The sequence below is a fragment of the Dufourea novaeangliae genome, unplaced genomic scaffold, assembly GCF_001272555.1.
Source record: "Dufourea novaeangliae isolate 0120121106 unplaced genomic scaffold, ASM127255v1 scaffold248, whole genome shotgun sequence".
Classification (NCBI taxonomy): Eukaryota; Metazoa; Arthropoda; class Insecta; order Hymenoptera; family Halictidae; genus Dufourea; species Dufourea novaeangliae.
The window spans coordinates 3,285,163-3,396,779 of NW_015374156.1; the positions used below are offsets into that span (position 1 = coordinate 3,285,163).

The following is a 111,617-nucleotide window of genomic DNA, read 5'->3' on the forward strand; positions in this document are numbered from 1 at the left end:
AACCCCCCCCCCCACCCCCTGTTCGGAGGGTTGAAACCACTAGCAGCGGAAAAAGAGCTTTCAGACGCGTCCCTCTGACCAAGAGCCTGTCTTTCGAGATATTTCCATCATCAGGGATTAGTACAATCGTTCCTGACACCCTAACTTAGCTGCATTGATAATATATAGCCATGAATATGGCCGTTTTAAGCTCACCACGCCGGCGGGAAAGTATCCTCTTCGATTGGAACGCTTGGCAAGCCGCCAAGACGCTAGTTTCGTACCCTTCGATCCACGAAGGGGTTGCTGCAGCGGAGATGCAGTTTTATTTCAAGTGAGATCGCTGAGGTTAGGAGCGTTCGTTGCTTAGGTCTTCGAAAGGGTTAAGTTTGTTAGAGAGGTGAAGATGAGCCGAGAAGCGCGGGAAGAAAGGATTCCGTTTGCGGTGTGCCGATCGAGAGAAACTGAAGAACCTACCTTTGCGAGTCACGCTGAAAATGATGAAACGTCGAAGCGGAATAATAATCGTTGATCGGTGCGCGTCTTAGCGGAGTGGAATATAATATTCGTTACAATTGACGATCGCACGGTTACGTGTCCATTTAATCGAAAATCTTAACAGGCTACTCTCCTCCTTCCTTACTGTAACAACAGACGTTGTTCCGTTGCAACGTGAAGAACGTTATATATTTACAGGTTCTGTCGCTAGGTGAAAATTACAAGCGCACGATTCTAGCTCGATATGTCACAAATATCTAAATCTCACCTTCCTGGGGGCAGGAAAGGAATTCCTTCGAAAAGAAAAAAAGGTTCCACGTAGATCCATCTAGATCGCGACGTCGCTTATACATTAAAACAACGGGTGGAGAAGACTCTTTCGATTTCGTGTTCGGCCTAAATGGAATATCGTTCACGAGCGGAATTCGTCTAGTATACCTCTATTCCTTCGATTAGCCAGCGAGTTAACCGACTTGATAGCTTCGTCGAGGCGAACCCGGTTCTCCTCGATCCTCACGTTTAATCGTTTCGCGTCGGGAATTGTTGCCTAATTGCGCGGATTCCATTTCGTTTCTATCGGAAAACGGCGCAGCACATGTGGATCAGTAATGAATCTATCGGGTGTGCATTATTCACACCGTTCGTCGAAACGAAGAAAGGATCTCGAAGTGAAACGGTATCTCCTCACGCCGTACAACAGGTGGTTCCTCATACCTACCTGTCCGCGAACCGACACACCTCGGGGTATATACCCAGTGTGTGGCCTAGTGCCTGAGCGTAAAATCGTGTTAAAAAACGGAGCAGACATTCGTTGGTACCGTATCCATGTAAGAACGATAATATGTATACGTACGTGTAATATAAATATTATCACAGTATTGTACAGTAAACTATTTACAGATGTGATACATATACTACTTGGGCCACGCCAGCCGTACATTCGTGATTACCGTTCAGGATTATAATTGTAATATCACGACTCGGATGCCACCCTTACTTTTCTGGCGCGGTTTACGTCTCCTCTTTTTTGTTCTATCATTTTTTTTTCGTTTTGTTTCATCGTAACATCTATCTATTTATTTAACTACCTACGTATATATACCTGTTCGATTTCGTTGCAGTATTATGCTATATATATAAAAAAAAACAAACAAACAAACAACACACAACACATATACACACACACACGTGAGCATGCATAATGTGAAGGGGGCCGAGTTCTTTCTACGAGGGAACGGGAAGGATGAAGGGAAACGACGGGGGAAGATGAAGAGGTCCTAGGAATTAAATTAAAAAAAAAAAGGTATTTTAAATACTAGCTACTTAATCTACGAAAAAGAAAAAAAAACAAACAAATACTACACATGCCACTTTCAGTACAAACACATTACGGAACAATTGTACGGATGCACAACGATCTATGTATATATGTATTCGATATATTAAGTGTACAAATAGATAATCCACAACATTTTGTCAGATTCAATACTTATTTTCGAGGCAATCGAAAACCTATGACTATTCCTATAATATTTGTTTTCATCCTTGAATGGTTCACCACAGTTTTCAAAGGAAAGATGGTGGAAGGATGTTTTCTAAATTCAAACTGTGTTATTATTTTATTGTAACGAAATAATAGATTACTTATTGGTACACCTAATATATACATATACATTCAATGCGCAACAATGCCAAGCGTGCACCGCCGGGTCTCTATTACTGGCTCGGACTCGCACCCACGTACGCTACGATTTCTCGTTTTCTTCGTCGGGTTTTTTTGTCCTCCGAGGGAAAGGCGGAACGCGCCTCGACCTGAACGACATGAGTATTAAAAAAAAAAAAAAAGGATGCCTTGTGAGCGTGTGTGGATCATTGGACGGAGGAAAAAAGGGGAGATACGCTTCGATTTTTCCCGTCGTGTTCCGGGCCCGGTGAATCCCACGAGCCAGACGACGTTTCGTCGTAAAAATACAATCGAGTGGGCCCCGGTGAGCTGAGGCGAACACGAGATCGTCTTCGATCGTTTAACGGCATTAGTTTGGAAAGATTGTATTTCGAATATCCTCAATAATTCAGACGATTTAGAAGTTTTATGATAATGATTAATAGACTTCTTTAATTGGGGTGAAATACTGCTTGGATTGTAAATTGTGGTCTTGAGGGTACAAAATCAATTAGAGGATCATGTTTCCACGCAATTTTCATTTATATTGATAGCTTTAACCTTCTGCAATCTTGTCTCAAGCAGATCTCTCTGTTCGCCTATTTTTAGTTTGTTAGAAATTATTTTTTAATATTGATAAGACGGACAGCAATTTGGATTGCAAAGGATTAAAGATATTCTATTGAAATAGGGAAACTGTTTTAATGAATTAGCTGTTCAGAGACCAAAGTAACTAACTCCAATTTTTGAATTTTTTTCAGATTTCGAGGCATTTAATTGGTTTAAGGTTTTATATTCTTATACTTTTGTGGGGTTTATCACTTTAGCAAATGAACGCCTCAAATGATGCTGTAATTATTTTGACCGACGTGTCAGTCTGCATACGTGAGCAGAGTGATCTTACACTAAAATCTATGAATCATCCTTTAATATTGCACTGCTTTCACTGAATGTGTACTTTGTGTAGCAAACAACAATATCGAATAACGAATAAACATTTACTCGCTGATTCATCGTAACTTTGATTGAATTTTCATTCAACAAACGTTATTTTATTTATTGAACAGTAATTGTGTATATCATCCTCACGAATTATTCGTTATTCGATTAATATTGCAGACACATTTTGAATTTCAAAGAATGTTCGTATCAATCATGCTTAAATTTCATCTCTTCGGTGCATGAATGTTTTTTAAATGTCGTTTGCAATTGGAAAAAAGTCTACTATATAATTTTGCCTTCGAAATACTGATTAATATTTTGCAAAATAAAGAATCTCTGATTCAGTTCGCCTCGGCTCCCTTTAAGTATCGTTGCTCGGTGTCGATCGATCAACTTAGACGGTACTATTTACAAGGTCTTTAAATAAATAAGAGAGAATCTATCGTCGTAAAGTATTATAAATACGTGTCGAGTAAAACAAGAAAAAAAACCGACAGGACACACGGACGAACATAAAATTCACGGGTTCCTCGAGTAATTCATCACATGATTTACAACCCTAACCTATAATTATGAACCGTCCCATCTCTGTCCACGTTCAACCAACCGAATTCTCATTGATACGTGTCACCATATTTCGTGAAGAACCGCGACTCGAACGGGCACACGTCACCCCCCCTACAATATCTCGTAGAAAAAGTCTTTGGACTTCGATGAACGTATAGATCCAGCCGTTATCCCTCGAACTTCACCGTTCATTTCCCACGGAATTGATCGATCGATCGTTCTCAACGATTTCCATCGTGTTCGTTAAATTGTGAAACGAACGTGCTTATAGTTGAAACTTTATAAAAATTGTTTCAACTTCATAAAAATTGTTTAAACTTTTATAAAAATATAACTTCTAATAAATCTTTCATTACTCTATTTGAAACGAATGAGTAGGTCAAAAGAGTTTCATAAATTTCTTATTAAATTCCGTGACACCTGAAGATTAGAGTTTCCAGGTGGTGATTCAAGAAACGATCAAGAAAATTCTATTAAGCATTTAAGTACTCGAAGTTTTGCTTTTAATGCATACTTCGGATCGTCAAAGATCCAAGCAGCACCGGGACGCGTTAAAAGCAGTAATCTCGTTTAAAATAATCCATCGATCGTCTTCGTCGAACCTCCCCGTTGATCAGTACCTTCGATGTAAATATCGTACACATTAGAATACGCGTCGACTGGACTAGATTTATACGTTGTAAACGGAGCATTATACGTTCAGCCGCGCTCCGATCAGCTTTCATTGAAAACACTGTTCAACGAAAATTTGTGAAAATTCGAAAACGATGAAGTGAAAACTAATTCCATTTACTTTATTTTGTATTGCTGAATACAATAGTGATCTCATTTTTGACCCTGTACGTAAGGATTTTTTTTAATTTAATTGTAAATGTGGAACTTTTAAAAACATGTATTATACAGGATGTTCACAAAATCGTGGTAAAACCCGGCCAGATCGTGATTCTACGTGCTAACAAGAAAAATAACATTTTTTCGTTCCAGGCTTCGTTTTTGAACTAATTGAATTTGAAAATCTGCTGGATAAATCTGACGGATGCGTATGTTTATTGCATTCCATTTCTACTTCTTATCATGACGAATACGATAGAATAAAAAGTTAGATTTCGTGACGTGTAGAGGAAACATTAAAACCAAGATTGTGGTCAACAACTTTTAATTAACCCAAAAACTAGGTTAATTTTCATCATTTTGGGACATGTTGAACAGTGTTATCGATCATCGTGATATCGTCGGAGTCCAGGTCTATCCGAAAAATACACTTTACGAGACACGAATAACTTTTCTCGTGCATTATATACCGAGGCCTGCTACGTCAAGTACTCTCGATTTCGATCCTAAGGATGACAGGTGTCTGAAGACCCTTCACGCGTCGAAAGAAACGATAATTGCTCCGGACTCGTTCCAACGAGCCAGCAGTGCCGAACCATCGTTTTAATAGCATATCTCGGCGTAAACAAACACGAAGTCACTTAATGAATTAATTTAAGGCGAACCGATCTAGGGAATCCGTCCCGAGAACAAAGAACCGTGGATCGCGACGTTCCGTCAAAAAAATGAGTAACGATCCCTTTCCTCGGAGGCTGAAGAACGTTAATCTCTGCGAATAAGTTACTGAATTTTAATAAATATCAACGTTTGAACACTGGGATTTGTGATTGATGTCTGAAATTGATTAATATCTGATTTAGTCCGGGATTAATTTCGTGCTTCTTCAATTTTAACACTAGAACCACCAAAACAGATGATTAAGACGTTACAACAATACACTTTTAACAGATCTTTTACAACTTTTATTGCAATATCAAAATGAAGAAATTAGTTACTTTATAAATTTGTATAGGGCGAATTGTATGTAGAAACGAGTAAATTCAGTTATTAAAATGAGCAAATGATTAAATATTGAGTTTTTTCAATTACTTGTTTCATATTCAATTTTCGCGGCACTGGTTAATGTTCATTCACTGGTGAAATATGTATTTTTTCTTTTTAATTTAATTAACCCATTAACAGTCGAATAAAATTACGACTTGTGGTAAACAAAATGTATATTTAATGTATAATCCTAATAATTTAATATATATTTTTTTACTACAGAAAACTGAACTACTTGTATCCATGATAAAAGATGTAAAAAAAATCTTTTACACGTATCTTTTTAATAATTATGTGGTATCTGTTTCAATTTTCTCGGATCAAAATCTATACGTTATAACAAGATATACATATCAAAAAATCTAACTTTAATATGCCAAATATTTGTTAATACTATTACCATTTAAAATTCGACTGTAATAATTCCAAACTCTCTTCTCTTCAATCATTGATGCGTTTACCCCATTTTCAAAAGTTTGTCACGTTTATCAATGTAACAGACGTACAAGATACACGTTTATTGTCGGTAGTTCCAGTGTTAAAAACAACTCTGATATATTCTCGATAGCGATTCTACCCGAACGAATTTTAATAAATATTAAATATTTCGAGACTCACAAAGGAAGTTTATGCTTAATTCAGTTCCACGATCGCTTCGAATTAAACGTTAATGCGGGGTGACCGACAGGCATATTAATTACGAGTCCTGGCGGAACGTTGCCACTGTAAATCGTCAAACAAAATAACCGTATTTTCATCAATGACCGGATGCACGGCGCCTCATCGAGAATTTCGATACACTCGTCGTCCGGAAAAGAAAGTCGGATGTCGCCCGGAACTTCCTCCGCGCTGATTCGTTATTCAGTCAGCGCGAAGACACGGTTTTACGCCCGCAAGAACGACACGTTCCCGATATCGAGACATCTCGAAATTCTGATCCCCGACTGTGATTCGTCGACAAAGTAACAACACCAACTATAGCACCGTTCACAAAATTAACGCGTTCGAAGACCCTCCCTCCGCGTTTTGGACGGAATTACACGGACGCTGAAACACGTCCGTCGGACATCCCCTAAAAATCGAACCGATACGACCAGAGAAAAAAGACCACGAATCAAAACCCTCTCAGCGCTAAGATGTCCTGTATTAGAAGTAGACTGCGGATTTTTATGCAAAATTATATTTTCTAAAACAATTCATACAGAAAAGAGCAAATGTAAGAATTTCTTTCTTTTCTCAAGTTATTCGGTTTTGAATAAACCAAAAAACTTATTGGATTCTATGAAAGTTTTGTCCTTTATTGTATTTTACAAACCCCTGTAGGGTATAAATGCATAAAGGGGCATGTGAAAAGTAATAGAAGACAAAACTTCTATCAGGTTTAATATATTTTTCATTTTATTCTTAATGCAATAAACCCCCTAGGAGGATTAACTCTTGTCTAGACAACTGGGTATCCAGTTCTAAATTTCTTTTCACAGTTTCTTATTTTCTTGTCTAAAACAGCACTCGGTATATTATAGGAAGGGAAAACTAAGAGTTTCGGCAAAGTATGAAAGTAAAATTATCTATATTCATGTAATCTGTCGGAATAGTGGTCTTCCGATTGCTAAATAACCGAGAATATTTTGGTTGTCCACACAAGGGTTAAAAAGTCTTTGTTTTTAATTCTGCCTGTGTAAATTATGGTGTAAAACATTATTTTGTATAAATATCCGCATTCTAGAACTTACTTATTGCGATAAAACGTGCACTTGGCTAAATAAGTTTTCACTTTTGGTTGCATGGAATGATTGCACGTGACACGTAAGTGGATTCACAGCACGTGGCGAACAATGTTTCGAAACTCATATATGGGTCCATGGCGCTGAGAGGTTAATGATTCTTCACTTTTCTTTTTGATAACATCGCTGAACCAATCGATCCCTTCGATATCATTGGTTCAATCAAACGAATTCACCGAGGGCAATCTACCCGTTTCTAAAGTCCCCGTTCAAAACCCGTCGCGACACCGTTAGAGGTTCGACACGGGTTGCCAGGCGTTCTCCAGAGACACCTCTTTGACCCCTCAGAGACGACGCAAGTCTCTCGTTTATTCCAAACAGTACGCGGCGTCACATACGTTATTATAATCTATTAATGGTTCAAATTTTTAGATATTTTTTATAGTTACAGTACCACTCAAAAGTATTCGAACGACTGGATCGGTTTAATAAAACACAGAAAACTTTCTGTACATTACACTACCGATGGTTTCTTTCTTCTTGATAATATTCCACACACTACTCTTCGGTATTTTCAACTTATTTTCAATATACACCGAATAGCTTTCACCACGAAGAACACACACTGCAGAATATTTTTCAATTGAAATCTCTATAACTCTTAGCATTTTCAGTACGTTAGAGCGATACTTGTCTCGCCAAGGGACGAACAAGAACTGATTAAGAAAAAGGTGAATTTCGTGTTTATAAGACTCACGGTGGAGACATAAAAATAGAAAATATTTTCTCTGATATATTATGGTTAGCGAGTACGAAATTACCGAAAAAACACAAACTGTTCGTACTAGTCAAAGGACGGTCTATTAGTGGCACATGAATATTCCTGTTTTATTATGGATTTACGACAAGCAATTGACAAAAACCGTAGGCCCTGTTGCCTAAATAATACGTACCCTCGGCTAAGGGTCATAAAGGTATATAGGTATACCTGAGTCTAAACATTATCATAAACCTCAAAAGTCATATTGTTCGAATTATTCTGAGCGGTACTGCATATTAAATTTAATCCATTTGCATCATTAGCGTATACGCGCAATTTTCCTGGTCACTATCACGGAAGCATATATGTACGCGCATCACACTATACTAAAGAATTAGTTTAGCCAGCTCAAATCGATGAAATATAAAGTTTTTTATATTCTCTGAGATATTTGTAATTAAATTTATTTAAAACAAAATTTCGTGTTAAGGGCCTATTTTTGATTTGTTTGAAATGATGCAAATGGGTTAATAGTCCATTCAACTAACCGCACAGGTGTACAATGCACGGACTTTGGCTGCTAGGAATCTATAAGGTGCACAGACGCCGTCCCTGATGGCTCAACAATTCTACTCCCAGAGTCATCGACGAGCGATAGCAAACATAATATTCCCCAAGCAACCCGTGTCGGTGACAGTGTCAAGAGCAGGACCACCTGCAGTAATCAGGTATCTCCAATACGTAGATATCTAGAGACGTATTTCAATACATTATTCCCCCTGATCGATCATCGAGAAGATGGATGAAGCGTTTCGATTTGGATCGTAGGACAAGCATAGCGTCCGTTCAGCTATATAGGGGTAGTATCACTGACAAGGTACAGTGAATCCTCCATGAGTGTTCGAAAGCTCCTCGACACTGACAAGGAGAGGCCTCCAGGTGTAACACTGACTTTTTAATGAAGTTTAGCACAGTGATAGGGCTTGAAATTCTGAAGTTAATGATATTTATTCCAGCCGCATGTCTCCATCAATTTATAAAATATTTAATGTTCAGTGCCGAGGAGTCTTCCAAGACTCATCGAGGATATACTGTAGAGGAGTAGACCTAACATCTAATGTATTTTCACGGCCCATTTTTTTAGTGTCACTACCTACCGTTTTCATAACGTACATTCACCGTTCTCGAAACGTAGTGGTCACTAAGATCACAGATTTTTTAAGGTGTCAGTACTATCGATTAGATGGGCCGCCAAGTCTACTCCTATACCTTGTCGGTGATAGCACTACCGTTGAGAACGTACATCAGTGAACCGTTTGGATTCGGATCCATAGGACAAGCATTAGCACCCGTTAAGCTATATAGGGGGTAGTACTACCGTTGGGAATGGCTAGATATTGGTGAACCATTCGGATGTGGATCGTAGGACAATTATAGTGACCGTTCAGCTATAGGGGTAGTACTACCGCTGGGTTTAGATATCGGTAAACCATTTTGATTTGGATCGTAGGACAAGCATAGGGCCAGTTCAACAAAATAGGTGTAGTACTACCGCTTGGGTCCGGATATCGGTGAACCATTTGGATTTGGATTGTAGGACAAGCATAGAGCCAGTTCAACAAAATAAGGGTAGTACTACCGTTTGGATCCGGATATCGGTGAACCATTTGGATTTGGATCCTAGGACAAGCATAGCGCCCTTTCATCTATAGAGGGTAGTACTACCGTTGGGTCTGGATATCGGTGAACCATTTGGATTTGGATCCTAGAACAATCATAGCGCCCTTTCAGCTATAGGGGGCAGTACTACCGTTGGGAATGGATATTGGTGAACCGTTCATCTATATTGGGGGGATAGTACTACCGTTGGGGATGCGAGTGCGACATGTGTGGATGATAGGCGGTGTGATGGGGCGGTAGCGGCGAGGGACAGGACTGCTGATAGGGTCCGCCGGCCAGCATCGGGCCGGGACTCGAGCACGGTACAAGGTGCGAGCTCGGCGAGGCCGCGTGTGCATGCGCAATCAGGTGCGCGTGCTGCGCGTGCGAGGGTGGCGCGTGCTGCGAACCCGGCGGCGGCGGTGGCGGATGGCCTGGCGGGCCTCCGGTCGGTCCGCCACCTGGATAACCGCCGTGCAGCGAGCCACCGTGCGGCGAGCCATACACCAGTTGCCTTACTTTCTGCTCGTCGTCGGCTATGTTGTAGGTCAGTTCGGTCTCCTCGAACCCGGTCGCGGACATCCTCTGATCGCCGGACGAACCGGACGCCGGCGGGTCCGGGCTGTTCAGACAGGTCTGGATCAACGCTTTGCCGGCCTCGCTGGTGATCATCGGTTGGAGCTTGCGCGTCGCGAACGTGTACACGTGACCGGTCTCGCTGGCCACCAGCAACATCACCTGCGTCCCCGTCAACGTGGACAGCTCGTACGCCTGGAAGCAAGGGGTCGCGATTATTAATCGTGGAACGGTCCTGCCACTAGGATAATGATTATATTTAATGTTTTATTTTGTATTTTATTATTAATTACAGTTATAAGTTCGGTCTTTTTTTCTAACTTTATTGGAACGAAAAATTTTAGGTTATTTACAACCTTTTAGAGATGTTATTTAAATTAGAAAGTAAAGAAATATTTTTTAGTTGATGAGTTAAGATTTTATTATTGTCATTATATGGCAATAATAATTTTGGTTTTATCATTGATAATATGAGTTTTAATTCGTTTTTATATTAATTTATATTTTATGGAGTTAGGAATCTTGTTTTTATTAAGATTATTAGGGTTAGGTGTATATCCTGTAATTTTAGGGGGGTGATCTTCAAATTCAAATTATTCGATATTAGGATTTATTCGGATGAAAAGAATGTAGAATAAGCGAATGAGATAATATTGTAAACCAAGCTCATTTCTTGGCCTTCTGGCTGAAATTAATAAATATTGCTACTACTGCAATCAAAGTCCCCTCTGTAGTGACAAAATGTACGGGAAATTTGAGAGATAACTTAAAGAGAATAAAAGGAAATAGAACTCGTAACATGTTTGTTAAGGTACAATTTCTTTGAGAAATTCAATGGTAATAAATGAAAAAGTGATAAATAATTGTTACATAGCTGCTAAGTTTATCTTTTTCAATCCAAAATCTAAATCTACGTAATTCGTCCATATGATTTTAATCATTATTTTTGCCGTTATTATTATTTTCACGTCTTTGCTACACTTATATTCTATGTTCTAAGTAAGCAAGCCATAAATCATAAACATACTTTATTAATAAAAATTGTGCTAGGACGTAAAGATAGTTCAGTAAACTTAACTCTATAAACTACTTCAGTACGTTCAATCTCTTGATTCGTATAAGTACATTTACTGTCGAGTAATTGACACTTTGAGAAAGCAATATAAGTTATTATAACATCTCTAGGCGCATCTATTTTGTTATAGAGTAAATCTCGATAGAGATTTACCCTAAGTTATTGTAGTGTTTCCAAACAATTATTATCGACAGCTCTTTGTATTTACTGAAAAAGAACCGACCTCAGACATTGATTTTATCCTTTTCACTTAAAAAAATATCGAATAAAAGGTTTACGTTTCCTAAAACCTCCGTGTTTCTTTTCACAAGTTGAATTTACACCCGTAAGTCAAGAGTTTTCTACATCCGAACATTTCGAGAGATGTAACGCAGATACTTCCACGCACTTCGCCATCATTCAAATAGTTTAAAAAAATGGCGAACAGAGAAGTAACTGCGAATTTCTACTGAAAAAGTAACGACAATTAACTTGCTACTACAATGTAACGATAATAATGTCGATTTTGAAAAATTAAAAAAAAATTACCAGACAATATACTATAAAAACAAAAAAAAAAAGAGAAAAACCGAACAGCACATTCGAAGGAGCTAAAAAATTGTAAAAATATATCTAGGATCGACAAGGGAACTAAAATAATAGAAGAGCATATAAAGGGAACTCTTGTTGAAAGTGCAAACAGAAGCCTTGAAATTTGATACTGTGATGAGAGGGTGTAGACAAATATAGACAAACTCTAATGATATAAGGAGATTCATGCGAAGTGGATCACATAAATACACAGAGGTCTGGGCGGCAAGCTCCTTGTAAACAAGCTCTTAGGACTGCAGTCTAATCTCCAGTTAGTCCTTCTCAATTTACACAAAACCTAAAAATTTTGGGCATTTAACATAAATAATTATATCAAAAACTAGTATACCTTCAAGAATGAAATCTTTTGAAATTTACCTACTGTGATAAATCAGACAGGTGAAATTTCTAAACATTTAATCTTGGAGCTTGACAATGTACCTTAAATTTACGAAGCATATTAAGAAAATTACGAAATTTCTTTGACATTTTCAAGTTCTACAACTGACTCGATCTAACATGTTCCATATTCTCTAAAAATTCAGAGCTTCGATTGCACGTCTCGAAAAACAAATGAAACAGAATTAAATTACAGCACCGAATTTGTACAAAGGTATCGGTACGATTACTAAATTCTTCGTGACTTTTGTGTTACTTTTTATTTTACCGTTTAAAGGATGAGAACCAAAAAAATAATGGAAATATACTTAAGTGCGTTATGAAATGCAACGAAACAATATGAACCGATGTTGAATTTTACGGTCGTACAACGAAAATATTACAGAAACATTTCGAATCATTTCTGAAAATTATTTCCTTGGGGACAAAAAAAAAAAAAGAAGTCCTTATTACTGAAACGTAAGCGGAAAGTTAGATCCTTGAAGAACGAAAGTGCACTGCTTGACAAACCGTTTAACGTGTATTAGGAACACCTGATTTATTCCGGTCTTTATAGAGCGGATTTATGCAAATCCGTTACCGCCTGCGCAGCCATCGACGCCGCCATTTTGATATTATAATTAATTCGGAATCGCTCTAGCGCGGGGTAGAGAAGAGGAAAACAACTGCGTTTGCATTTTTCGTTCTCGAGATCGTACACTTTAATGACAGAAGAGACAATTATCAAGGTCTGTTCAAACAGTCTACATGAGTACGCCCTATATGGATGGAATTCGTAGTTTTTGCAGTCATTTATATGAAAATACATTGTATATTCAATTAGAGCCTATGTTGTTCAACTCGTTAACAAGAAACCAGCTGCACCGCACGGTGGGTAACAACGCATCCGTGACACGAAAGATGAATAAACATTATGAAACGTCATAAAAATCGTTATCTCGATCCTTGAATCGCGGCAACACGCCTAGGGGAATTTCGTGCGCGAAACTTCCTAGGAAAATGGATCTTTCGAGATTTCAAGATCGATACTTTAACGTTTAAGGTTCGTTTGCATATTCGATACCACATTGTAAATATTGTTTTCTAAGGTGATAAAATATTTTTCAAAATTTACCGACGGAAAAAGCGAGACAACGAGAGTCAAATGCTAGAGGAAAGTTGAATTGCACACTTGGATATGTAATTTCAATTCTTGTGTGTTTTCTTCGACAGAGTTTAAATTTTTATGATTTCGTTGTATACATTTTTACTATTAATATCCATTATTGGACATAATTATTTGAACGCGAATGCCCGATACGAATATTTGCGTATAGTGTATATTTGTTTTATACGATGTTTATTTCGTTTTTAATGATAATATTCGGTTTTTTTCCCCACTGGCGTTGTTCGGCAATTATGTCAGTTTCGTGTCAAAACACGGCTAATTATAGAGGATCCGTCTTTAGAAAAGGGGAACAATCTATCTTTGGTTTTCTAAATTCGTATGAAAGATGCAATTTGCTTTAGGTTCTTCTACGGATTTAGCCGCGTTACACGTACCGGATCAAATAAACATCTGCAACACGATGAAAACCGCAGTTTAAAAATGAAAGATCTATTTTCAAAACGAAAAAGGTCACATTTTCGAACGTCTAATCCTGCATTACGAATATGCAGCTTTTGTTGATTGAATTAAAACAATAAGCAGTACTTTTCTGGTTAGTGTGAACGTAAAAAAAACACAATGGACATTAAACTTAATAAATAAAATTGAAATTATTTTAAACTGTACATGATTCTTCATTATTTTTTTAAAAAGATTCTCTTGCGAATAATCGGACGGAATCACTTTTCGTGTTATCTGCAACAACAATCGGTAACATACGATTTACAAAAGTGTTGATTTTTGAAATCTTACATAGAATAATTGAAAAGAGTTTCAGATGAATATTTGTAACTATGATTTGGTAGTTTTCAATTTCAGATGAAATCAGTCTTCACAAGCAGAAATACTTTTCATAGCACTACTGAATACATAAGAGCAATTTTCGAACGACTTGTGTACCCTTCAGAAGCTTCTACTTTCAAGAGTATTTATGAAGTCATTTATAAACTTCTCGATCCTATGTAACTGCTTGGCGACTGTAATAGAGAACCTACTCGCCTCAGGTGAACAGTTGGTAATTATAAACCACGATAGACCCCAACCCTCGCTAAATACTTGATTACTAAGTCCGACAAGTGTTACTCAGCAGATACATGTTTAGAAATTACAGTCAGCAACACTGTGTGCATTTTAAGACTGCATTCACTGATCATCATTCACTCCGTGTTAATTTCTTTTCACTATAATAGACGATACTACTTGGATAGATCTTTCATTAAAATTCTTTCGATACATTCTCGACTACTTTAGTCAACGATATTATTCGACCCTAAATGAAATCGTGCCTGTAGTCGACGACCAATACGATACCAATCGATCCTTAATGGATTCTTAGAGACTATAATAAATGATAAACAGCTTTAGGTAATAGTGTACAATTCGATCGGCATCTCCGATTTTCTTCAAACTTCAATATGTTGAAAGGGGCTTTTTAGAAAGGCAAAATATCATTTTTAAAAATGTCGCAAACAATTATAAATACCTTTAATTTCAAGTTAAATTTGCAACCGAAACCTAATCTAACCGTCACTATAATTGCAGATTACCGTGAAAGAACGTAAGCTTTAAACAGTAAAAAAAGAGGTTTAATTGTTTATTTTCAAAGCATTAGTAGTAATCAGAGTTGGTTAGAGCTAGTTTAATAAAAAAAACAGACTGTAATGATTATATATACTTGGTAATTAAAGGTACTTATAATTGTTTGTGACATTTTTTAAAATGATATTTTGCCTTTTAAAAGAGCCCCTTTCAACATATTAAAGTTTAAAGGAAATCAGAAACGCCGACCGAAGTGTACACTATTACCCAGCTTCAGATTTTTTCCCGGTTCTAGGAGTATTGAAGACTATTGTCCACAATTACAAATCAGACTTAGGTATCCAAAATATCAAGCTTAAATGAAGTCTTGAAAAAATCGATTTTATATTCGTAGCTTTTTTTCAAAGGAACTTTGAGGACTCCCAACCTGGATTTAGTCGAAAAACTACCGAAGTTATAGGCCTTGAGGCAGAGCGAGCGGGCAACTAGTGTGATGTGCGTATCATCGTGCTGAAGCTGAAGGAAAACAAGCATTGAAACAGTTTTAACACGACCCACCACTTCTTCCGCTAGCTTAAGAAATAATAAAACCTATTTCTGACGATTTAACATTTGAAAATTGATTTGAGATACATTTACAAAATAGCAACCAAAACTATAACTATAGGCTTTCTGTGGAACTTTGCTCCGAAACATATACAATATCCCAGAGGAAGAAGGTGTCCTTTATGGTCCTGGAATAGTGATTAATTGTCAAGTATAACTAACGTTTCTTTATACACCCTAAAACAGTACCTAAAACATTAAACGCGTTTTTCCCGAAACTGCATTTTTAAAGCTGGCGACCACGATTCCTAAAACAACTCATGGACCAATCTCCTTGTGGTCAGTAGGATATATTTGTAGGATGCCGTACTTTCGTTTGACTTACGGCCAAGTTAATATTTGCAAAAATAAAAGTTTGGCACTGAAAAAACTACAATTTTTCGCAGAAATCAGGATTTTTTCTTTAAACTGTCGCCATTTTGTTATTTACCGATATTTCTTGGTCTCCGTAGGTCAAACGATGGCTACACAAATATAGATTAAAAATCTTCTTGAATTTTTCAATTCAGCCAACAGCAACAGCTGCAATCGTGGTGGCCATGGATACGCTATTTTTTAAGCGCTCTGGTTATTGGCCGATATGTCCGGACCTGCAGTTAGATTTTGAATTAAACAAATTTTTTAAATATTCTCTAAATATTAAATTAGATGTACAAATAAGGATGTATGGATTCTAATTAAGAATAAATACGATTTAGTTTTCTTCTTAAAAGATTCTTAAAAATCGCCTTCCTATCAGGCCATCACACTAGGAAAACCTCCTAATTCTAGATGGATTCTTGATGACTATAATCAACAATATTAAGCTTTCTAATTTATCTTTCGACGATTATAACGAAGAATATCACTCAATACTAATTGGAGCCTTGACGACTATGATCAATGATATATTTGACTTTAATTGGATCAATTATAGTCGACTGTAGCTGACGATGCTACTTATCTCTAAAATGTTGGCAGAATTTATAGGAAACATAACCGTGTCGTAATCATCAATATTTGTACCACATATTCGTCATGATTTCCAGCGTACCACTTGGTTTTCCTCGGTGTATTTTCATCGAAAATACACGAAGAAGTTAGTGGCCTGCGAAGTCACAGTTGCCACTCATAAATTGCGCGCTCGCAGAAGTCATTGGCACGCGTTCACCGCGCGCAATCTTCGTACACGCGACTCTTCCCTTCCGTTTAGGTTGTTGTGCATCACACTTTTTAATTTCTGTCATATAATTCAATTCGTTATCCAATAATGACATACAGAAGTTATACTTTTCGTTTTTCAACTTTTGAAATTTCAATTCTCCCAACGTTCGTATAAAACGACTGTTGGTATTTCTTAAGCGTGTAACAATAATTAAGAGAGACTTTCAGTTTGGTATTTGAATTGGACTATATTAAGTTTATAATCGAAATACTGAAGATTTTATTTATTATCGATTTCAATAATACTGTATTAGAGAAAAGTAATCGTTTATCCGCCTACGCTCCACGCAAACCGACAATAAAAGGACATATTTATACACAATTTGAAATTTATCGTTAACAATTGCTTAAAAAATTTAATACCCGTTTGATAGGGATTTATGCTAGTGGCCCTCTGGTGGTACTTCTTAGGAAACCTGAGTGTTCTCTGGAATTTATTGTTATTTATTAATATAGTTCAAGTACAAATTGATAAACTTTAGATGGTGTTTACTTAAACAATAACAAGGTATCGTTATAGTTCTTAACAATATTCTGCTGTAAAAGTTGGTTATCAATATTCAGATCTACTAGAAAGAACTTCGTGAAAAACTATTATGTACATAGATGAGTTGCGATTTAATCGACCAACTGTCATCGTGTGATAACCATTAAATACGATCTTAATTGATTATTGATAACTATGTTCTGCTTAGATAATAATTAAGTGTTATTATTTCTTATTTATCCGTCTATCGTGAAAATCTACATTCGAAATATTAAGCGAGTGTAGATAGCTGATTCTTCGCTTACGATGTAAATGTACCTTATCAACAATTGGAAACAGTCAGGACGATGATTGGATAAAGAAGAACGGACAGAACGCGAAGGATAATGGTTACCGTTTGGTGGTCATACACAGGATTTCTACGCGTGGCAACTTGTTTAAATTTACGTTCGAACGGAACGACAATAATACTCGTGGTAGTATATTACAAAAGATTTGAAGATAAGCACTTGTAAACCGATCTTAATAAGATCGTAGCACAAGACTTAGTATCGAAGTATTACTACATCCCTCCTAGTCCCAAAGCTTCACTTTAAACACTTTTTCATGATGAACAAGTCTAAATAGTATTTGAAAAATTTTAGGTCCCGAGAACTTTTTATTTTTATCCAATTGAAACGACGAAAGAGCAACATGTCACACCGACACCTACATCAATTAAATACACGACTTTTAAAAATATGACATGCCATGAAAGTTTCATCTGGGAAAAACCGTGACGTTTCGAGCGCACCAACCTACTATATATATATATATATATATATATATATAATCACATTTGGAAACCGGCTTTTCGATTCTATCGTATGTAAATTCGAACACACTGCAACACGATTCGGCTGCGTGAAGACACTTTACGATCACACGGAATCGATCACAACGATTGATCGTCGGTGCCGCCGTCGTTCAACACTCTCTGCATTCTTTATATGAATATAGGTCAACAGGTTTGCCCAATACAAACCTTCTTCATGATTCCGGTTTTCCTTTTGGAGAAGGTGGTATACCTCCGGAGCTTATTGTCGATGTACTCCATTTTAATCTTGACCCGTCCCTTGGTCTTCTTGCCATTCGATGGGGGTGACTTTTTCGGTTGACCCAAACTGGTAAAGGATTCCTCCAAATTGTCGGGCACACACTCCCCGGACATCCCCATCCCCTGCTGTTGGGAAAGCGCCTGCCGTGCATTACTGTCATCGTAACAGACGTCCGAAGTGGTCCTCTTGATACCCCTCTGTACAGGTCCCACGCCGGCGTTCGGTCCGCCTGCAGCAGCCGCCACGGCCATCATGGTGGCGCCACCGCGGCTTATTTGAGAAGTTGTAAGCTGGGAGGTGGACGGTCGGCCGTACATTTCGGAGCCAGCGTCGCTGCCTATCATCCCCATGCTGTACCCAAGACTTGCGTACCGACTATCTCTTCCGCCGCTAGGGTTGTCCATTACGGACTCGCACACATTTATTCCCTTTCCCTCGGCCCTTCTCCGCCACGGAATCGCGAAAAGTCGGCGCAATGTCTCCCACGTGATCAACCATCTAGAGGAACACGGGACAACAACGCGCACTGCACGAGCGCTCCCCGCGAACTGAATGCGCGCTGAGTATCGTAACTTGACCTACGTGCTAGCGCGGTGCCTGCGTGCGTTCCTGCGCAGCTTCTACCCCCACCAACGTCCAACAACGCGGTTAAAAACTAGTCCTCCCATTCGAGACAGGCCTTCGTCGATGAAGATTTCGAAAAATTCTTTTATGGAAAAATCAAGTGAATCACGAAGGTCCTCGATCCGCTGACGAATACCTCGGGCGGGTCTCCGATTATATAAAATTCGACACGGAAAGTTCGCGCGGAGTTGTACAAGAATCGACGAGAGGGCGTCCCCGGCTGCCATATTTAGAAGTAGACGTTACCATATTAGGGAAAGTTTGCCAAATATGGTGAACAGAGGTGGTCCTTCCTTTTCAAATGATCACTCGGCGCGCCGCGACAAAACACCAATCCAACTGACAGTAGCGCTTCCTGCACGCCTCTCCTCCCCCTCCTCTCTTTTACCGGTATGTCCTTCCTATTTCTACGTGCTTACTAAACATAAAGCTGATAAGCGGCTCTCTGTGTAGGGCCGCTGTTTCTTGTCGGATCTCCCAGCTTTCGTGGTTTTATCAATCTTTATTTACGTTTAGTTCGACCGATTGTGCCGCGTTTCTTTCAGGCTGCGAAATACTGTCAGAATAATAATAAGAGTCAACGTGTACTAGCAACACGTGAAGAACTAATCATCCCTCCGCAACAGCATATCGTTTACGTTTAAATCGAAACATTAAGATGATACTATATATTACGGTGAATGCTCCGATGAAATTTACAGCGTAGACCGCATAGTCTTGACACGAATCACGTTTAATATTTGTAACCGAGTGTATACAGAAATTACTGTAGTTTGGGTGAAATAAAACTGAGAGTTTTACGGATTCAAACATAGTGATTTCTACCAAGGGATTCAAATTTCTTTCTGTACATGTATATTAAGTATTCCCACATTGCTTCCTCTTTTTGCATACAAACCTGATAATCATAAACAACGATGATTTATGTAAATCGAATATAATTATTCTTATATAGTAACATATTGTCACAGTAACCTATATAAAAATAAGGGACTAAGAATTATATTCAATATATGTGAAATATAAAATTGCATGATTAATGTTTTCTAGAAACAAAACTGTGAGAGTGTATGGACAGGATTAGTAAAAACCGAATTATTAACAGTTTGGACATCAATTTTGATATATAGAGGTTTGGTAACAATTTGATTAAAAAAAGCATCCAGAGAAGACAGTGTTTAACATGTATTTTATGAAAATAATATAATTATATATTTCTAAACTATATGCCAAGTAAAAATTACATTCAGTAGAACTTATATTTTGTAAGTTAAAAAATTATGTATTACTTCTATTAAAGTTAATGTCTTACAATTAATTTTATTTATACTGAAAAATAAATTATTCACCAGATGCTATTGTATGTGCTGCAGATATTAAAGTATCATGTACTTCACGAGCATATGCAACTTGTGCCCTCACTGTCATTAAGAACTGAGGATATGTTAAGGCTGGTCCCTCTTGTGCTCCAACAGTATCAGTGCGTGTTGGTATAACAGATACTGGTAGATATCGCGCGGAACTAGAATTCTGTGACAAACATTCTATAGAAGTCTTTAAATGTAATTCTATTTGATCACAGATAGAATAAAATTCTTCCATATTCTTATTGAAACGGTGGTCAGGTTGATCGATACCCTTAAGGGATCCAACATCCACCAAACTATTTTGATGCAATGTATGAGCTGCAGTTTTAAGAGCTATAGCTAGTGAATCTCGCAGAGGCCCAATTAATGATTTCACTTTAGAAATGTTGTCAAGTTTCTCTTGTGTTTGTTGTTGCTGTTGCTGTTGTTGTTGCTGTTGAACCTGTTGCGGTTGTGCTTGCTGCGGATTTTGGGGAATTTGAGGATTTACAGGCTGAGTCATTTGTCCTACCCCAATAGCTCCTGGTTGTTGAATAGGAGGAATATTCATTATGAACCTAAAAATATAACTGCATACAACAATAAAAGAAATTTTATTGCATTACTTGTACAGATAAATTTTATTACAAATACATTGTGCGTTTAAGAATTATACAAATAATTTTACTACTTCGGATTTTATCTAACAAACAGTTATTCTTATAAAACGTGTTGTGACAGTTCAAATATAACTTTAAAATTCAATTAATTAAATACGTCACTTCCTTTTATTATTGAATGTATTTTTGTAAATTCCAAAATATCTTTTGCTTTCATCTGAAAGAATGATTAATGCAAGTAGAACTTCACCTATTTTCTTATAAATTAACTGCAGAATACGTAAAACATTTCACTGCATTCGATATGTTTTGATTTCGACTGAAAGCTGAGAGTAAATAATGCCAATGATGGTCACATAGTCATTGAAATTATAGTGACGTTTTCAGGAATAGGCCAACAGAGGGCTTCACATGACAACTGAATCTTACAAATTTTCGTATCAAGATTTTTCAAAAAATCCCTCGTATAAGGCAAAATCTCTTATAATTTTAAATGTAATTTTTTTGCAAATTCATTCTTCTTTACCTCTTAATCCTCTTATTCTGTCACACATGCATCAATATAGGAACTATGTCCTAATGATCTTCCTAGAGCACTATATGATCACTTTCAGAAACCTATATAGTGGCATTTTAGTATAATATATTTAAATTTACATCATTTTGCCATATAGATATAACTAAACGTTATCTTTAATTTTCTGAGCAATGAGTGAAAATGTTAAAAAGACGTAAAAAAAATTGTCGAGAATGAGAAAAAAAATGCGTTCTCGTCGCTTAATACTTGTTCGCCATCTGTGTTCTTCGAAATAAATGTACATACCTATTGTACCGGTCACTGCTACAATTTGAATTTACAGTTTTGCTTACAGTTTTGTTTACTGTGTCGGAACTAGACTAAGTCAAGATTTTCTGTCGTATTGTCGTATATATATGATTTAGTATTTCTTTAAAATGCATATAAAATGCATGGTGTTAGAAGGGTTCAAATCATATGGAAAAAGAATCGAAATAAATGGTTTTGACACGCAGTTTAATGCGATCACAGGATTTAATGGTACTGGGAAATCAAACATTTTGGATGCAATATGCTTTGTTTTGGGTATTTCAAATCTTGGCCAGGTATACTACAGTGTTTTATGTTTTTTTCAAGTGCACTATATATAGAATTAATTATCTTATAAAATTATTTTACATACAAATTTTATCATATATAAGATTACTTGTAAGATTCTGTCCTTTATAAATCAATTTTAATTATCTAATAAATAAATAGCAATATGGTTTTATATCCTTTATATTCTATTTATAGGTGCGAGCAGCATCATTACAAGATTTAGTTTACAAATCTGGTCAAGCAGGCATTAAGAAAGCTAGTGTTACAATAACATTCGACAATCGTGATAGAAATTCTTCTCCAATGGGATATGAACATCATGAAGAAATAACAGTCACAAGACAAGTTGTGATTGGTGGTAAAAACAAATATTTGATCAATGGATCTAATGTACCAAACAAACGTGTGCAGGACATGTTTTGTTCTGTTCAATTGAATGTAAATAATCCACACTTTTTGATTATGCAAGGAAGAATTACTAAAGTTCTTAACATGAAACCTTTAGAAATTTTGTCTATGATAGAAGAAGCTGCAGGCACACGAATGTATGAAAATAAGAAGGAGGCTGCTTTGAAAACTATAGAGAAGAAAGACAGTAAATTGAAAGAAATAAATGATGTATGATTTAGTGCATAAATCTGTTTAGTTTATGTTTAATGAATTTAAGAAGAGTGTACTTTTATTTTAGATTTTAAAAGAAGAGATAGGTCCAAGACTAGCAAAACTCAAAGAAGAAAAAATGCAGTATGTGGAATTTCAACGTATAGAAAGAGAACTGGAACACTGTAAAAGAATTTGCCTTGCTTGGAAGTATGTCAAAGCTATAAATGAAAATCAAAAAGCAGAAGAAAATGTACAAGCTGTTAAAGATAAAATAAATGAAAAAACAGAAACCATTACTAACGGTGAAAAAGAACTTGAAAATATAGACATAGAATATGACGAAATTGTCAAACAAAGAGATGCAGTGTGTATTTTGATTACAAAAGTACAATATGTTTTTATTCTGTTTTTAACACTTGTTTCTTTTAGGAAGCAGGAGGTCAATTACAATCTTTACAGACAGATTTAAAAAATGTAGAAAAGAAGCAGTACAAGTTATCAGCTGAAGTTAATAGTAGTAAAGAAAACATTAAAGCTGCTATAAAAGGTATTGAACAGTTAAAGACTAACATAAAAGACGATGAAAATGTTTGCACATCAAAACAATTAGAATATGCTAAAGTCGAAGGACTTTTTAAGCAATTAAAAGAGATGGATGAACAAGATTCTAATGCTGTACTGGTTGCACAAGAGAAGTATCAAAAAATAATGTCTGGTTTATTGGAGAGCCAAGATGGTGAAAATGCAACATTGGAACAACAATTGATAACAGCTAAACAGACAGCAACGGAGGCACAAACGCAACGTAAACAGTGTGAAATGACATTGAACCACAATAAAGAACAACTAAAAATAAAAAAGAAAGACCTGAAAAACACTGGAGATGAGTATAAAAAATATACTAAAGATCTTGAGAATAAAGAGAAAGATGTAAAAAATTTTGAAAATGAGCTGAAGAAACTGAATTATGAAGATGGAACTATAGAACAATTAAAGCAGCAACGGCATGTGCTAAAAAATGAAATAAGAGCATTAGACGAAAAAGTGGATCATTTTGAATCCAGATATCCTCAAATTAGGTTCGAGTATCAAAAGCCTGAAGCAAATTTCAACACAAACTCCGTGAAAGGAGTTGTATGCAAATTAGTAACAGTTAAGGATAACAGAGCAGCATATGCCTTAGACATTGCTGCAGGAGGCAAAGTATTTAGTATTCTTGCTTAATCGAACTTAATATATCAAACCTAAATTTTAATTAAATTATTGCATTTCAGCTGTATAATGTAATAGTAGATACGGAAAAAACAAGTAAACAGTTACTTCAACGAGGACAGCTACAACAACGCGTTACTATTATTCCTTTGAATAAAGTAAATGGTAGAGCAATGGATAATCAAATGATTCATTTGGCACAAAAGATAGGTGGTGTGGAGAATGTACATCTGGCGTTGTCACTGATAGATTTTCCAGAAGAAACTCGATCAGCTATGACATGGATTTTCGGACAAATCTTTGTTTGTAAAGATATTGAAACTGCTAAAAAGATTGCGTTTCATGACAACATCAGGAAAAAGTGTGTTACCTTAGAAGGGGATGTTGTCGATCCAGCTGGTACTTTGTCTGGTGGTGCACCATCAAAGTCTGGATCTGTTTTGTTAAAGTTAGAAGAATTGAAAGCTATTCAGAATGAATTAAACATTAAACAACAAACGCTCCAAAAGATTGAGGCCACTTTGGCGAGTCTGGCGAAGGTTGCGGAAAGGTATATGTCGTTGAAACAAAAGTTGGATTTGCAAAATTATGAAATCGGTTTGATGAAACAAAAGTTAGAACAAACAGTCTATTATAAAATGAAAGAAGAGGTATGTTCAACACGTTTGGCGTGATAAAATAAAATACTTATCTATAGGTATCGTTTTATTTTGCAGATTGATGAATTAGAGAAAAGCATTGAAGAACTTTTACAGAAGATGGCAACGGCAGAGGAAAATGAGAAAGTGAATACTAAACGTGCCGAAGAATTGGAGCATCTGTTAAAGGACTCAACGAATATTCGTGAGAAACAATTGAAAGACGCAAAACAGGAACTGGAAAATCTAAAGAAGAAGGCTGAAACTAGTCGCAAAGAATGGCAAAAACGGGAACAAAAGGCAAAAACACTTGAACTAGAAATTAAAGAATTACAAAAAAGTATTGACACTGGAAAAGAACAGTTATTGACGTCAGAAAAAAAATTGAATTCACAACAAGAAGAAACAAATAAATTAGAAGAAGAATTAAGTGAAACACAGGCTAACGTGAAGCAGTTGCAATGCGAAGTAAAAAAACAGAACGACATTATTAACAAGCAAGACGTTCATATGCGAAAACTTTTAGCAAGAAAAGAAGATATTATAAAACAAAACAAAGACGCAGAGTTAGATATTAAAAAACTGAACCATGAAATTAATTCAATTAAAAAGTGTGCCACAGATTGTAAACAGAAGGTTTCCGAACTTCTACGCAAATATGATTGGATTGAACAAGATAAGATTTACTTTGGAAAAGCAGGTGACCGACTTGTAGTTTATATTCAACTAATATATTATTTTTTTATATTTCAATATCTGATTTTAAGCAAAGAACTTATTAAGTTTGTTTGTTTTTATAGGTGGTATTTATGATTTTGAAGTTAATAAGCCTGATGAAATGGAAGCTAAAGTGCATAGACTACAAACATTACGTGAAAAATTAAGTCGGAGCATTAATACACGTGCCATCAGTCTGTTTGATAAAGAAGAAGAACAATATCATGAAATGATGAAAAAAAAGAAAATAGTTGAAAATGATAAAAGAAAAATATTAGAAACAATTAAACATTTGGACGAAAAGAAGAAAGAAACATTACTTAAAGCTTGGGAACAAGTACGATTAACTTAACTTCATTGAATTAAGATTATATACTAATATTTAAATTATATTGTATAATTGATGAATATTAATTTCAGGTAAATAAAGATTTTGGGTCGATATTCAGTAGTTTGTTACCAGGAGCTGATGCAAAATTACAACCCCCTGAAAATCAAACAGTCACCGAGGGTTTAGAAGTGAAGATTGCATTTTCCGGCATTTGGAAAGAATCACTAGGCGAATTGTCTGGAGGACAGAGGTCTTTAGTAGCTTTATCTTTAATTTTAGCTATGCTTTTGTTTAAACCGGCGCCACTTTATATTTTGGACGAAGTTGATGCCGCTTTGGATCTTTCGCATACAGAGAATATTGGTATCATGTTAAAACGGCATTTTAAACATTCACAATTTATTGTTGTATCACTGAAAGATGGAATGTTCAACAATGCTAATGTAATATATACAACTAGATTTGTCGATGGAATGTCAACAATATCTAGAAGTGAAAGAGTAAGAAATAGGTAAATACAGGTTTAAGATGGCATAAATTTACTTTTATAAATAAATACATACGTAATAAATATTTTTAAAGTAACAGTCTCTATACACGTTAAATATTCTTACAATGTGTTGTGATTATCAAAGATAATCTGTACATAGAATTCCTTACGGAATTTTGAGAAAAAATTAAACATTAAACATAAAATGTTTATACACGCGTGTCATCTATTTCACATGAAATGTTCATTATTTAAGTTTTTAAGTACGTGTTTGTAGTACGGAACGTATTTAAATATATGTATTTTTTAAAGAAAATATTTTCTGAATTGTTTTCTGTGATTTTCACGAATGTCAACGAAAATTCGTTACCAAGCATTCTTTTAAGTAGTACTGTATGCTATACTAGCTTCACAGTGTATTTGCCAAACTTGACCAATTAATCTCTTTAAAGAAAGGATGTTGTTTTATCTCAAGTATTGTCAACCTTTCATGGGGTTGGTATTTTACGATCTGCAAATTTGTAAAACTTATTTTATATACTGTTTTGCTATTAAACACACTTGCAATTAAAGAACTATTTAGAAAACTTACATTAAGTAGTAAGGACTTTGCATTCTCTGATAACTTACTAGGAATGTTAAGAATGGAATGTGATTGAAATACGCTCGGATGCTTGTCCTGAAACTTCTGAAATATAAATGTAACATATATAGTATGTTTATTGCATATAGTTATCTTAGTAAAAATTGCTATTTTATTTTAACATACATTGCCTACTATTAATTCATACAAGATAACACCAAAGCTCCAGATATCTGAAGCTGAAGTAAGGGGTATCATAGGCGAAAACATACATAATTCGGGAGAAGCATAAGGGTACTTATACTTCAATAAATCTATGTCGCGAGTAGGTACAACGTATGTTAATCGAACGTGCCCACTGTCATCGAGTAGTATGTTATCTGGTTTTAAATCGAAAACTATAACTTCTTGTTGGTGTAGTGCTTCTAATGCTAAAAGTATTTCAGCAGCCCAAAGACGAACTACATTTTCGGGTATCGTCCATAAGTCCTGTTCCAAATCTGTGGTGTCGTTTTTTATGGATTCCATCAACTGTGTGGTAGTGATATACTGTAATTGTTGATCCACTGATGTATGATTATCACTTCTTTTCGTTTTATCATAAGATTTTGTGAATATTTTTGTTTCAAAACTATTTATGAGATTATCAGCTTTAATACTACCGGCACGATCAATTGTAAGGTATGTGTCAGCACCTTTCAAATTATCCGATGAAGAACTTGACTCTTTTTCATCAAAACTAAGGTCTCTAAAACTATCGCTTAGGGATGAATTGTCAGTACTACATTGACTCTTCACTTTTTTATTATTATTTACTGTTAAATAATTCGAGACTATCACATTCTTTTCAGGTAGTTTTTCAATTGTAGTATTTTCGCTTATGCCCCCGATTTCTAAAGATATTTCATTAATATCCACTGATACTTCAGTCCAATTTTTAGACTGGTTTATATTATTTTTTATATTTAATAATTTAGTATCACTTTCATGGTTTATAAAATGATCGGATTCACGTAATCGATTGGCAACTGTATTACTTTCTTTTAATGTTGCATTAACCGATTGTAGCAGTATTTGCGCTTTTTCTAATAATCGCGTAGTAGATACATCTCTACATATTTCATACTTTTTTTTTACTGCCATTGGATCTATCTCCATTTGTACTTTAGAATTTGTACTAGTAAAGTTTAAATTATCTACTGATGCACTTCCCCCATTTTGGATACTTTCCTTCTTTAAAATAATATTAATATTATTGACTGATTTTTCAATACTATTTTCCACAATTGTTCGGTCACATGATATATTATTGTTGGAATTATAATGTGACATTATAAAGTTCCACAATTTTCCACGACTGCAAGTACAAAATTATATTTCGAATAATATGCATAAATGACAATAGTATATAATAGTAGTTATCTAGCGCTTACCCGAGATGCTGTAAAATTAAGAATGTTGTTGTTTCTGTCTCAATACATGCATTTAATTGTACCATATATGGTACCTGCCCACGTAGTATGTAATTACTTATATTTTCTTTATTTGTCGGTGACTTTTTTACAGTCTGAAATAAAAAAAAATAGTATTTTAATTTTTTAAAGATGTTTTGCAATACATAATTAAGACTCAATGAAAAAGTCTAAATTGTAAGCAAAATAAATTATTAATTGTTCATACTTTTACAATGTTGAGGCAGTTTCTGCGGATATCTTTCACAAGCATCACTGATTCCATGATCTTTAATACTTTGTAATATTGAAGTTCCGAAATGGGTTTATTCAACAAAGAAATATTACAATTTAGATATCTATTGTAAAGCTTTTCAGCACGTTCCAAATATTTTGATATTTTATCCTTTATTATTTCTGCTCTTATTTTATTTGAATCCATTTCAACACCAGATCGTAAGCTAGAGATTCCCATTTTGTACTGGGTAAATGCTTCTTCATATTCTGTAAGATCTTCATGTTTAAAGGCTGCATTCATATGTGCAGCCGCAACTAAAATATATTGCGAAGAGTCAGACCATGTTTGAGGTAGGTCAGAACCATCATGTGTTATTACTGATGAATTCACATTTGCAGCAATTGCATTAGTGTTCACATTACCACTTGATGTTTGTACAAACATGCAATCTTTGTCATTTTGAATATTATGATTTGAATCTTCATAATAATTATTATTTTTATTGCAAATTAATGGATTATCTTCTAAGCTGGATATAATTTTATCTAAATTGTTATCTTGAACAAGCAAATTATCAGCTGCACTTTTTGTCATGGATGCCTTTTTATTTTCAGTTTTAGAATTTGAGTTATTCAACTGTGCAAACTGTAGTTCCTTAGATTTACAAGCTTCTTGAGATTGATTTGTTTCATTTTCAGAGGTGGAAATAGGCGATATAGAATTGTGAACTACCTTAGGTTCAAAAATACTATGAGAAACAACATCAGCAGTGGGTGGAGAATTTATGTACATATGACGATCATCTTCTGCTGATGTGTCAGAACTAAGAGATTGTGAACAATCGTTTAAGGAAAAATCTACATGACTAGTCTCAAAAAACTTTATGAAAATATCACTAGAATATAAATACGAATGTCTTCCTATGAATTCTAAAAACTTCAATGCACATTCCCGTCGTTCTTCTATAACTTCTGCCTCAAACCTGCCAAAAAATTTTGGCTTTGGGAATGACGGATAGCTCTCTTTAATTTGAGATCTTGAAAACAAAATATTTAATTCTGAGTGGAGCTTCTTAAAATCATTGTAGCGTTTCCAGACAGACACCTTAGATATTTCTTCATGAGAAGATTTTAAAAATACCTAAAAGATAGACTATGGTTAGGTACTATTAAAAACTTGTCTTGTTACATGACAAAAGCTACAACTACTTGTGATAAAACTATGAACTAAGCATCACTTGATTTTGTTTAGTTAAATTCGAAAGAATTCAAACCAAATATTAAAAGAAAATATTGACTGTATTAATTTTTCAATTATTTTCATTTATTATAAATGTTCTTGCGACTACACGGTTTATTAAGAAAAATTATATTCAAAAAGACAGTCTCCACTGTATATCTTACCACAGATGTGATTTTGTAGATAGTAAAACCTTTTTTATGCCGTGTCGTTTCAGGAATAATAAAACGCCTCACCCATTTGTCTCTCGTGGGTGCCATCGTTTACACAAGTAAACTACAAAACATAAGCTCGATAAACGTATCACTTTATCGCTTTAATTTACGCGTTTCTACCATCATATTTTACGTATCTGACTTTTTCCTTCGTTTGCGAGGCATGTATGATACAACTGTTTAATTGTCGATTGCTGTCATTTGCATGCACTTGCATTTATCGGTGCATTTGTCTGTGACAGAAGCACCTATCATTTAGAATAATTTTGTACGAACTCATACGTCCTCGCAAATTTCATAAGTCTCGGGCTATTGTCTATATAATTTAAGTCATGACAAATTACTGTTGATAGAATATCACTTTTTTCCTTTTTAGTTGTCTGAAAAATTTAGTCGCGCAAGTGTCACGATTAACTGCAATTGACTAGGACTAGGTTACAATACCACTACTATGATTTCATGTCAGTGCTATCTTGTTTCACTGTTTTTATCATTTATAGTACATCTGGTACAACTAAACAACTAACAAGAGTAAGTATTATATTGGTCAATGATTCAATCCTCTCTCTGTTCTCCTTTGGTTCTCCCCGTTCTTCCTCATCACCTGAGCGGGACTTACTACGCGTGCGGCAATCTATCATAAATTTAAGACTGCAGAATTAAAATAAACGAATCAGAATTGATTAAATTTAAAAAAATATTTCTCCTTTGACCATATTTCTACTGCTATTTGAAAGTATAACAAAAATATTAAAATGATTTTAAGCTATTTAAGTTATAACAACAGCTGTATTTTGCAATAAAGTAGCATAATATGTATATAGTACGGTTTCTTAACAATATATGTATATAATCGTAAAATTTATATCATTTTATACATATAACAATACGTAACAAGTCAATTATACTGTTAATCTGTTAAGTGGACGATTTTTTTACCACTATAATATCTATATGAACAAAATTAAAGATGAATATAATAGCGATTGGAAGTGATTTAGAATACGCAGTAAACATATTATACATATATGTATGTAAGTACGACGTAATCATGCTACTATAAACATAATGCAATCGAATGTAAACCTCTTTGGATAAATAAATAAGGAAACTAATCATTTTCGAAAGATATAGTCAGATATAGTTGAATATATATGACGAATATGACTGGAACATGACGAATTAACTCGTCTTCTCTGGTTAACAGGTTCAATCAAGTGTCATTTTGGAAAATATGAGATCGTCGGTACTGCAATGGTGGGGGTGAACAACTATTATGCCCGACTATACTACTATAAATCAATCATAACATCTGTAACTCTTGCAGGACACGCCATTAAACAAACGCTAAAACACTAATAGACGACCGTTTTACTTAAAAGCGCGAATAATTTCAAACAAATGGCAGAACAAGTAATCAGCGAATTGGAAAAAGCTGCACAAGTGATTTTAGTAAGTCTACATTCTTTTTCAAGTAATTTCATACCTTTGTGCAGGTTATAATAAACTTGTTTTACTATTGAATTGCATTAAATAATATCTATACATCGATATTAAGTAAATATTACATAGTATATATTGTATTTAATGAAGTTTTATCTTTTTTGTTTGTTTTTTAATGTTATAGAAAAAAAAAACTTTGAGACATAAATAGTTCTTTTGTGTAATTAAATATTTACTTTTCCAAAGTAAGTATGACTATAATATGATTTTTCTTTATTATTGTAAAATTCTATAATGCTTTATTTGTATGATATATGCAATGTCATTTTGAATCAAGTAATTGTTATTTGTAACAAGTGAAATAATGTCTTTGAAAACTTCTCAAATTTTCAACTTTTTTGTTTATATTTTCAGGCACCACCAAATTTAATTTCAGTAGAACAAAGACAAGCTGCAGAAGAAGTTTTTCTAAATTTTCGTAAAACCAAATTTCCTTACCAGCTCTGTCAGCAAATTTTAGAAACCAACACAAATGATTATATCCTTTTTGAAGCAGCCGGTTTATTAAAGTTAGCATTGGTACGAGAATGGTCAAGTTTACCAAAACAAGATATTTTATCTTTAAAACAATACCTTCTCCAGTATATAATAAACAAATCATATTTGGCAACATATATTCAAGGAAATATATTGCAAGTGATTGCAATCATAATAAAGGCAGACAGTGTCAATAATTCTATACAAGAACAACAACAGTTCTTAGGAGAAATTGAAAACTTAATAATGACCGGTGACTTACAAAAGGTAACTAAGACATATAGTATATTATAGTCATAATAGTACATTTATGTTACTGTTGTATACACAGAAAATATCTCCTCATAATACATTCTTTAATGTTTCTAGAAAATTATAGGATGTAATCTCATATTAGCTATCATGCAAGAATATAGATTTGATGCGAACACTACCATCAAGAATATATCAGTAGAACAGGAATTTATTAAATTGTTTGAAGGTGTTATTTTAAAAAGAATTTTGAAGTTTTGTCTCAGAATACTCGACGAATTATTGAAGAAAGACATTCAAGAGGATACACTGGCACTTCTCAAACATTTGCTTCCGATTGTAGAATGCATACTTACTTGGCCTTTTACTGCAGCAAAACGTGAAAGTATCCTTTTTATAATTGTCCTTCCTGTATATATTTGCAATTTAGTTTTTTATACTTTTGAAAACTGAGTTAATTCCTTAACTTTGCTGTACAAGATTACTTGTACGCATATGTATCTAACTTTTGTATGATTGATTTAACATTAAAGGTGGATGAAAGCTGGCAAGATGTATTATTGCCTCCAGGTGTACTGGATTTATTTTTCACACTCTATTGGAAAATACGGGGCAATCCACAGTTAGCTCATTTAGCAAGGACTTGTTTGGTGAAGCTGGTAACCTTAAATGGTTCGGTACTGTCATCTGAAGAAATTAAAACACAATACTTCTCTAATTACACACGGAGATTTCTGGAGTTTGTCACAAATATTGATATCATTGACCATGAAGCCATTGGAATTGCTCAGATTACAATAAAATTGATTACATTACTTCATACAAATTCAGTAATTCTACCTAAAGATATGTTGAATACATTGTTGGAACAGATGTGTCGATTAACTTGTCTATTCATAGAAAATGCAGCTAAAGAAGAATTCGTAAGTAATGTCACTTAATATTTGAAGATTATCAAGATGGCAGTAAAGAGAGCTGTTTTGTAACTATAAAATTGTTATGAAATTCTTGTATACATTGCAGTTATGTGTCGATGAATCCCCGTATTCAGAAGGTTTAGGTATTTTGTTTCGGACGTGGTTGTATATTCTACCAAGGGAAGGACCTAGTGAAAGATGTACTATAAACATGGAAACAAAAACTTGTCAGAGAAAGAATGTGTTTCCTGATGAATTTCGTAAAAGAAGTACTGTACAAATATTTGATGTGTATCTTCAGTGTCACTTAACTTCACCAGAAGGTGTAAGAAGTCTGGAAGAGAAGGACCTTAACAGAGAAGAAGCAGACACCGAAGAAGACGATAAAGTTAGATTTGAGTCACAGTTACAAACAATTGGTATGTCCTCTATTGAAGTTACTGTATTTTTCTTTGTTTCCTGTGCTTCACTTTCCAATTCTTTTCCAACTGGGGGATACGTCGTTTTGTGTAAAAACAAATTGAAAATGAGAAATAAAATCTGTTACTTTTCTCACTGTGAAGATGACTAATATTTGGACTTATTTTCCCCAAAAATGAAACTTTGCGTGTGAAAAATGTATTCTTCATTTGTGCACCATTCGTTACTGGACACTGTGGTACATACATGCTATCACTGTAAAAAGTCTCTTATTACAGGCTCTTTTGGAAGACAAGATTTATGTCATTCTTTTTCAATATTGTCACAATTAATAAAGGACCGTACATCTAAACTGCGAGAAATTCTCAATAGATTAGTGGGACGGACTGAATCTTTAAGTACAATAAAGGATATTTCTATGGTCAGATTATACGAGGACATACACTGGCTATTACTTATAACGGGCCATGTGCTTTGCTTGGAGTCTCATGGTGAGACTGCTTTAATACCTACAGAAATAATGAAATACAGTATGGAACAGGTCCGTGAACAAACTGTATTAAAAACACATACGTATGATTTAAACAAGTAGTAGATGTAAACCGAAATGCATGACTGACAAGGACATTGTAAACTTGAGAGTATTGTCATTACAAATACAACACGGTCACCCTTAGCCGTTGTCTACTAGTTTATGTCTACTACATCTGATTATTAAATAAATAATAAATGTAAATCAAAAGATACGTATTTTACATATCATAAATGAATGTATGTTTTAGGTACGCCAGGGAAAGGTCGATGTGCACCTTACTACACAACTTCTAGCATTTTCAGAGAATGTTTCGTCAGACATTAATGTTGCTATAGAATCAGTGGATCACGTCATTCATTTTGTCACAGATATTTTTCGGCTGTGTGCTATAGAAAAGACTGCAATATCTGTCCATCTGGACAGCATACTAAGCCCCGTATTAAGCTGTACTATAATGTGGTTTTTACACAGATGGGCGCTCAGTTACCTCTTACCCATAGAAAAGTATTACTCCGAGATAAGCACTACATTTTTACAAGTTTTTGGCGAAGATGCGCCCGGTACGTCGTGGGCTATAAACATGCTTTTAGAGAGAATAGAATACAGTATTAATACTTTTAAAAGTGAGCCGGCGTTAATGCAGGAAACTATAAAGTTATTAACATCTCTTCTTAATTCACCGAAGAAGTAAGTGTAAAGTCTATAAGAATACTTTGACTGAAAGTAACAACACTTTCCTGTATAGTCCCCGGATGGAATCCACGGATTTTGGATTTCTTTAAGGTTTTCCTGGATAACTATAGCTCATGGGACACGTTTTTCGTGGCACGTGATTGGTAAATTTAATGATATCTCTATTATTTTTAGATGAGTTCATTTCATTTTTTTTAATCACTAAAATTTTAAGTCGAAAAGTTAGAATAAAGTCTTATATAATGTACTTTTTCTTAACATAAGAAATGCGCAAAGTTTTTATTATAAGTTCGTGAAGATTGAGTAGTTTCTTTACAACCATAATGTGTTCTTAAGTTAATTTTTGATGTTACATGCCACCAGGAAAGTACGTGTCTCATACGTTTTGCCTAGTGTTTACTCTATAGGATCTGTAATTTTTCTTTTTAACTTTCAAATTCGCATATTTCATTGTTGTGTATAACATTCAGTAAGGAAAAAGAATATTATGTCTCATATTGATATAATATTATATGTAGTACGGTTAAACTTAACTTAAGCTACAGTTAAGCTTGATCAAGAGATTGTAAAAAACGTTATCCCATTTTTCAGACTAACTTCTGTATTAAAATCGGAACGATATGTTCGTATTTGGAATCTAGCACTAAATGGACAACATGACTTCCCACAGAAGGTTAAAAGAGGACTAATGCAAGCGGTGATTCAAGGTGGAATCGCAACTCCAAATGCTACCGCAGAAGGAGGTTATTGGTCGCAGGCACTACAACCACTCCAAGATAGATACAAGCGAATTACCACGGATGAAAAGTTCTTGAAGTCCTATCACCAAGAAGAAATTAAAATTCAAATTATAGATATTTTAGAATGTGCTATTGGTAAGTTATTCGAATAGACTGCAATTTTAGATAGTAGAAATATATTATAATTGAAATGTTTAAATATGTAACAGGGGCTGCTCAGGGTATCCAGCATATATTAGGCTCAAGGTCCAGAACGTTATTTCGATACATGTATCCCATATTAGAGAAACTTCCACATTTGCTATCTTTGTATCATAATTATCAGGAAATAATACAATTAATTTTGGAGTTGCTTTCTGAATGCACAGGACCAGCGATTCTTAGTTCATTGTCTGATGTAAAACCATTTTTAGCTACTACATTTTATTATACATTGTTTACTTTACAAAAAAGAATAACATTATTTCAGCTGCATTTTATAATCTTAGATTGAAGCTGAACAGATGTACCAAATATGTTTGAATGCAATGCAAAATTATGCGCGCTGCAATAGTAATCGACTATCAATAAATTCAGCCGCGGAAGGAAGTTTTCAAGATATTCTATCATTAATGAAATTGTTGAATAATTTAATGGACAATCATCGCTTTTCCAACAAAAACATAAAAGCGGATGTCTTTGTATGCGGTTTCAATATACTTATGCCTATAGTGACTATAGATTTGTTAAAGTTTCCATTCTTGTGTTCGCAGTAAGTGAAAATATGTTTGTTACTATCTTAATCAGACTAACATAATGGTTTTTATTAATTTTACCTATTACGATTAAATTAAAGTATTATTTCTTTATTACAGGTATTACGACATTCTGTTAAACTTTTGTGTTGATCATCCTGAGAGAGCGTGCACCTTGTCACCTGAATTGTTGCGGCCACTATTAGCATCTGTAGAATGGGGTCTGTTTTCTATTGGTCATGAAACGTCTCGGTCATGTTGTACAATACTTTCAGCTTTAGCCGAACACATCTGTGGCAACTATACATTATATGAGCATCCACAAAAACAGATATTGGCGCCATTTTTAAATGTAACTGTTACTATATTTCTTTCATTGTGACTCGATATCAATCTAAGCATTAATAAAATTGTATTTTTTCAGTTGCTACTGAGTACAATTTTATCACAACAAGTTGATAGAGATTTTATCTCGGAAGTTGAGACACCCCTCTATTATTTGATACTCTGCTATTACGAACAATATGAACAACTTGTACAGAATATCCTGTCCTCTCAATTGGATCAACAACTTGCACAGAGATTAGCGGACGCCTTTGCGAAACTAACCAGGAGTCTAAAACTATGTCGCAAGAGTTCTTTCAATAAACATACATACGAAACAAGTTTCAAAGAATTTGTAGACAGTGTGAAAGGAACCATTTCAATGGTTAAATAAAATAAATTGATTTCTAATTTAGTTTCCATATTCTCGTTTTAGACCTAAACTGTGTCTTCCTAAAGAAAGAAGTTACTGAACTGAATAAGGCGGGTACGCCGTGAAAAGAATTCGTTAAGCATATAAGCTTTTTATTGACCGATTTATTACACGTTACCACTTACAGTGAGCCTAGCGAAAATCGAATAATAATCATAAATACAAGTTACAGCATTGATGCATGTTCCTCATAGCAAACAACCAGAAATGAAAACGTTTTTGCAATAGATTTTTTTAGTCACCTTACAAACAAGCATATGAACTTACATACTTGGTACAGATCAGATCCCCGTCAATTTTTCTTTCATACGTCTCCGGATGATCGTTGACATTTGCCAAAATGCTTACGTTAATATTAAATTTATTTATATATTTATATAATATACTTTATCTGTATAAGGTATATATGTATGTATAAGCAAACATATTCTTTCGCACTCTCTCTCTCTCTCTCTCTCTCTCTCTCTCCCTCACGTACTTCTTCATTCTCTCTTTTTTACGTCCTACCTCTTTCTCGCGCTCCTTCTTTCTCCCATTTCATTCTCTTTAATTCCGTATTTTGACTCCTAATAACAACAATGATTATTAACCTGAATAACGGCGTTTTGTATTTTAACTTGCAACGCTCGTTTCATCTTTCTTTTATCTTTACCCATTTTGTTATCTTCCTTCTTTTTTTGTCTTCCACAAGCACTTTCCCATTTCTTTAGTTTTTTGCAACGTTATAAATAAAGACTCTAACCCCCTGAAGCAATAGTGAGTATACAGTGCATAACTTATTCCTCTTACTTACACGCATAGTTTGTTACATACATTATAATAAGTCATACGTAAATAATAACATTAAAATTTAATTATTATACATCGTAAGTAATATCTATAAATATTGTATGTGTCCATAAGCATTACAGCCTTGTATACTTTATGGCGCGTTCTTCTAGATTAAAAAAGGAAAAGAATTGGCTATACACACGTTACGTTTGGCTTATTGTGTAAAAACGCATCTTATAATTCTCGACTTTAACCTTATAACTGTAAAGTATATTTATTCTGTAGATGTACAATGAGTTGTTTTTGAAAATAGGAATACACATAGTCAACGGCTTACATCCTTCAGTTCAGATTTGAATGCGTTTTATTTGGAGATGTTATGAATATTCGTGAAAAATGCTTAATTTTTCTTATGTCTTCTATTTCTAGTTCCTTACAGTATTTATCTTACATGTTTCTTCCCATTCTTACTACATACCAATAGCATACAGAATCTCTTTGGTACAACATTAAATATGAGCAACAATGTATTAATACAAAGCATAAAGTTTTTTCTTCAATGAAACTTAAACAGAGTTTAATAGTTTATAGCTTTTCTTTGAAAGATGGAAGATTAGCCAGTAATATATTTTTTTTTCAATTTTGGTATAAGAAAAACATTATCCAATTTTTCGACTAAATTTTATTTCGTTTCTTAATGAAATAAAGTCGATAAAAGTTTGGTATAATTATATTTCCCGAGTTATTTTGTAACAAACTTTAATAAACTGATAATTAATCTTTTCACAGTAGTACCATCCAACGTTTGTTTATATAATCTGCAATTATTTTTTCAACCCAGAGAGCTGTTGCGAACAAATAATTACGAATAAAATACAATTAAAATAAATTAAACTAGTAAATTTGAATCTCTTTGGTTTTCAAAGAATTTACTTAAATAAATTAAAGTTGACTCAACATTACTCTATTCAGAAAAAGTAATGCCAAATAATACATTTAAATATCACACACGCACAGTTTGTGATCGTAGCTATACCTTGTAACATAAAACGAGTTCACGATGTAGATAGATTCAATCTACAAGGTATAGATAATCAACTGTTCTGTAACAGTGTCCCCAATAACGAGGACCAAAATTACACGCGTAAATGCGATTACACTATTACAAAAGATGTAACGTAATCGCGAATACATATAATAGACTCTAATTCGATCAATGATATAGGGATATTAAAAATGAGAATCTACACGCTGAAAGGCAACAGAAATGACTAATGATCCTATCAATTTACTTCGCCTAGAATCTTGCTTCAAAGGGTTAAGCGTCAAGTGCATACAACTTATTGGATTTACGGTCTTTCATTCTTCATCGATACGTACATATGTCATCGTTAACAAAATAAAACTATCAGACTCTACAACAGTTAGCAAGCAAAAACGGTAACAGAAGCGAGCCGAACTTTCGTGTACGCCGTCGCTTATACAAATAATCTGCCTCAGAATTTTCATCATTAAAACTCTACGAAATGCAAAATGATTCAACTAATACTGGGAACTGTTCACCATTGGAAGTGAACATTAAAAATTCAAAATATTATTTAAATCGAATGTTTGTCTATGGTAAGAACTAAAGGGAAATTTTTTGTTAATTGTTCGTTATCTGAGGCGTAAATATTACGTGGTTACAACGCGAAACAAGGTAAGATGGAGGAATGAGGGGGTCATTTCGATGACGGTCACAATCGCGAACTTAATACGTTAAACAGATACATTATCAATTATTCAACGCCCACAGTGTCAACCCGTACGAAATAATCCGCACCGTTTGCCAGGTGTATATTCTCCAACCATGAACACGCAGAAATTCGTAATCTCACTACATCGTCCCCTTAGCTTTCTTCCTTTCTCTCCCTCTCTTTCTTGCTATCTCTCGCGCACATCTCTCACGAGTATACCTACATGTGTGTGTATATCTCTTGCTTCGTTTCTACGACCGTCTTAGGAATGCTTTATTTAGGCATAAATACGTTCCTCTTCGTCCTATGCGAGTTCCGGTGCTTAAAGAGAATCGCTTCGTATGACCGACTAATATCGAGAATTTCAAATACGACATGAGAGAGGGTATCGGTTGGGCGCGCGTGGTTCGCGGTATCTCTTCAACGTTAACAGCGTTTCGATCCTTGTTTCCCGAAACGAACGGAGAGACGCCCCATGCAGCAACCAGCGATTCCAAACAATATGTTTTTTTTTGTTTGTTGCTTCTTTAAATACAATTCGAACGTGTGTAACATTTCCTTCGAAAGACGAATACCTTCCGTTTATAGTTAGTGATTCTTTTATTCTCATCTTTTCTATCCGTTCGTCAGCCGTGAACAAACTGACGATCGTTTAAATCAGACGGCCGGGATATTAATCGGTGGCTGTCGAAGCTGGTAGCCGATCGATACGCTTTCTCCGAGTCGCTTAATAATCGAAGACTACCGAAAATCGAAAGCTACAGAGATCGTGGGACTCGAAGGCCGAGTGCGACCAATACAGCATCTTCTCGGAGGCTTTCGTAATGACGCTTGTTACCTCGGCCAATGTTTCGACCACTCACTTGTTTTGGTTCGACTGCTGATCTATCAACGGGGTCAGACCGACGGGCGAAGCGTTATTTAAATTTGCGACCGTCGGCCCTTTGCGTGCTAATTTTGACCTGAAAACGGTAGAGCAAGTAAGATAGACAATACCTTGTACTATACATAAACGATGGACTTGAACATTCAAAAGATATTTTTATCCCAGCGTTCGAAGATGCTTGAACTCTTTAACTTACATCAGAATAAAATGAAACTTCTAGTTTATTAGTAACAGTTTAGAATTAATGTATATACCTGATCTGACCAGCGAGAAGAGGATTAATAGCATATAACCAGTCGTAGACTTCTTTGTCCCCTAAGGTTTGCAGTAAGTAACCTCGATGTTTCGTAACAACGCTGAAAGAAATTAATAATGGATACGTCATGCCAAAACCTTCTTAATATGTAATAAATATTATCATTTTTCACAGAAAATTGTAATTCACAAATGGCACACTAATAAGCATATCTCTAGTAAATGACGTTTTACCTAAAAGTATTTGGTACTTTCACCATAGCTAATTGATCTTCAGAGTATTCGACTTGAGCAGTAGCTAAATTGATGAGAGCCCTCTCCACAGGATCTTTTTCTTCCCGGAATATTAAAACATACGGTCGTCGTACAGCCTGCACATAATTTCAGCAAAATTAAATCCATGTTACCTAGATAATCTAGAAATTAGATTTCAATATCGACATTTCTCATCTATCTATTAAATACGCAGACATTGTCGAAATGTACAGTTCAGTCAAGACGCACGTACCACCCAGCGTTTCTTCCAACCATGAGTCTTGTGCTCGAGTACATTTAGGTAACCTTTCCGCGCAATAACCGGACTAATACGTATTTCTTCAACTTCCGGCACGTACAGCACCAAATTCTCCTTCGACGGGGAGGACGACCCTAAAGGCGCCGGGGCGACAGAACATATTTGGTTGGTGGACTCGCTTGCCAATATACTCTCTTGCAGTTCTTGTAGTCTAGCCCTCTCCGGTGAACTCAACCTAAGGATGCACGACTTAGACCTGCCCCATACTATTATACCAGCAGCCTGCAAGTAACACTCCAGCATCACCCTGATCGTGTGTCCAATCGTGCTGGGGCGGTTGTCATTGACTCGATCACCTCGAGTCATCGTCAAGTAGACAGTAAGCAGTTCATAGAAGCAAACTGCGTTAAAAGCGCGACTTTCACTCAGCGAAGCTACCGGAACAATATCGCATGATTAAATTTGACCAATTCGTAAAGCAAAAGTGACCTGGAATTTTTTTCTTATTTGTATCGATAAAAATCAAAGTTGTTGCAGCTTGCATGGAAAAAAAGTGAGCTGATTCTGATCGATTGACTGACAAAAATTTCGACGTTCAAATATAATCGAATTCTCGCTGTCTTCACTCTTTGATTTGTAATATATATCAAATGTCGATAGAAACGAAATGTTTCGAGTAGATAACTTGTTTTAAATTCAAAGCCGATTGGCTTAATTTCATGTTTTAAACGATTCCACGCGATACGAATGAAGAAAGAGAGTATCGGTTTCATTGAATCTCGAAAATAACATCTATTTTTTGCGACCAAGGTAATACGATGTGACGAAGCGTGGACAACCGCTACTAGCAGGAGCACTCAGGCATGCAGGGAGGGTTACCTGCTCTAAGAAATCACTAGTTCTCGCGTATACTGACTCTTGGGACGAGGACGATATCACCGAAGACATCATGGATGCCGACATATCAGCCATAGTGTCTTCGCCAGGTGAAACGTCTGAAAGTAGGATAGGTTCTTTGCTTGGGATTCGACCTTGAATTAGCTTTATGTATTTCATGGTTAATTCTTTTTCTCTTTCGGTCATCTCGCAATGCTCGTAAACGTCTTTACTCGTTGAACGTTTAAGTTTAACTGGACTAGCGTGTGGCTCGTTCGTTGCTTTCGCCATCATGTTGCAAACCTCCTGAACGAGCGAAGAATTATATTACGGGCACAGTATTAAAGAAAACTACACATATTGTGTCCATTGTACCAACAACGATTTTACCTTCTCGCTCTTCGTGAAATCGTGCGATATTTTGTTGCAGAACGGAACTTTGTCGATGCCAAGTTTTTCTCGTAATAATAACGTGTGTCTTACTCTCTCCACTTCCTCTAATCTGGTCAGTTTCTCGAGTTCCCATTGATGATCAAATATTAGACTGTCTCCTCGCGGTCTCCATCCATGAAGATTCTCTTCTCCTCTAACATACGTGGAGCTTGTGTCCAACACTCGTCGTTGTCGCCTTTGAACGCCTGGAAAATCATTGCGAAAAAGAAGTAGGCAAGAAACGAAAGAAAAATCAAACATCACACACCTAGTATGAAGTACCTATGAATGAAGTATCTATTACATTTTTGTGTAACTTTAAAGGGGGCAACTTAAAGTATGATTAAGGAAATAGCCGATCCTTGATGTCGTGACATAATAAAGTACCTTGTGATTTACACAATCCACAAAGTATACACGCGACTATTATGTTAATAAGAAGGAGAAGGATTGAGGGGGGTGGGCGACTATGCTAAGGGTAGACAAGACAAACCTGGGCTACCTGCTTCCGAAGAACGACGTAGCACCAATTCGTAGACACCACTCAGTCGATTAGCCTCCTGATTGCGATAGCTTCCACTGAACAAATGCTTCAGAGAACGTGGTCCTACTCTGGCATCTCTGCCGTAAATGATCATGCTCAAATCCTTAGTAATAATAGCCGGTCGTCCACAGTTCTCCAGCTGGAAAGAGTCGAAAATCAATACGAACGATTAAGATATTCCATTCCATCGAGAAGACGAACCACATGAAACATACTTCAAGGTATGCAGAGATGGTCATGAAGATTTGTTCCCCGTAAGCTGTGACTCTATTGAGCAAGGCCGAATTGTGGAGAGAGCTATCCCAAGCTGCCTCGAATCGGAACATGTATCGGTCGTCCCCGGGTACTTCCAAGTACTCGCCAGGGAAAAGACCCAACGAAAGCACAGACGAATCGTTGTCCTCTTCCTCCGGTTCCGGTGTGTTTCTGATACGGCCGACCACCAATTCCCTGACGTCCTTCCAACGCAATTCAAAGGCCGTTTCGTGAACAATGGTGATTCGAATGCGACGCTGAATTCCTTGATGAAGCAGGAAAAGCCCGCGACATGGTAAATCATCGCTGTGATCGACCACCGACGGCACGTATTCGCCGTTCGGCGCTAGTTCACAGATCTCGAACCAAACCAACACGTCGTATTTCGCGTGCACGTGCGACGTGCTGGGCGACGGCAACACACTCCCGAACTTCGGCGAGCGTACCGGTTGACTGATCGGTATAGATGGCGGTAACATCCTCTTCGGTGGCTGTCTTACGCTGTTAGGATGAATGCTAGAGTAAAGGTGTGCGCCACAATGCAGGCGATAAAAAAGAGAAAGGAAAGGAAAGAAAAGGAAACAGGGTTCATTTAATATTCGTAACAATTTTTAGCGTATAGAAAAAAAAATATATATATGAATAAAAACAGTTACCGAAAGTATTTAATGCTTACTATTCCAATTTGGCATCTTTGTGCAGAGGATGCTGTTGATAATGTCCGAATACCTCGAACACGATCGGCTGTGTCTTGAGGTACTCCAAGAATGATTTTGTTACCGTAACGGTAATCTAAACGATCAACGATTATGATTAGGCAAATGTGATTGAATGGTACTGTGCATAGCAGCATGTACGGATATTCTCTTCGGTTACGGTCTTCGGTACACGTTATTCAACTTACATTCTGTACATGATAAAATCCAGGTGGATTTCCTTTTCCCGTGTTCTTGACCGGTTCCGTTGAAAACGCTTCGTCGTGTCGGTGCAGAAAACTGCAAGTGGACAATTTTAGATACGTTAATTGCTATCGTACCCGATGCGTTCCCATACACCCGTTCTGTATATTAATACGTACTTGAATTGGCAGAAAATATCAGCGTATTCGGTAGAAATACCCATTGCCTGCAGCACGGTTACCCTGAAGGTAAACTCAGAGCCTGACTGCAAATGATCCGGTAGATCTTCTTCTTTCATGTCGCTGGAAACAGAACTGTCACCTCTGCCACTGTCGGCATCGCCGATATCTTCCTCATCTTTCACGTCCTTTTGCTCGTTGTGGCCCTCCACAACGCGTTCCTCGTGCAGGAGAATTTGTCGGTTCTTTTCGAGGGTTTGGGTCAGTAGAGTGTTACGTTTATTCTGTTTGTGTCCGCCGAACAGGTCGTCCTCGAAGGAAATTCTAGCTGACTGTCTAACGCCACTTGAGTACTCGCTGTTTTCCTCTTCTGGAACAAGGGTTCGTTAAGGAAATCCTACGCCGGAATATTTTCAAAGTGATACGAGAGCACCGTAACGACCAAAGAATAATTCCATTATAATGGTACTTTTATTTTTCGTATCATTCTGTCACGTAATGCTCTCTAAATATATTTCTTCGGTTCTTATTTTGAGAGTTAATGCGAAATTGTATAATCAGTTATATAATCGGTATTTCAACTGATTGTATCGATCGAAGAGTGAATGTAGACATAGAGGAGAATATATAGACACCGATTACGTACCAACAACAGCTTGCACAGCTACGCGTAAATAGCCTTTCACGTCGCCCTTTTCGTTGACTATTGCTACTTTATGTATCAGTGGCACGGGATACATGAGATTGCTCAAGTATACAAAGGACCTGTAATCATACAGAAGATTGTCAAAAAAGGTTAAAGAAGATCGGTAAATTTATGATTAAAATATTATTTTCAACTGTGTATAAATACTAGGCGAAGAATTTGAAATTGTGACTAAGGTTTCATTTTTCTAAGGAACTCGGTGAAACATTTTTCGCTTCGTAAATTAGAATTATTCTTGTAATAATTTTCAATTTCTTTCAATTTAATTATTCTTGAATTTACCTTCCAACCATTCGGAACCATGGAAAACGATCATAGAACGGATCGCCTCCGGTGATGGAGTCAATATTAAAATCTGGAGATGTAGGCGACAGTTCAGCTTCATTGTGGTACATTTCCCGCATCAGTTCGAGTCTTTGCCTGCGCAAACATCGAGAATGGCCATTATGTATTTTAAATCGTATAATATGTAAACTGTTGATCAAGACATAGTTATACATTGTCGAAAAGCACAGTGAGGAATACTCTGTACAAAACATTCACTTTTCCAAACCAAAACAAAAACATTGTGTGCGTGATACGTGTTTAGATATATACGTAAAATCCAATGGACATATTTAAAGAACATGTACACACAAATAAAGGGACAATATTTAGTCGTCAGTAAAACCTCGCTTACAAAGTTTATTTATATCGTACCTCTAACAGTATAAAACTTTGCTAGTGTTAGTTAATTGTCAAAGCATTTTCTCTGTCCCTGTATTTTCATAGAAAGATGGATACAAAACACTGTCGAAGAATATGTTATATAGTAGTGTACATAATAAAGCTGCTGGAGAACATAGTCTACGTGATCATTGTACTTGTTATTTTATCATAATCTGTGTGATTCTTTGGCAGGATGTAAGTAGCATGTGCACGATGAAGTCACGAAGCAAGAATGTGACAGAATTTCAGCCGCTAGGAGCGCACGTGTTCAGCGAGAGAAAGTTGTAACATATACAGGAATGAAACCCTTCAAGGACTGCCTAATTTCAATTTCTGCTTCGAATAATTCTATAAAGACTAAGGAAGAAATTCATATAAATTTATTGAGATATTATGAAAAATGATTCTCTATATTTTTATTTCTAACGTTCAACTGAGAAGGGTTAATTCCGTCCTGACATTGTTAAAGCCAAAGGCTGAAAACATTGTCTTGGTCATGCAAGAAGTCCTCCATCGATATCTCATTGAAATTCAGCAAAGCAATGTGTTTCTATGGAGGGAAGTTATTCTGAATCGATACAGTGTATACATACGCTGGGCCGGCAAAATTAAAGGAACGCTCATTTTCCGCCGAAAAAGTGCTGATATTTCAATTGTTATAACTTCGTAATAAGAAAATATATAACAATCATTGATGTGACAAGAATTGTCTAATAATATAATCTTAAATTGCAACCTCCAAGTGGTGTACCTTGAGTTATTCTAATACCAGCGGCACACTTTTCATTCAAAATTCAATAACACGGCGACAAAAAATCGTACATCAACTTTATAGAGGTCGTTGTAAAGGGGAACCTCCAATCTTCAAATTGGTGGTGAATTTAGTAGGTTCAAAAATTTTATAATACCTGTAGAATCGGTTGAATTTGAAAAATTTTCGCAACAAAAAAGCACCTCTGCTTTTCAGTCTGCCACATGATGCAGGGATCTCTATAGGAAAAACTAACTAAGGGTTACGAAAGTAGAAGCTTTGCGCTTTAAAATGAGCCCAGAATTATTGTTGTACGTTTTTTTGTTACGAAATTATAACATTTAGTTAAATACCAACAATTTTTCGGCGAAAGTTGATCGTTCCTTTAATTTTGTTGGTCAGTGTGTATATAGATATATTTAGACTGTGGAAAAACTGTGAGAAAATTGTATAAATTCCAGATTTGCGTTGATTGTAGTTCGAGGGATGGGCATGAAGTGTGTGGTGATAGAAAGGACAGAGCCTCGCGCGTCCGAGCACCAACCTCGAAGGCAAAAGATTTGCGAGCGAGAACTTCGGATAAGAGTAGACCGTAAGGCATTGGAAAATATCCTCTTTGGCCTCCGGGGTGCTGGGGCTCGAGTCCTCGTTGTACACGTGTCGCATCAGCTCCAAGCGCTGTCTATAAGTTAACACGTATTACTTGCGTGAGCATCTCTGTGCACTTTGTTCTTTTTTTTTTATCTAAGCACGATCTGTTCAAAAGCGCCAATTCTAGGGTCCTACTTTCTGCATTTTTATCGCGATCGATTCAATTACATGATAGGCTTTCAGGCACTTCAAGACGCCAGCTCTTTGACACATTAAACCAAAAGTTAAGTAATACAGTTACCAAACAAATGTTTTCGGACAAAATCCGTTTCCTGTATTATTTGAATTAAGGATACTACTGATGTTACATTAACTAATCAACACCTGTCCTGTGTAATTGTTTATTTTGTTGAATATACCGTTGATTTGGGGATGTCCACGCATCGAGAAACTATGGATGACGACGGTCCATTTGAGCCCTGTCTATGATTTTCTATTTTAAAACATTTGCTGAATTTCTACCTCGTACCATCCGAGAATGGATAAAATAAAGGTATAATATAATGTTTTCGTGAAATTCTTGGCTCAGATTACAATTTATGGTTGTGAATGAAACGCCCGAATACATTTGTCTAGCTGAATGCAAATAAAACTTATTTTATATTTTATGACACGTAGGTAGCTCCGTGTAACTTGTATGAAAGCTTGCGTCGGAATAATAGTAAACACTTCGGAGGGCAGAACTTCAATGTCACCATAACAACAAATACAACGAGAAATGTCTTTGTCTGAATTCATTTGTCCGGTACTGTATGTACGATCGAGGTTGTGACTTAAATATATTTTCTCCGTATGCAACTATTTTACGTGTACCGAGAAGATACAATACTAACGAATATCGATAAAATACTTTCCAATACAACATGTATCATGCTCCTGCGTAAATATGAGGATGAGAATATACTCTTGGTTAAACGAAAGAGATGAACATCTGAAGAAGTTTTAGCTGTTATAACGTGCCCCTTGAAAAAACCATCAGAGTACCAAGAAACAGTTCTGTCATATTTCGTTGCCTTTTAAATAAATTGATTTGCGATTGATTATATAACTCACCCTATGTATGTGAACATTAAATGAAGCACCATTACAGCATGGAGCATAGTATTTGACAACAAACCTGAGTTTATCGAGTGTCCAATAATGAGTGGCTCCATTCTTTGTATCCTGCACTTCCACAGCAACTATCGTACGAGGGAATGGTCTGTCTTCCTCTTCCTCTTCGTCCAGAACTGGCAGGAGATCCGACGGAAGCGGCGAGTAAAGCGTATCCGTGAGCAAAGTGAACTGGAATTGCACCTACAAAGACGTTTCATGTGCAGAAAAGGAGATATTACAAGAAATTTTTATATTCTAATTGAAACAAGTTTAAAATGAATGAAAAATTTAGAAATAAGTTATAAAATAACAAAAGATGGATTTATTCAATGGAATGATAAATAATGATGAAAGCTTTAATGGACTATGAAGCAATTAAATAAACTGATTTAACAAAATATTTACAATGTATTGAATGCAATAAGAAGTATGGAGAATGGAAGGATGAATCTGCCTGTGGTAATATATGATCTATTAATTCATTGAACATCAAAAAGGGGGTACCTATTAAGTCAGTTCACGAGATTGATTTTACAGAAAGTTGAAAAGTAATTTAATTAAAACATGTATCTCATAAGGTATAACGTTTTCCTGAACCATGAAAAATGTAAAAGAAGAACTATTTCATCGCGTAAAATTTCATGAAAGTTTCAAGATTTTGCTGAATTACCAATTGAAGAAATATTTGATCCGATTAAGTGCTCGTAAAGAAAGAAATGTTGCAATGTGTGATGGACGATGCAAATGTTAATGACTCGCAAATGAAGAAGAGTCATGGTCAGAATTTGACTGCCAGGGAATGAACCACGGATGTACCTTCTTTTTGAGTTCGACAGAAATAGCGTTAGCCTCTTTAAGGAATATCGCGTTGCCCCAGAGATCATCCCGAAGACTCGTGAATTGATGATACTTCCACTTGCGGAAGGCCCAAGCGGCCAGTTGGAACTCTCTCTCGGTCCAGTTGCTCTCTGCGTCAAACAAGGGGTTGACTGAAATGCAAGCCATTACCAGGCAAAACAGTCAGAAAAGCCAAGCATTTGGTGGATATTCGTTCCTTCGTTAAAAGGAGCCACTGCTTTCTGTTCACAATCAGATGATGCGCGGTACGTGTCGATAAATGAAACTTTAGGGACTTGTAGAAGAACATACGAAACGATTCGAAAGAATATTTTCAAATATCATAACCACATAATCGCATGCGTGCATCGGAGAAAGATAGAAAATTTACATACCACCATCTGATCGTGTGTCACACAGATCCATACAGTTGTCGAATTTGTAGTGGAGTAACGATACTACTTACATTCGTTTCAGCTAATCTATATAAATCCATTTTAAATCCTGTCTAAATTTACTCGATTATAGTATATAGGAAATTCAAAAGTATCCATTACAAATTCTGATACTTTTAACGAAGAGGTCGTACGATCTATAAAGACCGTAGCTTACTCACATGCAGAGCTGTGTAAAAAGATTATTGTTAAAACAATAGCAGCAGCTCTGCCCATGTGTATTTCACTAATTATAAAGGATTAAAGATGCAATTCATTGTACATAGCTATGTCGAATATTGTGAACACCAGGGAACATACGTAATGTCTACTCACCAAAGATATCCTCCTCAATGTTGTTGAAGTCTTCGGGAGTGTAACTGCTGTACATAGACATTGTCATACTTTGTTCCTCCACTTGTCTTTGCAGTGCGTCTATCCGAGCCTCGTAACTCTACGCATAATAGTATTCATATGTAAGTTTCTATGACCTCATATTAGTAATTCAGTAAAAAAGCATATCTCATTTCTATGTACCTTTCTTTGTTCCTCGAACAGCTGATCAGCTTCTTCCTTCTCTTTGCGGAATTGCTCTTCGAGTACTAACAGTCTCTTTTCCATTTCAACCTTGAGGTCAATCCCTTGCTTCTCCAACAGCTCAATCTGTGCGAAGTTCCAGTCAACGGTTTCTCCATTTCCAGGTGTTTCTGCAGGGGAGCTTTTCTCCCTTCGTTCACGAACTGCACATTAAGCAAAAAAAAAAAAAAGAAATACATATATCTCACGAATCGCAATCATAACATTATAATCGGACAACTAAACGATATCCTATACAGTGTGAGACACTTAAAACAAGCCATCTGAATATGTTGGTTGTTACTGGTGAATCTGGTGATAGACAAAAATATGTCAGACCAAACTTGCACGATATCGAGGAGCACATAATTTGATGTAAATGGTTTTTTATTTTATATTTCTATTTGCTCGAAACTTTTCTCTCGTCTTTCCATTTTAACAAACGAATTCACATCAAATTACGTGCTTCTGGATACCATGTAAGTTTTGTCTGTCACATTTGTTTCTATCACTAGTAACAGCTGAGGATATTCAGGTGGCCTGCTTTAGGTGCCTTGCCCTGTACATGGTGAAAAATCTACCTTGATCCGGATGGTTAAATCTGAACACGTGGTTCCTTCCTAAGATAACGCGGGATCCAGTCTTCAGAACAATCGGTTCAGCGATCTCCCGTCCATTCACGTAAATCAATGCCCCTTTCTTCGGAATCAGCGTGATGATGCTCTCGTGGTTCTCGAAGACGCAGTGCTCGCTCAATATGTGCGGGCCGCAGAGTTGAATGTCCTGCGGTATGTTAGCCTCCGCGCTGCCAATACGCGTGAATCCATCCTTGATGTAGTAAATCAGACACTCGGACATCAGAGGGTCCTCGTTCAGGTTCACCAAGTGGGGAGTTTTCTTCGGCGAGAAGACGCCGACCGTGACGCCATCTTCCTTCACCGCGACACCCATTTCGGCGAACACCGCCTCCCGTTGGAGACGAATCAATTCGGTGCGCTTCAATTTCTCTTCCCACGTCTCATTCAATTCTGGAATCACACGAACAAAAACGTGACTGTGTGTGGTTTCGGTACTTCTGGTAGCTTACTGGCCAACTATCGATTCTTTTTTCGGTGTCCTCGGTAGCCTGAAGTTAACTTATAGCACTTTCCACATCTTTTAATATTATTCCAATACTGCAATTAAGTAAGGTTTAATTTCTAATTTTTAACTACAAAAAAAATCAATGTAATCTGTTGGATTGGAAGTAGTTAGGAGTTTCCTTAGTTTCAATTACACGACCAACGCTTCCCAGACTACTCCCAGATAACACATGATACTTGAAGACGCCCATTTTACAGCTATTTTAGGTCTAAGGTGTCTTTAAGCCGTTCTCAAGGCGTCATTGAGCGTCAGGTGCTATCTAGGCTGGAAGTGACCTAATGTTACCAACTCATATAATCTCACCGGCGATTAGTTTTTCTGAGGCCTGTAACTGATCAACCGCTTCCTCAGCGATGGTCGACGTGGTGTGAGACGGGATCCTCGATCGGCTCTCCTTGACATCGTCCTCGCGTTTATTCGCTCTGACGATTTCGTCCCCTGTGGGCCAAACAAGGCAAAATGAAGCACAACCGACCGGAAGGGATCCAAGAGAGAAAACCCAAAAAAAAAAGTTCAGATCGACGAGTCAGCCAGGGATGTAACACGCGTTTCGAAAAAAAACATCGAAAGCCATAACTAAAGCAGTGGCGTAAGTGAAAAAGAAAGTTTCTTTTTTCCAAGGTATCATCTCGTGGTCTGTGTTCCAACGTAAAACCAAATGACGAAAAAACGAAACTACACACACGAACGGTTGTTCCGACATATTGCCACGTCTCGTTCAAAAATCGATAAATCTTCGTCCCTTTTCTTGTGTACCGTGACCGTTTCGCAAGTATTTAATATTGCGAGTTTAATGATAATTTAATCCCTTGCCTTATAACATCGAGTCAGAATCGTTTCGACGATTTTAAAATCGATACAGCAAATATGAACATTATTAGTTTTCATTGATTCTAAGTGAAATACCATGTATATATGATATTACAGTAACGTCTTGATGAGTGCAACGTACTCGGGTCCACTTCAGAGCATTCGTGGCAAGGCGAAAAGGTTTTCAGCCCCTCATAATTCTTTTTTGTCCGAAGCTGAGCCTCTGCTTAGCTTCTGTTTACCCTGTTTCGATTGATTCCACAGGGGGACTCCCCCAGTGATGGGAATAACGCCGTTGCTCGTGTTGCATTCATCGAGGAATCACTGTAATATTTAACTTATACAGTAAATGTACAGTTACGATAAGTAGAGTTCCTTTCGTTTTTGGGAAACTATTGACAACAAAATAATACAGAAAATAATATAAGAAAATCGTAAGGCAAGGGGTTAATACTATGAGTGATCAATAGACTGTAGATTTTATGCATTTATAGGCTCTGGAGTTCTCTGAAATACAATAAAAGACAAAACTTTCATCGAATGCAACGACTTTTTTATTTTATTCTGAACTCGATATCATACTTAAGAGAAGATAGAAATTCCTACTTTTGTTCTTGTCTTTAAGAATTACTTTATAAAATTTGATGTTGCATAAAAATCTACAGTCTAGTGATCAATGTATATGAGTTGTCTGTAAGCCAGCGATATCTTGCGAAAACAATCAACCTCAGGCGATTACAAAAATCATAAACCAGGATATCTTTATTGGTCGTACAAACGAAGCGTAGTAACGGCTCGATCGGAAATATCAGTTCACGGACCGAATTCTCGATCAAGACTCGGTTCGATGTCAGTTTCTAATTGAAACGGGTGCTGCGCGCGCTCATATCATAGCGTCCGAGTATTCTTCACTGTCGAGTGCCATGCAATACCTTTCAGCCTGGATTTGGCGACAGAATGGTGGGTCTAAGTGGATATCAAGCGAGGCAAACAACACGTGTTTACTGGACAGGAGAGTTCCGACACAACAGTGACCACTTTGGACGCTTCCACCCCGGAAAGTTCGTGCGGTTTTTCCAAGCCCACGGAAATAAGAACGTTCGTGATGACGATTTCTGAGATGTAATTGATAGAGAACCGAGCACAACGATTAAACTACTCGATATTCAGAGATATTAAGGCTTTTACGAAAAGTAATGTACACCATAGTATGTATACACTAAACGCCAAATAAAACACTAACTGCGAAATGACGAATTTCAGTCTTGTTTGCGCATATTGCTCTCGGTTACCTTAGTTACCAATGTCTTAAACAATTGAGCAAACGTGCCAATTCATAAGTATTCATGTCTTGAGAAATACTTCATTATGTCACCCGGTGTATGACAAATTCTATCGCCCATGTTACAGAGAGACCTTTGGTGCTCATTCCAGCTACGCGAAACAGTTATCGTCTTATTTGGCGTTTAGGTACTATGATTCAGAGTTGGGCATAATTTTATTCGAATAATAGATAGTCAAAAGCAGCAGTATCTAAGATTATTCTGGGCTTTAAACAGTCAATTAGATTAAATAATTGTTTGCCAAATGTCGATTCGTTTTGTATTATTTTGTTATAAGAAATGGAATTTCCACGTTTAAACGATTAAAAATAAAGTACTTTTTTTTTATCTTTTATTCGTTATTCGAAATTCTTTATCTAGATAATGAAGTTGCCCATCTGTGGTATGATTGTATACAGGATCCGACCGAATAATATGTAAAAGTGGGCACTACGTGATTCTTTATGAAAAAATAAGAAAAAAAAATATGGAATAAAAATATGTCAATCTGTTGGTTTAGTTCACGAGAAAATCGAATTTCAAAATTAATCTGAAACGAGTGTATTCGTCATGGTGGTAAGTAGAAGAGGAATGCAACGACGAGACGCGCTTTACAGTTTTTTGCAGTTACATTTACAGTTACAAATGAAGGAAATATAAAGGCATTCTAAGTACGCGATTGTTGCTATTTCGACACGTGACTGTTTCTACTGCTAGTTTCTTTTGCAATGGGGAGAATCGCGGCGCATGTTAAAAGCCTGCTAATTATGCCACCTACGATAGGAAGGGAAAAAATGGTTACATTCCACCCCGGTTACGTATATATTGTGAATTTGCCCCGCATTGGTGTGTTACACAATCATCCTTTCTACTTGTTTTTCAGCAACTCTGATCAAACTTCATCCAGAGTGAACGTAGTTTAGAAGAAACGGAATACGAAATGGAAGCAAGCGTAGGATAGAATATACTATTGGTATATAGATATTGGTATCAAGGAGAATTTTGTTCGCTCTATTAAAGTCCAAATAAAATAAAAGCCTTTTAGAACTTCATTAACCCTCATCCGTCCCTCATTTTCCCAATTTAATTCGTTCCTCGATGTCTCATTGACAGAGTGGTAAAAAATTAATATAACGAGAGATAAACAGTGAAATTTGTATATTGTTAAAAATAAAAGTCAACGGAACCTCAGCTAAATTGACCTAGACACAATAATACAACATTTTCGTCAGGAGAAACATTTGTCAAATTGACGTAAGAAAAGGGGATGAGGGTTAAATCTTTAACCGTATTAATTTGTAGAAAACCGTATACGTTATAAATGTACAAAATCCACAGTCTAGTTATGGGACAGTTTCTCAGAATACAAGACACTGGACGAAAACACTGATGTACACCATTGCTTATAAATATGAGAACACCTGATCTGTACGAAGAAAATGTGATGATACAGTAAATCATCGATAAGTGTTTGAAGTCTCCTCGCCACTGAGTGTTCAGACGTCATCTCCACCACTGGGCGACTGGTTCTACAACCCAGATAGCACATGACGCCCAAGGACGCCTTGAGGACGTCTTAAAGGCGCCTCAGACCTAAAATAGCCGTAAAGTGGACGTCTTCAAAGGGTCATGTGTTATCTGGGAAAGGACCCCCAGTGGTGGGAATAATGTTTGAACATTTGGTGCCGAGGAGCCTTCGAACACGCATCGATGATTTACTGTATTATGTTTCAGGCCACGTTTATTACTTCATAGTCCATCAAGTTTCAATATTCCCTAAATAATTTTTATTTCACACATTCGACAATTTCGTTAATGATTTGTAACATTTACTGCACATTCGACAAGTGTCCTAATATTTATGAGCTGGAATGTACACGAACACGTTTAACCGGGGAAGAATGCGTCGTGAATGTGTGTGTGTGTGTACAATGGTGTAAACAAAATGCGATTACGCGCGGCGAAGCAGAATGTTAATAAAGAATCGTCGGGAATCGACAGAAAACACAGACGACACGCAAATACGCGCGGCTTGGCATGTGTGTGTAAAGATAGAAAAGCGGACGTTTAATATAGGAACACAGGCGCAAAAAGAGTGATCGGAAAATATGCCCGGCTTGTCGGATAATACAGTTTTGTTTTTGTTCTTGCCGCTGCTGTTATTGGATTGTCGTGATTTTACTTACTAGATTCTTTCTTTTCATATGTGACTTTGCCATCTGGCCCTACGTCAAGCACAAGGGAAACAAAGAAAAAAATATACTATGTAAATGGTGGGGGGCTTGCCTACAGCGCGCTCGCAACACATTCGTTTACATTTTGCTTTTGCTCTCTCTCTCTCTCTCTCTCTCTCTCTCTCTCTCTCTCTCTCTCTCTCTCTCTTTTTTTTTTATTATCCTTTTTCTGTATATCTATTATCTCGTTTACATTGCACTTCATCCGTTCTTTCACGCGCACAAGCATACCACACGCGACGTTGCACGGTAACTTTTTCATCATTACTTTGCTACCTATGTTATGAAAACGTTGGTTTTTCATTTCGTTTGAGTATTACAACAGCGAATAAAACCGAGCAATCGTAATCGATGTAACGAGGAGAAAATTTAATGTACCCTGGGCTTTAATATTCTTTTCATATTATACATAATATTTTGTGCTGAATGGTATATTGCATGTCTGTTAAAGAATGAAAATAGAGCTGAACTTGCTAGTTAGAGAGATATGATTCGTAATTAAATATTTTCATTTCCTTAAAGACATGTTCCTTTTCTATGTATAAAATTGTTATCAGTGCACATGTTTCTTAATTTTAAAAAAATCCTTAGATGTCCAGGAAACTTTTTTTGAAACCTTATAACAACAAATACAACGAAAAATGTCGTTATCGGAATTCATTTGTCCGGTACTGTACATAATGTTTTTAGCGACGGTTAGTAATCAAATGTACTGCCCTTGGCTCAAGTTATTCGTACATGCCTCCAGTTATCGAACCGGGCGTACCCGCACGCGCACAGAAAGGGAGTCCCTCTGGCATCGAACCCCTTGCACAAGGAGAGAATCAACTCACCTTCTTGCACGTCAATACCCTCTTGCTTGAGAAGTTCCCGCAACTTTTGGATCTCTTCCTTGAGCTCCCTAATAAGCTTCGCATTCGCGTCCTCGTTAACGACAGCTTTGCACACTATTTGTTTCGCCCTGTCCGCGTATCTGTGGCAAAAAGAAGGAACAACAACGGAACTTAGTGTAACATTCATGATTATTCGAAGAACTCATTATTATATATGTGTACAAGTCGCGGATAACAGTGGTTGCATTATTGATTGCGGTTTGTCTTGAAAATATAGGAAAGGAAGTGAGATTTATTCTTCCCCATTCTATTAATGAGAGGAAGTATTTATAGTAATAAAAACTGATGTAAAGATTTAACTAAAGCAATGACTGAATGGATCATTGTTCAGGTTGCAGTGGTATGAGTCAGTTATTAATCGGACAACACAAAATATCAGAAGGTGAATTTGTATTTCAAAGTCAATTATGGGATTTAAATGACAGAGAACGACTTGATACTAAATAGAAATAATAAAACAAACTTTCAGGAGATTAGAGAAGCTGAATAAAAATATATTGAATAGATATATAATTCAAATATACTTTGCAGACATAAACACTTCGAATGGCGTCTCAAATTGAAGATGCGAAAACAGACTAATGGCGTCTATTGATTAGACGTTCTCGTCTTTTCTTTATCATTTTCTCTATAGAAACCTACGTTTATTTTTAGTCTTTAATTACAAGGTTTGCTTCCAAGAAAATAAAGAACTTGTGACAACAAATAGAACGTAAATGTCTATTCCATTATAGAAGGGATGTTCAGAGAAGATTCATTCATAATTCATGAAAGTTTTAACGCCGCTGGTTCTCGGCGCTTTGAATTATAAACGGCACCTTCATCTGACTTATCCAGGTCACCGTATAAGTTTCTAGGAAACATTGACGCCTCTGCGACGCCAACCGGTAAATGCGGATATAAAATCTAACCTTTTGTAATATTTCCTAAAAATTGCAATTCCATTGTAAATAGTAATGTAACTATAATCTTAAAGTGTAAATTATAAAGACAAATTATACCTCAAAGTGGAAAGGGTTTCGTCGTAATTGATGTCCGCGGGGCTTACTGCCGCGATCATCGCAGTTTTTGAGTTGCCTCCCAGGTTTTCACGCAGCAACCACGTTAGAACAGAGTCTCTGTAGGGGATGAAGTCAGCCTTCTTCTTTTTCTTAGTTGCCTGGATAAATGAAAAACAAGCTTACGTTATCAGTGCTATTTTTCTCAAAAGCAAGTTATCTTGTGGTGAAAGTGAAAAATATATATCAACATTAATGAATAAAAATGAAAGATTTAATTTCTCTTAAAGTCTGTATCAAAATACATTACTCTCTTATTGTATTAGTATTTCATTCAGTATTGAGTGTACTTCAGGACTTGTTTCAAACTAAAAATAAAATTAGAGGTAATGCGTGGTTATAGATCTATGAACTTACCGCCTAATGGTCCATAGTAAAACAGCAGCGAAATAGACAGAAGACACGTGTCACGTTAACATAAAGTTTAGTTGATATCCATGTGAATTCGAAAGGTTAAGGGTGCATCATCATTTCGTACAGAGTTATTTGAGTATTGTCCAACGTAAATGTTTACAAAACACGCACAAGTTTCCAAAGGTATTTTCCGTTAACTTTCAGAGGTTCCTGTTATTGTTGAATTATATTTGCATTTTCCGGGGGATTCGTTCAATGTAAAAAAAAAATCAACTTACAATTTCAGCCAGGGCACTGATGACTTTTCCAAGGGTGGTCAAACTTTTGTTGATATTCGCTCCTTCCTTTAACCGTGTGCCCTTTGCACCAGTAGAGTCGGCTCGTTCAGAACCGGCTAAATCGACCAGCGAGATTTTGCTGACTTTCTCGGTCACCAATCCAGTTGCAGAATCTTGTTTCTGTTGCGTGAAGAAAATCGTGAATACAGCGTGAGATCTGCTCGACGTCTCGTTCATGTTAGTGGCCGCCACGGTTCTGAAATCAAATGAAAAATATTGTGTATTAATGCTTGATGGTGTCTCTGAACAATTTCCTTTCTCCTAAATTAAAGTGTCTTCAAAATTTGTGATACGAAAAGGTAAAGGAATGAATTTTCTATGTACCGTGCTTTATTTCCCTCGTCTATGAGGTCGTGAATATCTTGAAAGGACATCACGGCCAATTTAGACAGGTCCTCGACGTACGGGCCCAGAAGTGGATGCTCACGTACACGAAGGTTCCCTTTGTTCTTTGGGTTCAAAAGATCCCGCACCCTCTCGCAATAGATCTCCATGTAACTGACTTCCACGGAATACTTCAGGCACTCGTTTGAATTGCGACTGATTTTCCTGAAGAGGTCTTTGCAAATTTGGGGGATTATACCCTCTTGGCCTTCTTCTTGTTTGCCCATCATGGTGTACGATTTACCGGCACCGGTCTGTCCGTACGCGAATATGCAGACATTGTAGCCTATGGACAATATAAAATACAAAGGTTTTCACGTCGAAATTTTATTATACCACTTAATTAAAATCCATGAAATTTATTTCCCATTTAATGTAACGTGTTGCGTAGAAATGTTCACCATTTAGGGGATAGTTTCTTACATATGAAATCTTTACTACTTAAGAATGGAAAGAGAAACTTTAGCCTCAAAGGGAACTGACAAGAATCAAGGAGGTCAGAGTTTTTCGTTTCTACCACTTTAGCAATGAACTTTTATCGTCTCTTTTTAAAGTACTCAGTGTATACAGAGCGTAACACGATCCTATTGATTAATATCAACGATAAGCGAAACTTCCTTATCGTTGCTAAGGGTAAAGAGCAAATGTTTGTACACGTGACCACGTCTTCCACGTAACAGGGGTGAATATGTGTCAAGAATGCCACAGAGTTTGAACCCCAATTCCTGCTCTGACGGTATGCGAACACGTATGTCAATTCCTGGATGGAAATTCCGCGGTATGCTACAATTCGAATGTAAATTGTTCAAAGGGTTAGATGACGCGTTTCTCTACGAACATTCTAAACCTTTCAGTTTGTTCTTTATACTTTAGAGCATGTTTACCTTCGAAAGCGTGTTCCAGCATTTCCTCGCCAATGTCTTTGTAGACCATGACTTGGGAGGAGTAGTTTGTGTCATGTGGCTGCAACAGAGACAATAAACAATTTGTTAGTGTCTCAAATAAAATTGAAAAGCTACTTCAAATGAAATTCATTTAAACAAACTAAATTTCCGTTTTACATCAAAATAAAGTGAAATTCTGCGATAGCGTCATTTCAATCTAGTAAACGTATAGCAATAAATTTCCAGATAATTAGTGAGAAAGTGGACTGAATTGATTCCATTAGCGACAGATACTTACATCCATGGAAAAATAGGAGTAATCGTAGTTGAAACTTTTGACTGCATCTTTGGTGCCCGGCGGTGCTTTGGGGTTCAATATCGCTGAAACACGGAAACAAGAACAATAGGATTAAGTAATCTAAATCATTCACTATAATGTTACATTTCGTAAACTTTAAACTCAGTTTTCTCAGTTTAGAAACTAGTCGAGATAAATAAACAGTAATCCATATACTCCCTTGAATTGTTATTTTCATAAACAAATGTGATTGGTAAATGTTTTAACAAGACCTAAACAGCTGAAACATCTTCTAATGTTAAATATTACAATTACCACCAAATCTATTGCTCGTTCACAAATTCAGTGTTAAGTTCCTAGGACATTAAGAATCTCCGCTACCTTAATAACACTTAATGTTGGCTGTCTAACGCCCTGCACCATTTTTGCCCAAGTAACGGATCAATCAAATATTCGGTCTACCGAAATATGTTTTGTTCAATTTCAAATACGTATACGAATCCTAGACGATGAATACGGGTCGAAATCGTTTGTTGTGCAAGAACCCAATTTCTTTCCAACCGCTTTCAAAGTTAAGAATGCCTCTTTTTTTCTATTGTAGTATTCTCCGTAGCATGAACACTTGACGAGGTCCCGTTGCCAAGGTCTTCTCGAGTAAGGTTCATCTTTCATATTCGAACCTCTAAATTTCTGGAACCATCTCATCGACGTATACTTCCTGATATATCATCGAAAAAACGACAGAAATTTTGATTGTCTAGAACCACGTTTCACCCCTCTTATTGGAACCCTTTGTATTTAACCCTTGTATAAGCAACCGGGTACCCTAGATACCCATTTCTAAATTTCCTTTCACAATTTTATATGTTCTTCTTTAAAATAGCATTAAGAATTTCGGAAAAGTATGAATGTAAAATTATCTATATTTATCTAATCTATCAGAATAGGGGTATTTCGATTGCTCGGTAACCGTGAATATTTTGGTTGCCCACGGAAGGGTAAATGTCTGCTTTTAATAGCTCCAGGTTTCGAAATTCCTGTATCTTACATTATGAATAGAACTTTCCGGTAGACCTGATAGTAATAATTTATGGCTACATTGTTGCTTCGATGAAAGAATAACGAAAGATACTCGCTCATACACCTGGTATTTTTAATTGCACCGTAATGCAAGGTGCATTGGTAATGCAAGGGAACGGAAGACTGGATACCTTCAGGTGCACATCCTTGTGAAGATATGAAACCAGGTGGAACTGAAAGGGAGAAAGGTTTAGGGGGGATTAATTGTACTTACAAGTAGTGTTGCCGGTCATGTCGATGATGCATTGTGCCTCCCGCGAGATCTCCCGATTGTTGAAGGGCCGTACCCTCACCGCCACCTTTACCGACGACATTTTTCCCTTGTTTTTAATTCAGCGTCGGGTCACGACGGCGGCGGTGCTGGCGATAAACTTTTTCCTCGTCTCTCTGCGGGAATAAAAAGGAGAGACGTCGTTAACGGCGGGCGGGAACGCGGAAACGGAACGAAACACGTTGTATGTGTGTGTTCCATTTCAACCCTGTGGCCTTCATTCGCGGATTACTTAAAACAATGCCTCGTTTCGTTAATAATTTTATTCCGTCGACGAGGAATATTTTAATATGTACTTCGTAATATTATTGTAGATATATGAAAAGATTTTTTAGCAATTTTAGAGATTCTCTTCGATGACACAACTGTTATGGAGCCAACACCTGATCACTTAAGAGTAACTAGAGTAAATATTTCATGAACTAATTTCAGCTACTAAATTTAGCTTTTAGACCCCTTTACATTGGCGTCATACGTGCACCGGTTGTGAATCGCCGCTGACGCCATATTGGACGTCACTCTGATGCCGTAGGCGGGAATGTGTATCTACTGTTTACATCAGGGACGCAAAAACAGGGAAACTACCGTTATATTTTGCAACCCTTAACCGTACACGTGAGAAGCTCGTGCGTAAATGGTCATGTGGCGTCTGAGAAGGTACTTCTCTTTTAACCCCCATCCATCCCTTACGTCAATTCGACACATTCTTCTTCTAAGAAATGATGTTATTCTGCCATGTAGACGTAAATTTATCTAAGGCTCCATGACTTTTAATTTAAAGAATTTACAAATTTAACTATTTATAACCTTATTATATTAATTTTTTACCAATGTGTCAATATAACACCGACAGATAGATTAAATTGAAAAAATGAGGGACAGATGAGTGTTAAGGAATCACGAGACGATACGAATTTTTACAAAATTAATTTGATATCTAGTATCCACTTACAAGTAAGCTTATTACTACGCAAAAGTAAGGAAACTGTTGGCGGTTCCATGCCAGAAATATCTGAATGGTTTTTATATTGAGTAGTCCTCTTAGACACCACGTGTCCGGTTAAGGGTTAAGTTCATATACGAGTTGTAGTAACTTTTGATTATTATAATATACTGGTGAAAGTTACTCGGCCAACTATCCGACCTATATAGTGTTCATTTTTGAGCCTCGTGTATGGAATATAATAAGAAGAGAATAAAAAGCTATTTACTCTCGCTCAGCCGATTCCAAGTCACTTTAGATCCATGTTCACGCCTTACGGACAGAGTTGAGCAAAATATAATCTAATTACAAAATCCAAAACACAATTACAATGTAATTGCAAGACAACTACAATTACAAATACATTGTAATTAACTACTAAATTTACAATAAAAAAATTGTCCGGCAATTACATTGTAATTGCAAGTGAGATTTTGCAATTAGATTACATTTTTCGAACTATTGAACATTAATACGTAATTAACACACCTTCGTTAATATGAGAATAGAATCTCTGTACAATATTTCTATTTGTTATCTTTTTATTATTTAATTCTATTTGCTATCTATGTTTCTATTTATCATCATCTTTATTTGTTTCTTTATTATTATTAGTCTCTAAAATTTTACCGAAGTCTCCCGACTAATTTGTTCTAGTTCGTCCTATTTTGAGAATAATTTAAACGACGGTACCACCGAAGTTTCCATATCCGGAGAAGAACGTGCACGATGGGACCGTGGTGTTCTATCGAGTTTCATGGCATATTTCATTAGATTCTGATCGAATCACGGCAAGTTTCATGGCGTCGTCAATTATCCCGGCAATGGGAGAGTAACTGGTGCATGGACAACAGCGTCGAGAATCAATATCACCGACAAAAGGTTCGCCGATCGAGGGGGATAATTATCCGTCTACTCTCGGGGACAGTCGGCAAACGGGCCAATAAACATCCGACGAATCAACGCGTGAAACAAAAGGTGCATGGGGGGATTATCGGCGAGTCCGCGATTAATTTTCGCGGTCGTTGGAAACGGGACATTTCAATGATGACGGTTTACAGAGAGAAAACGAAATTTATAGTGTGCAATATGGTGTGCAATAAATTATTTGTGCAATATGGAATGCAATAAATTATTTGTGCAATATGATATGCGATAAATTATTTGTGAAATATGGTGTGTAATACATTATTTATGTAATTTGGGGTAGGTGACTATCGCGCCAAATGTTCGCCATTTTTTAATGTTCCATCAAATTATGGTTAACGATGTTTTTTTTTTGACATTGGTCATAATTATTCGAAAACTACAGAAAATTTAACATTAACCCAATGTGACACGTCTTTCAAATTATAGTGAACTTGGAAACATGGGAGAATTTGATCTGAATATGAAATAAATACAAGAATATTATTTAAATGTTGGAACAACATAAAACAGAGGGAAATTAAAACTATAACAAAGATATATCCAATTTAAATATATTTCTATTTTTGCATAAGTATGTACTAGTCTATTAATTATTAATAAGTGATTAATCCTTATTTTTATCCGACTTTTACACTTCTCTCGCTGTGCGTAGGACCTTCTCACTTCAGCCAGAAGCTGCATTCTTCCGATAAATAAAAATAGGTTCTTGTTTAAAAATAAATGCATCGAAGCTTGAACCTTCTTTAAGAATACACAAAACTGAAACAAACGTGTGCGAGATGCTCTATCAAGAACCTTCGAACTTCTACATTTCATCCTTTCAAAGTTTCACGTCCCTGAACACCGCACGGTATATTCGCGTAAAAACACTTCCGTGTTCCTGGAAACTTACTTTTTGGAAGTTCCGAGGTGCAGCTCCGTATCGCCCTGTTGAAGGATCGATAAGTTGCATTCGGAACAAGGGAGATTCTAGAAAGCCAATCCTGACACATGCTTCTCTGGTAGGTAATGCGATGTATTTCGGAGAGGCAATAGGTGCAAGTTTAGTACGTGATGCATTAAGTCTATACAAACAGAACAAGCTGTCGACCATTGATCTTACAAAGTTCAAAGCTGAGAAGTCCCCTAGGAAAGCTCGGAGAACAAAAATAACCTTCGAAAACGCAAGAAACCTCAGAAATCGAAGGAACCGTCCGAAAAACAAGAATTCTGAAATGCAAGATCCTAAAACTTCTGAAATCGTAGGAAACCTTTAAAAATACAGGGAACCTTCAAAACCGCAAAAGATCTTGAAAAACGCAAGTAAGTTCTTAAGTACTCACAAAGACTACAACTGATGAAGACAACGAACTTACGATTACCTCTGAACACTAAAGTTCCCTCGATTAATGGTCCCTACTTGACGATCGAGGAGAACGAAACGAGCCGATGAAAGAGGACAAGATAACCGTATTTATACGGAATAACTTGATCCATTTTTAGAATACTTTCCCTTTATAATTGATTCAAATTAACCGAGGGTTTGGCCTTTTGAAATCCGCATAAGCAGAGACAGTCTTTCGCGATCTGGCTCTCCAAACTCTTGATCTACTTCTGTTCACCATTGTACACAGTAGAACACTCTTCATAATGTCGTTCGGAGTCTTTATTGCCTTTCCTTTTTTTCTCTGTTTTTAGAGTACCGTGTTTCTGTGGGTCGTATTTGCATATTCTAATTGAATGTGGTGGAAAATAAAAGAATTATACAGAACATTTTATAAACAATTATAGTATCTTGAGGAAGGTGATTGTATACACGAAAATAAGTGAAAAGTATAGAATAAAAGGTTTTCTGTATATGATATCATTTTCAAGTAAATTAAATTTGAAAATGTGCTACTAACCTGGCTAACCTGTCTGGTTATCACTTACTGTTTCTACTTGTACTGAACGTTGCTGATTGCACAGTGTAATCACATAATGAGGTTTTGTATCTCTCTTCGAGGTTTATTTAAATAAAAAATGTCACGACGATGCGTTTCTTTAAACCAGTCAAGACAGTCTAGGAACTGTCTCCTCGGTGGAAGTCGTCCAGATATTATCTCACGCGAAAGGTAAACGAAACTGACATTTCAATCGAAGAAAAAAACCTGGCAACATGACGCAACACTGTTCAAGGTATTAATCTACGTCAACGACGTTCCGCAGAAAAACAATTTCTCCGGTGAGTAGATATACTCGAAAATTTTCTAGTAAAACGTTCACTGAATCGATAGTTCAGAGTAAAAGTTTAATAATTTCATCGTCTTTTTAAAAATGTGAAAAATAATCTAGAAAAGTCGTAGTACTTAGATTTATTTTCTCACAAGTTGTTCCCAAGGAGAACCCAGCAGTTCAAACAATAGTGATTAATCATGATACTGTAATCTAGTAGAAAAAAACACGTAATAGTCGACATACATATCCTTGGTACGAGAATAACGATTTCATTTCCATCCTGAAATCGATAATCTCAACTAAAAGAGTTGCGAAAACTGTAAGGCGGCTGACGTCCGGCCATGTACCGACACGTATCACTTCGAGAGTTTCCCCTAGCACGGAGCTAATCTACTTAATTATACGCGCTGTATTTGAAATCAGTGTAATACTCCAGGAAGACGCATCGATTTCGTGTACATTTACTAAATCGTTAATTTATTATTAAAAAGAATCTTATTAGGTAATACAAAATTATTTTTATATTAAATCTATTTAACTACAAGCAATATATTGATTCTTATCCCTTAATATTTATTGAGATACTCTTACTTTTGTTGCAAATTGTTACTCTGTTTAGGATAACATTAGTTTCATTGTATATTAAAGACTTTCAAATGAAATCGAAGTAACTAGTTTTCGATTAAAAATGGTTCTACTACCATTTACACCTTCAGACTAATGTTTCATTTCCACTGCGTAGCTTTTAAAACATTAGACATCGTTTCGATCGGTAAGGCCTTTGATTGAACGATCCTCGAATTATTTTAAGTATTACTCAAATACAGAAGGTTCGTTGTATGTTCAATATTCGTCACGTTGCAGTTTCAGTACTGACTCGCGGATATCGAATCGTATTATACGAGTTTCTTTTTAAAATATCAATAGACTCTGAAGAATATAGAGCGAACCCACCGAGAACGTCAGATGGAAAGGCTATACATATATCATTCTAAATATGTAATCTCGGCGGAAACGTATTGTAACGCTCTATATACCTCGAAGAATTACTAGGAAGTAGCTAACGGAAGATTATGGATCTGTTTGTATGGGAAAATGTGACGGCCGAGTTGATATTTAAAGCCACTTCTCATTACCTTATACCCTACTAATCGTTGCACTTCGTGATAAACTAAATCCTACTTTGTGTTAAATATAATCATTATGAAACAAAAAAAAACTTTATTTTTGTAATATTTATTTACCTACGGTAAGAAACAGATACTTTGTGTATCTAACAATAATTATTATCGTTGTGGTTAATAATTTCTCTTTTAACATTTAAATGATTGTACATTTTTATTAATTCTTCAGTTTCACGTTATTGGAAGAGATGTTTTTAACAAGAACATAGTATGTTTTGTAACTCGAATAATACAAATTCCATTTCCCAACGACAGAACAAAACATAACGCGTAAGGTACACATGAAATTTAAATGACTCAGATTCGAGATCGCGCGAGTACGCCTTCGCAAACCCGGAAGTGTTGCATGAACTGCTTTATCTACAATTCCACGAAGAAGTTACAATTTCAGGTAGGAAACAATTCACTCCCCAGACCTAAAACATTATTAAAAATGAATAAAAGTTGAAAATGTGTTTCCACACTGTCGACGAAAGTCGACAGTGTATATAATTTCAAACGAATTTCAATTCGACCGTTGCGCGTTACAGAAATGAACATAAAACATCAGTGGCGTGCAATCGATAACGACGCGGTGAAGAAGGTTCGACGTTCGCGGCAACCCCGGTCAACGAAATTCCAATTTCCGATTAGTCGTCGCTCGAATCATCCATAATTCAATCATCAGCAATCGATTTGCATACAATTGACGTAGCAACGCGTTTCAGTCCAATCAGATTAACGTTCTGTTCCCCGACTGGGCTGTGCCAAAGGTGTCACGATTCAAATTTGAATACCGCGGTTTTCCCCAATACCAGTTTTCCTCGTTGGACGAGATCGATGACTCGACGAGATATCGACCCTTATCGATTCTCACATCGACCGCTTATCGGACATCTTAAGTTGGCCTTATTTGGCGGCAGATTTAAACACACGTTTGAATACAACACTGATACCAACGGTTCAACAACTGGACCGATCTGTTTACGGCCTTAACAATTAGATTCGGCCATATATGTACAACTAACAAGTAATGCAGTAAATCCTCGATAAGTGTTCGAAGGCTCCTCGGCATTGACAGAGAAAGGTCCTTAAGTGTAACGCTGAATTTTTAATAAGGTTTAGCAAAGTAATAGAGCTCGGAATTCCGAAGCCAATGATATTTGTTTCAATTGCATACGGCCAATAGTTTATGAAATATTTAATGTTCAGTGTCGAGGAGCCTTCGAACACTAATCGAGGATTTCCTGTAGAGATAACAAAGTGACTGTCAAGATATTTAATTATTACGGTTCTGTTGGCTGATTTTTCAGTAGCGAAATATAACGTTGGTGGTTTACATCAAACGAGAAGGTCCTTTATGTTTGAAGGTTACGATATAGAGTGGTAATAAAGCTACTAGGGTAATAAATAGAAATCCTTTTGTGGATCTGCTCCAGGTAGGGTTCATGGGACTAGACAGTCTACTGTATTTCTAGAATTGTCTGAACTGGTCTACAAAAAAAAATACTTCAGGAGGTTGTTTCGTACAGCACTGGGCGAGGTGTCGATGCCCTGCCGATATGATAGTCTTTGTTGACCGCCGGACCCAAACCTCTTTCTATGACCCCACTGAATTCTCACTAATCCTTGAGATGACCCTAAGAAGGTCACTATATTTGCTCCACTGAGCATATATGTATAAAATGTAGCGAGTTCATACTAATCTCTTGGGTAATGACAGGAGCGATGTTCACATTTCGAGAGGATTCTAGAATACATATTAAGATACTGGGAACTCACTCAGAGCCACAAACGTCTGTTGTCGAATATGATTTCCATTAGTCTTACTAACACTCGAAATCACTGAAACTAATTGCCAAACTTTCCCTGTCAAACGTTTCTTCGAATACATGCATACGATGCGCGTACAAAATGTCGTCGCGACTGGCTCGACGCTAAAGCAACAACGTTTTTCTACTCGACATTCAAACGCACTTCGCGAGAAGTGTCGCGAAACAGCTGCAATAAAATACCATCGATGTATAACCGTGTTCCTCGGTGTAGAAGTTGAAAACATCACTGACACTGTATAATCAATACGGTACGGGATTCGAGAGTATCGCGAGAAGCGGGCGTAGGTAAAGATTGTACGTGGGATTTTCACCATCGATCCGGGCACGGTCTTGGGAAACGTTTCTACGGCCCTTACCTTCGGGAATGATCTCTGTACCGGGCTAATTTCGCTCGGCGGTTCTCGAGAATGAGCCCCTGGTCTCTGATGTGTTCCGCTGTCGGCTCCGGCGGTCGGAAGAACAGGGTGACTGTGTTGTGTAGATGGCGGACGCGACACTCGGGCCGTCGAAAACACACACGCGACGATTCACTATGTCGGTGCACTGGCAATTCTTTGACGGTCCTCGAAACTTTTATGGGACTTGTACGTGGACATTATAGTGCATTTGGCCACGTATCGCTCACGATCGAGCGTGTACGCGCGCGCACTGTCATACACATATACACACACACACGCACGTCACGCACTTATGCTACCGCGACGACGGACAACGACGAACCACCCTGCCCAAGAACGCGAGTCACTGCGACACCTCCGTTCGGCGGTCGGTCGTCGAGTAACGAGCAGCAGCGAAGCGCTTGCGCAGTTACCCCGCGCGGCGGTCGACCATTACCACCCGATGCCCGAGATACCGCGCATGCGCCATCTGCCGGTCACCTGGTAATTACTACGCTCGCACCACACCACCGAGACCGAATGTGTCCTTTGAGCCCCCACGGGTCCCCACGATCTCTAATGCATCCTGATGCTTCTCTCTACCAGCTTCTTCGAATCCTGCTCCATTTCCGGGGATCAGTGGGGTGGTGAATATAGTGTATTTTACGTGGTAAAGGAAAAAAAAGCATTCACGCAAGCTAGCTTCTTATTACGTTACAATGATTAACTGGAAGACGATCATTACGACGTTGACGTTGGGCACGAGGGAGAAGGTCATTTTGACCTATAACAGAAACTCTCGTGTATGGAGTTTCGAGGAGAAAATTCTGGAATCAATTTTACAGATAGATAAACAGGACGATGTACGAAAAGGATTGAAAAGTTCAGGGGATATTGATTTTTGCTAAAACGGTATAAATAAAATAGATAGATAATCGGGTCAATTGATTAATCATAAAGGTGATACAGACAATTCGTGAAGACTTTAAACTATTCGTAGCAAACTAGGGATTCAGGAGATTTGTAATGTAAATAAGTCCGTGAAATAATTAGAATACAAGTATATACTAACTTCGAATCTGGGGAAACTTTGTTGCATAATATTATTTCACTGGTAATACACAGCTCATTTAAAACTTTTCGCCGGCCGATGTATTTCCATCATCCATGGTTAAATCTTTCCACCATTCATAAGAGTTACCACTTATTCCACGAATCTGTTTTAAGTCCTTGAAGCACAAGATTTTACAACAAGAGAATGTCTTGTTGCACAGAAATTTTATTTTTATAAAATGTGACAGAATAGTTTTATCTTAATTATTTTTAATTTTTTGTAATTTCACGATTTAAATTTTTACCACGAAGCACTAAAAAAGTTCGACATTTGTCATACCACTATGCTTCGAAGAGTTAAACAATAATGACGTCATTGACACAAGAATATAAGTAGCAGCCAAACCCGAACGGCTCTATTTGGAACAACATTCACGGGTATTGTAGACCATTTACCCAATTTACAAAGAGCTCCCGAGGTCTACGGCATCAAGCAGCTATTTATTCGGCGAATTTCCTCGGCGTTTACAGCGGTACGTGCAACCTGGTTTCGCCGGCGCAGTGATACTTTTTTCCACGCGGCTCCCCTGTCGCAACGAAAAAGGGTTGGAGGGCTTACCATTCTCGTGGGTGTGTGCAACCGGAGACGCAATGACGTAAAATCGTAATCTCGCTCTCTCAATGTGTAATCGAGAATAACGGTTTGTTGACCGAGCCAGACCTACGGATTAACGGATCCGCTTTTCGATCGGTTGCCGTGAAAATTACCAGGGGATCCCAGCAAGAATACCATTACATCGCCATTCCCACGCACCGACCGATTGAGCTTCAGTAATCGTTTTATGGCGACTCATTAAACTCGACTCCTCTGACTTGCTTTCGCCATTAAACGTTCTCGTCCGCTGCTAAACCACCCGTGGCAACCGGTTGGTCAAATAAACTCAGGTGGAGACCTAATCGTTGATCAACACTACTGGGGTTTACGGTGAACACCACACACAGAGCCTGTCCTCGTCTAGAAAGAGAATTTTTATTCCATTGAATGTTGATGTCAACCGAGTCTAACTCAATCAAATAACTAAAATATGGATCTCACGGTCGTCTCGAACAACCGTCGGAAGAACGCCATTGGCCATTTTCTCGAGAACGTTCTCTGGCTGTCCTCGCGGGAATTTTTTATTCGTCCGGTTCATCGAGTGCGACCGTAAAAAGTATCCCGAGGCAGACACTGGTCGTAAGCGTAAAACGTCGCGGTACGTGAACGGAATTTTTTTTTCTTTTCCCGCTACGGATGCGTACGTTTCTTTGATAACGTATCACTTGTAACTTGTATTTTTGCACGTCTCGACGGAAGGATCCGATCAATTATCCGAGGATATAACATGCACCCCTGTAAATCTAACCAGTCGGGCGATAAAATTTTCAAATTGCTCTGCGCTGGCTATAAAACGTTTAATCTCCATTGCGTTTGTAGTTCTATATTTAAAATCGTGTCAAATGATTTAACATATTTTGGTGAAATTAATTCTTTCATCGAGAGAATAGTCTTGAAATTTCTAACGGAAGACTGTATTAAATATGATTAATAAGAACTGTTTGTGTAAGATACAAGAGAAATTTTGTAGAAAGCTTGTAATCTGTGTGTATAAATTACCGACTCACGACGGGTCCAATAGCAACACACATTCCACGTGACGTGACGTGTTTACAAGGTAGCTGTTCGATACGGTTAAATATGTTCATTCTCTCCAGTGTGGGTGGAAGGTTTCTGTCCGAGCATTTACTGCGTCGAAATCGACCCTAAAGATGAGGTGGATGTAGGGGTTGGCGAGAAGAACAAAGATTGTAAACCTATTCTTCGTCAGTCAGCTCTCGGCTTAACACTAGAACTACCGACGATAAACGCATATTTGTTTCGATCAGTGGATAAACGTGAAAAACTTTTGACAATTTAGAAATTTAGAAATTGACTAATTTCTTCACTTTCATATCGTAATAAAGGGTGCAAAAGATCTGAGAAAATGTATTGTCATAACATTTTAACCGTCATCATAAGTTCTAGTGTTAATGTTTGCTCTTGCAACCGATACCTCAGAACGACCGTAAACTGGTCCTATTCCACTGAAATCACTGATATTCTCAGCACCGATTACAATTTCGTAAAATTTACTGAAAACTCTAATGCTGAATTTTCTATATCATTTTTTATTAACCCTCATCCCTCCCTTGTGTCACTTTTATACAGTTTTATCCTAAGAAATGATGTTATTCTGTCATGTGTAGGTTTTAGCTGAGGCTTCGTGATTTTTACTTTGAAGAATTTTCAAATTTAATTATTTATCACTTCATTGTATTACTTTTTACCATTGGGTCAATTTGACACCGAGGGACAAATTAAGTTGGGAAAATGAGGGACAGTTAACACTAAACCTACTGAACCCTTCAGAGTGGTAGAAATTAGAACGGCAAACCGATTATTTAACCGATCGTGGCAGGTTTAGTGTTAACAATGCCTGAAAATTATTTTCGAACGTTCAGTTTATGATACGCATAGAAATCTGTCGATCAGACAGAAATATATGTATACATAAAAAGAAGCTACGCGTATCGATGACGTCAGTTCAGAACGTAGTCAACACCCCAATCCCACGCTTTTACGAGCCAAGTATTAAATTTCTACTCCGTTCGACGCAGAAATTACGCTTGGCAACCATTATCCTTCAGATTGGCCGCCTCAACAACGAGAAAGGATTTTAGGGGTGACGTGTCCACCATTCCTACGCTTCAACCTTGAGAACAATGTCTGGAAAAGCGATATTTGACATTGAGGCTGGCGGGCGGGGACAGAAAGCCAGGTTTTATTTTGGAACAAGATAAACGATAACAGGCATTTCTGCCGATTATAAGCCCAATTTGATATTCGACAGAGATTAGATTTGATTCCTGAGACCAATATTACGTTCTATTCAGAAGGAACCGTTCGTGTTACTTCGATTTTTGTTACTTTTGATTCTAGCTATTTCAAGGCAGTAACTGATTTTGGAGAGAACTGTCCGCTGAAATAACTTTACCAATCACTCAATCATTCGGTACGTTCAATTATAAAATAGCTGTTCCCATTTTCACTTCTAACGATGTAATGAACGACTACCAAAAAAAATATCATTAACGATATATGTATATCGAGTATTTGATTGAATATGAATTTTTTATATAAGATAATACTACCGACACCTCGAATTCGGTTAACGAAGCTGACTGTAATTTTAGACTATTCGATTTTTAACTTTGTATAGAATATCCGTTATTGCATCGTCTGTCTGTGGATACAAATTCTAGTGTCGCGCTGCAATTTATACGGGCGTAATTGTAGGTACGCTGGATAATTTGCTATAATTTGTCTTCAAGGCAGAACCTTGGGTACGTTGAAATTAATTGCTTTTCGTAACGTTACGTTGATGCAAAATAATATCGAAATAAAAAAAAATGCGTCCTCGACGGCGGAATTTTTCCACTGCAATTGCCCTAATTTCATGCCGTGTTATTCAGGTTGCTCTTACAGGTGACGGCGGCTCGGGTATAATTATGATTAATTGATCGCAAAAGCATCAGCCCTGATTATCACTGTCGCGTAGGGCTCGGTTTCGAGGAATCACCGTGGCAGCGTGCCATTCGTTTATATGACTTTTTAAGTGATTAGAGTAAAGCATACACGCTCAAACGTGGAATCAGATTTCTTTGCCCTACTTGCCCTTGCATTCGGTTGAGAGAATATACAGTATATTCTACGCATAATATTGAATAAAAACACCTAATATTTGTAAATTACTACAATATTTACGACATGATCGTTTTGTGAAGAGAACTAAAAACTTCGATATCATTCTGAAAATTCATCCGCCTGGTCTTCTAGGCTGGTTTTTTTATTCTTATGTCAACTTTTAATTATAATTATAATTCAGGTAACTCAGTAATAGCGAAAAATTGAAACCCGTTATAAGAAATTGTCGTGGGACCGTATTATTCACTTTCATCATCATTATTGCAAATTCTGGGAAACATTCGTGCAAAATAGCCTCTGGCGTAAAGAATACGGAATGTATATAAAACAAAATTACTTTTAAATTTGAAAGAAAATATATCCTCATTTTCAATGTAAAAAACTATTCCGATGATCGATCTGAAGTCGCCAAGATATGCGCACACAAAGAACTCTCGTCCTCAAAAGTGGAGTAGAATCGAAACCGGTAGTGCACGACGGTGGTAGGTGGTCGAAAAGCAATATGGCGGCCGGTGGTTGGCGGTGTTGGGTGCGCGCGCCGATCGACATCGTGGTCCAGGGTCGTGCATGCCCGCTTTCTCAGTTTATGGACCAATCGCATCGCGCCTAGAGAAAATCAATAGGCGTAGAGGCATGGATGACGTCAGCCTGCAACCCGACGATCGACCGATGCGACGCGGGCGGCGCCGGCCAATTTCAACAGAGCAATCAATAAGTAAAGATATCCACCACGATGTCGGCAAATAGCACCTTTTCGTATCTTTATTCCAACCATACGAGATGACTTCGAACTATTTCTCAATTGTGAATCCTCAGTCGAATCTTGTAAACGATCCCTTACGATATCGGGTACTACCGACGGCGCGATAGTTGGGACACTTGCCGCCATTATTGTTAAAATGGTCGTGAGAACTTCGCTATAATATAATCTAACTGACAGATTAGGAATTCAAAGATACATTCTTTATAGGGAATATAAGAACACTTTGAAAATTCTTCAATTCAGAATCCTTGTCGAAACTTGTAACATCACCCTTAAGATGACGGGTACTATTGACGATGTTGTTAGTTTACAAATCTGTCGCCATTATTAGTAGATAGCTGCGAAAGTTGACAAAAATACAAATCAGCAGCATAATTAACAGTAGTATGTACCATGTTTGGGTTAATGTAACTCGAACACGATTATCTTTTAGTTATTCTTCGTGCTACATAAGTTTGTAAATAAATTTTATAAAAAGAAAATAAATTTTATGCAATAATTTTTAACAGAAGCGTATTTTTTGTGAGCGATTAACCATGTTCAGAAGGTTCTTATTTTAAAAAGGTTTCTTTCATTACTATTAATATACGGGTTAATTTAAAATAAAGTATTAGTATTATTGTTAAAATGCAATATAGAATGACTTCTTCGTATTTTTGAACTATAACACAATAATACATCCAATACCATTGACATATGTTGATATTTTATGATGCACCGTTTCGCAGACGTGACTGGGGTATCATCCGTTGGCCATCATAAAAGAATAGTAAATTCTACTATTCCATAGTTTATGATTTTCTGACACACAAAATTCAAAAAATTACGCGTAATTTATTTAAACGAGTGCCATCAAGGTATTACCATGAAAGATGGCGTATATAATTTAGTACTTCGAATCGTAGAAAATTCTTATTTTAAATTAATACTCCGAATGCCTCTTAATAATGTATGTTATTTACATTTTATTAAACTTCGACTACGTATGTGAATATATCTTCCTATATGTATATACGCATGCGTTTCGATGCAGGATTCAGAGAAGTTAATTAATTACGAAGGAAAAGTAGAGAGGCAAACAAAATGTGTTTTCACGCGGCTGAAACTAATATTGCGATGCTGAACCAATCAGCAAATACTCGACATATTATCACCACTAGAGTACTATAATCTGTATAAGATTCACAACAATAATTCCTATTGGCCTTATTCGACTCATTGCGCTGACTGAAAGGACAGAATTACATTTCAAACTGAAATCGTATAGTTAATTTGTAATAATTTGTCTTTTACTTTTGATTTTTCAAAATTTCTAGGTTAAAAATAGTTTATTTTTATACAGAAAAACTTATGATTTTTCTAACGGTTCTGTTCAGACATTTAACGTTCGATCCCACAATATATGTTCTTAACGAACTTAGTTCGACGAGAAGGTTTAATTTACGACCCGCGAGGCGATCTTTTCAGTACCAGCCTTCCGTGAGGTTGCACCTGTACACTCTAATTTTCGAAACTCTCCCCTGAAAGTGTGTTACAGTTCCCTGTAACGATCCACAGGCTGAACGTGTTCGTGTAAATGTATATCACGAGGCAGCTTCGTGTTTTACTAGGGAAAAAAGATACCGCAAGTACCTTGGGGCAAAAAGGAGTCGATTCAACGCGTGTTGACTAGGGCGAAAGCGCCACCTTCGATCGTAATTAACACTTCTGGTGATGCACTAGCGTTGTAAATCATTCGAACCATTCTGCGGACATAGCTCCCTATTAACTACTTCCAGATTCGTTGCACAAGATGACATTTGTCAACTATGTGTGCTCGATACTGGCACGAATGCACACGAAATAATATTGTAAAATTTAAAAAAAATTTTTTTTTTAAATATAATATTGTAAATATTGAAAAAAAGTATCAGTAAATTTCAGACAGAATCTTGAAATAAACCTTTAATAAGAATCACTCGGCAGAATAGTAATGAAATATCTATGAGATAATTTGATTCGAAAAACGAGACAGATATAGTAGGTAACGAATGTGTTCGAATGGTAGGAAAGTCAAAGGTTCGTTGTTACGTATATCAAACTTGTATAAACATTACATTACACTGAAGAAAATTGTGCATGTATTGACAGATATATATTAAATATGTACAAATTTGAGGATGAAAGAAATGAATCAATACGTACACAAAATTATAGAAAATGTATCATAATGACATAAATATAGAAGCTTATCGTTCATATATTTTCGTTACTGGATAGAGTGTCTCGTGTCCAAAGGAAACTTTGATTCTGTACGAAACGTCATTTAAAATTGCTAAAGTTAAGCAACCATCTATGCGTGGGTACTTTCTGAAATGTTCATTTTACAAAATTAATCGCAGTGACAATGGAACACAGCTCGAAATAGTCCAACTCAATGTTAACGAGGTTTAAAAAGAGTCCGACCAGAGCTACACGTATCTTACTATGCATTTAAAATGATGAAACAGAGGAATAAATACTTTGTGACGCAAACCTGACGGTCGGAGACCTGCGATAAGTGACGAGTAAATGAACCTGTAATGGCCACGGAGATACTGGCTCATTTGTGCGGTAATAATGAACGTGCTGTTTAATGCAAGTATTTAAAGTGATAAGAATGCTTTGACTCACCAGATACGTAGGCAGTGACGTGAAAACAGCTGAGGTACTCCGGCCATACTGGTTCTGGTTCCGCGACGTTCCTCCAGACACGGTGTGTACGCGTCCCGATGCGAGGCCACTTGGCTCTAACCGATCGATTATCAAAGCCGCGCGTTTAGGCGTCTTTTTCTTGTTTCTCGGCGCTCGCTCGTGCTGCTTACTACCCGCGTGGCGCTGATATCTGTTCCTTGCAGTTTCCTGATACTTTACGTGATATTCGATCGCGCCAAATGCGAAAGGGACTGGAGAACAATGCGTGATGCTTATCGGGGTATGATAATTCGAATTCCGCGCTTCAAGTGGGCGGGAAGCATTTGAAATTCAGTTTTTAATTGTTTGAAATTTTAGTATCCCTTAGGTGATATTTGTTCATGATCTTTAATAATTTCGTAATGTTTTAATCGAATTTTCATTCATATTTTATAAGTATTCTAGTGCATATCATTCTTGTTATGGACTGAGTAGGATTTATTATTTTTAACCGTTATATTTTAACATGAGATCAGAATTAATTCTCTAGGTGTATTAAAATGAAGGAGGCGATATAGTTAAATGTTTTCTACAAAATGTTATACATTATATATTGTTTTGTAGTATCTATAGACTATGGATTTTATACAATTATAGTATACATGACAGTCTAAAAATGAATATATGTAGTGAAAAGTTTACTAAAGTTCAGAGAGTTTTATGCTTTTTATATCAAAGCATTATTGCTTGATTCTAGTTTTAATACATCAATCCATACAAACATAAATTTAAAAAACATTCGCAGTCTAAGTATGTATTGTAAGAAAAATCTGAACAATGAACATTTTTCATAGACTTTACTGTTGATTTTTTTTCATCTTACATGGTACATTTTATATGAAATGTGTGTATAGAAAAGCACAAACGCCTCTCTAAGACGAATGGAACGGCGAAAGTACGAAATTGTCTTTCAGAAAAAAATTCGTATTACATAACAAAACGCGTTCGATGCTATTATACTCTCGAACTCGATCACTAAAAGAGGTCATGTAGTCTAACATCCAGCAGCATTCTTAAAACGGGCATTAACGTCGTTCCAGTTAATAATGTCGAAGATTGCCTTCACGTAATCAGGCCGTACGTTTTTGTATTGCAAATAATAGGCATGCTCCCAAACATCGATACCGAAAAGCGGTATCAAGCCGGTTGTGGCTTGCAATGGATCTTGATTAGCACATGCAGCTATCCTTAATGATTTTGATTGTTTATCGTAACCAAGCCAACCCCAACCAGAACCCTGAACAGCGATAGTACTTTCAGATAAACGTTTTTTCATCTCTTCCATGCTACAAAAATCCTTTTCGATCTGCTTAAGAAGAGCACCTGTAAAGTAAAATTGTTTATTACTTTCAGTGTTTTATCATGAGCAGTGTATATATTTTTTCATATATTTACCATCTGGTTTACCGCCACTTGGCGACAAATTGCACCAAAAAATCGAGTGATTTAAATGACCACCCCCATTGAATTTCAGTGCGGGCCCTAGCGCGATCTCTGTATTGACGTCACATTTAGCAACTGCTTCCTTCAACTTTTCCTCGGCAACATTTAAATTGTTTACGTATGTTGCGTGATGCTTCGAATGGTGTAGCTCCATGATTTCGGCACATATGATTGGCTCCAGAGCCTTGTAATCATAAGGTAATTCAGGAAGCGTGTGCTTCGCTCTCGTACACATGTCTTTGCTACAAAATATGCAGAAATATTCTTTATGTATAACATTCGCTCAAAATTTATAACATGTTAATAATAATTTTACAGCGAATTGATGTTTATAAATGCCATTTTATAAACAATAAATACAATAATTACAATAAATAAGATCCGTTTTAATTGCGTATTTTACACGTAATATTTTGAAGTCAACGTGATAATTGAAAAGAATTTTTTCTACAAAAATGAAATTATATCTAACAGAAAAATAATGACCACATTTAAACTTGCATTGTATATTAATTTTTATTAAAAGAACATTTGTTTTTAATGATAATACATATATTATCTTATTTACAATGTAAAATATTTTTTTGGGGATATACTTAGTGTAATGATTAAAAAATGATTTTATTATGAATTTTATTTACGCAAACATTGATAATTGAATATCATATTGACAAAATACTTATCTAACATGTATCTGTATGCCAAAGGTCAAACTAAATTTAAATGGTTACAAATTTATATCACGTACAGCATCAGATTTTTTTAATGAGTGACGTTTTTTCATCACTCTTTAACATCTTCGGATTTGACAGATACATAAATGTAGAAAACAAAATATTATTTACCAATTTTTAATAAAACCTATTATTAAAGTCATGTAATCGTAATTCTGCAGAAAAGTTGCAATCGAATTATATAAACATAAACGATTGTACGACTGGAATTATATATTGAATTAACAACAGTATATAGAAACCTGACGTTATGTTAGATCAACTGTTGGAGATTCTATATTTCAATACTTTTTTCTTTCTAATCTTTCCTCACAATAAAACTGTCAAATTTTTATACGATAGAGTAGACATACAAATACTAATATACTTTCATTATAAGTAAAAAAGTTAATACTAATGACAAGAGATCCAAGGAATTATAGGTTAGAAATTATATAATATCAATTCTATAGTGTTCGTGAATTAAAATATGTGAACTTACATTGTACTGCATAACAAAGCACGTCTTGCCGCGAACATAGTTGTAATCTGAATAAATAGAACTGTTCTTTCACGAAATAATGTATGACAAGATGTGAAGTACAAGCACCAAACTTCGATCACCCACCTATCGCGAACCGCTGCAAATATATCAATCCCTGAGAATGCCGGAAAATGTCTCGTGCACCGAATGCGCCGGTGTTACTTATTACGTCACAATCGCACTGTTGGCGGTAATTATGTTCGAAACATTTTTTTTTATGTATACTTTACTTTGCGCGCATGAATAATTCTTCATCAATTCATATAAATTTGAAGGAACGTTCAAAGAAATCGTGAAAAAAACGTTAAATCATTTTAGAACAAACGTATCACAATTTATAAACATGGTTTTCAAATATTCATATGATTTTGTACATTTTAATGAGTATTATATATTTTTGGAATTAAACATTGTATCATGGACTTGTTAATATATAAACCTCATAGCTGCAATGTTAGTTAAAACAAATAATACTTTGTAATTATTTTAAATAATTCAAATCAGATTCTATAGACTTTTAATAAGTCAATACTGTACAACAATAACGGTCATTCTATACGAAACTTGTATTTGAATTGAATTATGTACTAATTATATTTTAATCATTAATATATTTAAAAAAAGATACTTTTAGCACGAAATATATGTACATTCGTACTGAATTATTTACCATAATTATATGTATATCAAAATTATAAAATAGTTGAAAAGAAAACAACCTTTATGAAAAAAGCATGGAAATTACGTATTTTTATCTAAAGATAATACAAAATAGTGGTACGAATATTTTCTACATTTGTTGATGAAAGAAAAGAAATACAAGAGTGATGTTTCGTTACGTACGATGTCAGTCCGCACGGTATACTGAAATTAACGTTGTCTTGTATTTCATATAATTTACAGATATTTAATAAATCTAACAAATAGACCTCAATTTTATTATACACAATTCAAAGCACATTTTATGTACGAGTAACGCATACCTTGGTACGGGTCTCTCACAATGGAAAAAACAATACATACATACAAATTATTGCGCACATAATCATGTATAAGTCTACGTATGTGCGTCCGTCGCATATCAGATATTATTAACATTTGTGTATTTACATAATGGAAAAGGCATAGCCTTAATTATTGTTTTACTGTTTATATACTTTGTGATTCTTCCAAAAAATCTAACAAGGGTTATCAATGTTTCAACGAATTTACAATGCGCTCTTTAAAAACATCGATGCATCTGTTTACATAATAATGAATAATTATTAGAAATTTCAATGCGACTCGATTGCAAAAAAAAAAAATAGTTTTAACTATCTACCCCTTTATTCCATCGCCGCGTTATGTTGTGTACATACAACTATATGTAATAATGTGTAATTTTCTTGACATTAACGTGACTTATGAATATTCAAATAAGAAACATATTTACAGATACATTGTGTAAAATAAGACAAAATTGCTGTCAATGGGATCTATACTTTAGGTGACGCCACATTATGATTTTCAAGTAACCAAAGAAATATAGGATATTAAATTTAACTTGTACTGTATACTAAGTCACGCTAAGCCCGATTCATATGTAACAAATGTTATGTGTATAAAATCATTCTAGAAAACAGTTCATTCTGGGTCGCTCTGAAGCGTCTCACCATTAGTTAAAACCAATGCGTCATCGTCAGCTTCGTTATAATCGAGAGAAAGGATACTTTCCCTCCTCTTTTTCTTGTGTGTCCTTTCATCGTCACTACCTGGAGCACTTTTGTCCCTTTTGGTCCTATCCCTACCCCTCGTTGTTCTAGTTAGCACCTCTTCCCCATTAGTTTTATTATTACTTCTATTATGACTTTTGCTCCTTAATATCCTTTTGGTATTTCGATTTTCTTCGTGTTCCTCCTCCCTATCACTCAATTCCTCATTCTCAACTTTAATAATCAATGCAGCTGAATCACTCGAGCTCTCGTCATTATGGTCCGCTTGATTAGGCTTCCTTTCTACTCGCTCTGTTCTTTCAGTACTAGAAAACTCACACTGAGGCGACCGTCCGGATGATAACAGTGGAGTCCTAGCACCTTTGCACACATCACTATCCTCCGCTGACTTCGAAGTTTTTGTTTCCGAAACTGAATTCTCTTCTAACTCTTCTTTCTTAATTGGTGGAGTATGTGGAGACAAACCGTTTGTCAAGTTATTTTCACTGGAATTCACCTTTAGCGCTGCATTCTCTTGTTGTAACAACGTTACCGATTCACGAGCTTTACGTAGTTCCTGTTGTAAGAAATAAATTGTGCTTTGCATTCCTTCTACATCCTCGTCCAAATCTTGTAAGAATTCGTCCAACTCTGAAAGAACAGATATGCAAAAAATATGAATTATCCTGTTTCATAACTGCACACATTGATAAAAACGAAAAGAAATAATACCTGACTGTGATTTCTTCATTTCTTCACTGAAGCTTCTCTGAAGTGCAAGATCACCTTCCAACTTAGCAATTCGACCACTAGCAATCATACGACCCAATTCTTCATTTTCTTGATATAGTAATCTGCATTTTGCCATTAACCGTTTTCCCGTATTGCTAGAAACAAGAATAATGCATAAAATGACTTATATGTAGAATATTCATAATTTACTTATATTCAGTAGCTATGACATGATAAATATTATCTACCTATCTGGTGTAAATTTCCACGCACTCAGTTCGTTTTGGGTATCTTCTAATTTCGCCTTGGTTGTAACAAGTTCTTGCCTTAATTTCTGAATAAGAATGTTTACAGCTGGATCTAGCAAAGCAGATCTCAATGCAGCAGCGGACGGAGCATGAGCAGCTTTCATTTCAGCGATTTGATTCTAAAATAAATACGAATTAAATACTTATACAACAAACTGCTTAATATTTACATTTTCTCCACAATGAAATCAATTATTCACATACAATATATTCCTGTAATTCCTGTTCTTTAGAAGCAAGTCTCCTCACTAAGATTTTCTCTCTATGAGATGCTTCTGCATGTTGCTGCCTGTATTTGCTTTCAGATTCTCTCAACGAAGTTAGTTCACCTATAAAGCAGTATTAATTATTTTTTTCTTTTAATTGAAACTTTGCTGTTTGAAGCTGTCTATGTGCTTCACTAATTCTGTATACATTTAATACGATCACTATTGTTATAAAATACATTTACATTTAAGAGTAGATATGCAATACAAATAAAATGCATGTATAGAAACTTCCTTACAAAACTTATTAAAGAATATTTTACAGCGATGTGTTACATAATGTATTATGTTGTGATAACAAATTTTTATATGAATATTCTTTCTATTTTATATGTATTAAACTAATTAAGCAAAACAAACTTGACAACCTGTTCCTATTAATAACATTGATCCATGTTTAAAAAAATATAACTTTGCTGTAACATCATCCTCATCAACGATACAGGTTTGTAACTATTTATTTTCCTTTTTTTCTTAAACGATTTGTGCATATGCTGTTCAATGAAACTACTCACTTCTTTCATACTGAACAAATTATATAGTATAAAAGGCCATCATACAAATTCACGAAACACATAGAGAGCTTGAAACCTTAAAATATATGTACATATATAATATAATGGTACAGAATACTCTGTACACTTCTTTCATATTTCGTAACTGTATGTTTTTGGTGAAAGAAAGCATAGTGGTGAAAATCTACTACATACTGTTTTGCCCTAAGTGCGCATAAACAAAATATGTTTTCATAGGTATGTGACATTGACTGCCCGTCAACTGACATTTTTAATTAGCGCATACTTTGAGTTTTGGAGTCGTTGCATCGTGCCATTTGTGAGATTCTCTGTGCTTCCACCGAGACCAAGAGTGGACGTTACTTTTCTTCCATGAAAATTGACAGACTACTTGTTGCAGACACAGATGTTGTCACAAGATGACCTCCCGGCCTTATTCAATCAGGTTTGTATTTTTCAGATTGGTATTTGGACATCGGGAAATTATGGTGCAGGTACAAATGCATGCATGAATTGCGTTCTTAATGGGAATAGACAGGGACGGACGGTCTAGGAACATAATTAAAGTTGTTCAGTTTTATCAGACATCTAAATATAAGGTAATATTGAATATATATGTATACAGGGTGTTAATAAAAATGTGGACCATTTTCACAGGGTGGACTCTACATGCCAAACTAAGACGAAAATCACAAATAATGCGATTGCATTAAAGGTTTTTAATTACTGAAAATACGAGTGGAAAACATCTGACGCGACGGGTTAGGGACCGTCTCCATTTGTTGCATATCCTCGTATCGTATCGCTGTTGCGTATCAGCGTGGACGGGGAAACGTTGCACCGTTACGTATCGAAATTTGATATAAAGTTACGCAACGGGCGCGATTCGTCATTTGTCGGGTTTTCACACCAAAAGGAGAACATGGTATTCTGCTGAATCAATGTGGATATGGATGCGCAGGGACGATACGGGAAACAATCATACATCGTTGCACCGTATCATCTCACTGGATGATATGATACGAGATACGCAACAAGTGGATATCGGTCTTTAAACTACTGTGAGCGCGTGTTGGTCAGCGGATCCACGGGCTGGGTCGATGTCCGTCAGTGCCGTAGCCATCTAGAAACATACGCTTACCTCGTAGCCGACATGGTGATATACGACGCTAGATGGCTACGGTACTGATGGTCATCGGCCAAGGCTGTGAATCAGCTGGTCAACGCGCACTCACAGTAGTCTGATCGATAGTGCCAGACCAATTTCACTTTTTTTTTTCAACGATTAATAATGCGGAAACGAAGTCTCGAACCTGACTTCGTCATTCTTGATTGTCATCTTAGTTTGACATGTAGAATCCATCCTGTGAAAATGTCCCACATTTTTATTAACACTCTGGAGAATGGGATAAGAATTGTTAGGATTGGAGAAAGCAGCTGGAATTTCAGATGGTAACTGCATCAATTAAAGGTTTCGTACTTCACCAAGAGATTTAGGTTCACGCACCCCTGGCACAGTGTTTTGTAGGCCAAAGGATGACATAGAGCCTCTGTTTTTACTCTCCTGAGCTGTATATTCAGAGCCAGCAAGGATGTTGCATTTCATTTAATCCCCGCAAAGTGGAAACTCGATATCCAATGTACACACATACACGCACACGCACTGTTCTGCTTCTGGCAGTGTGGTTTACTACACTGTAGAAAAATACGCGCACACTGCACAGTCACTTACGAGATCATGTTAAAAGTAAGCTGTGTGTGTTTGTTACGGTGAAAAAAAATTACTCATAGTGAACACGTTCAAAGAAAGCCCATCATCTCTTCTTGTCACACAATATCACTGTTTTCTTTCAATGTACACTTTGCTTTTAGTATTCAGTAATTTTTCAATATGAATAGTAGCGCAATTTAACACTAGATGATGAAATTCTGCGCTATTTGCATAATATTGTATTAGGCTCTCTCATATATGCAGTATACATGACCATCACACCACTTCTGCTCACCAATCAAATTTCAAACACTGTACATATTGGAGTTAATTTAATTACCCGCACTACACATCACAAATGTAGTTTTGGAAGTTAATACAATATTAATATATCACTACCCTGTATCTAAGAAATATATTACCAAATCGATCTATCCAATACAGTAAATCTTCGATTAATGCTCAAAGCTCGGAACTGCTTTGGAACAGTTACCGTAGAGGGGCACAATTTTCGCACCTCACAAATTTTGAACCGAGCTTCAGCACCTCGCCTTTGTATTTTGCCGGCAGTCGAGGCAATTTTATTAACATATTGGTGAAACTTTTCGTATTAAAATGATATCAAAAACGACATAATTGGGATCATATTTACGTATTTTATGTTTTCTCATTTTCTTTCATTATCGGTTCCGATAAACTACGAATGACTCAAATTATATCATATTCGATCACATTTTAATCAGAAAAATTTCACCAGTATTTTAATAAAATTTTCATAACAAAATAACCAAAAATAAAGAAGATTTATTGTTGCATTAGGGTTGTCTCACTGATACACAGGCTTTTAATCTTTTGGCTAACAAACTTTCAGTCGTGAAAGGAAAGCCGCTGGCGTGTTACATTACTCACTTGACTGGTTCCAAGAGAGAAGCCCCAAGTACTGGGGTTGATGTAGAAGCATTTAACATAGAGATCTTTCCAAGCATTTATCGAGAATTTACTGTACTTCAAACGGATACATAAATTTTCTACAATTGCGGTTCGCTTATCAATGCCATAAAAAATTGTTCTTAAAGATTTTACCTATATTCTTACGCTATTTACTTACTCAAGATTGTTCCAATCTTAAGACTTATAGAAAACTTAGTGTCATTATTATCCTAAACACTTTACAAATGAAACGCTTGGTCCCTAATCTTAGCGTCCCTATAGAGTCTTGTTTCATACAAGAGATCGTTGTGTTCTGGTATTCGTAAATTCGCTTAAGAAATGTGGTGAGTGAGATGGTCTCACTCATGTGATCTCAGTACCTTCCTGGGCTGCCGCCTGGGCCTCTAGACACTCCACATACAAGTCCTGTTCATGCCACTTGGCTGCTAGCTCGTCCTTTGTCATGGCATCCAATTGTTGCTGTGTTAGCTTCACACGTCTTGGTTGTCTAGGGGACTGTGGACTGCTTGGTTTCCCCCCTGCAATGCTGTTCTGTGGACTTCGTGGTGAAGACGGACCTGCCGACTTAACATCGTTGCATTCCTCTGCCATTTTGTGACTGATGTTATTATAACCACACCTAGGCCTTAAGAAAATTTTAAGGGCTGCTTCTTCTTCTTTAGTAGTTTAGCTGCGATGAGTGTGCTGATGATATGCTGTCAGTGCTAGCGCACATTTGTCTGAAAAGGTAATATACAATCCATTTAAATAATACAATTTTGTTATTACATTAATTGTGATGATGCGATACAAAACAATATCAATAATAAAATAAATGAGTAAAATAAACAGTATATCTTTCTACACTGTGAATACATTGAAACTTAACAAATACCTATCTTGTTCAACAATAGAGAAACATATTTCCCTTGAAAATTTAACTATGTTAGAATCTTTTATTTGATCCTAATTGGTATGTTAATACCTGTCCACACTGACGGACATTGTCTGCACAGATCTGTCCGCGTACAGTCTGTAGATATCCGAAGACAGTACGCAAACAGTATAATCCTTGCAGGGATATAACGCGGTCGTAAATTACTACATCGAGCGGAGGCACCAATTGATGCCGCGGCACTCAGGCCCGTATCCTGCATTCTGTTGTAGGGTTTCGTACAATTCATATTTCATTTACAAGCAGAAAAACTGCAAGTATTACTACATGTACTATTTGAGGTTTCAAGTCCTTGTTTCATATTTTTATCAATTCGCATGTCCTAATATCGGAAACATATTTACCGCTTGACCGATTTTACGACCATGTTATATCTCTGTACGGACTATACGCGGACAGTACAGACATGTCAGGATATACGCGGACAGATGGCTGTAAACAATATTTGTAAATGTAAACGGGCTCTTATGTTTAATGTTTTGTTGTAGAAACTACAAGTTTCATGAGCGAGACATACAAAGATTGTTATCATTAAAAGTATTGCGGTAAAATATGATTAACTTCGCTCTCATAGTTAACACTATCATTTCTCATTAAATGGAATGAAACGTTTTTTAGAGCGCAGGTTTGGACCCGGCTTTTGGAGCGCACCACGTGATTCAAGCGGGTCACGTGGCTCGTTTAATGTTTTATTGCGACATGCAGGGAATGGGTAGGGAATGTAGGATCCAGTTATCTATAGTCGAAGGGAACATTGACGCCATTATGTCGACATGTCTGCCGTGAAAGACAATTTCGCGGTATAACACTAAAATTCTAGTTTGTCCTCTTATGAGCATCGTTAAAATCACTTATGTATACGGATAATTCATGAAATTTGAAAATCTGTTCATAAAATGTACTGATGTTTATGCGGGTATCCAGATGTTTGATTTTCTAATGTAGATTATAGTAAGAGTTATTATATACTGGCAATATAGAATTTTGCTAATTTCACATACCTGATCTAGTGGCACGCCTATCATTCCACTGAAAAATGTTTGCATCCAATGTTCGGTACGCCGTAAACCGATGAAACGCGACACCATATATACGTACACATACATAGAGGTACACACAGATAGATATATACACAAATGTAATTTCGTAGTCTCTCGTGAACAAGTAAAAACCTCGGTTAGCAAGTATTTCGATCGATCAATCGGTGAAGCGTAGAAATGTGTTGAGTCCGCTTCGATGTCCCGTGCATTCCAAATATAATATTAACAAACGCACATGAAGCACATATCGCGCAGTCCTTCAAAAAAGTATACCACTATAACCAAACACAGTAAAGTAACTAATCACGGGCAATGCAGGGCAATGATTACCGCCGACCCGAAGTCAGAATGGCTAAAGAAACGAATATCAGCGCATGCTCCAATCACGATTGTCCAACTACACAGTGCTGCTGACATGGAAATGTATACCGAATAAGTGTCGTGAACAAACAGAATACAGAGAATGCAACAGTCAAGAGCTAGCGCTTCGAGAAAGAATTCACCACGATCGAATAGACCACGATTTCTTTGCACATTTTCTCTGTGCTACTAAATGTTAATTTACAGTTTATTAAGCCACAGCCATCTCAAGTACGACACGCGAAGTGTATATGTATACGCATTTCGACACCGAATCACAGGGCTTCTGCATCAAATAGATCCGTGTGAAGTTCTATAACTGATCTAAAATGCTTCAAGATGGCACGCTAAGCCCGCGATTTTCAAACTATAGAATTGTACACATGCAAATGAGAATAAAATGTGTAACACAAAAAATCACTTTCCTTCGCAATAATGAAATCTTTTAATTGTTTGTATCTATTCGTATATATTATTAAGCGTCACAAAGCATTTAAATATTCTAGCACTAAAAATTTTGAATAACCCTTCGTTTAAAATTACATTAAATATAAAGTGATAATTATTACTTAAAATTATGTTTCTAAAATTAAAATTACTATGATTCATTCTTTCGAAATACTAATTCTCGAATTTTTAGTAATCCCTGTGCTTATTTTTGACGGTTGTATTGGTTTTATTTTAATGGGTATCGCTTTTGAAATTTTCGTGGGTGTCTTCAGCATCGATGTACGGCTGTTCGATGCATTAAACGATTCCAAATTTTTAGAAGCACCAATACGAGGTTCAGATGAGGCAACCGTTTTTGATGTTATATAAGATCTGAAATGAGAAGCGATAAACTTAACTGATAAAAGAACAATTCATATAAACGAAATTATGTAAAGGTTAGTTTGAGCATCTGATGTAAAATAGTGATAGATGACGCCATACCGATTCGACAAATTAGATTCAGCTGTAAGATTAGGTTTTGCCATACTGTACTTTCCAGTATTCGACCATTTTTGTCCCGCATCAGAGGGTTTTGAAAGCAACGAGAGGTTCGAATTAGACGAAGGCATATAAAAACTCCTGCGACGAACTGTTGGTTTTGTGTTCTCTTGTTCAAAGTGCGTGCTTTTTCTCCTCGCAGAATGAGATATTACTGGCTCGAGAGTACGCCGCGTTTTTGGCGTTTGTTGTCCATTTCCCAACATTGGTTTTGTCAACAATTGTTTTTCGTTTGTTAATTTTATTAACGGTCTAACACCACTGATTGTGTGCGATCGTGTTGGTTTGTATGGACTGGTAACCGCAGTCGGCGATATGTTCGCAGGTGCCGATTTTACGGATACACTGTCATCTAATAAAACAGTATGAAATAATAAAGAATGACAATGACAGTAAACTTATTTTTCTCTATTATGTGGAGAATTTTACCTTGATTGAGAGATACATCAACTGAAATAATCGGTTTCTCGACTAACATTTTAAGAGCCTTTTCTAAATTTTGTTTAGCTCCTATTATGTACTCTGCTAAATTTTTAGAATTTTCGATTTCCCCTTGCAGTGAAATCTGTCCTAATGAATTAGATAGTTCAGCAACCATAGTTGGAGAACTCGTACGTTTTGGTGGCGACGGTCGTGGCTCCGCATCCAAATTTCCTGTTTCCATGTCAATATCCCATGTCTTTTGACGTAAAATGGGTTTCCTTGAGTGTAGTGGAGATGTATTTCGGCTTATAGACATCTGAGTGTCCTTTCGAAGAATACGTTAAAATGTTTTTCTTTCTTTTGAATTGATCGTCAAATGTATACTGTACGTGAAATTATTTATACACAAATAACATACCTTAGTATTTAAATCGTTTGTATGTAAACGCATTTCTGGTTGCGTATAGCTTCGCACAACGCCGATCTCTTTCCTCAAACCCTCCTGCGCAACCTTTGGCTCGTAAGACGCGTTACTCGAACGGGAAATATTTAAACTTATGTCTGTGTTACGATTGACATCCGGTTCACCGACGATCGTTTCGAAAAGTTTGTTCGATACATCGCGCAAAACTCGTGTAATATCCTTCGATAGAGGAGGCAATAAATTACTACCAGTTTCCTCTACTTTGTGCACAATATTGTCCTGCAATAAATATATTACGTACACGATGAACTGTTTTACTAAAGCTTTGGCACCAACAAATGTTTCAAGACGTGATTTGAAATAAAAAGAAAGCCATATTAGAATTAATTTTTACATACAGTGCTTCCGACTGGTCCGGTGCCACTAACACTCCAGAAGGACGCGTCCTTGACATGATCAGGATTAGGACATCGACATGTCACATCCCCTAATTCTAAAATTGCTCTCAATTTAGAAGAGCCGCATTCGATGGCGATTTTAAGAATGCCTGGCTTAGGTGTCGAACTATCAGTCTCGTCCTTTTTTTGAACATCATTGTTTTTTTCAAACGAGAGCAGCTTAAAACCAATCGCTTGTAGAAAACTGGCCAGAGTTGGTACATCCACTCTCGATGGATTTCGAACGTCTCGTAATTCCTCGTTTGATTCAGTATGCAGATGTATTCCGCTTATCCATTTAAGTACCCACTGATAAAATTTTCGTTGTGCAGTAGATTGGGGAGCACTTTGACTAGTAAAAGAACACGTGCTGGTATCCATCCTGGGGAGATATAAACTGAGGGAAACAGAAAGGAACTGCTCCCAGATTTGTGTTCAAATTTTTTTTTCCGTTCGGTGACCTAACTAAGGAACATAAATATATCGACACCAAACGTACAACAGTTTTTATCATGACGCAGTAAATATTAAAAGTAAGACGACTGACTAAGGTTTGTGATTAAGTATCTAATATGTATTATCGTGACCCTGCTTAAATTTAATCATGCGCCGGTTAGTATATTTATTTCTACTTGTTCGATTTTGCTGTTTCATATTTTCTAATTATTCGATAATACGACATTTGAAAACAATGATATAAATTAGTCAATACATATGTGAATTTTATATGAATAAAAATATTAAAATGTTCATCATGTAAACGTAAACATGTATGGAATAGTACAAAACACATTAATAGGTACAATTCTATATATAATATTCGAGTATACATACTGTTTACATGCTATTTATGTATATATATATATGTCAAGCAGTATATATATATCGTTACCTAATTTATATATATATGTATGTATGTGTTATACACACGTGTGCACACGTGTACTAACGCCCTCATAAATGACGGCGGTGTCTTAAATATTCAACATTGTGAGTACATGTGATAGAAAATTTGGAATTATTTTTCAAGAGATCAAAAGGTTTTGATGATTATTCTCATTATCACAACTTCAAACAGTTCATTCAAGAGTATGTATATACTAATATTTTTTTGGACTAAAGGTTGGAAATATATACTATTTTTAATAAATATCCAACTATATTAACAATATTTTAATTATTATATAGTATTAGATTACTGCATAACATTCGATAAAAAAATATATACATATAAGTATATGTATATGTATGTAGACTTTACGTTAAACCTTTTTAGGTTAATCTAGATACATTATAATATATATGTAAATAAGGTATATATACATATAAAATGTCTTTCAACTTTTTTTAAATGTGGAATTATTTGTATTTGTCAATATTTCTGAATTAAATTTTATAAATAATGTTTTTGTTTTTCAGATTATCACTGAATATATATATAAATTTTTTCATTTGAGAGGTTGAATATTAAAGAACACATTGTATTACAATGAGTCTAAGACACTTTGTACTGCTGGGTTCAACAGTGGGTGCTTCTTGTGCAATAGCCTTACCAAATACTTACTTTTTAGAAAAATATAGACAAATCAGAGCTAAGTATCGGTAAGTAATTGCAGATATTAAGTTTTTGAAATGCTATATAACATTTATTTACAATAACATATTTTAAAAATAGCATAGATCAAACAGAAATTACAGTGTCGGAAAAGTGTCAAAAAAGATTTCAAGAAGTTCTGGATGATCTAAAACTTTCAGAGGAACTGAAAGAGCGTATAAAACTCTTTCATGTTTATGGTAACAATGTATTTTCTGCTGGTACTCTTCATAAACATCATGGTCTTGTAATTGGAATTCCAATGAATTTTGAATACGAAAATATAGATTCAATAGATAAAGACATGAGGTTTTTAGAAAATAAATTTGTTGATTGGAACTCAAAAATTGCAAAAGATTTCTTAAAGTCACTAATATTCTCAGAAAATGCTCAAAAATTTTCAATTGCTCGAGAAATATTAATGACAAAACAATCAGATCAACGGCTGTGCCTACTTCAGCTTTTCATGCACATTACAATAGTATATGGATTATATGATATGATAGTTTGTCGACCTTCAAAATTGAGTCCAAGAAAAAACCTAATTCGTTATGTGTTTGGTTCTATTTTTTTTATTGTTGGGATTGCGGTTTGGATTGCAATAAGAGATTTATCAGTTTATGAATCTGAAATTAAAGTTGATGAATTGTTGTCTAAACTTGGTCCCAAGTATATTCAAGGTGGTAATGAATTTTATAATAAATTATTAAATAGAAATATTGCCTTGAGAAGTCTTTTAGGGGATGATGGCAAGAAATTATTTACAGTAAATGGAAATGACAATTATTTAATAAGGCACAGAGGTGTACCACTTTTCTATAGGAAAAGTTATTTTGATTCAAAACTACAAAATATTGAACAATTAATATAAGAAGGTTGTCCATCAACTATAATTATCATATTGTACCATTACACGAACATTTTGTATAAATACAGTTCAAACTGTAAGTAGTAAAAGTTGTTAGTAATATTTCATCAATAAAGATTTTATTCATTAACATATAATAATTACATAATTTCTGTACATATTAACCCTAGGTTATTTTTGATGGTTACAAACAAAATTTTCTTATAAAATATGAGCCAGTTTTGATATCTTGTACATTTTATAATATAAAGAAGTTCAAGAAAAAGCATATTCATCAACTGCAGGCAGCTCTTGTAACAGTAAATGTTTATTTTATAATAAATTTATAAATACTTATAAAAGTTAATAAGAGCATACCATGTCTATAGATGAACAGTTCATATTTGTCCTTTTATAGTAGAAGATATACTAAAAAGCAAAACCATTATTCTTTATCTATAGTATAACACATAATTATCATGTATCTATTAGTAAATTGTGTAAAACTTTTTACATTGTGTATGTCCTACATATTTCAGAGATAAGTTACTTACAGTCTAATATACAAAAGTACTTACACATTGTTAAATTATATACATTATTTGCACTATGTAAGACCCAGAGAACCAAGCTGAAACGATAAATTATTTTGATTTAAGGCATCTTAAAAGTGTGTAATATATGATTCCTGAGTTTCTTTACCAGTGTCATCTTATCTTCTTCTTTTTTAAGTATTTTCGCTGTCTGTTCTTGATCAAATTTAACAACTGCAGCAATTACTCTAGCAAGTACCATTGTTTCTCTTCCCATCATGTATTCGAACAAAATATTTCTAAGATACTCGATTTCTGTTGAATCTTCTAACGTATCATGTCTTAATTTTACTAATTTTCTAAGTTCAGCTAATTCTCGCCTTTGAGTTGTTAATGTTTGTTGAAGAGTATGGAAGGAACCAGTATTTGATTGTACTGCTGCCATTGCAACTCGTGAAGTGCTCTCTAGTTCCTAAAGAAATTTATACTCCCGATTAATTATGATTTTCTATTCAGATACATTACCTTGGCTATGCATGCAATAAGAAATAATACAAATAGAAAGCAAAACAACATTAAATTGAATGAAATAAAATGAAATAAAATGAAATTTTTACCTTTGAAGCTAAACCAGTTTGTGCATCAGGCTGAAAGAAATGTAAATGCAAATAAAATTAAAAAAATATAAAAAAGAAATAAAATATTCAATTACTAGATAAAAAAATGTGTAAATAATAATACAAAAACATGAAATAAAATATAAATAAAAATATAAATGTATCAAAAGATTAAATAGAGCAACTTTATATTAACTAACCCTCCTCTCGTTTCGCCATTCTTTTGTTAATTCATTAATTTCTTCTTCATGTTTTGCTTCCAACCTATCAGTTTTCTGTTGTACAATTGCCTTCCATTTCTTTTCAATTTCTCTAGTTTCATCAGTGTGTTCTTTCTGTATTAATGTAATCTTCTCCATTAGTTGATTTATGTCCTTTGATTTTTGGGACATCAGATCTTTATTTTCTAAAATTAGGGCCTCAATTTGTTCAGATTTCGTAGTTAATTCCACTTGAAAATCTTTTAATTGCTCTTTATATTGTTGGATTAAATTTGATTCATAATTTTGTTGGCGATCTAAATAAAACAACGTACAACAATGTATATGTTATAATACTTATTTGCTTAAATGAGTTTACAAAAAAAAACGAAATACAATATATTTGTTTACCAAATCGCTTTTCCAATGCAGCGTGTAACTCTTCTTCTTTATCGTGTAATTGAGCCTGAAATTCTTTAACTAATTGTTTTAATCTCATGGTCTGTTCTTCTTCATTTGTTTTCAATTCTTCTCGCAGTTTATCTGTTTCGTTCTTTAGTTCATTATTCATAACTTGCATTTGTGATTCTTTTGCTTGGAACGTTATTAGTGCTTCATCTAACTGTGCTTCTAACTTCTTATTTTCTTCTTGTAATTTGCTACTTTTGTCAATAATAGATTCATCCACAACCTTAAAACTATGAGCATTTTGTACATCTTTTTCTAATGCAGAATTTGATTCTTTACAAATTTTTATTTCTGCTTGTAGTTCCGTAATTTTTTGTTTTAAACGTTCAATCGTACTTTTTGATAGTTCCAATTCTGTTGCTACTTCTTCTTCTGTTGTTGAAGATTTTAATCTTTCAATTTCGCTTAACAAATCCGTGTTTTTAATGTCTAGCAACTTCAATTCTGCTACTTTTTCATCTACTATAAACTTTAATTCATTTACTTCTGTTATATATTTTTCTTTATCTACATTCAAGTTTTTTATTTCAGACAGCAATTCCAAATTCGTAACATTTAATCCATCCAGTTCATTTCTCAAGTCTACATTTCTAGACTCTATTTGCTGCAAACTAGAAATCTTAGATTCTAAATTATTTACATAAGATTGAAGTTTCATCTTCACAGAGTTTACATTTTCCAATTCTATTATCTTATCTTTTAAACACAACCGTTCATTAATTAATTCGTTATTTTTTAACTGAACTTCTTCCAAACTACTTATTTGCTCACGTAAACAATCTAATTGGAATTTTAATTTACCATTTTCTTCTTCAACAGATGCTAGTAGTGCAAGCTTTTCATTGAACGATTCTAGGCTTATTAACAATTCTTTATTTTTTTCTGCTAAATTATTGTTATCACTTAAAGTAAAATTTAACCTAGATATTTCATTATGTAATTTCTTATTTTCCACAGTAAAACGTTCCTTGGTTTCTTCAATTTCTTTTTTGTGCCAAGATAGTTCTTCAATTTTAGTCTGCAGTTCTGTATTTAATGCTGTTATTTGCATTTTCATGTTTTCTATCTCTTTATTTTGTCCACTTAAATTATTTTTATTCAATTCAATTTCTTTATGTAATTGTGCACATTCATCCACTAATTGTTGATTGTGTTCTTTATAATCTGAAATTTTTTTCTTCATCTTCTCATTAAATTCATTTAATTCTTGAATATGTTTTTGAAATTCATTTTGTTTATCTTTTAAGTTTTTATTTTCTAAGTTAACTTCACTTTGAATTATTCTCAACTGTTCTAATTCTAAGGCTATTGTTGAGTTATTATTTTTCAATTCTATAATTTGACCGTTTTCAGATTTTAATTCATTCCTTATTTTCTCTAACGTTCGTAACTGGTCAAGTAATTCGGTATTTTTAGTCCTCAATTCGTTAATTTCATCATTTAAATGCTGTACTGTTTCATCCTGTTGCTTCTTAATGATTTTTAACTTCTTTAGTTGAGCTGTTTTTCCTTGTACCATATTTTGTAATGTTATATTTGAATCTGTAAGATCAGTAATTTGTTTCTTTTGTTCTTCTATTAACTTTATATTATGTTCACTCTCAATTTTTAAATTTTGTATAGAAGTTACTTTAGTGCTTAATGCTTCACTAAAAGTGTTTATTTCCTCATCTTTTTCGGCTAAAGTATTTTTCAAAAATTGTATTATTGCCTGTAATGATTTTGTTTCTTTGTTTAACTCGTTACATTTAGAATTTTTCAATTTCAATGTTGCAATGGTTTCTGTTGCTTCCATATAACATTGTTTCAACTCTTCGAATTCTCTTGCAGTGTTGTTTGCTTCTTCAAGTTGTATTTTTAAATCTGCAACTTCATTAGAAAGTAATTGATTTGTGGTCTTAACATTATTGAATTCTTCTTTTAAAGATTTATATTCAATTTTCAGTGACTTTAATTCCTTAGACAAGTTTCGTAAATCGTGTAATTTAAAATTAAGGTTATCAATTTCAGCTATGAGTTTACAATTTTTTAAGTCGAGTTCATTCTGCTGTTCAAGCTTTAATGACATTTCCTTAAGTTGTTCCTTATATTTTTCCAAATCTGCTTCCAAATTACATTTAAGACATAAAATGTCCCTTAATTCCGTTTGCAATGTATCATGATTTTGTTTGAGTTCTTCTAATTCCTTGATTTCAATTTGTACATATCGTGCTTCATCATTCCGAATACCATTTTGTTCTAGGTACGTGGTAAGTATATTTTTCAGAACAGCAATTTCATTATTAAAGTGAAAGAAACGTTCTCTTACATTATTTTTTATATACATGCCGTCTTCTTTTAATGCTTGAAAAGCATTTTTATAGTTTAAAATGTTCTTCATCAAAATATTCTTTTCCTTACGAAGTAATTCAGTATTTGAACTATGTGCTTGAAGTTTAGTTCTAAGATCAGAGATACTAGATTTACAAGATTTAAGTTCACTGTATACTCCAAGTAATTCAGTGTTTTTATTTTCTAACTCGTCATTTAATCGATTTACCTCTGAATTATCCTGCACTTTTTCTTTAAGAGCTTTTATTTCTTGATCTTGAGCATATAATTTTTCTTTAGCCTTTTCCAATAATGTTGCATACTCATGAATTTTAATGTTATAATTTTCACACACTTTGTCTCTGTCGTTTAAGGCACCTCTCATATTTTCCAACTCCTTATCAAGACTCTGAATTGTCGCTTGCAATTTTTCAATCGTCGTTTGTGCCTCTTTCTTTTTTTCTTCTACAATAATTTTCTGTGCATCTTGTTCATTTTTTAATTCGTTATAATGAACTTTACAATTTGAAAGTTCTGTAAATAATTTATCTTTCTCATTTTTATATTCTCTGGTCTGTTTTTGTAACTCTTCTAGCTTCTGCTTTATTTCCTGTAATTCATCTTCTTTTCCATCTAATTTAGACCTTAAATCTTTAAGTACTTCATTGTCATCTGCTTTCAATGTTCTTTCTGGCATATTTTCTAATCTCTTTAGAAGTTCCTTATTACGATCTACTTCTTCATGATATTTTAATCCCATCTTTTCTTCTAGATCAATTAACTTTTGCTGCATTTCCTGCTGCATAAGTTTTAGTGCTTCCGATTTTCCTCTTGTAATATCTGATACAATTTCCTTCTTTTCTGGGTCTAAATTTTGAGAAGAATGTAGTAATTTTAATTTCTCTACCTCGGTTTTATATTTATTTATAGTTTCACTTAGACTGTCCTTCGATTCAGTCATGTGTTTCAAATCCAATCTGAGTTGTTTAATTTGTTCTTCTTTATCCTCCAATTCTCTATGAATGGAAAGTTTATTCTCAGCTAACGATAATGCAGATTCTTCTTCCCGTTTCTTCAAACTGTTCATTTGGTCTCTTAGATTTTTAATCTCTATGGATACATTACTTAATTCCTTCTCCTTTTCTGCATAAGTATTTTTCAGTATTTCATAATTAGAATCCAATGTATTTTTCTCTGTCAATACTTCGGTAAACTTCTCTTTATTCCGTTTTAAAGAATCTTTATACTTTAAAACAACATTTTCTAATTTCTTTAACTTATCTTTTAGTTGTGCATTTTCCACTGACAATGCGTTTTCATTCAAATTACTAGGTGATTCAATGCTTAAATCAATCAGATTATCTTTTAAATTTTCTTTCTGTTCGTTAACATCTGAAGCTGCACCTTCTATATTTGGTCCACTGGTCTGCAGAAGTTTTATCTGTAATAAGAATAATGTAAGGATCTAATGGTGATTACACTATACATAGTAACACAGAAGTCCTTAATGACTATTACCTTTGTGTTTAATGTATTTATTATGTGATCTTTCTCTTCAATATCATTTCTCAATGCTTCCTCCAAGTGAGCTTTCGCTTGCTGTTCCAACTGACATTGTTCCTTCAAATCAGTTATCCGTCTTAATGCCTTGTCCTGGCATTCAACTAAAACTGATTTAAATTTTTCTTTGTCTCTTTCTAATTCGCGATAGTGCGTTGCTAAATCAGTATACCTCCCTCGATATTTATGATACTTTGTTTGTATTTTTCGATAAGCCGAATATATTTGATCTTTTGTAACTTTATCTAATTGTGGACTTATATTCTCGTCTATTTCGCTAGCAGATTGATCTATATCAGACTACGAAGAAAATAAACACGAGCATTTAATTGCGTTTCAAATAATTTTATGTGTTTAATATCATTAAAGGTTTCTACCTGTAAGTGATACAAATTAGCAGAGCCTTCATAAATTGGAAAGAGGGATGATGAGTCGCTAGTAACACTGCTAATTGATGATCTTCTTGAAATACCCATAGAATTTGATGCAGGTGATATTAAATCCACATTTTGAAAGCCGTGCTTGCCAGGACTATTCTTTGGAGTTTCTGCAATTTGACATTTATTGTACTTTTTGAATCTTAATATACTACAACTGAAAATTCATGCTTTCAAAAATTATTTATCAAACATAAATTATATAAATTATATATGAGTCAAATATGTCAGAAACAATTTTTTCTTTCACTTCCTATACAATACAACTATAATCATATGCATGGAATTGAAACCAGTTGTAGTTATCCTTATCTACGAATATTTTTATCAGGAAGAAATTGTTGCATAAAATAGAACTCACCGTCTCCTTCTTCAGTCAAACTGAAATTGTCATTTGAAATGGACAATTCTTGAATTGAACTATTGGATAGGGAAGGAGATACGACAGCCTGAATAAGAGAACAATTTTGTTAATAAACAGTTCATGTTAAATAGTGTGAAAATTAAAATGATGCCAGCTGTGCATGTCTACAGAAACAACTTAAAGAATTATAAGTAATCCTTGAAATCAAAGTAAAAATCATACATTAGTTTGAGTTCAAATAACAATAATATGTATATAACGACACAAAAATAAAATTTCAGTATGCGATACAATTGTTTAATTTTGAATGAAATGTCAAACCTGAGCCAATTGCTGCATGCTCGCTTGCAGCCTGGCGGGTGATTGTTTCATTTCCTCCGCAAGCTTATCCTTAAACTTTTTAAACATTTTTGCGAAATATTACGATTCTGTGTCTCTTCAATTAAATTATTGGATCTTTCATAAATGTGTTTACGTGGAATTAGGTTGGAATCCAAGGCACTAAATGTCTAGGTTCAAAGGTGGCCAGAAACATTATTCTACGATGTTCAAGAAGGCATTGTCAAAAATTGTGCAGATCATCGATAATCATACGTAATACTTTAATTTTATGAGAAGAACACGATTCTAATGTAATATTAAAAATTTGCCGTGAAACCACATACATATATGCGTAGGTACAATTATTGCCATTGACATCGTTGTCAGTAGATCGTTTTCACGCATGATTTTACTGAACTGTCAGATATACATTTGTTTTTAAAAACCTCTATTGTACTTAATCTGCTAATTATTGTATGTTCCTTATTATAATTGTATACAATTTTACTTTCTGTAAATATATTTTTTTAATTAAATACTTGATTATGAGAAAATGACATATTACATTAAGTAATCGTACGTAACATTCAGTCGGTATAAGTGCAAGTATATTGTCTATAGGGTGGCTAGAATATTTTACTTTGTTCAAACGTACGTTATAATAATTTAACAGCAAAGTTAAATTTTTTCTATAATTTCATTTCTATAATATATTTATTCTACCTCAACGATATTCCATATTTTTCACTTGGAAAACGAAAAGAAAAGCAAATGAAAATTTTCTGGTCATTAAATATATATCTCGGATGTTTTGTAACTGATGGTATAACTTGAAAGGGATCGATTTTGTATGAATAACTTTTATAGAACAACTTTTTCTTATAAGAGCTTTATTTCAGAACAAATTAAGTTTGCAAATTTATTGAACGGTTGTACTTTATGTAATATCGTATGTGCTACTACGGCTGATTATTATTTACTATTTCTACTTAAAAGCATTGATTATGATACGTGAGGATACGATATTGTTTGTATCCTATTAATTTGAGTATGCCTCTATCTGTTTACATAAAATGATTGCGAAAAACTACTGTACTACTGGCAATATTCGTAAAATTCAACATAAGCAAAAATGATCAGTGTTGGAAAAAAATAAACTTTCAACATTGATTTAATCGGAAAGAAAACCCTATATGAAGAATCGTTTATTTTATGTATAGTTACTCTTTACTTTTGAATACAGAATTATCATCAGTTACGGAACACCTAGTATATAAGTATCATAAGCATGGTTTGCTATAGTTACAGATATAATCAAACACAACTTGGTATAGTTTAGTGTGCAGTTTTGTGTCGGCGCTTTCATTCTTTGATCTGCAAAGAATTCAACCTACTGATTTTTAAAAAATAACGTTTATTTTCAATGGTTTAATTTAAAAAGAAGATTCCTATATTTTCAAGAAAATGGTACAGTACTATTAAGCATTAAAATTAATGTATAACGATTAATAACCTTACTCCTCGATATTGTAGACACTGAGTTTTTTAAAATTTCAATAATTTCTGTGATATAATTTAAAATTTAAACAATCCGATTGATTTATAATTAGTTACTGCTTTTTATATCATGGTTTTGTGTTATAATTGTTTGCTTATTGTATCTGACAGATAATTTGTAAGAAAAATTAATAAATTTCTGCTTCTGAATGTTTTCTAAGTGAAACAAGTTTCGAACTACATAAAGTATATAATTTAAAATGTTGTAACTTTTATTTTTATTTTACGATATGTTATAGGCTTCAAATGATGGTATACCACCACCTGCTGCGGTACCTGGATTTCCACCAGCAACTCCAAATATTGCTTCTAGTTTTGTACAACCCATTATGCCTACTGCACCTTTTATACCTCCTCCAAGTCTACCGCCTGGCCCACCAGGCATAATGCCACCACAATTCTCCATACCTCCTCCTGGTTTTAGTTTTCCAATTACTGCTGCTCCTCCACCCGATGCTGGAGTTATAGGTCAATACTTTTATTTAAAAAACATCCATTCATTTTTGAAAGTTTATTTCATTTACATGTTTCTTATATTTTAGCTGCACCTCCTCAAATAACAGCACCAGGTATTCCTCCGCCAGCACCTATAACAAGTGATGGTACATCCAATGTTCAATCATCAACAGCTGACAAGAAGACTGATTGGACTGAGCACAAAGCTCCAGATGGCAGAACGTATTATTATAATAGTGTTACAAAGCAATCATTATGGGAAAAACCCGATGAGCTAAAAACACCTAGTGAATTGCTTTTATCGCAGTGCCCTTGGAAGGAATACAAATCAGAGAATGGGAAAGTATATTATCATAATGTAACAACTAAGGAATCAAGGTGGACCATACCCACAGAATTGGAAGAACTGAAAACAAGAATTACGGCTGAAGAAGCTGCAGCAGCTGCAGCAGCAGCTGTTGCAAGTGCTACAAACACGTTAGTAATAATTAAATGTTACAAGCTACCAGAATATAAAGAGTTAAGTACAATGTTTAAATGTAACTATCAATGTTCCCTGATCTTTCAGTATAGTTCCTGTAGCCATGCAGCATTTGTCTCCAAATGTTCCAATTACAAATGCATCTCAAACTAGTACACCAGAACCAGGGGGCAAATCTGCAATTGAGCAAGCTATGGCTGCAACACTTGCAGCGATAAACATTCCTACTCCACCCACAAAACCAGATGACGATAGCAATTCTGCTAAAGGATCAGCAAATGATAGCCGTACAAGTACACCCGAACCAAAAATGCAATTTAAAGATAAAAAAGAGGCTATTGAGGCGTTTAAAGAATTATTAAGAGAAAGGGATGTACCATCTAATGCTACATGGGAACAGGCAGTGAAATTAATTCAAAGTGATCTCAGATATCCACAAATGAAGAAATTAAATGAACGTAAACAAGCGTTTAATGCGTATAAAACACAAAAGCTTAAAGAGGAGCGTGAACAGGAAAGACTGAGGTAAGTAATAGATAAACTTGTGGAATGATCACCATTTATGCAAAGGAGAAAATAATACGTTGTGTTAAACAGATTGAAAAAAGCTAAGGAAGACTTGGAGCAATTTTTGTTAGAAAATGATAGAATGACTAGTATCACGAAATACTACAAATGCGAAGAAATGTTTGGTACCTTAGAAGTGTGGAGAGCTGTAGGTGATTCAGATCGCCGGGACATTTACGAAGATGTTATTTTTAATTTGGCCAAACGTGAAAAAGAGGAAGCAAAGCAACTGAAAAAAAGAAATACGAAGAGATTAGCTCAAGTTTTGGATACTATGACTGACGTTACATATAGAACTACTTGGCAAGAAGCACAGGCTCTGCTTTTGCAACATGCAGCTTTTGCAGAAGATGCAGATTTATTGGAAATGGACAAAGAAGACGCTTTACTCGTCTTTGAAAATCATATACGTCAGCTAGAAAAAGACGAAGAAGAAGAGAAAGAACACGAGAAAAAACGTAGAAAACGACAAGAAAGGAAAAATAGGGATGCGTTCATAGTAAGTTCTGCACGTTTATTATGGATTTTATTAAATCTACTAAATCTTTTCCAGCCACCATATATAATGATTTTTCTATAAATTTTCAGAGTTTACTCGATGAACTGCACGAGCAAGGAAAATTAACATCAATGTCGCTATGGGTAGAACTTTATCCAATGTTATCTGCTGATTTAAGATTTTCTGCTATGCTCGGACAATCTGGATCAACGCCTTTAGATCTTTTTAAATTTTACGTAGAGGATCTGAAATCCAGATTCCATGATGAGAAAAAAATTATAAGAGAAATCTTGAAAGACAAAAACTTTGAAGTACAAGTCAACACTACCTTTGAAGAGTTTGCTACTGTTGTATGTGAAGACAGAAAGTCTGCGACGTTGGATGCAGGCAATGTAAAACTGACGTACAATTTATTACTTGAAAAAGCTGAAGCGAGGGAGAAAGAACGTGTAAAGGAAGAAACTAGAAAGTTCAAAAAATTGGAAACAGGTTTCAAGAATTTACTGAAGACTCTTAATGTTGACTATCAAATGACGTGGGAAGATGTACGAAGTAAAATTGAAGAGGAACCTGACTTTAAAGCAATCACATTAGAAAGTGAAAGAGCTAGAATCTTTAAAGAATACCAGCATGAACTTGAGGAAAGTTGTAGTCATCACCATATAAGAAGTAAAAAGAAAAAGACGAAGAAAGTGAAGCGGAAATCACGGTCGCGATCACACAGTGTAAGTGTATCATATAATTTTAAAATAAAACTATGTTTAACCAATAATTATATATTGTTAGGAGTCTGAAGGTAGTGAAAAAGGTTTAAAGAAAAAAAGGCATAAATCACGTTCACCAAGTATTCCTAGTAAATCGGACAGTTCTGAATCTGATACTAGAAAGTCGAAAAGAAAGAAGAACAAAAAGAAAAGAGGACGCAGTCATTCTGTAAGTGCGATTGCGTTGATTATATTTTTAAACAATTTTTTTTTGCAAATAATTTATCTGCAACAGATGTATTAATTTAAGTACGTAATATTTTCGTGTAGCGATCACATTCAAGGCTTCCATCTTCCGAAGAATCACCAGAAAGGAAACGGAAAGAAGAAAAGCATAGAAGACCTTCCGCTCATAGCGAAGGCTCTGTTACAGAGAATGCGGAACATCATGAACTCTCCGAGGATGAGTTAGAGAAACAAAGAGCGCAATTATTGCGCGAGCTACAGATGCAACAAGAAGACAATTAAAAACAATTCGTTTCCTAATGATACTTTGTGTAACTTTAGATTATTGCAATATTAAATTAAACTTAATTTGTATAAACTGAATTTTTCTTGATTTCACTAATATATTGAAATAGTTACTTTAAATTTCGATTCTAGTCAAGGAAAAATTGAAGGCTCCTAGATGATTTTACAATATGATAAATCATAAACCTGCTAACTATTCTTATGTAATATACCTGAAGTTTGCGTCTGAAATATACTCTTTTTCTAAAAATAACATCATCGACTTACGATGTTTCAGGATGTTTTTGAAATCCTTTTTTTTTTGTATGTGAGTTTTCAAAGTTCTAGAATACTTTAAATTTTATACATGTATATACAACAATTTGATAACAGATAATTATCAACTATTTTTATACAGTCCTGTGTATCTTTGTTTAATGCTGAAGTACGCTTGTTATACAATAAACATATCTGTTTTGAAACCAGAAATCATGAACCAGTATTATAGAAATATATGTTTGTATAATTATTTCTTACACCTCAAGATAATTCGTTAAGTGTTATGACATAATTATGAATGAATAACTCGCGAAAATCAAATAAAAAAAATAGATCTAATTTGCATACTTTGAAAATCAAATTCGAAATATTTTTGTTCCACGTTTTAATTACTTCAATAAATTTATTTTAGATTTTATTGTAGCATTCGAAATAGTATTTAATTTCTATTCTTTCTGGTATTGATCATAAAACATAACATCTCAAACATGTTTAGTGTTATTCTTCTCCCTTTTTTTCTGATCAGTAAACGCCCTACTTTTTGGTTCCTCATTACGGCCCTGTTTCATAGTCGAATTGATGGAAGGTGGGGATCATGTGGGGGGAGGTTTGGCTCACTATTTGTTCCATGGTAGCCGCGATCGTCGTAGTTTCAACTTCAACAATTCGGTACCTCGATCGGTCTTTACGGTGATTATTGTGAGCTAAACACCTTGTTAGCTCTGCAAAGCTTTGACAACGAAGGAAAGAGGTGTTCATGTAAAAATTTACGAAGGACAGTGAAAAAAAAAACAGAAAAACAATGTTGAGCCTTTGCCGTCAAGCGTTAATAGCTAACACTCAAAAGTGAGTATTAAAAACATGAAACCGTTAGCGAAGTACGATGTATTAGTAAAAGGAAGTTTCACTAGTTTGTGTTCTGTTCCACTACCGGACGTACCGAGTCCTAGTAGCGTATATTGATTATTTTCGCGCATTGACACAAGCACTGTATAACAACCGTCCGAGCATAAAACAAGGGGCGCGCATGTATGTAGACATCAGCTTATTGGTGTGTTATTGGTCCTCCCGGTTCTTTTTCCTCGTCTTATTTCCTTTGCCCTTACATTGTTCTTCCTTGTCTAGGCAAAGGATAGAATAGCTACTTTGCTGGTCGCACGGAATTTTCCACTGTACAACGGGTATGAAAGGTGTTGTTTGACAGTTCCGTCCATCAGTCATTTTGGCGACGTAACGCTTTTTTTTCCTAACATACCCTTTCACTTACTCTCCAAGTAGTTTATTGTGCCATGTTCCGCACGGCATAGACATTTCTTTAAAAAGAAATATCTTTGATGTATGTTTTGTCAGGTGTGCGATAGATACAGTGGTTGCCCTATTTATAATATTATTAGATTGCGGATGTTTATGTTACAGCAGCTTTTATAGTCGCAATTTACGGACACTGAAGTCACACAGAAATTTCTTCATTCTAGTAAGGATTTTACGAGATTGCAAATAAAACGAAAACCTTCTTAAATAACATTAAATTATTTTCTATACTAGGTTTCAGACAATCTTGCATGGTTTAAATTGATAAAATCCGTAGTCGAAATATTGCTTATTGCAGGTGTGCAAATGGGTTTGCTGAGATGCACAAATCTGCAGCTTCTAGATTGTTTATTTTACCGGCAGTATATTATGTCACTCGTGTTTATATACGTAGGCCGTTGCAACGGATTCTGTTTCGATGAAACAATACGTTTCTAGTAAGAGTTTATATATTTTTGTGTAAAGCACAAGTTTCATATTGAACAATAAATACATTTATGAAATAGATAGAAGATTTACAAACTTCAATTAACAAGTTACATATGTGTGCCACTAACGTCTGCAGTCTCAAATCAATTAGCTGCATTGCGAAGTATACCCTTCGTCATTTAAGTTTATTCGTGAATTATGTACTTTGTTTGTAGACCGAGATGTATGTAATTGTTTGTCGGAATTTTTTTCTGTCACTGTAAAAAACATGTTCGCGTAACATATACTACATAAAACTGGAGAAGAAAATTTACGTTAAAGTAATACACAGAAATATGTTTTCACATCTTGACAAATGTGTTTTTTCATTAATTTTTTTGGACACCTTGTATATTCATACCAGTCGGCTTAGTGTTTACTTGTTATAAAGTTATATGTAAGCGTATTTCATATCACATCCCACGTTGGAAGCTTTATTTTAAATTGATACTTTTATTTGCGTACACATGCGTGTCCTTGAAACGTGATATTTCTGAATAACTATTACAATCTACACGCGTCACGAAGTATCATGCCGTGCCTTATGTATTTTACCGTCTATCCGAAAATATGTAAATTACACAGCGGAATTTTTTGCGGGATGGTCCCGAAATTAGTTAATCGATATACGATATTTTTTCCGTCACAATTGCTAAGCGTGAAACATCTTCCAGTTTTTGTTTTTATCGATCAACGATAAAAACTAGAATGGTACACGATTTATAGTTAATGAAAAAACAAATGATTACCATAGAGAATGTGTTTTCTTGCCTTGACCTCGGTCATCGTTCTATAATTGAACCAAGCGTATCCGTTCACTTCGATTCCGTTAATATTACGGGTTCATCTGTGACGAATCAGTGTCATCATTTATTTAATTCAATTATCAAGCGTTCTCGTTATCGAATTGTATTTTGTGTAATTAGTAACATAGCGATAACTGCAATTATACGGGTCACTGAAATTCCGTTACATAATAGTATGACCATGGTCTTGGTTTGACATATGCAAGCAAGTTTAAAATAACGTCTTTCTCCCCTCAAAATAAGTATTCATTTTCGTTTATGTAACAGCGCGTCGCATTTTTTTTTTTTTGTGAGAATTTGACTAAGATAAATGTACATACTAATTTCAATACATTATTGTAAATATTTAAAAAAATATATAATTGTATAATTTTCTGTAAATTAAATATTAAATAATTTTATTTATTACAATAAACTGTACTTTGTTGTATTTATTGTTTCTTTTATATTAATTGTATTACGAATGTTACACTTGTGTAAAAAATTAAGTATGGAAATGAAATTTTGAATTCCTGAAATCTGAAGATGCAGATAACATTATAGATTTAACTCTGTCTCCCAAGTACACAGACAAATATTTAGAGATGATTTCAAGACGGGTATGAAGAGCTAATATTTGTTCATGCTTCTGATCTCATTATCTGTAGCACTAGCAAATACAAATTGTCACCTCACCATTGAGTCAAATGTACTTACAAATATTTCAATAAAACTAGTATTTGAGAAGAAGTATTGAATATATACAAATTTGATGTTTTATTTATGTATTTAATATTTCTTTGTTTTAATAGAGTTAGTACAAGGTGTCTGGGAACAATTGTACCAGTATCCAATCCCCCTGAATTCTCATTGGAAAATGAACCTATTCTTAGTTACACGAAGGGTAGCCCTGAGAGGGCTGAATTGGAAAAGGTCTTGGACAAAATGGCTAACGAATGCGAAGAAATACCATTAGTCATTGGAAATGAAGAAATTAAAACTGATTTATGTAGATACCAAGTTATGGTAAGTTACAGAGAAACAATACTAGAGACCAAGCACTAATGTAACAATTGAGTACATGTCTATAATAATTAACTATCTGGTTTTCAGCCACATAATCACAAAGCGAAAATAGCTAAATATTATTGGGCAACACAAGATCTAGTCAAGAAGGCAATAGACGTTGCTGTGAAAGCACAACGTGAATGGGAAAAGTGCCCAATCGAGAAACGTTTAGAGATTTGGTTGAGGGCAGCTGATCTCATGGCAAAGAAATACAGACAACAATTGAATGCTGCCACTATGCTTGGCCAGAGTAAAACAGTTATTCAAGCAGAGATTGATAGTGCGGCGGAATTAATTGATTTCTTTAAAATGCATGCATACTTTGCTAAAGATTCTCTTAAGTACAAACCAATTTCCCCGAATTGTAAGGAAACTTTGAATTCGATGAGGTACCGTGGAATGGACGGTTTTATTGCAGCTGTATCACCGTTCAACTTCACTGCCATTGGTGGTAATCTTAGCTACACACCTGCTCTAATGGTTAGCATTTTTTTTTTTAATTATTTCCCTTGTGTAGTTTCTGTCAGATAAATGAACTTAAGGCACTGTGAAACTAATGTGAATAAAATTTTATGCATTTTTCCAGGGAAATGCAGTTCTCTGGAAACCATCCGATACAGCTTTACTCTCTAATTGGTGGATATTCAAGATATGTAGAGAAGCTGGTGTACCACCCGGTGTAGTCAATTTTGTACCATGTGAAGGTCCTGTTTTTGGTGACACTATAACTGCCTCGCCCTATTTGTCTGGAATTAATTTCACTGGATCAGTGCCAACGTTTAATCGTTTATGGATGCAAGTCGGTCAGAATTTGGGAAAGTATAAAAATTATCCCAAATTAATAGGTGAATGTGGCGGGAAAAATTACCATTTTGTACACCCAAGCGCTGATTGGGAATCAGTCGTTAACGGGTCCATAAAGAGTGCTTTTGAATTCAATGGTCAAAAGTGTTCTGCTTGCAGTCGAATGTACGTGCCAGAATCTTTATGGCCTAAGGTACATTTTAATGTGTATTTTCATATTATAATTTTTCATAAGATAATAGGAAAGTTTTCTTCATTTTCAAGCATTTATTGACTTTTTCATTAAATTGTAGATAAAAGAAGAACTTTTATCTATTCGTGACAAACTGAAAATCGGTGATGTCAGAGATTTTACTATGTTCACCGGAGCCGTCATAGATGCTACTGCATTTAAGAGGATTTCAGGTTATATTGAACACGCGAAGAAGTCATCGAATTTAGAAATCATTGGCGGTGGAAAATACGACGATTCGTATGTTTCACTTATCTTTACATAATGCACGTGTTTGAACTTTAACTGAACGTGTTCGCTCTTGTAGGCGTGGCTATTTCATTGACCCCACAATAGTGGTGACCAAGAATCCAAAAGATAAGATTATGACGGAGGAAATATTTGGCCCCGTGCTGACAATCTACGTTTACAAAGACTCAGCTCTAGATGAAACGATGAAACTTGTAGAATCATCGACACCGTATGCTTTAACCGGCTCGATATTTGCACAAGACGAGTAAGCATTCCAATCTATATACCTTAAAATGTCCTATTATAACCTGTTTGATTGTATCTTATCGTTTTGCAGACATTGGGCGAGAAAGGCACTCGAAGAGTTCAAGTATACAGCTGGTAATTTTTATGTTAATGACAAATCGACGGGATCGGTTGTCGGCCAACAACCGTTTGGTGGTAGTCGAATGTCTGGTACAAACGACAAAGCTGGCGGTCCTCACTATGTTCTTCGCTGGGCATCGCCGCAGTCGATTAAAGAAACATTCGTTCCATTACGTGGACACGATTATCCGTACATGAAATCTTAGGTGTAAGTTAACAGAATGTGTGTTAACAGTAATGAATTGGATATGTACATACGTACTGTGCAGCAGTATCCTCTATCACAAGCTGAAAAAAATACTGTTCATAGATAATTAATACAATCGATGCATTATTCTATGCATTTTCTTTTACATGGATTCGCCGAATCCGTGTATAAGTGGCGCTATTTGCACTCGTGATGCAAGTGATTCGCGCTTTGTAGGAATATAAACTATAAAACAAAATGCTTGTACACTTGGTCACTGACGATGAACACAGTCGATTTACACAAACAGAGCATTCAATGATTGGTATTTATATGTACCAATTAATTCTTTTATTCGGTCAATGATCAAGTTACTTAGGTTGATGTCATAAGACAAACATTACCTGTGAACCACTTTCGAAGCTGCAACGCAAGCCCACCTTATTATTCGCTACCATTAGACGAGAATAATGTTATGTAACTTGCAGCATGTAGAGTCAATATTGTTAAGATCAATTTTCAGTACAATAATATTTTAATATCTCAGGAATATCTGTGTAAATGATTGCAGGCAGAGGCATTTCTTTTTTGATCATACGTTTTTGCAGCAGTGCATGAACTTTTGTATCGATAATAGCGCAGACTAGGGGACTCGGCGTCCTAAGTCCGTGATAATAGTCAAACACAAATCGAGAAACATAACCATCCGGTGTGTATGTTTGGGGATTGTGATGAATGCGTACTCGTTAGAAAAACCGTACACTGTTTTTCTGACCTCACTCTTTTTTATATATACTTACACAAATCGTTTACACATAGCCGGCAAGTCTACGTCGTAAACGCGCAGCCCCAGTCATTTTACTGTGTAATTCATGAGACAATATGTAGAAGCGGGACGAACACAGTAGAATGCGATAGTTACCCTTAAATTATGTTGTCACGCCCGAACGTTGATCCTTCGGGCATGTTATTGTTGAAAGTGTGATTGGGACATTAAAAGTCTTGTAAGTCGAACAATGATTACTAAGTAAGTATACAGTAAAATGTTAGATGTTGCTGATGTTATAATGTAATTTATTTTAAGTGTACTATAGCAATAAAACACTGTACGATTAGATATTCTGTTGCATTTGAAATATTTGATTAAAAATGTCGAACGTGTTTCATTTATATTAAGACTAAAATACATAAATTTTCAATTATGTAGATATTTGAAGTTTTATATCTATTAGCACAGACGAGATACAGAATAGGCCTAACATGCAATGTAATTTTCTGTCATATGCTTCGAGGACCGAAAAATAGTTGGCGCGGAATATTAGTATTTCTTAACAATTTTTATCTTAAAAAATTGTATCAAATTTGGTCCCTCCGAATTTAAAATTACTCCCATCGCACCTATTATATTTAATTAGATGTTGTGGTGAAAACGTGGGGTCACAGAACCCCCGCAAGAGGCGCCAGAGACCCCGTGTGATGAGATGGTAGGGTCACAGAACCCCCGCAAGTGGCGCCAGAGACACCGTGGGTTGAGAGCGTGGGGTCATACAACCCCCGAGCATGCGCAAGAGTTTTGAAACGTGAGCAAATTATAT

General features: G+C 35.5%; 13 protein-coding genes across 25 annotated transcripts in view; 5 read left to right on the forward strand and 8 right to left on the reverse strand.

Annotated features, from left to right (window-relative positions):
* LOC107191909 (serum response factor homolog) overlaps window positions 1-18,898 on the reverse strand; it is a 30,411-nt gene extending 11,513 nt beyond the window's left edge. For both annotated transcript variants that reach the window (XM_015581054.1, XM_015581055.1), the window contains exons 1-2: window positions 18,294-18,898; window positions 10,187-10,438 (exon numbers count right to left, since the gene is read on the reverse strand). In XM_015581054.1, coding sequence (XP_015436540.1) covers window positions 10,187-10,438; window positions 18,294-18,770 — 729 coding nt within the window. In that variant the 5' untranslated portion in view covers window positions 18,771-18,898. The remainder of the gene's footprint in view (window positions 1-10,186; window positions 10,439-18,293) is intronic.
* A 1,433-nt stretch (window positions 18,899-20,331) lies between these two features.
* Window positions 20,332-21,276, reverse strand: LOC107191910 (mediator of RNA polymerase II transcription subunit 29). Its single transcript, XM_015581056.1, has 2 exons — window positions 21,207-21,276; window positions 20,332-20,926 (listed from the first exon to the last, which is right to left on the reverse strand). The coding sequence occupies exon 2, from the start codon at window positions 20,905-20,907 to the stop codon at window positions 20,332-20,334; it is 576 nt and encodes a 191-aa protein (XP_015436542.1). The 5' UTR covers window positions 20,908-20,926; window positions 21,207-21,276.
* Window positions 21,277-21,910: 634 nt separating this feature from the next.
* Window positions 21,911-26,089, forward strand: LOC107191915 (structural maintenance of chromosomes protein 2). Its single transcript, XM_015581061.1, has 8 exons — window positions 21,911-22,078; window positions 22,269-22,691; window positions 22,762-23,040; window positions 23,106-23,879; window positions 23,951-24,538; window positions 24,605-25,226; window positions 25,327-25,580; window positions 25,664-26,089. Exons 1-8 carry the CDS (start codon window positions 21,911-21,913, stop codon window positions 26,087-26,089), a joined length of 3,534 nt encoding a protein of 1,177 aa, XP_015436547.1.
* A 384-nt stretch (window positions 26,090-26,473) lies between these two features.
* On the reverse strand, window positions 26,474-30,004 carry LOC107191916 (ribosomal protein S6 kinase delta-1). Its single transcript, XM_015581062.1, has 6 exons — window positions 29,740-30,004; window positions 28,328-29,476; window positions 28,081-28,214; window positions 26,834-28,004; window positions 26,657-26,752; window positions 26,474-26,575 (listed from the first exon to the last, which is right to left on the reverse strand). Exons 1-6 carry the CDS (start codon window positions 29,833-29,835, stop codon window positions 26,474-26,476), a joined length of 2,748 nt encoding a protein of 915 aa, XP_015436548.1. The 5' UTR covers window positions 29,836-30,004.
* A 1,037-nt stretch (window positions 30,005-31,041) lies between these two features.
* On the forward strand, window positions 31,042-36,807 carry LOC107191931 (exportin-4-like). The gene is made up of 12 exons (XM_015581080.1): window positions 31,042-31,242; window positions 31,648-32,037; window positions 32,140-32,407; window positions 32,503-32,945; window positions 33,046-33,358; window positions 33,638-33,900; window positions 34,142-34,581; window positions 35,179-35,462; window positions 35,537-35,724; window positions 35,816-36,078; window positions 36,182-36,413; window positions 36,486-36,807. Exons 1-12 carry the CDS (start codon window positions 31,192-31,194, stop codon window positions 36,777-36,779), a joined length of 3,429 nt encoding a protein of 1,142 aa, XP_015436566.1. The 5' UTR covers window positions 31,042-31,191; the 3' UTR covers window positions 36,780-36,807.
* Window positions 36,808-39,923: 3,116 nt separating this feature from the next.
* On the reverse strand, window positions 39,924-76,782 carry LOC107191990 (kinesin-like protein unc-104). 10 transcript variants are annotated; one of them, XM_015581152.1, is made up of 29 exons: window positions 76,725-76,782; window positions 60,936-61,108; window positions 59,642-59,724; window positions 59,344-59,422; window positions 58,400-58,745; window positions 58,016-58,271; window positions 57,741-57,743; window positions 57,327-57,484; window positions 56,266-56,405; window positions 51,370-51,504; window positions 50,505-50,951; window positions 49,885-50,087; window positions 49,684-49,801; window positions 48,893-49,044; window positions 48,099-48,277; window positions 46,875-47,012; window positions 45,154-45,291; window positions 44,812-44,930; window positions 44,166-44,535; window positions 43,992-44,082; window positions 43,764-43,879; window positions 43,048-43,603; window positions 42,791-42,971; window positions 42,247-42,494; window positions 41,897-42,162; window positions 40,975-41,215; window positions 40,701-40,837; window positions 40,466-40,567; window positions 39,924-40,287 (listed from the first exon to the last, which is right to left on the reverse strand). In XM_015581152.1, exons 2-29 carry the CDS (start codon window positions 61,033-61,035, stop codon window positions 40,185-40,187), a joined length of 5,205 nt encoding a protein of 1,734 aa, XP_015436638.1. In that variant the 5' UTR covers window positions 61,036-61,108; window positions 76,725-76,782; the 3' UTR covers window positions 39,924-40,184. The 10 variants fall into 10 exon arrangements, with proteins under 10 accessions (XP_015436638.1, XP_015436635.1, XP_015436637.1 ...); XM_015581149.1 differs by having other exon boundaries at window positions 44,166-44,532; window positions 48,893-49,065; XM_015581151.1 differs by having other exon boundaries at window positions 43,048-43,588; window positions 48,893-49,065.
* Window positions 76,783-77,606: 824 nt separating this feature from the next.
* On the reverse strand, window positions 77,607-79,594 carry LOC107191923 (superoxide dismutase [Mn], mitochondrial). Of its 2 annotated transcripts, XM_015581072.1 has the most exons (4): window positions 79,569-79,594; window positions 79,443-79,489; window positions 78,180-78,469; window positions 77,607-78,107 (listed from the first exon to the last, which is right to left on the reverse strand). In XM_015581072.1, exons 2-4 carry the CDS (start codon window positions 79,478-79,480, stop codon window positions 77,779-77,781), a joined length of 657 nt encoding a protein of 218 aa, XP_015436558.1. In that variant the 5' UTR covers window positions 79,481-79,489; window positions 79,569-79,594; the 3' UTR covers window positions 77,607-77,778. The 2 variants fall into 2 exon arrangements, with proteins under 2 accessions (XP_015436558.1, XP_015436557.1); XM_015581071.1 differs by having other exon boundaries at window positions 79,443-79,587.
* A 673-nt stretch (window positions 79,595-80,267) lies between these two features.
* LOC107191917 (pre-mRNA-splicing regulator female-lethal(2)D) lies at window positions 80,268-88,222 on the reverse strand. 2 transcript variants are annotated; one of them, XM_015581063.1, is made up of 6 exons: window positions 87,594-88,222; window positions 86,018-86,377; window positions 82,420-82,544; window positions 82,156-82,334; window positions 81,908-82,062; window positions 80,268-81,826 (listed from the first exon to the last, which is right to left on the reverse strand). In XM_015581063.1, the coding sequence occupies exons 2-6, from the start codon at window positions 86,247-86,249 to the stop codon at window positions 81,108-81,110; spliced, it is 1,410 nt and encodes a 469-aa protein (XP_015436549.1). In that variant the 5' UTR covers window positions 86,250-86,377; window positions 87,594-88,222; the 3' UTR covers window positions 80,268-81,107. The 2 variants fall into 2 exon arrangements, with proteins under 2 accessions (XP_015436549.1, XP_015436551.1); XM_015581065.1 differs by lacking the exons at window positions 86,018-86,377; window positions 87,594-88,222 and adding an exon at window positions 83,192-83,234.
* Window positions 88,223-88,597: 375 nt separating this feature from the next.
* On the reverse strand, window positions 88,598-90,657 carry LOC107191899. The gene is made up of 5 exons (XM_015581041.1): window positions 90,228-90,657; window positions 89,824-90,108; window positions 89,412-89,730; window positions 88,926-89,334; window positions 88,598-88,814 (listed from the first exon to the last, which is right to left on the reverse strand). Exons 1-5 carry the CDS (start codon window positions 90,645-90,647, stop codon window positions 88,598-88,600), a joined length of 1,650 nt encoding a protein of 549 aa, XP_015436527.1. The 5' UTR covers window positions 90,648-90,657.
* A 664-nt stretch (window positions 90,658-91,321) lies between these two features.
* Window positions 91,322-92,773, forward strand: LOC107191900 (transmembrane protein 177). The gene is made up of 3 exons (XM_015581042.1): window positions 91,322-91,355; window positions 91,686-91,868; window positions 91,942-92,773. Exons 2-3 carry the CDS (start codon window positions 91,756-91,758, stop codon window positions 92,729-92,731), a joined length of 903 nt encoding a protein of 300 aa, XP_015436528.1. The 5' UTR covers window positions 91,322-91,355; window positions 91,686-91,755; the 3' UTR covers window positions 92,732-92,773.
* A 541-nt stretch (window positions 92,774-93,314) lies between these two features.
* LOC107191984 (golgin subfamily A member 4-like) lies at window positions 93,315-99,891 on the reverse strand. Its single transcript, XM_015581141.1, has 9 exons — window positions 99,518-99,891; window positions 99,194-99,281; window positions 98,773-98,942; window positions 98,354-98,695; window positions 94,469-98,276; window positions 94,058-94,374; window positions 93,858-93,887; window positions 93,410-93,712; window positions 93,315-93,338 (listed from the first exon to the last, which is right to left on the reverse strand). Exons 1-9 carry the CDS (start codon window positions 99,602-99,604, stop codon window positions 93,315-93,317), a joined length of 5,169 nt encoding a protein of 1,722 aa, XP_015436627.1. The 5' UTR covers window positions 99,605-99,891.
* Window positions 99,892-100,851: 960 nt separating this feature from the next.
* Window positions 100,852-104,309, forward strand: LOC107191986 (pre-mRNA-processing factor 40 homolog A). Its single transcript, XM_015581142.1, has 8 exons — window positions 100,852-100,984; window positions 101,314-101,542; window positions 101,617-102,007; window positions 102,099-102,536; window positions 102,609-103,077; window positions 103,167-103,802; window positions 103,864-104,010; window positions 104,112-104,309. The coding sequence occupies exons 1-8, from the start codon at window positions 100,982-100,984 to the stop codon at window positions 104,307-104,309; spliced, it is 2,511 nt and encodes an 836-aa protein (XP_015436628.1). The 5' UTR covers window positions 100,852-100,981.
* Window positions 104,310-105,275: 966 nt separating this feature from the next.
* On the forward strand, window positions 105,276-110,118 carry LOC107191987 (delta-1-pyrroline-5-carboxylate dehydrogenase, mitochondrial). Its single transcript, XM_015581143.1, has 7 exons — window positions 105,276-105,416; window positions 107,947-108,160; window positions 108,248-108,682; window positions 108,789-109,199; window positions 109,300-109,478; window positions 109,546-109,734; window positions 109,807-110,118. The coding sequence occupies exons 1-7, from the start codon at window positions 105,373-105,375 to the stop codon at window positions 110,039-110,041; spliced, it is 1,707 nt and encodes a 568-aa protein (XP_015436629.1). The 5' UTR covers window positions 105,276-105,372; the 3' UTR covers window positions 110,042-110,118.
* The last annotated feature ends 1,499 nt before the right edge of the window (window positions 110,119-111,617 follow it).

Bases quoted from the DNA above. Each gene is read 5' to 3' on its own strand.
- LOC107191910 (XM_015581056.1), bottom strand. From the start codon at position 20,907: ATGAATATTCCTCCTATTCAACAACCAGGAGCTATTGGGGTAGGACAA.
- LOC107191915 (XM_015581061.1), top strand. From the start codon at position 21,911: ATGCATATAAAATGCATGGTGTTAGAAGGGTTCAAATCATATGGAAAA. The intron at 22,079-22,268 runs GTATACTACAGT...TTCTATTTATAG, and splicing joins GTATTTCAAATCTTGGCCAG to GTGCGAGCAGCATCATTACA. The intron at 23,880-23,950 runs GTATTTAGTATT...ATTGCATTTCAG, and splicing joins ACATTGCTGCAGGAGGCAAA to CTGTATAATGTAATAGTAGA.
- LOC107191916 (XM_015581062.1), bottom strand. From the start codon at position 29,835: ATGGCACCCACGAGAGACAAATGGGTGAGGCGTTTTATTATTCCTGAA. The intron at 28,005-28,080 runs GTAAGCGCTAGA...TTGTACTTGCAG, and splicing joins TTAATTTTACAGCATCTCGG to TCGTGGAAAATTGTGGAACT. The intron at 26,576-26,656 runs GTAAGTTTTCTA...ACAAATTTGCAG, and splicing joins CAAAGTCCTTACTACTTAAT to ATCGTAAAATACCAACCCCA.
- LOC107191931 (XM_015581080.1), top strand. From the start codon at position 31,192: ATGGCAGAACAAGTAATCAGCGAATTGGAAAAAGCTGCACAAGTGATT. The intron at 32,408-32,502 runs GTATCCTTTTTA...TTGCTGTACAAG, and splicing joins TACTGCAGCAAAACGTGAAA to ATTACTTGTACGCATATGTA. The intron at 35,463-35,536 runs GTAAGTTATTCG...AATATGTAACAG, and splicing joins TATTTTAGAATGTGCTATTG to GGGCTGCTCAGGGTATCCAG.
- LOC107191990 (XM_015581147.1), bottom strand. From the start codon at position 61,035: ATGTCGTCGGTAAAGGTGGCGGTGAGGGTACGGCCCTTCAACAATCGG. The intron at 49,802-49,884 runs GTACATAGAAAT...TATTATGCGTAG, and splicing joins TGTTCGAGGAACAAAGAAAG to AGTTACGAGGCTCGGATAGA. The intron at 41,216-41,896 runs GTCAGTATACGC...GTGCATCCTTAG, and splicing joins ATATCGTCCTCGTCCCAAGA to GTTGAGTTCACCGGAGAGGG.
- LOC107191923 (XM_015581072.1), bottom strand. From the start codon at position 79,480: ATGTTCGCGGCAAGACGTGCTTTGTTATGCAGTACAAT. The intron at 78,470-79,442 runs GTAAGTTCACAT...CATATTTTGTAG, and splicing joins GCTTTGTTATGCAGTACAAT to CAAAGACATGTGTACGAGAG. The intron at 78,108-78,179 runs GTAAATATATGA...TTTACTTTACAG, and splicing joins AAGTGGCGGTAAACCAGATG to GTGCTCTTCTTAAGCAGATC.
- LOC107191917 (XM_015581063.1), bottom strand. From the start codon at position 86,249: ATGGCAGAGGAATGCAACGATGTTAAGTCGGCAGGTCCGTCTTCACCA. The intron at 82,063-82,155 runs GTAGATAATATT...TCTTGTTTCTAG, and splicing joins TGGAAATTTACACCAGATAG to CAATACGGGAAAACGGTTAA. The intron at 81,827-81,907 runs GTATTATTTCTT...CTGTTCTTTCAG, and splicing joins AATGAAGAAATCACAGTCAG to AGTTGGACGAATTCTTACAA.
- LOC107191899 (XM_015581041.1), bottom strand. From the start codon at position 90,647: ATGGATACCAGCACGTGTTCTTTTACTAGTCAAAGTGCTCCCCAATCT. The intron at 90,109-90,227 runs GTATGTAAAAAT...TATTTATTGCAG, and splicing joins CCGGACCAGTCGGAAGCACT to GACAATATTGTGCACAAAGT. The intron at 89,731-89,823 runs GTATGTTATTTG...ATTCTTCGAAAG, and splicing joins CAAACGATTTAAATACTAAG to GACACTCAGATGTCTATAAG.
- LOC107191900 (XM_015581042.1), top strand. From the start codon at position 91,756: ATGAGTCTAAGACACTTTGTACTGCTGGGTTCAACAGTGGGTGCTTCT. The intron at 91,869-91,941 runs GTAAGTAATTGC...TTTTAAAAATAG, and splicing joins CAAATCAGAGCTAAGTATCG to CATAGATCAAACAGAAATTA.
- LOC107191984 (XM_015581141.1), bottom strand. From the start codon at position 99,604: ATGTTTAAAAAGTTTAAGGATAAGCTTGCGGAGGAAATGAAACAATCA. The intron at 99,282-99,517 runs GTTTGACATTTC...TCTCTTATTCAG, and splicing joins GCATGCAGCAATTGGCTCAG to GCTGTCGTATCTCCTTCCCT. The intron at 98,943-99,193 runs GTGAGTTCTATT...GTCAAATTGCAG, and splicing joins TTTGACTGAAGAAGGAGACG to AAACTCCAAAGAATAGTCCT.
- LOC107191986 (XM_015581142.1), top strand. The intron at 102,008-102,098 runs GTTAGTAATAAT...CTGATCTTTCAG, and splicing joins GTTGCAAGTGCTACAAACAC to TATAGTTCCTGTAGCCATGC. The intron at 103,803-103,863 runs GTAAGTGTATCA...ATATATTGTTAG, and splicing joins CACGGTCGCGATCACACAGT to GAGTCTGAAGGTAGTGAAAA.
- LOC107191987 (XM_015581143.1), top strand. From the start codon at position 105,373: ATGTTGAGCCTTTGCCGTCAAGCGTTAATAGCTAACACTCAAAA. The intron at 105,417-107,946 runs GTGAGTATTAAA...TTGTTTTAATAG, and splicing joins TTAATAGCTAACACTCAAAA to AGTTAGTACAAGGTGTCTGG. The intron at 109,479-109,545 runs GTATGTTTCACT...TCGCTCTTGTAG, and splicing joins GGTGGAAAATACGACGATTC to GCGTGGCTATTTCATTGACC.